Source organism: Xiphophorus maculatus, chromosome 20 (assembly GCF_002775205.1).
Source record: "Xiphophorus maculatus strain JP 163 A chromosome 20, X_maculatus-5.0-male, whole genome shotgun sequence".
NCBI lineage: Eukaryota > Metazoa > Chordata > Actinopteri > Cyprinodontiformes > Poeciliidae > Xiphophorus > Xiphophorus maculatus.
In genome coordinates this window covers 16020313-16164491 of record NC_036462.1, presented here as the reverse complement: position 1 = coordinate 16164491, position 144179 = coordinate 16020313, and the positions used below count along the sequence as shown (strand labels likewise).

Genomic DNA, 144179 nt, shown 5'->3' with positions numbered 1-144179 from the left:
CTTTTAGTCCGTATCAGGTGTCATCACCGCATGCCAGAGTTTATATAGCATCAGACAACAAGTTGTGAGGAAATTTGATCCCTCTTAGAGGCGGCTGGTTGGCTTCCCTCACACTCAGGCAGGCCTATGAGCAGCCACCAAGACATGGTTTTCCCACTACTTTGGGTGTGCATTACCCCCTTAACAGTGCTAAACCATCTCTCCCTCACCTCTTGCCCCCGCAGTGTGAAGTCTGTCCAGCAAGTCTCAGGTTTCACAGGCACCGCGGGTAAAGCTCCCCGACGACAGCTCTGTCGGCGGTGTGTGAAGCAGCGAGGCGATCATCTGACACGGGCCGCTCCCTGGACATGATGTGTGTGGAATGCCCTGCAGGAAGAAAGGGACATTGCCACTTTTAAGAGGAGGACACCGCTACTTCTGATACTCTACTCATCTCTGCATGTAACACAATACCTACCCATGAGTTCAGCACACATTAGGATCTCCTTCCTTCCTCATCCAGTCTGACTCCCTTGCATAGTGCCTTGCAGAAGTACTCATGTAATTTTTTTTCTCCAAGTTTCAACATGAAACAAAATTTATTTTGTTGTAATTTCATGTGAAATGCTAGTGCATAATTGTGGAGCAGAAGGAAATGATACTTGGTTGTCAATGCTACTGAATAATAACAGTAAGTATTTTTGATCTTGGGAAAATTTTGTCTTGTAAAATAACAAAAGCTTGGTAAAATTGGATAAAGACAATCTGTAAGAAAAAAAAATCTTTGCCACAAATTTTGACTAGATTTAGAAATGGACTGTGACTGGGCCATTCTAATGTTTGAGCACCCAAATTTAAACCATTTCTAAATCTCCTTAAGATTCACCGGAAAGCTTTGTTCATACTGAGATTAAATTACACACTGGTGTGCTCTGCTGACTAAATAGGAGACTTCTGAAGAAAATAGTTTCAGAGGATTTTATTTAGGTGTCTCAGAGTAAAAAAAAAAAAAGAAAAAAGACTAAAAGCAGATTTAGTCTTTTTAGTTTGCAAATGGAAATTTCTTTCCACTTCATAATTATGCATCACTGTGTGATGGTATATCTCATTAAATGAATGAATGAATGAATGAAGAAATGAATGGAATATTTCAAAATGCTCTGCATCAGCTGTTTTGGTAGGTTTACTGATGGTAAAACATCTAAATTTGTTTTCTGAAAGACATTTCTTTTACAGTAACTCATGAACCTGCACTTAGAAAGAGACAAGACCGAGTAGCAGGGGAGGTGATTTGCGTACACTTGTCTCCATAGGCAACTTGGTAGAAACAAACAGAAGCACAAACTATGATTACAGTGGTTTTGAAACAAAGAGATAAAAGCATGATGGAGCAGAGAGATTGCTCAGAGTACAATTGTCTGGAAGATAATGGAAGAATGATTTACGGTTTCTAAAGTTATTTCTGGGAATTATCCTAATGGGAATAAAAGCCTGTTTTTGTGGGGAATAGCAGGGCAATCGTGAAGATTTCATGAAGGCCTTTAGTGAGCCGAGACAAAAAAACATTCAATCTGGACACTTGATTCACACACCATGAATCTGGTTTTATTGTAGAGTGAAATAAAAGTTTCATGATTCCTCCCTGGAAATGAGTTTATCCTGGAAAGCTCCGAACAGTTACACTATTGGTCCTCTGTGAAGCATGTCCCAGATGTGGGAGATGGATGAGCTTGATTTCTTTCTTTTTTTTTTTCTCATGTGGGAATAATTCTTCTTCTCACAGAAAAAATGACCTATCTTCTTCCCAGGGAAAGTCTCTGTGCATAAAATGTTTAGAATCAATGAATTAGTTTTACTTTTGTTAAAGGATTGTTTCCTGTTTTTGTTCACATTTTATCAGGTAAAGAAAAATCTATGACAAAAAATGTAAATAGTTTACCAAATCCATCCAGAGATCCAATATCTTTTTAAGAACTTTTTATGTTTCACAGCATTTCAGACAGGAAATGTGGTGGTGGAGCTGTTGTAAATACTTCATTAAAAAGGTTTACACATGGAGGTGAGAGTTATTGGTTTACTCAATGTGAGATTATTAATGTGCACACTGGAATGTTGTGGTGAGGTGATACATTATCCTTCTAAAGTATTTGTCCCTACTTTCCTCTGCAGCCTTCTTTTTGTGAATACACTGTGCCCATATGGCTTAAATTAAACCCCAACACACAAGTGACTAATTGAGTTCAGAAAAATGCAGAAATACTGAAGAAGCTGCACGTGAGTTATCAATCTTCAGGAACATCTATTTTCATACTGCAGGAATCAAGAGAATAAAAGCTGCGTTTTCTGTCCACATGAATAGATTTGACGATGTTTATAGTATACAAAGTTCAATTCTAATTTCTAATTTCTGAGGGTCTGTATGGATTCTCTCCACTCTTGAGCACTATCCACAGACTAAACAAACCAACTACCCCTTCAGTCTACTGTAGATTGTGAAGTCTGTTTTGGACAATTATCTTTTAGCAGGCTCATCTTCTTTTCATTTAGCTTGTTTTAATGGTCCATTGTTCATCTCCAGCTTTTTCAATTGGATCTACTCTACTACCTGCTTCTTCTTCAGACAAAGCCCTTGCTTTGTGTGCCTAAAGCAAGGGCCATCTCCAGAAAGAGTTATATTTAGTAGTGGCCACTGAGGCACCCATTTGATGGCAATACAAAAAATAACTCAACTGTTTCTTTACCATGACAGACCAGAGCAGCTTTTGCATTAATGTGAATGAGGCCCAAATCCATCTGTTGAACTCCTATTGAGTCCCAACCTGGGGAAAGTTGCCCGCTCGTTTCTAGTTGAGAACAAAAGTTCATGACTTTGAGAAACTGGATTTCATTCCAAAAAGCAAATGTGCAATAAATAGATGTGAAAGAGGAAATGTTTTATTTGAAAATGTGGTTTAAAACCCCTTAAATGTCACCCACAAAACATTTACATGATAGTCAATGGTTCCAAGAGGGCAGGTGTTTCCTCATGTCTGTTAAAGGGTTAAATAGTCAAAAAGAAAAGTCTAACAATTAAAGTTGTTTGTACAAAGGTCACATTTTTTACATATTGACTATTCAACCTTAAACAGGTATAAAATATGTTGATTGAGTTCCAGTATATGGAGGGGCAGCACCTGGAACCCCTCCATATACTGGAGGGGTTCCAGGTGTTGCACACATGGCTCCAAACCACTCCTGTGCATGTGAAAGATCATGGTGTGAAAATGCCCACAGAACCACGTCTACACAAGCAAAGATAAAACCCTGTTTCTCAAATCCGTACATATTGAAATTCAGTCAATGAACACCACACAAGGGATTAGTGATAATGGGTATCTCTGGCACAGTTTCACTGGGAACGAATTCTACTCTGTGATTACTTAATGCATACTTGCCCGAAGAAACCAAGTTGATTATATTAGCTTGAAATAGAGACACTTTTGGCTTAATTCTATCTGAAGACAATAGAGCCTTGAAGCTTACATTCCCAGAGTCTCTACTTGCTATCTGGCATCACCAGAGTAACAACAATACTCAAGAAAGCAAATGGATTAATCCAATAAGCTGTAGCTGGAAGCTAAAATGGCATTATTACCTAAACAGATAATTGTCATGTTGGCTAACATTAATTCACTACATTTAACTTTTAGGTAAAGAAAATAGCCTAGTGAGATAAAAGTTCAGTGAGAATGCAGAACTTTCTTTCAATTGTATTGTAAGTATCAGCTTAATCATTTCAATATGCTAGGGTTTAGCCTTCATATTAAAAATGGCTAAAATGCTAATTTAACATTGGCGTTATGTTTACCTCCGCTCTCTAGGACAGTCTTCCTTTTGACCAGACTTCCCTAGACTTCTAATAAAAGCCAGCTAACCGTTTTAAATCTGTCTTTTCCTCATAAAAAACTGATTTATATCTTTATCGGTACAACATACAACTTTACTTACAAGTCTAAAGTTTTGCCTCGTATACAACAACCATCAATAATTTTAGATCATAAACAGAAAACAGGCTAAAAAGACTATTATAAAGCCTTTTTTCTGCAGCATTTTGAATGAGCTTCAATTTCACCATACAACCTAACCTTATCTGCTACCTTATTGCTGCAGTAATCCAGGCAAAAGGAGTCCTAAGTACCAAGTGCTGTACATGCTCTTACTTTTCATGTTCAGTTACATTTCTAGTAATAATTTTTTCAAGTTGGTCTAAAGTAATATTCTAATTTTTTGAGATACTGAATTTGGAGTTTTATTTAATGTGTCAGTTATAATCATCAACATTAAAAGAAAAATATATTTGAAATATATCAGTCTGTGATATAACGAATGAATATAATATACAAGTTTCACTTTTTGAATGGAATGACTGGTTTAAATAAACTTTTTTATGATATTCTAATTTTTTGACCAGCACCTGTATTTCTTTGGGGCCCAAAATGATCACAAATAGGTGAATATTTCATAAAACAGAGAAGATGTCAATATCAAAAGACATTGCCCTAATGTACAGAATGCATACTGTTGTGAATTACAGAATAATTACAACATATTTATATACACTACGTCCATATTCAACAACTTAAAAAATGTGGTCTGGTGAAAATAACCCTTTAGTTATTTTCTTTACAAATAAAGTTTCCATTACGTCAACATTAAGGTATTATTTTTTACTATTAGTCTGACACAATATTCTTAATCTTAAATATCATGTTTTCATTTGCTGCAGAAAATAAAATATTTTTAAAACAACTGAAGTCTTACATCAAGAGACATGGAACATAAACAGAATTTGCAAATACTGAAACAGTTTACTGAAGTAACCATGGGAACAAATGCATGAACCAGTGCCAAGGTGGGTCATGCGTAACAACATTGCGTGTCATGTTCTCCTGTGGACACTACGTCTGCGTCTGGATCCCACCCAAATACTACAGAGATAAGAGGTCTGAGGAAATCAAAACATGAGCAGATCAAATCTCTCCCTTTAGTCTGTCAGCTTTACCAGAAGGACGACAGATAAGACCGGTCCATCATGCATACCTTGAAAGGCAAACACATCTGTGAGCTGTCTGTCTTGTTGGGAGGCTCTGTACAGCGTTCCTACTTCTTAGAGAATGAAGTTTCAGTAAACACAGTAGGACACAGTCAACCTGGGAGCATGAGAACATAAGCACTGAAAAACTAAAACATTCATTTATTTTTACATGCAACTTTCTGAAAAGTTGGTGATCTTGACGTATTCTGTAACTTCCCCCAAACAAATATAAAGGCAGCACTAACGTCCCAATTGGATCAACTCTGTCAGCATGAAAGAGGCATCCGGGAAAGCATATCTGGGTGCTTCGAATGTTATCCAGGAGATCTAACTCAAATACCCTCATCCCCTTCGTGCAGTAACAAAGGGATGCATGGCTGATAATCTGTATTCTGTGCACTGACAGTGAAAGGGAGGGGGAAAGTCTAAGTGAGTTACAAACAGCGGGGGCATCGTCAGTAGCTGTTAGATGTTTTTTTAGGGTTTGAGACTGACTTTTGTTTGAAGTGGGAGATAGGAAAGAGAAAACGTTGAGAGCCCAATGACATCTATGAGGTAAATAGCGTGCAAAGCAAAAGGTAAAACACCAAGGACATGGTTGTCATGATACATGCTGGCTGCAATCAGTTGTTAAATGCACCATAATCTAAATACCGTGAGACCTCAACCCAAACCTTTGTTGCATTGAAGCGTGACCCTAACCATCCTTTGTACCAGGACTGCTTTCAGATCATTGCTAATCATCTAATTAGAGACCTCCTAACATTTTGTACTGGTTTCTTTCATACTCACAGTGCTGACATGTGGTATATAGTTTCTGTTAATGTCATTCAGGGACAAAGGAAATATAGAGCTATGACGATTACAGTTCTATTTCTAAACCTCTACTAACATTCTCAGAAAGTAAAGATTTCATTCATTTGTTTTGTTCCAAATTCTAAAAATGAGAGACCAAGGCACAAGAAAATAAGGGAACATAAGGTTCATCAAATTAACTGCAGATTATTAGGAGGACACATGTATTGTATCTTAAAATAAGAATAGGTCTGTACTTCTTGGCTGGGATGCTGTGGTATGACCTTATACACACTGTTAATTCTTAAAAAACCCACAATGAGGGTGAATTCTGAAAAGAACAGTGACATTTTTCCATAGTGATGTAAAAAAAATCTTATTACCATTTATTACCACTGCTCGATGGTAGTTTTTGCAACTGGAAATGGCACAACTTGGATCAAACAAATAATGAAGCATTTAATCCACAATCAAACCCATGCTAGAAGAATGCTAGAACTCCAGAGAAACTTCGGAAATTAGTAGAAAAAAATTGCTAGAATAAAACTTCAGAAGTTCTTCAAAACACTTGAGAAATAATGCTGCTGTTCAGTCATAAAATGCAAACTTAATGAATCATTTTTAACTTTTTTTCCTTTTGCATAGCCTGTAGATGCAAAGAATAATTTGTCTTCCACAAACATGATCCATTTTGTTCCAAAATGCAACATGTGAACTAGTTTTTAGCACCTTTAAACAACAAATGCAAAGTCTTTGAAGCTTTGATCTATGTAAATGACTTTTTACAAGGAATGCTTTTTTCAGAGTGAATGAACTGCTAGTACAGGCTTCAATGATATTATCCAGTTCACAAGAGATTTACATCAAAGCTGAGCAATAGCTGCCAGAGACAGGACAGATCTCAATGTCAAGATAAAAAGTCGCCTTCAAATGACAGGAAGACCTCTGAGAGCAGATTTAGTCATCATTTGACGAATGGATGCAGGGTCATGGGAACTATCTGTCAGTAATGAGAGGATATTTCAAAACTATAAACCCATCATCAGATGCTGTGACACTAAGCAGATATAAAGGCAGACGCTTTTAGGGTTGGTTTATGTGTATTTATGTCTAAATATATGTAAGTAACTTCTGAGACTTTGTCATTCCATGAAAGCTTCTGCATCTTGATTAGAGAGATTCTGACTTTTGCATCTTGATTAGAAAGATTCTGACTTTATTTGAAAAATAAAAAGGCCTGGAAACACTTCTTTTGACATATGGAATACATATTTTTCTATTTTGGCAGGAGTGCACAGCTCTCACTCCTTTTTTGGCTTGTGTGCTCTTTCTTGCAGCTATTTATTTTACGCTGTCACACAATGCCTTTGTTATCCATTTTTCTTGGTGCAATGTCCATAAAGCACGACTCTGTAATGACAACACCACCATTCCTTGCCAATGAAATAAGCATTTCTTTTATGCATTGGGGATATAATACCTCTTTTTGAGAAGAAAACAATATACTTATGGCATTGCAGAGTTCACAGAACAAAAAAGTGACAAGTCTAATAAAGTTAGCCCATTTCTGAAAAGTAACTTGTAATTCCACTATTTCTCTCACAGTTGTTGAGATACTGAATAAACTGGCTGCTCTAATGCAACTTTTAAAGCAAGCTTTCACATGCAGTTAAAATCATAGACGATTGTTGCCATGTCCAAGTACAGTGTCTCCCAAAAGTGTAGAAAAATAGTCATAACCCTAATAACACTTGTTACACCTTGATTGTAACATATACAATGAAAACAATCTGCTCATAAATGCATTAGACATGCTTCCATTGCCATATTTTGTTATTGTTGCTTAAAACATAATTTAATTGGTTCAGAAATGGGATATAGACTTAGTTAATAACTTTATTTTTTTTATAGTTTTACAGTTGTTATGGCATATATGCTGTTTTACCCTGTAGTCAATTATTTTGTGTAACAACAAAACTAAATCAGTTTGATCTACTTTTGGTTCTTTTTTGTTCATTTGTTTTTTTTAAATAAACTTAAAATTATTTAACAAAAATGCACCAATCAAACCTTTCCTGGCTGGTACTAATTTTCTGATTTATTTGAGGTCTGACCTGCAAAAACAGCATATTCTGGAACTTCATAAAATGCTCTCAAAACTAAGTTGTTCTTTACCTCCACTGTAGCTACAGTCTTGATTTTTATAATAACTATTTACAGTCACAGCATATGGTATTAAGTTTCAGACAGACTCTTTGTCTCTAAATAATGATTCTACATATTTCGTAAGTGGAAACCTCAGCTTTTTGGTGCTGCATTGAGTGACAGGCACCCCTCAGACAGTGAGATGTCCAAGCCAAAGCACACAAAGACACAAGGAAACATGGGGGTTTTTCAAATAAAGTTCAGAGTTGTGGTTGAGATATAAAGCCAATTCCTGTGTAAATCTTAGGTCATTTTATATGTGCGAGTCATTTTCTAAGTGTCCATTCAAACGTTTTGATACTAAAAGCTCCCAATGTAACATTTAGTTAAGCAAAATGTTCCTTCATTCACTGTGTTGATGTTGATTTGGACCATAGACTCTCTTTCAGTTTAAAAAATGGAGGTTAAAACAGCTGTGGCACTGAATCAATCTTGGCTGAGATTTGAAGTGAAGCAAATGCTCTACATTACCACATGTTATGTCAAAACACCCAGTCATAAAATGGTAGACCACCAGTTTAGACAAAACTCGTTGGATGTGTTAATTCTGGGCTTCAGTTAAAACTATGGTGAAACACTGAAACAAAAGCTGAGACTGACAGGAGATTGGAGTTCAATTCACAGGTTTTTTTCCCCCTTCTCACTGGGAAGTTTCATCCTTCAGTGAAAGATGTTTCATCTGTCAGAGAAAGATGAAAGGTGTTAAAAGACTGTGGCGCTCAAAGAAACAACAAATAAATCATGGATATGTTTGTCTCCACACATGTTATCTGGACAATATTCTCACTGTGTCTCTGCATGCTTGGCACTCCAACTGTCTCTCTGCCCTGGCTGTTGCTTCCCTGCAGCCTCATGCTCTAAAGATAAGGACAGAAAAGATAACAAAAAAGCCCAGACATGCACCCCCCAACTCCCAGAGAGCCAACACTGATAGCACCATTCCAAACCTGATTTAGTGACTCTGACACTACGTAATTACCTTGTAAGTAGAGACTATCGTAATACTTATCAATTGGCAATTAGTATATACATGGGCTGAAGGCTCTCCTGGGGATGCTGCAACCCTGCAGGGGAGAACTGGTGCTCTGTGGAAGCTCTGTAATACCTGATGACAAGGTGTTGAAGCACAGCTGACAACGCCCATCTTTATCTCTCAATTCAGAAATCCATCCATCCATACAGCCATCCATTATCTAACATGGTTATCCTTGCAGGGTCACTAGGGGAGCTGGTGCCTATCTGCAGCAGTCATTCAGAAATCATGTACTGAAAAAAATAAACATAAGTCTAGGGATTAGATTTTAAGAAATCTGAAATCGAGATGAACAAATTGCTTATTTATTATTAGCCAAAGTTATTAAGAGCCATTGTGGAAGGTCCAAAGATCTTCTTGTGACACTGGAGCTGGATGTTGCAAGTATTCCCTGTAAGCAATTAGTTTGCAGTTGCAATTTGTCATAACACAAAAGCATTTCAATGGTATGAAGATTTTTGCAAGAGACTATATTCAGTTTCCACTAGTGAACAGAAAGCTGTCAAAGACTGGGGGGTCAGGCAGTTCCCAGACTATACTGATACTACAGTACACTGTACACCATAATCTTCTCATTGTTCCAAGTATTTTCTGACCCAATCTCCAACTGCAGCCATATGGAAAGCAGTGCTATGGTTTAAGGTCAGGGCACATGGATAGTGCTCCTTTGGATAAAAGGTTTTGAAGGAGACAATTGGATGTGTTGGCAGGTAGCTGGCTTTTCTACAGTAACAAGGTTTACCTTGAATTGCAACACTGCCAGCCAGTGATTAGACTAAGGGATACCCAGGCAGTGTGACAGTACGGCCCACTAGGTGTCTGGGTTTTCAGCCATTGAAGCCCCTGGTGAGAAGGTCAGAGGGGGTGCAGCCAAACGACTACGCAACAGAGCTCCCTCGTCTGAACAGGAGAGACCATCAAACCCTCAGCATGAACTAGAGATGACAGCCTGAAACTAATCTGTGGTTCTCAGGGCTAACAGAAGGGCTAGCTGAGCTAGCAGTGAGAAGTAGGACAGGGAAGAGTTTTTCCTTCTGCAGATTCACATATGGAAAACTTACCATGACCTTTTCTTCTTCTAGGAAGCCAAGCCAAGTTTGATCACCTCCTAAGGGTCCCATCAATGCATAGTAGCAATGAGTAGTGTGTAGAAAGAATAGATCTTTTTTTTTCCAAATCACTAGAACATTCTACAGCAACACAGCAAAACTTTGTGCCTTCCTAAATGTTAACAATTGTTCTGTTGAACAGGTACAGCACAGTTTGACTTCCAATAAGGCTGTTTATTTTTGGTGACTTTGCCATGTGATGTAGCTGTAAATCTAACAAGAGTCGTTGCTTTTGTTACTCCTGTAGGTTTGCTACAATTCATTTTTCTTTGAAGCAGATAAAGATTTAATTCACACTGTGTTAAAATAATAAACATTGCAAACAGCAAAGCTGTTCTTTGTTTTTTTCTCATTGCTTTTGAATAATTTTCTATTGAACTTTTAAAGAGGAAGGGGAGATTCTCTGGAATCTCCCCTTCCTCTCTCAATTCATTGACATCTTTAGCAAATTAGCAGTTGGTTGAGTCAGAATTTTTTTTACACTCTTGTTTGTTAATTTGATGCAGACAATACCTGCATATACCTTCAAATATCCATGTACACTGACCCTAATGAGGCAATGACTGAAGGAACCTCACAGCAACAACATCATTCATTCTCAGGCACTTCTATTTACAATATCTGAGCTACTAGTCCAAATAAATAAAAAGTGAATAAATAATCCACTGGAAATCTTTCCTACCAAACCTGGAACTGCTAGAGGAATCTGTAGCTGAATTAGATCTTCTTTCATCGTGAGTTTATTGCATTTGTTGCATATGATGAACTATGGTTAATTTCTAAGCAATCATGTTGCTTTTGGCCCAGTTTGTCATTTTTAACTCTTAAATAATTAGCACATCCTTCAGACTCCTGAATGGAACTAGTTATTCAGTTGCAAAATTTATAGAGCAGCTAGCATTGAGGAAGCAAGAAATTATGATTTTTACTCACTTCTATTCTGCACACAATGTGGCTCGTGCTTCACAAGAATTTGTACAAAAAATCAAATGTGTATATGGTTGGTTCACACTGTCACCCGCTGCAGCATTACCTTGGTGAGTAAATATCTCAAGGTGAAATTTAATCCAGCTCTCTGTTTTGGTGATTAGCTTAGACCAGCTGTACAGTCCAAACAAAAAGGACTTTGCTGCTGAATATCTCCATAAACAAATGCCTCATTACTCACTATGTCATGTATGTTTGTTTCATGGCAGCTTTGTTAGGTGAAGAAGCACGCTAGCTCAGTGGGGAGCTGGCCCCATTTCCAAGCTTAAAGTAAATACAGTTCTAAAAATTATACAAAATGTCAAACAATAAAAACACTGTAGGACAAATTCATCATACCACTCTGGATTTTAGAACCTGTAGTGATCAGCACATTTTGAAAAGCTTATTTCTGATGTCAAATCTAAACGTACAAATCTTGTATCTTGAATCAATTTATCACCAATATTTTGAGATAGTGCTTAAAGATGCATCATGTGGAATTTATGTTGTCACTTTAAACTGTTTCATGTCTGTAAAAACATATTTCACATAAATTACACTGTAATTTTTTTGTCATGTTGTCTTGTCTTCTGCATATGAAGAGTGCTATGATTCTCATTTAATGGGAGCAGCTGAACCCAGACCGATCCTCTGTTGAAACAGGTTAGATAAATTTGAAATGATTTAATAGTAGCAATGCAGCCTTTTCCATAGAGCTGACATTTAAGAAGGATAGACATAAAGTCAGAGTTGAATCTAACATCCTCTTAGGCCAACATAATTTAATAGTTAAATGCCTAAACCACAGTATCCACTGGCTTTATTGCTTTATAACTTAATTATTTTAATTTTATTTTAAAAATGGGAAATATGTTTCTGTGTCCCAACAAAGGCATGTCAGTGTGCACTGCAGGTTATAACATAATCTGCAGCTTGATTTCCATTAGACCTCTTATTCAGAATCAGTTGCTGTAGATTTTTGAAATGTTATTTTTTGTTTGCTAAGACTTCAGATATATGTAAAAATAATAATAATAATAAATAACTAAAAAAAAAAATTAAGTTTTACAGTTTGAGTTAATTCACTCATTATTTTGATTCCTTTTCCCAGTAGTGGGTCTGTCAGTGAGAAAAGGATTGTTAAATCCATCAAACTTCAACAAGGGCTAATCGGTCTGTATGACCATGAGTTCATTTTTAATTGGAAAAGTGTACGTAATTATTTTTGAGAGATTAGTCGAGCATAAAAGAAGAATAGGAAATAGAGCATGACTACCTTATCAAAGACTCCTCAGTGGTTTCAATTTTGAATTGTATTCTTTTGCAGCTACAGCAGGCTCTTGTTGCTGTTGATGTAAAAATGCATGCCTGTGCAGTCAAAAAGTGTCAGTCTAAGTTCATGTTTCTTGGGAGAGATGCTCCCTAATAAAAACAAAAGCAAATACCTGGTCATTTGGAATAGTTTTCTCTGAATAGATGAATTTATAATTGAATTACCCGAGAAACAGAAAGCAGGCATGTTGACATGAACCAGTGTAGAGAAAGAACCTCATACCAACTGTGAAGCATGAAGTTCAAAGTGTAATGTTTGGGGATGCTTTGCTGCAGCAGAACCTGATCAGCTAACCATCACAAATACAACTCACCATATGTGCTAGAATAAAACATTTTTTTACACTGAAAAACAGTGTAAAAACTCTTATCTAGGGATAAGAGTTTTGCATATTACATTTTGAAAACTTTACAGTTAACATTATTGTAAATGTCATCATGCACAGATGTTCAATCATCCATAATATTGTCTAATGGGGTTGAGGTCAGGGCTACTATTTGAAGTAGTATGAATCATAACCACAGTTATTTTTCTGTTGTGTTTTAGAACTAAAGTCGCAACACAGAAACAATTCTCGTTTTATTTTGACGACAGAGAAAAAGTATCTGGTATTTCCAGGTAAACATGAACCCAGCTGTCCTCAACCTCTGACCTCCTGCTGCTGGATGAGTTTGTGATGACACTGCAACAGCTGTGGCTGCTATTCTATCAGCTTGCAGACTGTGTGAATGGAGCAGTGTGTTTGAAGTGTGAGGGGTGAGCATGGACAGTATGTGAAGGACTCTGTAATTAGAGATCCTCAGCGCATAACAGGGTGAAGTCAGCAGAGCTGTAAACACTTCCAAAGAATATCCCTCTCTTTAGGCTCATGCAAATAAAATAAAGATGGCTGATCCTTTCTCAGATACTTTAACATAAATGCACACAAACAGTATGTCAGTGTCATTCTAGTTTGTTCACTTATGTCCCCAAAGAGAAAAGCCGGTTCCATCAACAAAGAGCACAATCAGTGAGTAAAATGACGTTTGTTTGAATTTCATGTAGGTGCAGATTTATGTCCGAAGCTTCCTGGGTCTGTGTCATGAAAGGTTGATTAATTCTGACGTAGGCTGTCAGTTCTACTACAGCGGTGATATATTTCACCACACATGTGCAGCAGATTGGAGAGCGCTTAAACTGCTCACCTTTCCCCTGTGTAAGTATCCTTTTAGGTTGATCACTGTTGTGGAGCAGCTTTGTCTCTCCTACTATGTCAGGTTGGGAATAAACCAGCCAATGTGAATACAGTGGCCATGTCAGGATGCAGAATAATTACTGGCTAAACTAAAACCAGGCATCTTATGATTCATGCAGCACAGTAATTTGAAGTTTATTTAGAACGGGAGCCCTTGAGTTGGACAAAAAACAGGTACAGAACAAAGTTTAAAGGGTTTAGATTTCTCTCAAATGTTATTTTTATTTCTCTTGTACACATCCATGAAAGTGGTTCTTCAATTATCTCAGTAGAAAAAAATTGCTTTGAAATACTACTCATTGTTTTATGCTGCAATCACAAAAACAAAAGACAAAATACAGCAGAAATAAAACCTCATGTAGTACAGAGAGTATATTCATGTATTTATAAAGTATGCATATGCATTTGTTTCTCATTGTCTGACCACAAGTCAGGCTAATTATTGTTTTAGATCAGGGACAATTCTCAAAATAATTTATATGTGCTGATTGCCAGAATAATAATAGTGGGAAGGAAGTTTTTATTTTACATACATCTCCTAAATATTAAGTCTTCTGTATATCCATTCTGGAGCTTCCCAATTTTCAGCAAAAACAAAAAAATGATTCTTTGACTGTCATGCAAAGTTTCTAAGAAATGTTGCAAACAAGAGTTTTGGGCTTCAGAATTGTGGGGATAGGACACATATATAACTTTCCAGACTTGAAATGTAACAAAGAAAGGTAGGGGGGAATGTTTCTCTAAAATATTATGATAATAAATTCCTTCCATTTTAAACATCACGCATTGCCATAAGCAATAGTCAGTAACTCTGCACGGCAGGAAACAGCAGAGGTTTTGCTGGCCCTCTGCAAGCTGATTATGTGAGTCAGAACTCCAGGTGGATTTGGTGCACAGAGGCTATTTTAGCTCTAGAAGGCTGAGTTTTAAATCAGGTAATCCCATTAATCCTGTGTTCAGTGATATCCAGACTCGAGAGAGCGAGAAGTGCAGCAGTGTGGTGGGTGATGTTGCTAAATGCTGACGAGAATTTATCAGGTGCTCATTTATTTACTGCCAGTGAAGTCATCTCAGAAACAAATAGATATCAAATATTATATACGTATACATGTGTGCATATATAGGTATATAATAAATAAAAATCAATCCAATCATACATCCAAATTGAAATTCAGTGACAATATTACAATTTAACCCTAGTTACATTGTATGCTAGTAAAATTTAATGCCAATTGATAAACGTTATCGATGGAAGCTTAGATGATTTAATCAAGGCATTGACTTTGCAGCAATCTAATCTCCTGAGCAAACATATGCAGACAATGGAGAGAAACGATTAGCTTTTAACAGGAGAAGTTCTCCAACAGAATTTATTGCAGCATAGAGATAGTTCATAGAAACCTAAGACACTCTAAGATGAAACTTTATCATAAAATAGACTTTTATGCCTTGTCTTAAAAGTAGATAGGTCGCCTATTACAACTGGGAGCAAATTCCACTGGAGAGCCTGATAACTAAAAAGATCTGTCTCCCTTTCTACATTGAGAGACTCTGGAAACCAACAAATCAGATGTCTAATATGATATGTATACTGATTATTCAGGGCTTTACATGTTAGAAGAAAATTTTATTTCCAAATCTACATAAAGTCAATGAAGGGATATTAAAATTAGACAAAGTATAAAATTTTATTTTGAAATATTTATAGAAATAAAAAAAAAATGCATCCAGTATTTTAGAGTGCCTTAAAAATACATGATCTTTTTCAAGCAAACCAAAGTAACGTATCCCATGATGTGTAACAATTTTGCAAAGTGGACGTGTATACAGTGTAGCAAAGAGAGGTGGGCCGAGTACTAATATCTGTGGGACTCCATTGCTAACTCTGGTGTGAAAGATTTATCATTTATTTGAACAAACTCAAATCTTTGTGACAAATATGACCTAAGCCAGCTTATAATCATCCCTACAGCGTGATAAAGCTTCTGTAAGAGAAGACAATGATCAGGTGTATCAAATGAAGCTCTGAGGTAATATCATCAGACAAATTAATTACAGCTAGCCTTGCCATTTCCTTCCAATGCAGTTCTGCTGGATTCTCGAACGAAGACGTGAAGAATTATAGTTTGCCATGTTTGTAGTTTGGCAATGGCAGCTGAGGAAGTGAATGACCCCACTCACTTTGTATTAACATTAACAGGACTTCTCTCTGCACGGTGGGTGATGGACGTTTACAGCGCAGGCAGTTTCTGGTAACCTTGATAGCATAGCTTCCTTGATGATCATGTAAGCTGTCATGGCCAAACATTAGAGACTAGGTAAAAATCAGATGCAATCGTTTCAAACTTCAACAGAGTTCATGCCTCCAACAAGTAAACGTTTCTCTGTAGCTGAGAGTCCAGACCTTCTGTTTGAAGCAAAGCTTATAAGGGCCTGGATTTTATCATGCTAGCAAATGCATGGCCATCTTCAGTTACTTTCACCAGTGATGTTTCAGTGCTATTCTGAGCTCTGAAAACTGAGTGAAACTTTGCAAACAGGTCAATACTGTGTAAATGATCACTCAAGTGGTTACCAAACTTTTCTCAAGAATTTTAATAAGAGAGAGAGATTAGATAAGTTTCTGTAATTGATTAGAGCTCTTAAGCAAATTTTGCAATGGAAAATAGAAGCCGTTGCTACATATCTGTTCAACAATTTTGGGGTAACCCAATAAAACAAAAACCAATATCCAAAGAGAGAGGCCATTTCACACAATGAACTCTTTTTTGTTTTTGTTATTTTGCCAAGTGACAGTAATGACGTAGTAAAAATAATATTCCCCTGCAGCAGTCTACCAACTGTGCTTCTCTACTTTCCCATCAGTCTGTGTCAAAAGATCCAGAGGGATTATGAAGCCCTGAGCGCACCAAATAATATGCCCACATGTTGACAGACACATTGAGCTGCCTACATCTGCAGAAAATATCGCTGGCGAAACAGTGATTGCACACACTTGTTCTTGCCGGTGCACACAAACTAACAAACATGTTTTCATTTGAAAAGTCACACAGTGTAAATGAAAACAGCACATAAAATTTTTGATAATAGGTTTTAAACATACATAAAACCTAAAGTGATCAATCAGATGTTGAATTTAAAGACTTTTGCTTGATTTTCTCGGGGTCTCTCAATCTTTATGCAATGTTTTTGTTGTTGTTGTAACCTCTGTTATATTAATTACAGTTAATTTCAAACATAGAATGAGTGGATCTGTTGAGAAACAATGTGCTATGTGGGAAGAGAAAGTCTCAACATGGTCATCAGTGGTGAAACATACGCTTCTGCATTCAGCTCTCAAGCGGCCCAGAGGCTGCTTAACACTCCGCAGAGCAGATGGACTTCCTTTAAGGTGCAAAGGGCAGAGAGTTTATTGAGCTAAAATCCTCTGGGTATCTGCCTGACTGCAAATGGGGAAGTTCATTCTGCAGTCACATGCATGCACACGCTCAAAGCGTTAAACCAAAAGTACATGGCTTTTTTCCCCCTAAACAGTGGAGATACGGTTTTTAGTCGTGAGCCCGCTGCACCTGGGGCCTGTCGTCGTGGTCTGGAAGAGGGCCTCTGTTTCACAGATGGCAGAGCTGATGTGAGTGAAGGGTTTCTTCCTCTAGTTTTTGATTACATGACCTGGTTTCGGGGCTCCAAAAAAAAAGGTGTGGAATGTGGAAAACAGTTTCTCTATCAACACCCAGCTGTAATCCCACTTTATATCTAGAACTTAATTAAAAATCGTGGTCATACAAATAAAAAGCACAATTTACTGTGCAATTGTTGGCTATTTTACCCACGGATTTGTTTAAATAAGAACTCTTTTATTGCTTCATAGAGTGAAGAATTTCTGTGTCAGCAGTAGCTTAACATTTCCTGGAGCAATATATGTTTCTTTTTGTGGTATTAGTTGTTTGGACCATGAAAGGGAATGCTTAAACTGTGTGAATAACATTTCACCACAGTCACTGTTCAGCCAATACTCTGTGGAAGCAATTATATTAATATGTTATTTGATTCCATTGATCCACGCACAGTATCTGCTCCCATACTCAATACTTTATTGGATAATTTTAACAGTTTGAATTTTTAAACGTTATTATAGACAGTTTAGAAGTTTTAATTACACATTGTCTTGAAAACATATTCACATTTCTTTTAAAAAATTACATAGACCAACACAAAGTACCACATAATTGTGAGATGGTTGTGAAAAAGAAAGATTGGGTTGAAAGTTTTTACTACTAATATCCAGAATTGTGGAGAGTTCATTTGTAAAACCAGACTGTGGAGCAAATAATCAGGGTTGACCTGGATGTGTGCCAACCCCACACATCCTGGGCACAAACTGTTTTAGATCAGCGCTACAGATCATTATTTGCAAAATTGAGCCCCCACAGACAATTTATTTTCCAAGGCTGTCTTATATTTATATTTAACATTTAATATGTATAAAACAAAGTGGATGTTAAATTCCTTTCTTATTAAAAAAAAACTTAGCTAGTACAGCTGACTCTGATTGTATTGAACCCCTTTATCTCTGACACGTTAAAATAAAGTCAAATCCAATCAACTGCAAGTCACATAAGTAGTAAATATAGCCCACCAATGTTTAATTTAATTTGAGTTTATTGCAGCTCATCTGTGAAGGCCTGAGGATTGTTGGAGAACATCAGTAAACAAACATCAGAAGAACCAGGGAGATTATGTTCATTAAATTTTAGAAGCTCTGAAATCTAATTAACTTCACAAATTTAGCTTTTCTGGATGAGGGGAAAAAATAAATATATTGTAAGTCAGGTACAGGACATAAAAACATCAATTGAGAGCTAACCTCTTAGTTTACATTTAAAAAGCTATGCATGCTGGAAAACCAAATACAGAAAAAAATGAAAACGGCACATCCTTTTTTACTTTCATGCCCTGGTTCATGCTTGTCGATCAAATAAAATTGCAATAAAATACAATTATTAACGCTAAAGGTTGTGGTATTTATGTGGAAAATGTGAAAAGTTCAGGTTTTGTAATTACTTTTGCAAAGCATTTTCAATGTCCCCTGTGACTGGTAATAGGCTTAAAGCAATTGATTTTTGACAATGAATCATGCTCTTACAGTTACAGATCCAGTAAAAATCCTATATTAGCAGCCAAACCAGCCATCTGCCTCATCTCCACTGCTAATTGGCTGCAGGTTCAACATTTGCACATTTTTTTTACTTTCCCTTCTCTGTGGACATATGGTTTTATAATTTATAAGACTTTACATGACAAGCTGGAGCCCAGAATATTTTTAATTTTCTCTGTTTAAAATTGTAAAAAACTACATCTTAAAAACATACCTTTCAGCAACCTAGTTGCAATCTAAATCTAAATTTTGGTGTGTTTATTTTCAGAGAAAGTTGCAGTTTAGAGTCTGATCTTTGCTCTCGCAGTGTGTCTGTCAAGCCACATAAATACACCGAAAAGACCCCAACAAAGCTGCTCCCCATTACCTGCTCCTAATGATACCTGGCCTTGTTTGGAAACACAAACAGACATATACACACAGAGAAACCCACACCCTATCTCATTAGTGGGCTTTGTCTCTATGGAAACTCCAAACAGGTAACTATATTCCGACGGGGAAAGGTTTGAGGAACTGACAAGCCACCATCCTGCATGTGTATGTTGGGGTGGGTGTGTGAGTGTGTGTTGCCGTGCACATGGTTTGTTGTGTTTCCTGTGTTGGCAGTGAAGCTCTGAACTCTTGCAGTGAGTGCATTCAGGCTTAACTGTGTCTGGAAAGACAGGATGGTGCCAGGTCACACTGACAGGATATGTCAGCTGCCTCCTATCCACAGAGAAATGCTGTAGGTTGATCAGTCTTTCACAACTTTGAATTGAAACCTGTGCAATATTCACACAAGCCTCAAACAGTCAAACCACTGACATAATGGTAACTTATACAGGTGGTTTTATGGGAAATGATTGTGAGAAGAATATTGTTGTCATGTTTTCTTTTGTGCAATTGACTGATTCAGTTTCTTTATTTGTTTAATTTAGTACAAATGTCCTAAACAGGTAAACTTTAAACTTTTGAGGAAATCACAAATCAGAGGTAAAAGTTCTGTGATGTAAAACTGAGAAAAGAATAAATAATGGGACATTAATGTTGAATTATGAACTGGAAATACAAAAATCTGTTGGTTTGGGTGTAGAAAACTGTTCATTTTCTTTTGGCCAAATTATTCACAAAACCTACAGAATACAACTAAACCTTTCTGAAAATGAGGTAGGAAACAACAATTGTAAAAACTACAAACAGTGGTACTCAGTTTAATTTGGAGGGGAGTTTGTTGATTTTTCAGTTTTAGTCTGACTCATCTTGCATAATGCATGCAGCAAGTCTTGTCTTCATGCAAAGTCAAGACTATATTTAGATTATTTTACATCAACTAATACCCATGGCTTAAGGCTGGATGTAATGTTATTTTATTAAGGACAGTCAAAAGTGACCGAAAAGTTTTTTGTATCTTAACAGAATCTGAGTAAAAAAATAAATACCAAAATTTGAAAACCATGTCTCAATTTGTTTCTGCATCCCAATAACATAAAATCCTAGGGGTTACACTCAAGCATGTGTTTGATTCCTAGCATAAAATTTTATTTGTGAAAAACAGTGTATGTTTACCTTTTTGAAGCATGATGAGAACAATTACTAATCATGCATCTCTAACTTTCCCTCTATCTCTGGAATCCCGCTTCCCTTTGACTTGTTGCATGAGAAGACTCTCAGAGACCTGTAGGGTTTTATATCAACACAGTAATGGATCAGTTCAGATCCGTTAGGAAATAATCAAGCCTGTGCAGTATATTCAGATGTTTTCTACGGGTGAGCCCTCATCAACCCGTAGGGTGCTAAAGCACTTGCACGCATACAGCTGTCAGCTGATGAACAGGTTGGGGAGGGAGAGAGAGAGTGTGTTAAACATGTGTGTCAGCAACTCTGTCACCACGGTGGGCTGTCGTATACTCAAAGTCCTTTCCTTCTCATCATTCCTGCTGATGGTAGCTTGCACTGCAGGTGAGTGCCAGCCTTAAGCTTTATTAATATTAAAAATCAAACCCACCATCAGGAATCAAGCTCAGCTGAGCTGGCGAGCTCATTGTGGGTTAGCTGGAGGATTCCTCCAGCTGTGTGAATGAAAAGAGAGATCTGCAAAAATGGTATAAGGTGTGGGAACAATTCCTTGTGTAGGGAGAATGAATAAAACAAAAAGACACCAACTATAAAATGTAGGACATCGTTTCAGTGCTTAGATAAATTTAATGCTACAGTAAACACATTCTGTGAAATATTCTGCATTAGCCCATTCCCTGTGGATGTACAGTAGACAAGCAGCCTACTCTAACCTGACGCTTTATGCTAATGAGAAGTGACACTAAAGATGTGGCTGATTTCCAGCACGACCCCAGGAGTCGCTCTGCATTAGCAGAGATGACGGATGATTTAAGGGGGAGGCAGAAAGTGGTATCTCGCTGAGTGACAGTCAAATGAGGGGAAACATAACTAAGGCAACGACTCTGAGAACCAGGAGCTTGATTACTTCAGCGCTCCCTCTTTTGTTGCTGCTGAATTCATGCAGACTCCCCAGCAATATTTAATGAGAAAAAGATGTAGATGTAGATAGTCCAGCTGAGTATCTATTAGTGCTAGGAAAATAAATGTGTGCACGTTGAAGGATTTGGTGCCAACATGCTGTTTATTGTAATGTTGTACGTAGGATGTGCCAATGCAGTAAAAGCAAAAACACTCCGAAGTCCTGAAAAATTATGCATCGGTGCCATTTATAGACTTGTAGCCTTTTGCAGTTGACATTAAGCGTTTCTGTCTGTATTGTACAAAAATGCCAAGGTCAAATAATATCACTTGGCTCCACCAACGTTTAAGTCAGCATTAACTTATTTTTTCAGGGCACCACAACATTTCATTGCTGTAGGTACAGTTTCCTCTATTTTCTTAAAGGGCACATGTCATGCTTTTACAACTCATCCTTTTGACCTATGCTCAGACTTGCAGATCATGACAGGCACATTCATGTCCATGTACCTAAACAGAGAAATATGCATACAAAGCGTGACAGACAAAATATTAAACACAAGGGAAAGTTTGTGAAAAGAGTTATGTTATGTAAGAGTTATGTGATGATATGTTTTATATTCCAACCTAAACATAACACAATGGCTACCAAACACAATATAGTGACAGCAAAGTCTTCAGCTTGAATTTGGTATCATGAGGTAAAAGATTTATATGGTGGTTCATCCAGTTTGGAGTAGGAAGTCAGGGTAAATATTGTCTGATTGTTGAAGTTTGGAGATCTAGCAAACAGGCACCACATAGGAGGATATATGAGTACTCCATCATTTGTCTACGCTGCCTGTAGTTCACACAGGTTGGGAAGATTATATGTAGCCAAACTGGAGTTTAAAACAGTGAAATTTCAGATTCAGATCAGCAATGCTCTGATTCCCACCAGTGTTGTTGCTCTGTTGCATAAAAGAGTCAAACCTTCCAATTCTCTAACAGCTGTGTCAACACCAAAATATTGTGCTAATAGTGCTATTCTTACAATCTGAAAAAGATGGGCTCATTACAGCTCCCTGTTTATTGATGTATGAATGTTTATAAATGGGATTGGGCGAATGTGGCTGTAGTGTAAATGTTTCAGTGGAAAAACACTACATTAAGTTGCTTTGTTTACTCAAGAGGTTTTAACAACAAGGTAGAGGTCTTTAACTAACACTCTTTAAGTCCCAATGACATTATGTCGTGCAGCCAGTCGGGCTGGTTGGAAAGGAAGTCAAAATACTCAACACTACCTTCTCATGAGAGAAAAATGGTACATATATCTATTCTCTTACCTTCTGTGTAGAAAAAAATGTTTTTAAATTGGTTAAATGTTTTTGAAAAACCAACCGGAAAGCTGCATTGTGATTTACTTATGTTTTATACCTTCAGGGTCTTCAGGTTTTGTGACTAAATATGACCTTCTACATATTTACCCTCAGGTGTCTTCAACTGACAGAACTGCACTCTTTAAAAAAACCCAAAAAAAACAGGAAACCATAGCTCGAATTTGGTTTCAAATGCAGCCAAGCTAATTTGTCATTTTAAGAAAAGTATCCCACTGTTCTCTCTCACTCATTCAAATCACCATTTCCTGACATTTAAATACCTAACCATCATTGTTTGGATAATAAAGGGTTTTCACAAAATTTGCTCCCAAGCTGATGGCATATCACTCTGGAGGACACTACAAATGATGGCCTGCTGTGTGTATTTTGTGCTTCAGGGGGAGCAGGATAAATGGTTTTCCACAGTTGTTTTAAGGAAAGAGATCTGTGAATGTTTTGTGGTAGCTTTTGCTTTCTGCTGAAACCATTTTTATTTTATTTTTTCTTCGGATGGATGTAGACACTTTTCCTGAGACATGATAGCTTACCAGAGTCTATGCTCCACTACTGGAGTCAGTTAATTACCATGTCATGTTTCACTCAAATGAACATGTTTCACTCAGATCTGGAGACATTTCAAAGGAGAACAACAAAGCAAGCACACTTCTTAACATTTCCCATACATATCACTTTACATTACGCTGATTCAGTAAGTAAGTACCCAAAGGTGAGGGGTCATGTCAGCGCCGACGGTGACCTGGTCCAGGGGAGTAGTCTCAGCATGATGCTGTGGAGTGGCTCATGTTGCAATGATGTCTAAAAGTCACAATCCCTCAGGAAAAGACGACCAATATCACATTAACTGCTGAACCCCACTGACCTAAACGTCGATGTGATGAAAACTTAAAGGTCAATATTTTCTTAGTGACCTTGAAAGGAATAGTTTGCTAAACATATTCATTCAATATTTTCCTGGTAACCTTCAGCTAAAATTGAACAGATATAATTCCAATAAATTATCCACCTCAGTGCCAGGAAGTTATTTAAAAGCCTGGATGAGGTTCAATAACAAATAGCACTAAAACATTCTTACACTAAATCAGGACAAAAAGCAGAGATTATACTTTTTGGACTATCAAACTTTCACATCTCTCAAAGCTCTCACATGGGGCCTTTGGGTTCTGAAAAAAAAATTACAATGAACTTGAGAGCATTCTTTGGAAATGTTTAACAGCTTATGCTAAAGTGGCCTCCTTTCTCTCATTCCTGGACTTTGAAATAGTGACTCAAGCATTAATTTTATTTAATTTTAAAACTTGCCTATTGGAATAAATACACTACATTTTAGTATTTGCTGATCTTTGCTTGCCCCTCTGTAACTGGACCACAATACTGACAAGCATACTAAAAAATGACCAGGTCACTGTTTTAGCTTCTGACTCTTAATTTATTTTAGAACCAATTTTAGAATCTTTTTTCTTTTTTGGTTCTTTGCTTGTTTGTTTTTGGGCAATGAAAATGTTGATCACTTCTAGACATTACGTTTTTTATATCATGACATCACACTCTTGAGACTTTACCATTCAGGATGCATGTAGCATGACACACTGCATGCTGGTTTGATCCCAGGATGGATTAAATATGATACACTTCATATATCTACAGGGCTGTCACAAATGAAAATGCCAATGTGGAATATTAAGAGCAAACACATTCACTTGCACAGATGCTCAGGTCTGTAAATAGCCCAAATTATTTTAATCTTTTGCCAAAACTCTTTCTCAATTTTATCAGCTTCACATTTAGACATAATTTAGATGGGTTACGGATTACGTCAAGCAGCGTGTCAGAGATCTTTGGGAATCCTCGTGTCCACTTTGAGGGATGCTAGCAAAGCCTTGACTGGGCACGCCTGCCAGAGAAAGCCATCCATGGCCTGTGTCCTGGGCATCATGCCACACGTCTATTGCTGGACACATGAACTCTCGGGAATGCTAGGATGAACAGTAGCCCACTGTGTGATTAGATCGCATGTTCTTTTTTATGTAACACAACACAGCAAAATGAGAGTGTAAATATCAGGTCTGCGTGGTCAGCTAAATGGGAATCTACAGGCAGTATCAGTAGTTGTTATGTTGATAAAAGAGATTAAGAATTAGTCTAGCTTGCTGATGGTAAATGAAACATTATACCTTAGTCTATTTAGAAATTAAATTGTTAAAATGATTTGTTGCATTAGAAAGCTTTGCATTTGTTGGCCATAAGTCTCGTGTTTTTTTTTTCTCTGTTGCAATCACAACGTGTGATACTGAAAGTTTCTGCTCTAAAGCTGTGTGCTGTTATTTTCAACTCAGATACTCACAAGATCTACACAAATTATCTAACAGCAGAGAATATATCACTGTATTGTCTTTAAGATACAAAAAAATGAAAATCTGATTTCAGATTCTTAATCTTTGGTCTGCTGTAAGATCCAATAATTAAACTATAGCTGGTTTGTTACATTTATTTTGTTGAACAGCTTTCCTTTTTTTTTCTAGTTTTAGGGCAAAAATTATTCAGATACAGAATGTAGCTTTGGCTGCATGTAGAAGGTCCTTGGTTTGAAATCTAGCCTGCAGTTTTTCATGCATGGAGTTTGGATGTTATCCCCACCTCTACATATTAATATTTGAGGCCAGTCCAATAAGCTGTGACTCTGGGTGTATGTTTTGGGTCATAGACCTGCTGGTGAACCTCCACTTCAGTCTCAAGTCTCATGGCCTCCAAAAGGTTGTCTGCCAGCATTGGCCCACATCTAACTCCAGGTCTTCCTATTAACTCTGGTAAATGTTTCTTGCCCCACTGAAGAAAAGCATCTCCACAGTATGATGCTGCCAAAACCATATTTCACCATTAGGACGGTGTGTTCTGGGTAACTTGTAGTATCTGCTTGTCAATCTGTCTCAACTGTGATTTAGAAACTGTTTTTCTAAATCCTAAATCACTTCTTTGCATTTTATAGTAGCTCAGACAGATGGTTAGTTGCATGCAAAGGTTTTCTTTACAAGTTCAGGAAAGGGCATGTTGGCTTTTATGCAGCAAAACTGTCTAAGACATTTGAAAAATGTAAAAAAAAAAAAAAAAAGAAAAGGTCTCCCACCTGCTGTTTAACACAGCAGGTTAGGATTTATTTTTTATTTTTTTACTTGAGTCTGGTGCACTTGCTTGTTCCTGTGATTGGCAAGCCAGTGGATAGAGGTTCAACAAAGGCTGGGGGCACACCTGAGAGGCTGCTTTGGCCCACTTGTTATGCAGTTGGCTCTCCGGGGGCAGAGAGGAAGGACGGGGTTTGAGTCTCGGCTAATCTAGTTGGCAGATGACTGACATCTCCCGCGTCCATCAAAGTGTGACCTGGGGCATACTTTTAATGAGATCCATTCCACATGACAGGCGCCACCTCTCCCTGGGCTGTCTGACTGATCGCCTTCTCTGTTTCAATCAGGTTGCTGCCTATGTGTTGTTGCTTTATGTACAATGTACATGTCTCTATTGAAGCATCTTAGAAAGAGGAATCGTTTTGAGGCTATGAACAACTCTTGGATGTGTTTGTTTCTGAAACTCCTCCTTTGATTTGGAAAACATCCCGTTGTGATCTTCACAGAATAAAAAAAGACACTGAATTGAAAGGCTTACGCTGTGTAAAATTTAGAGAGAAAAAAAACAAAGCAAAACACATGCAATAATTGAGAGAAGAAGCTTTTCTGTGCTCATTTAATTTGGATTAGAAACCCATCAAGCAGGGAGGTTGTAAAACACGTGTTGGGAGAGTCAAACCCTCTGCTTTAGCTTGACAGAGAAAGTAACAATAAAACAGAACAAATCTTCAGAAGAGGAGAAACACATGGGGTCTGCACTCTTGGCTTTTCCAGCATTGCTCAATCTTTGAAGTAACCATTTCAGAGCACAAAAGCTGCGAACCCTGTGGTCTGAAATAATGAAATAAACGTGTCTGCGCTGTGTGAGTTATCGGCAACAAAGAGAAGAAACTTTTCAGTCAACTAATGACAGATTCGAGCAAAAGACAAACACACAAAGTCTCGAGCTCTTGTGTTACAGACAACATAAGCAGCAAATTCAAGAGACAAATTATCCGGTTGACATCTTCACACAGAGAAGATAATTATGTTGGCTTACTTTGGCTTGCAAATGCTGGAACCACTGGTTCAACTGGGGGCCTCGGTTTTTTGGGAGGGTAGAATTTAGCTGCCAGATGTGCCCAATGCTGACAGCTGTTGGAGGCTGGACACTGACACTGGTCATAAAATAGGCAACATGCTTGCATGCCCATTTATAGTGTTGGTACAGCAAATGAATAGATTTGGGGATAGTTTTATTGATCAAAAGACTCATTTTAAATATAACTTAAAATAAGTTATATGGCTAATATGAATCATGAATAATAATATGCCTTTTGATTGCTTTTTAAAGCATGTAATTTTAAGTGCTTTTTGACAGGAAACATGCCTTTGTTGCCACACCTCTTTAAAACACAGGAACTGATTAGCTTATATAATAATATGTCATCTACTGTTTTGCTGCTACTTTGATAAGAATGAGGTGAGCATCCATACTTTACCAGACCTCAACCATACAATGAAATGAGGGTGAGAGTCATCAAATTAAAAGCGTAGGCTTCTCCTTCTCTTTCCATATCAAAAACAGGTATTTCTGCATATTGTTAGAGACTACAGACTTGGCTTCAAGAAAAAGAGCAACATAAGACTGACTAATGTAGCACATTCAAAGGTTCATTAGCCAAGGTAGAAGTCTTAAGCGATCAACAGTCAAATCAGATGAGCATGTTGATGAGGAAGCATACATTGTGCTGTTTACTGTCATTTATATGCAAGTGAAAAAAGCTGTGATTGCTTTTCCAAGCAAAAACGTTTTGATGTATGTCCTGTATGTCCCAGATTTGAGTAAATTTTGTTACACGCAATTTGTAGACTCTATATCGTTTAAAAATGTAAAGAAGATTTTAGCAACATAGCATGTAGGTAAAACTACCAACACTATGGATGTGGATTGTAACTGCATGTATAATGCAGTTGGACTTGTACATGTAGGTCATGCAACAGTGGTTTCAGCTGCAGAAGGAATCTTTGTGTACAATAAGTAGATGTTGGATTAACAGCTACTGTACTGTGTCTGTGTCTGTCTCACTCTGTGGGGCAGCGAAGAAGGAGCACGTGTGAACATCTGTGCAAAAATAAACAGTGACAGAGGAAAATAGGTTTTGTTACAACGACTCTATTTTCATTCTTCATGTTAGAGACACAGTCAAAAAATTTGTTCTGTTTTTATTCCTCACAATTCTAACAGGGACAAATGTTGAGATGTGCTATTTAAAGCTGTCCCTTTCTAATAACACTTGTATGTAGCAGAAATTAAAATGTAGATGTTGTCTACAATATGCAAGCATATTGTTCTGTCAAATGTTGTCTTTCCTTATCGTGAGATAAGGATTATTATGAATGCTCTCTTTATATTGTGATTGTACATGTCATGGTCATGCAAAAAAAAATCATTTAAAGCAACAAAAACACAAATAATACCAGTCAATATTTACTATTCAGCTTAGTCTGTTACCTCTTCCAACTTCATTCATAGCTTTAACCTCTCCAGCCAGAGCTGAGCATTTTCATAGGTCAGGCTCAAACTGAAAGGTTATGTCCATCCTCATTGTTAGCCTGCACAATATGTTGCAAATTTATCATCATTGCAATATCAGTCTATGAAATATACATATCGCAAAAAAACTGCCGGGACTGCAATAAGTTTGCTCAACATTTAAGTACCATGCATTCACCCTTTCAGTAAAAACCTGTTTTTGAGATGGAAAAAAAAATAAATGAAAAACAGTCTTTTACAGCTGGATAGACAGCTCATTTTCTGTGGTTCGTGTTTGCAATGAACTATAACAGAAAGACATTTTTAATTACTTGTTTATTTATTGCAAGTTATATTGATATTTACATTTTCACCTGCATCATTGCATGTTGAATATTTCCCTGATATTCTGCATTTCTTCTTACTGACATATTTGTCCCGACTTCAAGTCTCCATCCATCATCCATCATGAGTTAGAGTCAATATCACTACTTTCTTCCATTGTGGAAAATTGAGTTCTTCATGTTTTGTCAGCCTTCTGCTGAGTACTCAGCTATTTATTCTGCTTTTCAAAATTTTCAACATAAATCTCAACATTAAACATTGAAATTAATTTAACTATCATTAGGCCAACCAATCATCGAGAGAAAATTATGTAAAAATGAGTAACAAATTAAACATAAAATACACAGTAACAGATGAGTAACTTGAGTTTTTTGGAAGAAGAGAACATTGATAGGAAAGCAGACGGTGATAAGACTGAGTGTCTCTCCTCTGGGATTTACTGGAGAGCCACTGACAGTTGTGACATCCCTCCAACCACATTTCCACAGCTAATTAAATTGTGAACTAATCCACAGAGAAAGACATAGTTTAGAGGAGGCTCTTGATCTCCTACGGCGTCTCCAGACAACGTACTGCCGGGTCTTATGCAGCTAGACTGGTGCAGGAAATTCTGGGAACAGATGTCAGTGAGTATTTGCTGTCTTTCTGTAGAACTGAGAAAACCTTAATCTATTGTGGATGTCCACAAACAAATTATTCATGTTAAACAGAAAAATTCCCTCTTGCAGTTGGAAAACCCTTTATCTGATTCCAATTAGCAACACAAAGTCAAAGTTGTGAAACCTTTTGTCTTGCATGACTGGTCCAAAGCCACAGTCCAGGCACGGGAAACAATCTAAAATAACCAACTCCATATCTTAGTAGTAAATATTGTCTCATGCTTTCCTCGTTTGTGCATTTTGGATATATATACTTGAGAAATTCTTCTTTGTTTCTGTGTCACATACAAACATGCCTCTAGGTTTCTTCTGTGTAATTTTGGATTCTTGAGCCACCTGTTTCACAGACTCATCAGACTGAGTGATGACAGGAGGATGAGAGGGGAAGTTGAGTGGAGGGGGGACAAAGTTCAAAGGACAAGGGACTGTGTCCATATAAAAGAGAACCGAAGAAAACATCTGTGAAAAAAATGCTACATTTTTTAGGTGGCCTTCAACAACAAGTCTTGCACTGACTTTCAAGTGACATTCTGGTTTTTGAGAAGAACGACGCAGTTATAAATCCAGCAACATTCACATTCACTTGGATGCTCTCAAACCTGTCAAAACATTGACTGCAGAGGATGGCTTATCTGTCATCTTTAATTTCACATCATTTTGGTTATGGGGTAATGGAAGCACTAATATCTACCTCATATATTCAGTGAGGTAAATGCTATCCAAAGTTACAGCAAGAAACTACATCAACAGAAGTGTCCTAAATAAATCATATTTTTGCACACAGTCACACCTCTGAGACTGGGTTTAGAAGATGAGATGTTAATGTATTCTTAAGAAGTGTCCATTGTAAAGTTGATCATTACTGGTATAAAATTAAACTATCTGTAGCTGTAATGTGTAATCTGTAATTATTTCTGCTGGAATATGCATGCTGAGCGATTTGAATAACCCAGCTACCTAAACATTTATATGTATCTATGTATCTTATGCATTTAAAAACTAGATAAAGTTTATCAGATTGTGTACAGTATATTTGTGACTGAATCATGTTTTATGTAAACAGAAAAAAATGTAAAACAGTAATTAATAGTTTTGTGTCCCTGGTAGCCATGTAGAACTTTTGGTGAGCAACTTTTGAAATTGAAAATTGAATTACTGATGGAGATTGACTTTAACCCTCTCATGCATGAATTATGATCCTTTGTGTCAGAATTTTTTTTTCCATTTTTTAAAATTCTTTTCTTAAGGCATAAAAAAGGTAGGAAATTTTTTTTGTAAAAATATATATATATTTTTATGTGATCAATTGCAATTTTGTCCAAATACAAAATTGTTATTTGAAAAATACATCAGTAGTATTGTTCCTTAGGGGTTATCTGATGTCACAATATTTTTTTTACTTGCAAGAGTCGTCTACAGTAGAAGGAGGGACCGGGTCGGTTCTCATGCTTTTTTGTCTGTCGGCCATATTGTATTTAACAAAAATAATTTCTTGCATTTGCAGCTGATGGCCAGTAGTTGATGGTATATTTTATGATGCATTAGTGTCCACTTCAGTGGTCTGTGTGCATTTATAACATAAAAATCCACAGGAAGCACAAGAAAAAAGGGTTTTAGATAGCTGTCCACTGTAGTGACCACTATGCATGAAAGGGTTAACTTGTAACTCTGAAATTCAGAGTTGTGAGTGCATGATTAATGCACCGGCATTCTCCAGGTTCACTGTATTGCTTTCTGCACAACATTTTCTTTTGTTTTTGGAGGAGTTCAAGATTCTGATCGTGAAGTTCAGTTTAGTTTTTCTGAATAAATGACCGGAGCTTAGCATCCCAACTTTATGGATGTCAAGCATTTCTACCCTTTGCACTATGAATCTTGAACTGTCCTGTATCTACAAAAACACAAGTTGGATTTCACAAAGGTTTCACGGGTTACTGCTGAATTTTTGCTTTTCCCTCTGCCCTTTAAACATGGAGATTTACTTGTGTGCACAGATGTTTTCAGAAGCAGTGATTCTCTTATAAGAGGTTCTTACTGTATGATCTCTTTCACATTGTAAACACCTGATATTAAATGTTCAACACAAAGAACAGGGCAGACACATTAAACAGTCTTGTAACCTTTTTAGCTTATATGTTTTTGACTCTCATTGACTAAAAAAAATTAAGAATCAAGTGACTCAAACAAAAATAATGCACACAAAGGTTTTATTTTCTTCAGTTATGGTAAAACCTGAAAATTCGAGGCATTTCCCTGTCAGACCACAAAGTACAGTAGTCTAAGCACAACTACTAATCCTCACTTTTTTGGCTTGGAGAAGAAAGCCGGCTCATTTCCTCTCCTGTCTACAGTATTGCCCTCAGGTCGGCGGCCTGTGGCTGGAGCCCCATAAAGAAAGACACTGAGACAAGACTCACAGAACCAACACGAGATGGGAAAACTGTTACGAAACCCCCCAACCCACTTATGGCTGTAGTGCTATTACACATAAAATCTTGCTAAATATTATACCCTACATTTTATGCATGAGGTAGAAAAGACAGGAGAGAATAAGAGCTAAAATAACATGATGCACTCTATACTCCAGTTGTGGAGATAATCCAGCGGGAAAGCAGCGGACGGGATCAGACCCCGTGGAGCCTGTTAGGAAAAAGCTTTAATTCATACCAAATCATCCCACCACAGCTGCCCTCCTCCTCTTGTTCCCAGGCAGAATTCATGTGAGCCAGATACAATGAGACAAACTTTTATCATTTACAAAAGGCAGCTGCACCATTTTTAGCTCCTCGAAGCCCCAGCTGAGTCATAGTTAGCCTCTGTGACAAAAGAAGGAGGAACAAATACAGGCGGAAAAATGACAATCAGCTAAACACGCTGAGATCTGGAGAATGCAGAGAGGGGTTTGATTTTTGTTTTATTATGAACAGCTGAAAAGTCTTGTCATGTGAGCATAACTAAAGAAAAAGAGAGAAAAGTAAAGCAAGAATGAAATTTACAACATTGTGTAAGAATCCAGATCCACTTGTGAGACTGTTTCAACAATACAGTGTGTTAAAGTCAACACGGTCAATGTCTGGGCCCGCCAACAAAAATAGCAAATGTCCAAGTTATTTTTATTGCTTGATTCACAAACTGTGGTTTTAAATGGGAATATAAAACCGCAGGATGAATCTCTCTCCTGAGGACATGAATACACTTAATGGAATAACAGACAAATATTTGTACAGCAAACACAAAATGTGTAATACTGTATTAATAAGAAATATCAACAACTTCTCTGAAAACCTCACTTAAGGTTTGCAAGCAGGGTTTTTGTTTTGCATGTTTCCTAACATTTCTTTCCCCGCTAATTAAATAACCAGAAATTCTACTTTCTACACATTTTCATATTATAAGTAAAGAGAAAGATTTTACAGATAAATGTCACAAAGTGCTTCATTACAAGAGTCAACTCAACAACATACACAGTAAGAGAGAAAACAAAACTGAGATGAAACAATCAGTCATAATGCTGAGTTCTGTGGAATATTGCAGTTCTGATATAATACATTATTAAGCATTATTTAAATTTTTATAACTCGTGGTAGAAATATACAATAGACACCTGTTAAACTAGCAGTCATATTTTCCTTTGAGTCAGCTGTTGCCTTACTTTTTACCTGGCTGGATTCAAACTAGTCATGAACTTCACTCAAAACAGAACATTGATGTAATATGATTCTTTTGTGCTTTGGCATCCATAAGTGCTCATAGTTTGGATGATCATTTTTCCTTGACATCTAGGATGGTCTAGTCTGTGGATATTTTTCTTTATGAACTTTCCTCTCAATAACTGCTTCAATTCTTTCTTTCTCAAGTGTTGCAGCACATGTCGCCATAGTTAAAATTGTTTTTTTTTTTCCTTCAAAGATGGGTCATGGGTACATTTTGTGACATCATTGAAACAACAATGTGAAGGGGCTTCGAAACATGAGAACATAACAACTGAACAATTTTAGAAGTTTTACAACTTTAACTTTTAATAATTTATAACTGACTCATGCCTCATTAATTTGTACATTTTAAACACAAGTTGCGTTTTTTTCTCCAACAAATCACCTCATTATCAGATAACCTACTTCCATGCCAATTCTATGAATGGCACAGCTGAACAAACTTAGTTGTCAGATGTGAGGTAGCTGTTTCCAGCTGTAGATGTCTAAAACAGACAAGTTTTAATCCTCTAATTCATTTTTTTTCTTTGTCTGGCAGCTTTGTGATGGAGATACGAGTCTACGAAGTGCAGAGTTATCTTTTTCCCATTTAAATGCTAATGAGCAAGCTGCAGTACTAGTAAAGCACAGCAGAAACAGTGTGAACTTTTAATATCTTATCGCACCAAAAGGTAACAGCTCTCCTGGTGAGGTTAGAGAAATGAGTACATGTTCCCTCATTAAATTCAACACAAGTGATGTGTCCCTCCAAATGTGTGGAGGGCCACCGTGTCGCAGCTTCCTCGTCTGCGTGTCTGTGGTCAATTTGTGTGTAAGAATGCGTGCACACTCACATCTGCCCGTTTCGTTTAGGTAGGTGCAGACTTCCAGATGTGCACAGCGGATTGCATTTGATTCCTCACCTCATTGGTAATGAACAGCTGTTAATTGCCTCCCGAACATGAGGGGCAAGCCAGGAGATGGGGATTGAGCTCGTCACAGCATGTTAATAATTACTTTATGTGAGTGATTAAGCCATTGGTGGTAAAAGGTTGGAGGTTAAACGGTATTAAATGTGATGACAATCCTATTATATAATGACCTCTGCTCATGTGCAGCTTCAATTTGTTGTTTCTGTATATTTGACAATTCTGTAAATGATTTTCTGTTCCCTGTTTTTATATTGATGATGCCTTACAATACCGACAGACAACTATTGCTGGCATTTTAATTATTTATGCAGTGTTATTACAAGTCTCTAGAAAAAGAAAATTACATTTTTAAATAAACATGTTCAGATGAGAGTCAATCTCAGGCAGTACCTTGAAAACATGTTCAAACCAACACAACTTTTTTATATTGTGTCACCTTGCAACCAAAAATTTCAATCTATTGTTTGTGGATTTTATTCAATAGACAAAGCTAAAGTAATGATGAATTGAGAAGTGAAAGAAAAATATATATCTAAAAAAATACTTTTCAGAACAGCCTTTCTCTGAAATGAAACCTGCAAGACTTTTGTTCATTCTTTCTTCCTTGGAGATGCTAAATATTAGTCTAGTACATGTAGGCCAAACAATTCAACTTTAGTTTCATCTAACCAGAGGATCTTCTTCCACATGTTTGCTGTGTCTCCTACATGATAGTTAAAAACTGCAAATAGGACTTCTGAGACGCTTCGTTTAACGTTAGCCTTTTCCTTGAAACTCTTCTAAAAAAGACCAGATTTCTAAAGTTTATGATTAATAGTTTATTGCCCCACCTGAGCTTTAGCTCCTGAGTTACTCTGATGAATGTTTTCCTTGCTTGTTCTGTCAGATGATGAGGATGTCCTTGGCAGGTTTGTCGATGTGAATTGTTGATTTTTTTTCAGTGATGGTGCTCAGTGAATTGTCGAAGGTTTAGGATCATGGTTGATATTCTAAGCCTGCTTCAAATCTCTTCACACGTATATCTCTGACTTGTCTCTTTGTTCTTTAGTGTTATATTATAATTATTGTCTAATATTAAGTTACACACTGCTTTATCTACAAGTTATCTGAATGATGAAAGCAGTTAGCTTTCATTATACATTTCATAAATTGAAACCCGTTTTTTTTTTTCCCTCTTCTGAATTATTCTCAAATATGAAACACATTAGAGTTTGTGGTTTTTACACTGTACCGTGACAGTTTTACTCGGAGGAAAATCTTTTCATTTTCAATGACGTCTGGAAAATATCGCAGACGTCATCTAAGGATAATTTTTAAATATAACACCAGTTCTTCTTTTGAAAAACAGAAGGACTCAACCACTGTTTTTACAGAGTCCCAGGGACTTTTTCTGGTAGCCAGCTGTAATCTTTGGTTTCGTCGTCATTTTTTACTTTTCACTGCTCAGATAGTTGCTGCAGAGAGCCAGAGGAAAATCTGGAAAGCACGGAGGGACTTTTGTGAAAGCAGGCACTCCTCAAAGCCAGGATTCAATAATTGCTTTCCTCTTGTCTCACGCAAGTGACAGATGGCGAGGCCACCAGAGGGCTGAAGATGGGAATAATATTGTTGATTAAAAAGAAATATAGGAAACAACATGCAGCTGTTAGCTGCATGACAAAAAGAGAGACGAGGAGTGGGACAAAAAAGAAGAGAAAGAGCCGGTTAGCAGTGACGATAAAACTCATCTGGCCCACTCACATTTTAATTCCAGGTCATTTCAGCTGCTGAAGTGTGAAGGATTTCTGGAAGGTGAGTTATTCATGGAAAATATTTATTAGCACAAACCCCTTTCAAGGATTGCACACCTTTATGTATGACTCTAGATTTGTTTTTGTTTGTCTTTTTTGCTTTGTTTAACTTGGACTCAGACACTTGTCTTTTAAGTTCAAAGAAACTCAGACATTACAAACGTCTGTCTTGTGTGTGAAGGTATGTTAGTTGTTTCTCATATTCAGAAAAATTCAATTCTCCATAAGTCAAAAGGATCCAACCTGTACAGCATCTTTTACACATGATAATATAGTATTTCCAAGAATTTCCTGAAAATATGGAAAACTAAAACATCCTACAAAAGATGTAGTCTTTACTTTACATAAAGATGCCCAAGGGGCCTTTTTGTAATGAGCTGTTACAAAAACAGACATCTGTGTTTCTCATTCCAATGATTTTTTTTTTGTATTTTTCTGTAGAAATAGCTTAGTAGCCATTATCCCCTGATATAATCAAAGGTGTGCAAAGAATCAAAAAATATTTTTATATAATTGTCTTTTCTTTCCATCTTGGAAATTCCCGTTTGACCTCACACGACTGTAGAGTAACTCTAATGTCTTCAACAGTACATGCAACCTAAGCTACTGTATCTATGCTTTATAGAACAATAAGTATGAATGTCGGGTGTCAGCTGCGTTGTATGCTGTCCGGATAAGAAGCGAAATAAGCCTGTGTGATCGGCTGGGTAGATCAAGTGAGATTAAAAGATTTAAAGCTTCATTTGCCCATGAATATCTGATGCCTCTCTGAGGCAGGAGCTGGCGATCCTGTGGTAGGTCACTGAGGTGTTGGTGGAAATCTGCCTTATTTGCATCTGGCCATTTTTTCCCCGACCGGCTCTTTTGCGAATATTCAGCCCTTTGTTTCTCCTTTTCCTTGCCTGAGTCAAAATAAAGTAAATGATTCATCCATTAGTCACACATCAAAAGATTTTCAGAATCAAGATATTGCCAAAAACAAGCAGAAATGAACTATTGTTCTGCTTTGATTTGACACGCAACCTGGTGCTGCTTGGCTGCGCTAAATATAAATCAGCAGCTGGCAATCAGTGGTTAATTAAAGCTGTGAAATGACCTGGGTCTGATTGTGATTCTCCGGTGGTCGTGTAAGACAAGCCTCCTGTGGTTTCTCTAAAAGTCATCAGTCACATATCTGGAGAGTTCATGTCTCAGAGTTCAGACACAACACACACAAATCTGTCTATATGTTCTCCTCATTCTGCTGTTAATCATTTTGTGATGTGTGGATGAGAGTTACTGAAATTAGAGAACTGAACTCAGATTGTTTTATTCAAATGTGTGTTAATCATCTTTTTAAAGTAGGAGTTACATAAGCAGAGGCAAAAAGTGTTATATTCATCCCCTATTCATTATTATTTTTTTCTATTTTGTTACAAATTCTGCCACATTGCAACCCTTCACTTTCATGTGTTTTATTGGAAATGTATGTCCTAATATTTTGAATTAGGATTCAAAATATGTAACAAGTAAAAAAATCTGAAAAGTGTGGCCTGTATTAGTTCTCAGTCCCCTTCACTCTCATCTCCCTCAATAAATCTTTCAAACAAATTAGTCCAGACTAACAGCCTTGCTGCTTCAGACTTGAGCGTTGCTGCACGTGGTTTTTTCATTCATTCACGAATTGAAAAGCCAGAAACATCAGTAATAAAATTTGTTTGTTTGTTTATTTGGATTCCCATTAGCCATTGCCGTAACAGTGGCTACTCTTCCAGGCATCCACAGTAATAAAGTTGTGGAGAAGCTCAAAGAAAAAAAATATCTAAAGGTATTGTTCAATCTTTCATGTAATGCACTTAAACTGACAGAGCAGAGAAGTGCTTTGAAGCAGCCGAAAGACACAAGGTAAATCTGGAGAACATGTAGAGATGTACACAGTCTGCAAGAATAAAACCTGTGAAAAGAAGGTCATAATAAACCCTGATTATAGCAAACATCTGTTAGCAGGTAGGACCAAAATTAAACTTTTTTGTCTACTTGCAAAATGCTGTGTGCATCAGAGAAATAACAAGAGAGTAAACATCACTCTGAACACACAGCTACTGTATGTGAAAAAACACGGTGGTGACTGTATTATGCTGTTGGGATGTTTTTTATCAGCAGGAACAAATGAGCTGCTGCTAGTCATAGTTCAATGCAGGTTAATATTGGAAGAAAACTGTTTGGAAGCTGCGAAAAAACTCAAACTGAGGTGAAGGTCCACCTGGACAATGAGCCAAAACATACAGCCAGATCAAGAAATGAAGGATTTAGATCAAAATCTATCCCTTCATTAAAATGGCCCAGTTAAAGCCTGAATCTAAATGTAATGGAGAATCTCTGAAAAATGTTGACTATTTTTCACCACTCAATTGGACTGAGCTTAAGCTTTGCAAAGGAGAATCCACATAAGTTCAGTCTCTTGTAAAGATAGCTGGTAGAAATCCCACACATTTCTTGTTGACAAGATGAAAAAACAATAGAGAGGAAAATTTATATTTTTGTGAGGCACAGAATATTTGTGATCAAAAGATATTCCCATGGTTATAAAAATAAATGAAGCTACCTCTCTTATTTCAGTATCTACTTTCAACATTTTGGACTTGATTTTTCATTTTGAAACAAACTGAATGACTTTTGGCTCAAGACGAAATGCAGCAGTATTCCCACTCTTTATTATTAAAATGTAGTTTGAATATATGGAAAATGTGGTTTGATCCTTCGTGGGAACAATAAATACACGCGGAAAAACTAGACGAGGCCTGCAGAATAAGCTGTACTGTCTTGCAAATCATGCAAAAATGTTCCAATTAAACGAATAAAAACATAAAGTTAACGTTCTGAAACGAGACAATAAATCTGAAAAGTGGTGTCGGATAAAGATGTATGATTTTGTGAGATTTTAGGGAGGGCTGCTAAGGTAGGTTCCCTCCCTCTTGGGTGTGTCCACAACCGCGGAGACCTCAGCCTATCCACCTGCAGAAATCCGCTTCCTTCCACTCCAGACTTGAGCGTCGCTGCGCACGGGTTGAATCTCCGCACCGACGATTGTGTCCAAGCAAAACTCTTCTCTTTTTTCGTTCACCTCTTCATGGGTAGAAGTAAAAAACCCACGGAATCTTCTGTTGCAGTAAAGTGCTCACTTCAAGTTTAAGGGGTTCCGTGAAGGTAATTTAAATCCAAGCTTTGTTTGGCTCTGGGATAATCGTGCAGGATCTGCGATTGATACGCCAGCGGACTGAGCAACCTGAGTGGATGGTTTTAAATGGTGACCAGCCGTAGTGCAAAATCTGGGAGCATCTAGAAGGTATGTGATTATTAAGGAAGTGATTCTTATGAAAAATGATACCTAAAACTATAAGTTCACTTGTGACATATGCGCTTGAAGAATGAGCTGGGGAGATAGTTGCTTTCTGAGTGAAAATGGATATATTTGCAAGATTATTTGGTCATTTATTGAAATACTTAAGCTTTGTATTTTTGGTGCGCCTCCCTGAACGCGTGGGAGGTCGCTTTTTTAAATGAAACACTATTGAAAATCACGCAAGGCGCAAAATCCGCGCGTCATTGTCCGTGTCTCTGTGCGTTTTGGTGGACATTTAAAGTTTCTGCTGCATGTGCATTCTCAGATTTCAAGCACACATCCAGTCTACAGACAATAATTTGGATTTCATGTAAATGCCATATTCTGCTTTTAAAAGGCATGTGGATCATGTCCTCCTAACTCGGAGCCCATGCAGTCAGGCTTTATTTTGGTTAACGGCTCTCCTTTGGAGCTCTGCCTTCTGTGGCTCAGCGTGGAACTTGATCTTAAACCCTGACTGACAATCTGACCTCAAACTCTGATCCACGTTTACAAGGAGATCAGTGGCATACATGGATGATTACATCGAATCCCCCCCCCCGTCCATCTCCTTGCTATCGCTGTTTTGTTTCCAGACCTAGACCATCATGCATTTTTATGCACGTTTTTCTTTGTTTCTTTCTCTCTCTTTTTTTTTTTTTTTTGCAAATCCGTCCACACTCTAATTTCTTGGATAGTCCTCAGAACCCATTTATGAGGATATTATCTCCAGCTCTCTTTGTTGCGGATGACAGCATGCTGATGCGCTTTGTGATTTAATCTGTGAGCGCAGCCAGTGCGCGCCAGGCTTAAGGGGCAGCAACTCTTTTCAGCCCTGCTATCGGGGAAACGTTGCAATATCTCCTCAAATTCGTTGCTATTCATTTGTAGCAAACACGTTATGTAGCTTTAGTCAAAAAAAGTTCAGTCTTGCCGATTTTAATAAGTGCAGGGGCAAACCCCAGCTGGATTAGTCATTAAAAAAAAGCTACAGAAAATTTGACAGAAAAGAGAAGCTTGTGATTAAAAAAACAAAAGTGCAGATTTTCTTTGCAAAAAAAGATTCACAAACCATGATTTTAAGTTGCATGGCTTGGTGATACAAAAAGTCAGCCAATCATGCATGTTGAGTTGCTCATTAGATCAGCACTCAGATGAAAGAGTTTAACCCTGAGGCCTTATTTCCTTCACTTCAACACAAAAAAGTTCATAATGAGCAAAGGCAGTTCTTGAATGTATAAAGCACTGAGCAAACACCTTCTACTCATATATAACAGAATAGGTGGCCACTTCTCCAACTGTAAGAACTTACATATAAATGTATGGATATTGAAAATAATCAGAAATAACCCTTAAGTTTTGAATCTGAATCTGATTTCTGTGTCATCTGCCACCTGCTGTGCAGTGCTAATTATTTTTAACAGTGTACAAAATGCACAGATGTCAGATTGGGGATTCAAATAAGCAACAGGACTCTTGTTCAGGTGCGCAACTGACAGATTACTTTTCTTTTACTTCATGGCAATTCGCATGACAAGATAAGTACAGTCAGTTTAGTAAGGAGGGGATTTTTAGGTATTTTATATATATATATATATTGCTTTTTGAATTTAAAGGGTCTGTGAATTTTTGACGCTTGGTATTGTCTCTCACAGCTACGGGACTTCTCCTCTGTTAACAAATAGAGGGACAATGTTGTGGGACAAACTGTCCTGGCTGCTGGCCCTCCTGGCTGTGTCAGCGGGCGGGCTGCCACCTTCCAATGATCCTCTGTCTGCTCCCAGAATCTTCCTGTCCTTTAAAGGTAAGGCACTTGAAAACACTGTGACCTTTCTTTTTGTGTTTAATCTGCAGACCTGGTGCAACACCTTCTCTCCATTTTGGTCTCTATCTGGAATGGGTTAACTGCTGGCAACCGCAAGATTCAGGGTTTGTAACCCTGGCTCTTGTTCAGCCAGAGCTTAACTGGGGTTTGATTGTGTGAGAGAAGCGAGTGAGAATAATGAGATGTGCCGCTGATTGTCCGAACTATTCAGGGCCACAGAATTTGTCTTCATCAAATTGCACGGCTGTTATTAGTCCCCCCCAAACAAGCCTTTGTGTGACCTCGGCTGGTTTCTGAAATCAAGTCAAATTTAACACTTGGCTGTGCACGTACTCTGGGTGCACATCCAGCATGTTATGAATGTCGGTCAGTGCCAGCGTGAGAGCCTGTGTGTTGAATTGTCCAGCTAAAATAGGTCCCAGCAGAGCTGTTTCTGCTGCGTTGTCAAAGTGGTGTCCAAGACTGTCCTCGAGGTTTTATTGTACCTGTCTCTGCTGACAACTTTAATATTGCTGAGTTCGGATCTGTCTCCTTTTATGAGATCACCACTCTTGAGTACTGTTAGCCAGACAGTTTTCATGTGGGAAAATTGAGGAACACTGAATGAACTGCAGCTTTGAAGCTTTGAAAACCAAACCTCATTCCAGATGAACATAGGTGATGTATGCTCATTAAAACAATAAAAATCCTGGATTGTCTCACATAGTTTGTATTATTTACATTGGTTAATACAGAATTATTGATTCATAACGCTTGTTTGTCTGTATACATGATACCAACCAAGGGCAGCACTTAAGTCCATAGAAGTAGGTCGAGAGGTGGAGCATGGCCAAAGGGAAAACACATTAACTTTTGTTACAGATTCTCTCAAAATTACAACATGGTGCATTGGTCTTGATGGAGGCCTGTACTCTATTAATGCCCTTCAATTCCCCCTTTTGCTTTATTTAACCTTTGAGTCCAATCTTTTTCTCTCAGCGAGTGTTTCACTTGTTAATAGTCTCACTTTTACTTTGCTGGAAAATGTCTATTTATTTTCCACTATCTTAAATTTGTTTGCTTGTTTTTAATTAGTTTTGGAGGTTAGTTTATGCACAACGGAGCAACTTCAAGTGGCTTGAGACTAATAATGCATCTAATCTGTGTGATCCGCTAATTGTATGGATTTTTGCACTGCTCCACGAGGAATGCTTTATTAATTTTTTATGTGCTCGTGTACTTAACAAAGCACTTGGCTTTAGGCTTCATAATGACATTGTACTGCAGTTATCTCTTGTGATAAGTGCCTCATGATAATGTAAACAATTAAATTTCCAATAAGCATTTGAATTTCTATCCAATATCTATCTATTCAATTTTTTTTTTTTTTTTGCCAGTTTGTTGATTCTTGCGTTGTGTCTGAATTGTGAGACAGTTATTTTTTGTTTTTGGGCATGTGCACTGACTGATGGCACCTTCTGAATTTCGTTGTTCTTGTGACGATGACAATAAAGATTTATCTTATCTTATCTTATCTTATCTTATCTTAAAACAATATCAGAGTAAGGAAATGCAGAAGGTTAAGGCATTAGGGTTGCTGAATTTTCTGCACATGACCCAACCTCACATCTTTAACCATAAAGGTCTCTTTTCCTCTGATTATTTACATTTTAGGAAACTGGTGAGGAGGATTTTGCTGCATTTGGCTGCCATTCAACTTTTTTTTTTCTTATTCTGCATCCACAGTTTGTATTTGCCTTTCTGATATTTGCTCTCTGTCAGAGCCACTCACAATGAACCATAGATGGAGCTAAACATGGCTTTTAAGAGGAAAAAAGACACAAGTAGAGCATTTTTGTTTAAGGACAATGCTTAAAAACCCACTCTTTATTTCACACTCGCATTAGGCTGCATCTGAGATGTGCATTAATATGCATGATAAAAAAAAAAACAACTGACAAATTATATAAAAGCATCACTGTGATATAACAGCACTTTTTCACCATTTTTGCTAGAGTTGATGTTGGCTTTTTTTCCTTTGATGCTGATAGGCTACGGTTTATAAATCCAACATCTCTATCATTGAAATAAAAGAAATTAGTTCCTCGTTTTGAAAGGAAAACATGATTTTTTTGATTAAATGAAGGAAATTATCTCTACAGAACCAAAGCTGCTTTATATATCCTGTCTTTTGAACTATTTTCCTTGCAGCTGATTCGAATGTGTGTAATGAACAACTCGACTTTTTCCTTTACTCTTTCTGCTATGGGACATAAATCTGATTATGGTTGCAGACACACAAATCACTCTGGAAAGCTGACAATATTTTCCCTAATGGTTAATAACAGTGTGCATTGCAGACTGAGCTTAGACTGACAATCATTGAGTCAGTGAACTAAAATCTCTTTACAGTTCATCAAGCTTCTGGGTTGCTTTTCTTCCGTATGAACAGGAAACTCTTCAGAATTGATGGGAAAGTGGTCGGATCTAAATACAAAACAATCTAGGAAGAAAACCGGTTAAATGTCACAAAAAATTGAGAATGGTAACACAACATAACACTAAACAAAAAATCCAATTGTTTAGTTAATAGATTATTAGAATGTTCAAATGGCCCAGTTAAAGTAAAAACCTAAATGCAAATGGTTAAACACTACTAATCCAATTTGAATTTGATTGAATCTGAGATATTTTCCAGATAAGTAGATTTATAAACTTTGTAAAGAAATACCCCCAAAGGATTTTCAGCTGTGTTGTATTGAAAACCAGTGATTCAGGAAAGTATTGACTTGAAAGCATATATACAGTATATATGCCATAATGTCCTTTTTGTTCAAATTTTGAGAAGTAGGCATATTTTTCCAACCAACTTAACAGGTGTGCACTATCTAGAATAGGTCCATCTCGGAAAAGTATTACAAAATGTTCTGAAGCTTACAGCTGCTGTGAAGAGAGGTATGAATACTGTTACAAAAAAATTTAATAATATCACTTCTAAAAGTGATATTAGCAAAAGACACAAAAATTTAGTGTCAGGCAAGTTTATTTATTTATTTGTTTATTTCAATCATTTACAGCTTAAAATGAACATTTTACATGTAGACATTCAATTTCTGAATGAAAATGAGTAGTTTGAAGTATGTTACTATGATACTGTTTGCTTTAAGAGCTTTGTGAAAATATATAATATAAGACGAAAGGAATGTGCATTTGAAGCAGATCATCATGCATGATTCCTTAAAAACAGAGCTGAGAAACTAAATCCAGGCGGCACACCTTTAATTTTTGTGGCACACCTTTTAATTTTTGCATCATCTTCATTAGAATTAATTGAAAGGAGTAACTGAGGATTTAGCACAAGATTTTATTTAAAAAACAGGACAAAAAGGCTAAAATTTGTGCAAGTATGTAGCTCTTCTGTCTCATAAAGACTGAACTAGACTGGCTCGTGTCATCTGCTGGGAACTCCTATAGTTACTTTTAAACAAGGACTATAATCACCTGCTATTTTAGTGCACAGGGCTCAGCGAGGTTTTGACCCTTCCAACAGAAGCCAGTCATACCCGAGGTTAACTGCTCTCAAACTGTGGGAGAATGGCACTATATTATCCAGTAATAGCTTGTTAGGGCAATCCTCAGGCACATTTGAAAGTGTTTAACTCTGTTTTTCTTTGGCCTCTTTGTAGTCCGCAGCAGAACACCTGGGCACAAGGTTAGCTGTGGGAAGAAAGCCTGCAGAAGGAAGATAAACCCAGGCAGTCCTGTAATAGAACTAATTTTCACAGATGGTCTTTAGGTTTTTCGTCCTTTGTAGTCCCCCTCTCCTTTGGACAGTCTTTCTCTGACACGTAATGAGTTGATGGTTGTCACGCCTGAACAAAGCCTTCGCTTTAGTGTTCATCTTTCCTGACAGTTCTCAGGGCGAGGATCAGAAATGGTGACATGTCCTTCATCTTCTCATTCTCTGAATGATAAGCTGCTGCCACTGAGTTTGAACTTGCTGTTTTTAACTTTCCAACAATGGGGTGCTTCTGCAGATTATATCCCACTGGCAGATTTGTGAGAGACTTTTAGTTTCCACATGTTAAGTCGGCGTGACATTCCTCTACGTAGGTGGCCCTGTTCTGTTGTCATTTATTGGGCTCCTCTGGCAAAGGGAAAACATTAATCATGCCTGTCATGCGTGAACTGTATCCCCTAATAGTTAAAGGGGTATGAAAGCATGCACCTTTGTCTACTTAAATTCAGCTTAGACATTACTGATGTCAAGACTAGAGATCCAATCGTCATCTTTTCAGCGTTGACCTTGCCAGTAGTGCTTATTCTGAATTCTCTTTAGCATTCAAAATAATCTTTAAGTAAAACTTTACCTTAACAGGGAGATTTTCAAAAGTCTCCCAATATTTCAGCATCCAACCTGTTCCATGACAGACTGAAGTTTAAAGCTCAAAAGGAGAAAAAAAGCAGTTTAATACATTTAGCCTTCATGTTATCTGTCCTCTGGGTCAATTCATCTAAATTCTCCTAAATATTTGTCCAGCTGATGCAAATAGAGCGTAACATATAAATATGTATCAGAAGAGATGATGTATAAAACAACAATAAATTCAAAAATACGAAGCTGCCTCTGACTTTAATTTAAACACATAAGTGATTATGAAAATAACTATATTTGACTAATTTTCCTTCAGTGACAATTTCTACATTGAGGATTGTTATAGACTGGTAACATTTAAGTATATGGTGGGTTCACTCATCAGAAAAGTATCATAGTTTTGAGTTTTTGATCGACTGATCAGCAAACCGTGCCAGTCAAGGTGAAAGTCATCTGATTCCCCAGATGATTTCTCGGTGCATCTAACACAGCTAATATCCTTTAATTAATCGCTGCTTCAGATAGTTTGTTGAATTTATTGTTGCAGAGATGTTTTAGAGGTTTTTCTGACATCTCTATTATCATTGTTTTAATCTTATAATGATTCAAAGTGATCCAACGGCTATACAAATCAGTCCAACGTCACAAACCTGTTGCAGACCAGATTATTTATTCATCAGACCCCATGATTGACTCTGGGTGACACGTATCATCAGTGAAGGTTTAGAGTTATTTTGTTTTGATTTCTACATGCATGTATAATGCTAAGACAGAAATTGACTGTAAATATTTTGAACGTTTGGAAAGAAATGTACGGTGGCCGACAGGTGCAAATGCGCAGCAAAAGAGAAAACATGCAAACAAAAAAGAAGACACCCCCGAATGAAATGCAGCAAATAAAAAGAGAGACGCAAACACCCCCGAATGAAATGCAGCAAATAAAAAGAGAGACGCAAACACCCCCGAATGAAATGCAGCAAATAAAAAGAGAGACGCAAACACCCCCGAATGAAATGCAGCAAACAAAAAGAGAGACGCAAACACCCCCGAATGAAATGCAGCAAATAAAAAGTGTTGAAAACGGAAGTGCTCCAGACCACTAGGGGGAGTCAAAGAAAATAGTATTCATTTCTATGGGACAAGATGCAAGATTCTTCTTCTTCTTCTTCTTGGTATTTATTGGCGGTTGGCAACAAACTTACAGTAGCATTACCGCCACTTACCAGTATGGAGTGTGGTTCGAGATGGTCTATAAACTTTCACTTTCTACCTTTTCCCTCCATTAACTCCTGATTAAACATACCCCCACACATACACACCTGCTTATATTATCCAACTTGTTTATAGCTTTATATACCCCTCTTTGATATTCTTTACACACTCACACCCAACTTGCTCTACTCATATCCTATGAAATAGCTTTGTTTTTTTAAGATACCGAATAATTATTTGAATATGTCTACTCCCGAAATCTCTCCTCAAAAATTCTATTAAATTAAACCTTTCTTTAATACCTACACACTCTCTCAGCATGCATCTTCTCTCTTCTTCATACTTACAACACTCTAAAATAACATGCTCTATTGTTTCAGACTTCTCACAATAATCACACTTTCCAGATGCAAGATTCAGAGAGATACCTTTACTTTCTTTCAAATTTCTTTCTCTGAATCTTGCATCTGGTCCCATAGAAATGAATACTATTTTCTTTGACTCCCCCTAGTGGTCTGGAGCACTTCCGTTTTCAACACTTTTTATTTGCTGCATTTCATTCGGGGGTGTTTGCGTCTCACTTTTTATTTGCTGCATTTCATTCGGGGGTGTTTGCGTCTCTCTTTTTATTTGCTGCATTTCATTCGGGGGTGTTTGCGTCTCTCTTTTTATTTGCTGCATTTCATTCGGGGGTGTTTGCGTCTCTCTTTTTATTTGCTGCATTTCATTCGGGGGTGTTTGCGTCTCTCTTTTTATTTGCTGCATTTCATTCGGGGGTGTTTGCGTCTCTCTTTTTATTTGCTGCATTTCATTCGGGGGTGTCTTCTTTTTTGTTTGCATGTTTTCTCTTTTGCTGCGCATTTGCACCTGTCGGCCACCGTAGAAATGACCAAGCAAAAACATGTTTAAAAAAAAAAAAACTTTCTTGTTTTCCATGGAACGAAGTTTGTCTAGTTAACATTCATCATCTTTCAGGTCCTTCTGTTGACCAGGAAACTTTAAATTCAAAATGATCAAATCCAGCCATAAAATGGATAGTAGATTTTTTAGAGCCTCTCACTGTCATTAATCTGCATAAATTTGTATATTGCATATTTGAAAGACTTTTGTCAAAATTCTGTTCACAATGATTCGTGTATTTCTACTTGCTATGATGCATTAACCTGGCATTGCCATGAGGAAAGCTTCTACAAAATAACGTTTGGTAGCTGTAGCACGCGAGCCCCCAGTAATTATTACAATACTTAATTAGTTTCTTCCTCGGAGGCGATGCTGGTGGAGAAAGGTTGGTGTATCCCAGCAACCTCTGCTCCACAGGATGCGTTGTGTCAAACTCTGATTATTCAGGAGAGCCAAACAGAAGGTGACAGCTCCACTGCTAAATATAGTGGCCCTCCTGTCTTCTCTTTTTTTTTTTACCTTCCTTCCCTTCCCTCCTCTGCCTCGTCATCCTCCTCTGCTTTTACGCCATGCTTACCCTCTCTTCCTGCCTCTTGATGAGAAGCTGGCAGTGTGAGCTTAAGGAGGAGAGCACCCAGTGTGCTGCCCACAGCAGGGACACTGTTTTACCACATGCACAACAAAAAGAGAAGGAGCATGGATTTTTAAGTGGCCACAGTTGAAGGAGGAAGCTCACACTGGGCTACCAATCTGAGGGCAGGAGCATGTTTAATTTGATTAACTCATGCAAAATAAGCAGAGAAGGTGTCTCAGGCTACATTAGGTTTTATATGGTTGGTAATAGTTGCTTGATTGCTATAGCAGACATGGGTTTAGTTGTGATAAAACAGTATTTAAATTTTCCCAGGTTTTTTTACTCCCCTTTCTGTCCCTTTCCTTATCTTCGACATTTTCTCTCCCATGAATATCTTTGTTTTCATTTATGCCTTTTTATGTATCTTCTCTGTATGCTCTTTAACTTTTACAGCTCCCAACAGGAGAGCTATCTGGTTTGGAGTGGGGTTTTTTTTTGTTATTTTTTCACTTTTGCCCTCAAATGTTTTCCTTTTAACTATACCTTGGTAGACGTAAAGGTTTCTTGACTGTGTTCTATCCTTGCATCACTGTGTACCTTGTAAAGGTTATGTTTTATGTCTCAGAATAAATCAGCAATTTTGCATGATTAAAATGTGTGCAAATCTCACCCATAAATCAACTTATACTCTTCTTCTGCTTAAATCAAGTAGCAAGTAAAAGTTAAACCGCAGTCATAAAACAAAACAAAGAAAACACAGCGCTCTGATCTCTCTTGACCTTTTCTAGTGATCCTTTGAAGGCGGTGTCAGAAATTCCCTCTTGGTATTCAACAATCTCATTGTGGAAAGAACAAGATCACAGAAGGAGGCTGTTCTATTTCTGGCTTTCTACTGGGATTGTTCTGCTTTGTCAAGTTCAGTAAATCAGATGAAAAAATAACGCAACTACGACTGAATCGCCACTTGTTCCTGTTTATATGCAAGCTAACATTGGCACTAGACGTAAGCAATATGGGCTTCTGTTTTATTTACTACAAAAAAATATGACAAAAACAATTTTAAAATTCACCTCTATTCTTTTTAAGAAACATCTGCAACTTCAGGAAGTCAGAACCCCTTAAAACACAAATAGTGCTGTAAAAAACAACAAGTTAGCAAATAGCCTACTTTAGCAGACTAATTTATATTTATAATTTCATCCATCCATCCATCCATCTTCTTCCGCTTATCCGAGGTCGGGTCGCGGGGGTAGCAGCTTCAGAAGGGAGGCCCAGACTTCCCTCTCCCCAGCCACTTCTTCTAGCTCCTCCGGGGGAATCCCGAGGCGTTCCCAGGCCAGCCGAGAGACATAGTCCCTCCAGCGTGTCCTGGGTCTTCCCCGGGGCCTCCTCCCGGTGGGACGTGCCCGGAACACCTCACCAGGGAGGCGTCCAGGAGGCATCCTGACCAGATGCCCGAGCCACCTCAACTGGCTCCTCTCGATGTGAAGGAGCAGCGGCTCTACTCTGAGTCCCTCCCGGATGACTGAGCTTCTCACCCTATCTCTAAGGGAGAGCCCAGCCACCCTACGGAGAAAACCCATTTCGGCCGCTTGTATCCGCGATCTCGTTCTTTCGGTCATGACCCAAAGCTCATGACCATAGATGAGGGTGGGAATGTAGATCGACCGGTAAATCGAGAGCTTCGCTTTTTGGCTCAGCTCTCTCTTCACCACGACGGACCGGTACAGCGCCCGCTTGACAGCAGACGCTGCGCCAATCCGCCTGTCGATCTCCCGCTCCCTTCTTCCCCCATTCGTGAACAAGATCCCGAGATACTTAAACTCCTCCACTTGGGGCAGGACACCCCCCCTGACCCGGAGAAGGCACTCTACCCTTTTCCGGCTCAAGACCATGGCCTCGGATTTGGAGGCACTGATCCCCATCCCGGCCGCTTCACACTCGGCTGCGAACCGCTCCAGCGAGAGCTGCAGATCACGATCTGATGAAGCCAAAAGGACCACATCGTCTGCGAAAAGCAGAGATGAGATCCTAAGGCCACCAAATCGGATCCCCTCAACACCTTGGCTGCGCCTAGAAATTCTGTCCATGAAAGTGATGAACAGAATCGGTGACAAAGGGCAGCCCTGGCGGAGTCCAACTCTCACCGGAAACGAGCCCGACTTACTGCCGGCAATGCGGACCAGACTCTGACACCGGTCATACAGGGACCTGACAGCCCGTATCAAAGGGCCCGGTACCCCATACTCCCGGAGAACCCCCCACAGGGCTCCCCGAGGGACACGGTCGAACGCCTTCTCCAAGTCCACAAAACACATGTAGACTGGTTGGGCGAACTCCCATGCACCCTCCAGGACCCTGCCGAGGGTGTAGAGCTGGTCCAGTGTTCCACGACCAGGACGAAAACCACACTGCTCTTCCTGAATCCGAGGTTCGACTATCCGACGGACCCTCCTCTCCAGGACCCCTGAATAGACCTTGCCAGGGAGGCTTAAGAGTGTGACCCCTCTATAATTGGAGCACACCCTCCGGTCCCCCTTTTTGAACAGGGGGACCACCACCCCAGTCTGCCAATCCAGGGGAACTGCCCCCGATGTCCATGCGACATTGCAGAGTCGCGTCAACCAACACAACCCCACAACATCCAGAGCCTTAAGGAACTCCGGGCGGATCTCATCCACCCCCGGGGCCTTGCCACCGAGGAGCTTTTTAACCACCTCGGCGACCTCGTCCCCAGAGATTGGAGAGCCCAACCCAGAGTCCCCAGGCTCCGCTTCCTCAGTGGAAGGCATGTTGGTGGGATTGAGGAGGTCTTCGAAGTACTCTGCCCACCGGCCCACAACGTCCCGAGTAGAAGTCAGCAGCACACCATCCCCACTATAAACAGTGTTGGTGCTGCACCGCTTCCCCCCCCTGAGACGCCGGATGGTGGACCAGAATCGCCTCGAAGCCGTACGGAAGTCTTTCTCCATGGCCTCTCCAAACTCCTCCCACGCCCGAGTTTTTGCCTCAGCAACCGCCCGAGCCGCATGCCGCTTCGCCCGCCGGTACCCATCAGCTGCTTCCGGAGTCCCACAGGCCAAAAAGGCCCGATAGGACTCCTTCTTCAGCCTGACGGCATCCCTCACCGAAGGTGTCCACCAGCGGGTTCGAGGGTTGCCGCCGCGACAGGCACCGACAACCTTGCGGCCACAGCTCCGATCGGCCGCCTCGACAATGGAGGCACGGAACACGGTCCACTCAGACTCCATGTCCCCCACCTCCCCCGGGACGTGTTCGAAGTTTTGCCGGAGATGGGAGTTAAAGCTCCGTCTCACAGGGGATTCCGCCAGACGTTCCCAGCAGACCCTCACAACACGTTTGGGCCTGCCAGGTCTGACCGGCTTTCGCCCCCACCACCGGAGCCAACTCACCACCAGGTAGTGGTCAGTGGACAGCTCTGCACCTCTCTTCACCCGAGTGTCCAAGACATACGGCCGCAGATCCGATGAAACGATGACAAAGTCGATCATCGAACTGCGGCCTAGGGTGTCCTGGTGCCAAGTGCACATATGGACACCCTTATGCTTGAACATGGTGTTCGTTATGGACAATCCATGGCGAGCACAGAAGTCCAGCAACAGAACACCGCTCGAGTTCAGGTCGGGCGGGCCGTTCCTCCCAACCACGCCCCTCCAGGTCTCACTGTCATTGCCCACGTGAGCGTTGAAGTCCCCCAGCAGAACAAGGGAGTCCCCAGGAGGAGCACTCTCCAGTACCCCCTCTAAGGACTCCAAAAAGGGTGGGTAATCTGAACTGTCGTTCGGCCCGTAAGCACAAACGACAGTCAGAACCCGTCCCCCCACCCGTAGGCGGAGGGATGCTACCCTCTCGTTCACCGGGGTAAACCCCAACGTACAGGCGCCGAGATGGGGAGCAACAAGTATGCCCACTCCTGCCCGACGCCTCTCACCTTGGGCAACTCCAGAGTGGAAGTATGTCCAGCCCCTCTCAAGGAGACTGGTTCCAGAACCAGAGCCGTGCGTCGAGGTGAGACCGACTATTTCTAGCCGGAACCTCTCGACCTCACGCACTAGCTCCGGCTCCTTCCCCACCAGAGAGGTGACATTCCACGTCCCAAGAGCCAGTTTCTGCAACCGAGGATCGGACCGCCAGGGTCCCCTCCCTCTGCTGCCACCCATCCCACACTGCACCCGACCCCTTTGGCCCCTCCCACGGGTGGTGGGCCCATGGGAGGGGGGGCCCATGTTTCCTCTTCGGGCTGAGCCCGGCCGGGCTCCATGGGTAAAAGCCCGGCCACCAGACGCTCGCCATCGTGCCCCCCCTCCAGGCCTGGCTCCAGAGTGGGGCCCCGGTGACCCGCGTCCGGGCGAGGGAACACCAAGTCCAAAGTTCTTGTCCATCATAAGGGGTCTTCGGGCTGCTCTTTGTCTGGTCCCTCACCTAGGACCTGTCTGCCTTGGGTGACCCTACCAGGGGCATGAAGCCCCAGACAGCATAGCTCCTAGGATCATTGGGACACTCAAACCCCTCCACCACGATAAGGTGGCAGCCCATGGAGGAGTATTTATAATTTAATTTATAAATAAATTAAAAAAGATATCAGGTACATTAAGTAGTGTGATGAGGTGTTTATTTTCTTGTTTGTTGTTTTTCAGTGTGACAAGTTTAAAGACAAATATTGAAAAGGTTTATAATAGCCACCATATTTCTCACTCATTTCAATTTGAGTATAGACATTTAAATTATCACGTTGGATATAAATGAATTAATAAATCAATTGACATGCAAATAGGCTTTTCAGTGCATCTTAGACCTTTTAAATCTAGAAAAAAATGCAATGCTATAGTATTTTAGGCCAAGTTACCTTAACCTCTATCCTCAGAATAGATGTTTTCCATGCTGAAACGATATACAGCTCTGGAAAAAATGAAGAGCCCATTGCACTGAACCCCATTGAAAACCTCCTGGTTATTCCACCAAATGTTGATTTCTGAACTCTTCCTGAGTTAAAACATTAGTATTGTTGTTTCTAAATGAGTATGAACTTGGTTTCTTTGCATTATTTGAGGTCTAAAAGCAGTGCATTGTTTTTGTTATTTTGACCATTTCTCATTTTCTGCAAATAAATACAAAATTTTTGCCTGGGATTTTGGGGACATGTTGTCAGTAGTTCATAGAATAAAAGAACAAAGTTCGTTTTACTCAAAAATTTACTTATAAAAAGTCAGAGAAACTGATCATTAAAAGTAGTCTCTTAATTTTTTCCAGAGCTGTATTTTGCAGCACAAAGCAGGAAAGAACAATTCTCCACTGACCCATAGTGCATACCTATTCTAAAAAAATGAATCTTATATCTAATATATAATAAGTTAGACATACAAGATATATCTAATTACTTCAGGTGATGTTTGTTTACATGCAGTCCTATTTAAATTTTAGCACTGAAACACTTTGTAAGGGCTGTACTAGTTTCCACTGCTGCAGCATATTCAATAAATAAAATCCTCAGTCTTAGGTTCTGTCCGCTGCATTAAGAGGAACAACTCTTAGCTGGAACACATCACGATTTGTGTGAGTGTGTTGGTGACTGTATGTGCCTGCTGGTATGTTTGTGTTTCCTGGTCTCTGCTGTTGCCACTTTTTTAGATGGAAATGTGGCAGACGGGATATAAATAGATGCGAGCCACTGTGGCACATCAGACTTTTCTTCTCGTTCTCATTTTTAGGAAGAAGCTTTCTGATGTTTATGATTGTTTTCTTCTTCACCCTTGAATTTTCTTTCAGAAGCAGTGATTGTAGAGGTGTGGTTTTGTTCATTAAGGAGTACAGCTTTTATACAGACTTGTCATAAACCTCGGGTGAAGGAGGATGTGGGAGAAAACAGGTTTCAGGATTATAATGGATTTTACACAGGTTTGGTACAGATTTAAAGTGACAGAGAGGAATGTTTTAATATTCATTTCAGGTCCATGTGGCTATGTCTGAGTTGTTTGTTGATGCCTGTGTGTCTCTACGTGTGCGAGTGTGGGTGCTCGCATGCTTGCAGAGCTTCTTAAAAACCAAAAAAAAAAAAACTGCTATCTGTGACACTGCTTCGATTTGGTTTCCATAGCAGCCTCTACCTGTCACTCCTCACAAACTGAATCAGGTTCAAATGATCCCCTCCGCAGAGAGGAGGTGGGATGCAATCACTGCCTTGCGCTTATTTCCCCAGATGTCTGCTGTCTTGTCTTTTGCAGGAAATCCTGTAGCACGGCACCCAAGACTTGGCTTAGTCAAGACAATTGTGAAAATAAATGTACTGAAACAATTGAGTTTGAGGCTGTGGTATGATTCTCGGAGTGAAGTAAAACTGACATGTAAAGAATGATTTCTTTGTCAAGGTCCAGACTAAATGAACAGTCTCTCCAGATGTGGCTGAAATGCTTGAGTCCTAAGGGGGTAAAAAGGAGGCTGCTTGCAGTCGATCCTGAAATTAAATAGACAGTAGGTCAAGGACACTTCTCCCCCGTTGGCTTTTGACAGCTATCATTCATTTTCATTTGTCTGTTAGTGTTTGGATCATGTTCCTGACCTGACTGTCATGATGGCCAGATTTAACATTTCTCAAATGCACTGAATGCATTCAAGCAGTCATTCTTTCATGAAAGCCATAAAAGCTTGAGATGTTTCAACGCTGGTAAAATCATGTTCTTTTTCCAAAATATATTCAGGTGCAAAATGTTAAAAGGTGGGGTTGCAGTGTCAAGTATTTTAGTGATACTTTTCTAGGGTTGGTTTCTACAATTTTGAGACAAGAAACGGAAAAAATGCCTATTAAAGACTCAAGCTCACCTTACAGGGCTATTACTGATTAAAACATTCACTTAGATTGCTCTGTTACAGTGGTTCCCAAAGATTTTCTTCTGGATCCCCCCTATGGATTACAATAAAATCGCCCATAAAAAAAAAAAAAAAAAAAAATCAACTGGGCACACACATCGTTCAACCAGACATACACCTATACACATATTTTATTTTCAAACTGCACTGAAGTTTATTTCACACTTCAAGTTGCAGCAAAACACACTACAAACCATCTTTACAGTGAAACACTTTTGTGCCATTGCAGGTGCCATTGCACCCCACCTGCAATGGCACTGCACCCCCCATAGGGGGCGTGTCCCACACTTTGGGAACCACTGCTCTATTAGATGATTTTAAAAGAAAAACACTCATTTAGATGGAGTTTGAACTGTTCAAACCATAGGTAAATTTTGTAGCAGCATGCTCCGTTTGGAAAAGTTTAAGCACCAGAAATTCAGAAACGGCAAAAAACACATTAGAAACACTGATCACTGACCTAAGGAATTATTTCTCTGCACAAAACACAATGTACTGTAACTAGAGTCCCAATGGGTGAGGGGAGCTAAGTTGTTTGGCTAGCTACGTCTGAGTCTGTAATCGGGAGCAGTTAGCTGCTCGGCTAACATATTGTAGCATGTAAGCAGGCTTGGAGTGTGGCGTCTTTGGGTAGTGGCTACTACAGGTTTACGTTTCAGGGCGGGGTGGCCTCTCAGCTCTGGGTTGCACTACATCAGCGGCATATGGCTGGCAGCGATATGCTTCTCAGCTCTGGAGCATGGCTGAATAAACTGCTTCCTCTTCTCCGTCGTGGGACTAACAGCCAGTGTCTGCTCGTCGACAGTAATTTTGGAGAACCTGTAATTAAAAGGTTTCCTTCTGCAGTATTCTGAATAAAACAAGGATTAAGGTTTATTCCTTCGCCTGGTGATGCAATACCGTTACCTGTATTTTGGATGGAAAACTTCTGGGACATGGAGTGGCTTTCTTCTTCTAGCGAAGGAAGGTTTCAGATTGCATGTTGTCCTCTTTAATATAGCAGTGACACAGAAAGTCTTTGTCCTAATCATGGGGTTTTAATGGTCCCGATAGCCTAACAGAGTTTCCCTCCTGAAACTCCTCCTCTTCCTGCTGCAGGAGCCAGAGTGGGTTAAAATGCACTGCACTGTTGAATCAAATAGTTGCACCAGCGTCCTGTAGTCAGTCCCTCGTGGATGATTTAAAAAAAACTTAATTTGCTTCTAATTCTGGAGAATTATTTTTGAAATACATCAAAAAAGCTCCAACAGTAAAGCAGTTTTTGTTGTGGTATTTAAATCATTCTAATTTGCAGCCTTACTCTGCTGTAAATTACAGATCAACCAACAGAGTAAATGCATACTTATATAAAATGTTTTTGTTTTTTTCCAGAATGTCATTTGAACTTGTCTCGTTGGATCCTAGATGTTTCGGAGAGTGGATGTACAGCATGTAGGAGTGAAACATGCAGAAAAACGAGTCAGCCAGCGGCTGGGAAAGTAATAAGAACTGTCGGGAAGATGAGCTGAGAGGAAGAAAGTGTGAGGGGAGCAGCGGAGCAGAATCAGACAGTGCTCTGAGAGCGCTAATGGACTGCAGGGCATCAGTGTCAGGTTTGCTATCTCAGCCAGAGTGTGAATAAATGGAAGGATTTGAGAATGAAGAGCAAGAGAGCAGCGTGGGTGCACAAAGGCATACTCTGGACAAATTGTGTGTCTGCTTCCCATTAGCTTTGTGAGTGTTGGACGAGATGGTTTACTTCAGATGCTGACTGCTCAGACAGCCTCCACAGGTCAGCTCTGTGACCAGGCCCGGACTGTAACCTTATGGTGCAAAGTTTGTTGTTGGAGTCAGTGAAACTGCCAACTTGGTTCACACTTGCTCATCGTCCCCCCTATTGCTTTGGAAGGATTGTTGTAATTTGTCATTGAAAGGTATTTTGACCTAAAAGCAGAAATGTGTGCTTATAACAATACATTTTCTCTTGAACAGAGCAAAATTATTTCAAATGCTTTTAGCAACATTTTTATAGGAAACTTATTCTTTCCTCAAACTTGCATCAGAGCTGTTTTGGGGGCAAAAGCTTTGTAGTCTCATCAGATTTCCAGGTGTTGTAGATGCAGTATAGTAAGTGTGTGTATGTGTGAATTTGCTTTGGGTGAAGTCCAAGAAACTGCCTGGACAAAAATGAAACCTATAGCTGACCCCTGAACTTGTGGGAGGCTTCAGTGGAGACTTTGGATTCAAAATGCCAAAGAATTCCTCCTTCTCTTCATGCCTCCCTCCAGAGACGCAGTTAATAATTTTTGATACTCTTCGCTCCCTTTCTGGTTTGCTGTATGATGCTTAACTGATAAAAACTGAGCCCTTCTCAAATGCTTACCACATTACTCACATACGTCAAAGTTTGAAATTTAAATGGTTGGTAACTGCGAAGAGATGAGATGCAACAATCAATTAGTCGGGAATTACATACTTCACATACTTTAGAGGTCTGCAGTCCTCTAGTGTCACTGTCCTGCAACTTTTGGATGAGACTGTTCTCCTACACACTGCTCCATCAAGTAAAGGATTCATGACCAGACGTTTGGAAAAAACCTTGCTGATGTTACCAAGGAGGTAATTCATCCTCTTTATTCAGGTGTGTTGGAGTTGGGATGCATCCAAAGGTTGCAGGACAGTTTCACTTGAGAGCTAGGGTTGGTGATCTCTTGCCTAGCTCATGTTTTGAGCAAAAGATACAGTGTGAAAAAGAGATGGAAATGAAATACTGCTTTCCTCTGGTTACTTTCCTGGAATGGGAAATCCAGGAATGGGATTGGTCAAAATTAGAAACACAACACAAAAAAATGCACAACGCTGTATTATCCAGGAGATATATGATATGTGCATTTCTTGTAATAACTTGTCTCTTGAAGAATTACATTCCCTCAGTTGAGCTAACTGCCATGGCTGGAGGTAAAAAAGCAGACTTTTAAGGTCAGAACTCAGAGTGGGATGGAGCCTTTGTAGCAGAGAACCTCCTGAACTCATCTTGTCTTGGAAAGACAACACAGAAAAACTGAATCCAAGAGGAAGGGCAGCATGTGGTGGAAGATGTAGTTTCCAAACCTCGTTTGAGGGTTAGCACACTGAAAGATTCTTGGGACGGAACGGCCTCTCATTCCCAATCTTTGTTGCGGCTGCATTGACACTATGCCAAGATTTTCTCCATGCCTGCCCCGGTCACGCCCCTCTGCCTCAAAGCATTGTTTCGCAGCTATGTTCTCAGGAACCTTTTCTAGGTGTCCCACATGGTATGTTGGCAGTGCCGTCCATGGTGTTTGTGCCATATGTTTGTGTCTGTGTTCCTGCATTTATAAATGAGAAATGGGAGTACGGGCCTCCTATGTTGCTGTTGTTATTGTTGTTGTTGATGTCCACGCCTCACTCATCCCTGTGAATGGACTGCATGGACTCAATAGGCAAGGAGGCGTTTGTGTGAGTCAAGTCCATCATTCATTTACTTCATTCGTGTCCCCAGGGAAGCGGAGGGGGAGTGGCGTACAATTCTGGCACAGCATTAATGCTCTGGGCACCTCTGTCTTTCCTTTTCCTCTCTCTGCTCACTCTCTATCTATCTATCCCTTATCGTTTGGGTCTCTTTCTTTATCTTCTCTTGACATAAATGTTAAAAGAGTCATTGCTTCTTGTGCTTTCACCTTCTGTTAGACATCACTTTGGCTGAAGCAATGCTCCTCTGGATGTTGTGCTTCACCACACTACATTGATGGACGACCACAGCCAGCCTTTCACCGAGCAGCACTTCCTGGCACAAATACGCACAGACAAACTTTTTTTATTTCACGTCTGACAAATCTAGTTTTAATGCGGTCGACTCAGCTGAGAGGAAATGTTGCATGCTTTCTGGCACTGAAGGATCTCCAACACATACACAGGCTTTGTTCAAACGTAATCACATTTAGAGAGAATCGGATGATTGCTATTCATTAGTCTATAGCTTGTGTCATTAACAAACAGGATCTGTGCACAGTGTGAAATTTACCTTTTCTCTGCTGTGGCTTGATTGTGCTGTTCTATGAAACCATCTGTGAAAGATTAATTAGTTACAAATCATTACAGCCATTCACACCACAGAAAAAAACAGAGAGAACCTTCATTTATCTCAGCTCCTGCACAATTTGATTAAATGTTTAGGTGAAGGGTTGGGTGATGTCTGGCATTATAAAAAATGTTGGTCAAAGTTGTACAAATCCATCAGCAACATGTGTGTGCATGTAATGATTTCATTAAGTTTTAATATTAGAACAAATTTGGACAAATTATTTTACATACTCAATTGTGTTTTCAACATATACATACAACACAGAATAAACTCTGGTGCCTCAAGCAGTCATTTGGTAAGAGGCAGGGTATTCCATGGACACTTCGCCAGTCCATTACAGGACACAGAACAAACAACCATGCATGCACACAATCATACCCAAGTCTAAAGTATTGCAGGTGTTAACTATTTTGTTTTTCTTAGAGTAAAACTCTGAAACAAGGGAGAGGAAAAGGTGGCAATGTTTTTGACAATGTGTGGTATTTTGTCATTGTTTTTTATTTTGCTAGTGAAAGTGTTAAACTTGTTGTCAGTGAGGCTGTCACTCTGGACAACCAAAGACCCCTTAAAATTATTTAAAAAGAAAACACTTTGCCAACATTGTTTGGTTTTACATAGTGTGAACCAGGCTTTAAACACTCACACTTACAGACTTATGCTCACAGCCTGTAGAGAAATATTTCACCTACTTTTTGTTTGCACTAATACTTCTCTCTTTGTGGTACAGAAATATGTCCTTAAAAGGAAAGTTTTCTTTGTGCTGGTTCTGCACGCTTTTTATAGAACTCATTGCAACATCTGAAAATTGTCTAAGATGTAACTTTAGTTTTCTTTATTCTGTAGCTGTTCATTCTTTTAGGAAGAAGTTTGGACAAAACGTTTTACAGCGTGTAAAGATCATCAGGCAGTGGAAGAATAAAGTAGACGTCAATAACGTTTTACCCTTGTATAAGTCTTGTTGGTGTCATGAAACATTCAATACCTGCACTCTTATATTTACGTGCATGTGTGTTAGCTTTGCAACTATTATTTGCCATTCAAATTCTGAAGACACTGGAATCAGATTTTTCTTTGCACTTTTATCTCTATGTTGACAGTGCTGAAAATGACTCACACGTACGTTACATGATCATAACCAGATTGCTGGAAAAGCAACAGAAAATAAACATGGGAGACTGTGCATGAACTCAAAGAGAGAGAAAAAAAACCTGCCTGTATTTCAGATGAATGAAAACAGATTAAAAAAATGAAAGGGAATGTGAGAGTACTGGGTGAGAGAAGACAGTCATGGAGAAAAAGCTTCTTTCCATTTGTGGTGTGGAGCAATCTGCATTTGGGCTCCTTATCTGTGCAGGCCGGATAGCTAAGCACTGATTTATAACAAGGTATGACAGCTGAAGATAAGAGGGCTCTTAGTCTCTGTGGATCTGTGAAATCACTGGCCTCCTTTAGCACCACATGTGAGAGCGGATGGAGGGTGACTGTCACGCATGTTGCTTCATTCAGGCTGATAAGACTCCAGCCATACTCTGACTTTTCTTATTGTTGGACCACAATCACAGTAGTCTCTTCCAGCTAATAATATTAGCGGCTATAAATATAATGTTTGAGTTCCAGATGTGGTAAGATATTACTCGTAAGCCTTTTGAAAGAATCAGATCAAATTTTCTTCTGTGAATTCATCTCTAGATCAGCTTGAGCAGAACTTTCAACAAAAACAAACCAGAGAAACTGAAGCCGCCCTCCGACTCATTGCATGCAGGGCTTTGTTTTCCCTGCGGATAAAGTCAGTTATCTCAACGAGGGGCGTTCCTGTGTGGACATGAAGGGCAGTAATTGCTGTGCAATAATCAACATGACAGGCTTCTGAGAACCCCAGGCCTTGATGTGGTTTGTGTTACCTGTTTGATTTTTGTCCATCTGGTGGATTACAGTTTTGCCAAATCTCCTCTGAAAATTCACCCCGTCAATGTCAGAATCACGTGGATATAAATATGACTAAAACCAAACAACTATTCACATCTTCTCCTCAATAGACGTCGTCAGCACACTGACCTTTATGGTCCCAAGTGAAAAAGAGGCCACAGGGGTCAGAGAGTAGGACGTCCCGGCTGTCTGTCAAGCACAAAAGACTCCAAATTAACAGGCTCTGGTGGGTTAGAAAGTACGGAGAGTGCATCAGTCAGCATCAACTTTTTAATAAAATATTACACATGCAGACAATAATCTATAGGTTTGTACAGACTGTCATTCAGTCTGACCTTTAGGGTAGCTTTGGTTTAATTGCAGGGTATAGATGAGTGACTAGGGCCCAGCTTTGGCAGACAGTTCACATTATCCATTAGAAGAGTAACAGCTGCCAACTGGTTTTATCTTGACTGACATTTTTTTCACTGCACACATTTAACTTTTAGGAATGTAAGTGGTTGTCATCAACTTGTAATTACTCTCCATGAAACAGAGATGGGGAGTATAGAAGTTAGACTGGAGCTGCAAAACGAAAGACTTTATGCTTTATTTTACAAAGGGCATTTTCACATCTGAAAGTAATGTAGACTCAGTTCAATTGGGCACTAAAATCTCAATGTTACATTTTCAGATGGTGCAAATCGCTTTCACATTGAAACTGTGTCAAATGATTCAAATCCTTTAAAAAACGTGTTCCTCTCCCCTCATCTGTGGTGGCATAGTAGAACAGCTGTAGGAAAAAACACAATAACCTCCAAAGAAGACACAAGTGCAACTTCCTTCTTCAGAAAATGGAAGCAAAAATGGAGTTGTGTCAGATTTTAGCATCTGTAGGATTTTTCTTTTGTCTTTGATAAAAGACGACAGGCTATTTCTCCCGCTAGTGCTATACTCACCTGTTTGTTTAGGGTGTATTTACCCAGAATGCCCTGCGATGTAGTATACTTCCTGCTTTTGTGGCGGTCTCTGATCTGCTTGCAGCCACATATGCATTCAAACCGGGCCAAAGTTCACTTCAGCCAAACCGAGACCTAGGATTTTAGGCAGACCAGAGTTTGCTTTTTGGTACCTGTCGGAGTTTAATTACACATTCATGCCTTTTCAAATGAGCCAGACTTTTTAGGCAAATGGACCAGGTGGTAGATAGTGATACGAAAGCTAAGGGTCAAAAGCACATGCTAAAAGCGTAAAATTAACCTAAGACTTGAAGTAAAGTTAGTTGTGATCTTCTCTGTCAAGAAAACAACTTTTTTTTTCTGATAATTTGGTTAATCCTTTTTTGCAAGTTGCTGGAATGACCATTTTCCTCTTGTTTTATTCCTTTACACAGCTTTGTTAAAGAACACTCAAACGTAAAACATTATATGTTTTTTCCCCCTAATTATATAGGAGATTAAACTTTAACAAACAACATTTATTGTTTGATATGCGTCTTTTTCAAGCTTCAGATTAATTATTCTGCCCGACCTCAAATGTAACTCAGTTTGACTTTTTATGATCACTAAAATATGATGGTGCACGTTTACAGATGTTCCCACATCTAACTATTTCCATAACAATGTTCAATTGCTTTCCAAATGTCTGCATTTCATCTACTCCTCCTGGCTCTTCTGTTTCTTCTCCTCTTGCCCCAACTCCCCCTTATTCCCAGTATGACTGTGTCCATCCTAAAGGCACTTGGAAAGAAATAAATGTGCTTGACTTGGGGTCATCATTCCTCATGTCCTATTTATGCTAAGCAGACAGACAGGCAGGCAGCAGATGCATAAAGCGACACAAACTCCCACTTCTGCCATTTTAAGTTAGTCAAATGATTAATTTTTCCCACTTTCCTGACCTGTTCCCAATAGGTTTTCACAAAATATTTAAATTAAATCATCCTTTTTGTAAATGTTTGTGTGGATGTGAGGCTGAATTAAATACCTCTTATGCTTACATATTCTCCAAAAACACAAAACAAACACTGGTAGCTTAAACTTGCAGTCCACAGATGTCATCAGCTGAATGAAGTTTGTTCCTTTGTGAGACTGCACAGATGGCCATAAAACTGATTTTTGTGATCAAATGATATCTACAGAGAAGACAGCTGGACTGAGAACAGATTGAAGGACACACCGCCTCATGTGACCCCCTTCCTGGGAAAGTTTCTGGTGATACAGGATAGGCTGAACATGAAACTCTAGAAAGCACTATCACACATTTGCAAAGCAAGGCTTTTATCCAGGCCTTCACAAAAAGAAACATTTTTCCTGGAATACTTCCAATAAGGCATGGGTCGTCAAAACATTCTCACATTATGATAACTTTGAGTCAAACAGCCCAACTATATGATCTCAATATATATACTGCTCAAAAAAATAAAGGGAACACTTTAAGTGTTAAACACCTGTTTAAGAAGTGTTCCCTTTATTTTTTTGAGCAGTATATATATATATATACATATATATATATATATACAGTATGTATGCATGCATGCCATATTCCAAACTATTATGCAGGTAATATGTTCTCAGATTTTCTTAAATGGTCAATGCAAATGATGATCAGTGTAATTTACAGTCATGAACTATTACAGTATAAATCAAATTTTACATTGTTATGCATGAAGGTGATTTTGCTACTGAAGGTACGGCTCTTCTTTTTGAACCATGAAAGAAAGTGATCAGTCAGAAAGTCTATATATACTTTGCTGAGGTCATTTTCACACCTTCAGGGACTCTGAAGGGGCCGACCAATGATTCTCTCCCCATGATTTAGACCCAAAAAATGACTCCACCACCTCCTTGCTGACGTCACAGCCGTGTTGGGACGTGGTGTCTGTCCACCACCAATCCACTACTGCGTCCATCTGGACCATCCAGGGTTGCACAGCAGTCATCAGTGAACAAGTCTGTTTGAAAATTTATCTTCTAATTTTTGCTTATTTTACATGGACTAGATTCAAAGTTATTTTATAATAAACACCTGCAATATTTAGTCGTTGCTCAGATTTGCCATTCTGCTATGTAATAACAGTGAGAGTCTAACAAGCTACTTACTAATAATGGGTAAATCAGTCATCCTGATGTTGCCTGCTTAACAGAGATTAATTCTAGTTTTTAGCACAGAATTACATTAATTTGAGTAATTGAGTAATTTGAGCATAATTGAGTCATTGTGCTCTTTTAGGTCACAATTACTTCCTGTGTTTCCCATGATCAGAGACATTTTAAACTGACACTTTTTTTTTTTGACAGTGAGATAAAATTGAAATAATCTTCTTTCAATCAGCAGATCAGCACTTTGTAGGGTTTGTAGGGCAACAGATAGAGCAGAGAAAGAACCACATTACCCAGCATCATTCTCTTGCATCTAATTAAAAGGACTTTAAATTGAAAAGTTTAGGGGGGTTAAAGCCATAGACGTCCTAAACTTTTATATCTCGATGGTGAATACCTCCAAGAAAAGATAGTTTGTGTATTATCTGAAATAACTTGTTAGGGACTCTGTTAGATTTTGTTCGAGAAACCTAAAGAAGATCTGCAGTTATTTCTTTGCTGAGTTTGTTGCTGCAAAACAAAAAAAAAAAAATTGGAAGCATTTTTCTTTTCTATGTGCAATTACGTACCCGATTCTCCTGGGATACCAGAGCCGTATTGATTTGTTAGTTGTCCATTACACAGTTGGATCACTGATGAAATGGATTCCTGGAGAAATTTTATGATTGATTTCTTTTTCAGACAAGGAATGTCTCAAGAGACAACCCTTGACCTTCTGGTAAGTGTCAATTAGCAATGTCCACTGGAGCAAACCTTGATATTTTATTGGAAATTTCTGTAATATTTGTCAGCAGAAGACAACATCTGTGCTGAAGTGTGCTATGTTAGACATAAAACATGATGACCATCTTAGTTTCACATGTTTTCTTGATAAAACTTGCCCTCTGGCTTTAACTTGTTTTCAGGTCATATCAGATTGATTTACAAGTCATGAGAGATGAATTAAATTAACTCCGAAAGTCTCATGGGATCTTGATAACGAACTGTTTTAAAACAGAAAAAATACATAATTCTGCTCATGCAGGAGAGCAAAATTCATGTCACAAGATCCTGTTATTTGGGAGACAGTAGCAAGCCTCTATCAGCGTTAAAGGTCAAGACAGTCATTTCCAAAGCGGTATTGCAAACTGACTGACACCAGAACACGAGCTGCCAAGTTTGAGATTATAATATTTATGAGCATATATTATATTAAACATAAAAGATTTTAGAACTGTGAATTAAGATTTCAATGCCTGAATAGACATTGAAGTCGTCCTTTCACTAAGTTTTCACATTAGGTCTTGACACAAACGCCTCGGCCATGGATCTCACTATACTGTGCAACAACTAGGCACACCATTGTGCAGTATTATCTGCCTGTCCCCTGCCTGTCATATGGCATTAGTGCACAAGGTTCGACTGGGGGTTCGTGCTGACATGTACCTGGTTGGGGGGGGGCGACCCTACCATTGTGTGGCACTGACATGAGGTCAAGTGGGTGCATGTATCAGCGGGGCATGCAGTATTATGTCCGCCGAAGAGAAGCAGATGGGCTTCTGACACACATTCATTTGGGTTTTGCAGACGATAAACTCACAAATGCTAATGACTCTGGAGCTTAACTAGTTATTCCTGCTGAGAGTCAGAGTGAAAACCTATGCCTGACGATGCAGTGCAATGGCTACCAGAGTTCACAAGTACACCTAATGCTAAAATGACCTTTATGCATTTAAATTAATGCCTGTATATAATGAAACTTTACATGTTTTTTTAATGGTAATGGTAAAACATATCATTGCAGTCATTTTGACAACATTCTGGATTCCCAGTATTCTTTCATTTCAAGTGAATTATATGTAACTTGTGTTCAAAAATTGGCCCTTCAGTTCTGTCATCAAGTATTGCAAACAATAAATTTAAAAAAGGAAATATTTATGGATGAGGACATTCAGAGTTTTGGCATTCATTTTTTTAAGTAACTCTCAGTGGGACAACAGAGTTGAACAATGGCTGCAGATGGAAAGCCTGTAACTTGTTAAAAAATGAGTTGTTGCTTTTCTTGAATATTTTCTTACATGTCTCCCAAGCATCAGAATATTTGCATAAATCATGTCCTGTTTAGAAGTGACGCCTTTCAACCTTACTCAATTCAAGCAAGAGTTAAATGCTCTCTGCGGGTGAAGTATTAATCTGGTAGCCGGAGCAAAACTGGTGCAGTGAATTCTCCCCATCTCCCCTACTTCCACCTGTAGCATGCATGGTGCCAAAGAAAAGAGAGAAGGACTCAACCGAGAAATGGGGCGTTTGTTATCTCTATGAACTGGTATGCAGACAGTGGCTGGTGGATGCTGGCAGGACCAGACAAGCCAAAGCAAACTAAAGGTGTCAGAGGAAGGCTGTAGATAAGCAGAAATAGAATTAGAAAAGTTTGATTTAAGATAGATGTAGATTCTGTAAATTTAGGTAGACTTGCGTGCATGACAACATCTTTAAGGAATTCCCACTTGAGGTGTGTTTCTGCTGGAAATTGTCAAACTGCAAGACAGAGCGATCGTAACTGAGATTTGTTTCCCCATCACTCCTCACTGGGAGATAATCCAGTTTTAAACTGTGAAGAACAGGAATTGTTTTATATATACTGTATATATACTATATCCAAAGCTCATCTGAGTCTTATTGAATTGATTTAATGGAATAAAATGTTCTGGCTTTGGAACAATATAACATGAGTTACTTTTTCAAAATGTATCTAAATCTGTCATGCTTAGATGAACTTGTTTGTCTAAAAGCAGCTGATTTTTCTTAATCTGGTTAACCCCAAGTCTCACTACATTTGTTGTCTCTATAAAAGAGAACAATATGGTCTACAACCTGATCTCAAAACTGCACAACTTAAAAATGTTGTTATATTAGTTGGGAAAACATTAAATTCATCCACCAAATTTCAGAGGGCTCAAAAGAAGGTATTACTACAGATTAATAATAACTTTTACTGAGTCTTTATCTAAACTTGATTTATTGGGTATGATTTGGAAAATACTGTAACTAGCTAATAGCTGACTGTTAACAACATTGCTTTGGAGTCTCTGGTAAATTTAAGGCTATTTAATAGTTTTTAATAAGTCTGAATTGCATTTTTGGCATTAGAACCACTTCACAATTAGGTAAATAATTGTAATTAAAGTCAGACTGAGATTTGATTATTCTACACCAATTATAGATTCTTTAAATCATAATTTGTGGTTTATGAAATCTAATTTTTATTTTTAAAATAAAGTAATGGTGATTTTTAAGCTACTGTGTCTGTCTACTGTGGTTGTAACATATTTTTTGGGATCAACCTTGGGAATTTGAGTGTTATACTGCTTTGTAATGGGTTATCCATGTCAGAATTCAATTCCAGTGCTTAGAGTTTCCCTAATTTGTCAGATAATTATTAGCAAAAATAATCAGAATGCAAGTCAGACAATTGGTTTCGGTTTGTTTGGATCATCCTGAGGTGAGTGAATCTTGTATTCACACATACAGAACTTTGACATGAAACTACAAAAAGTTATTGCATAACTGGATAATCAATATTGGATAACCATTATTTGAGTAGCAGCTGCCTGAATTGTGTAGCAGTGGCTCAGTGTATAGTTTAAATCCTACTTTCTATCATTCTTGCCTCCTTTATCATTCTTTCTTTGCTTAGTCTTTTATACAAAGACTAACAGTAATGAGATACACAAAGGTTATCTTGTGTGTATCTCAGAAAATTTTAAAAGCTAAGATTTTTTTACTGCCAACTTCCATAAAATCTTGGATGCTCAAAAACATTTCAGTGGTAAGAAACAGCGGTAGGAATGAACATCAGCCTCTTCTGACCTCCCAACCACCCTGACCTCTTTCCTCTGTGTGACATTTGAACAATGTCACACCAGTTTTTTGTTACTCCTAAGGGACGCGAGTCTGCAAGCTGCTCGACGTTTATGGCACTAAAACGTGAAACGTTTGAGGGAATTAGTAGAAACAACTGCTGCTGTTGTTTTCCTTCAGAGGACAGTCCGCCCTCCCACCAAGCTCAGATCTGTGAGCTTTCTCCCCATCTGGGAAAATATTTCCCAGAGAATCCAAACTCATGTTCACAGGTTTCAGTTTCATCGGGGGGTTTTTTTGCAAACCCCTCTTCCAAAACTTAATAAAGTGCCTTACAAATGCATGTGATATGCATCTGTTCTACTAACTACGTGGCAATTCATTTGCTTGACAATTACTTTGTTTCCCTTAATTTTTAGGGTTAACCTCAACTCTTTGCAACAATTTCTCTTTATTACCTAAGCTGGCAGCTGAGATCCTAATCAGGGTTTATGCGTATTTGGGCAGACAATCAGGGTTGCTTTGTGTCCTCATTCTGAGTCATGATTAGTACTTAGTAGTCTCTGTGTGCCTTTGTGAGCTTTGTTGCTCTCAGCAGCAAAGGGGGATTTCAGTCTTCTCTCTCTGCATCTCGGCTGTACATTGGTGCTTTCTTAGAGTTTGACTCAGAGTTTCCATGGCTCTCTCTGCTGCCTGAATTGATAAATGAAAGTTCTTAGGTTTGCTGTCAGGCTCCTCTACCCTCGGGACTCCTTCCTCCATTCTCACTTCTCTACGACAACATTTGCTGTTGCGGGTGAAAAATGACCGCAGGGAATAGAGTAGACTGTCAAAGTCAGTCTGCAGAGTGGAACACCCAGAGAGGGTGGAGGTGCCCGCTGTCCCCAACAGACTCCGAGTCAACACTTGCTGCTAATGGTCTCTCTAAATTTACCTACTAATTACCCCAGCTTATTGCCCCCAGCAAGCAGCACTCTGGCTATGACCTTGAGTCAAGGGGAGGCAAAAATGTTCTGAAAACTGGGCTTTTGTTCAGATCAGATTTGCCTCAAATCAAAAGGAAGGGAACAGGTCAATCAACGATTTTACTGTTTCTGATCAAATCAAGATTCTGCAGAGATCTATAAATAGGAATGAGGAGATTCTTTTGAGAAAACAATCTACATCTGGCTCTGTGTTGGCGCAGCTGACAGAGAGAGTATTTGCTCTAAGTGCCAGGTCAGAGGTCAGCCGGGGAGAGGAGGGTTTTTCACTCATTCATGCCACGTTGTCTCATTATTCAGCCCTTTCCATAATCCCTCTAACCTGTGTTGTCACCACTGACCGCTGCCGCTGCCCCGAGTGACCCACTGCAAGCGACAGCTCAGCTACACAAACAAACAGGGCTTCATCATCATCATTATAGCTCAACTTGCAGTATCAGCACAACTGACGGCCCACCTTTACTTGCATGTGTAAACATTTGTGCATGCAACAGCCAGCCGCAGACCAGGAGAGCTGCTGGGAAAATTGCTGTAACCAAAACATGGAAACAAACAATCCCGAATTTCATGTTCTTTTAAAAAATAGCTTGGCAGAAGAAAAGAAAATCTGGAAAATTCAACGAAAATGAAGTTCAGATGTTTTTTTTGTTTTTTTTTTTTTCGACAGAAGAATTAGATTTGTATGTTCTGTAAGTAAATGAGACATTAAATTTTGTTTTCAGTGTGTACTATCATGAGACCAAACTGAGCTCTGCACTTGGAGATGCATTAAATGAATTTTGTGGCTGAATTATCAATTTCCAATTTTTCCTTAGGAACTACAATAATGTTTGTCATTTCATGAGAAACTAATAACTTGTATTAAGAGTAGAGGCAGTCACTGTGTAACTGAGTTTTACTAGTATTTTAAAGGGGACACAGAAAATTTATTTTTTTAAACCTCAGTGATGCAAAAAGTGGCTAACTTTGAATACTATACTCTCCTCAAGTAATCCAGTCTCATGATGCCCACCCAGGTCACTTGAGAGTAGAAAAGCCACAATGAGCTTTCACTTCAGACCCTTCATGTCCTTTAACCTTTCACCTGCAGCCTCAAAAAGCTATTAAAGACAGCTGTTCATAGAGAAAAATCTGTCTCATCCATAACAATTTCTGTTTACATGTTAAGATACATCCAAATAAGTAGATAAAGGTGAAAAGTAGAAATGTATGGTGCTTCTCTTTTAGTAACTTTAGTTTACAGAGATGTTTTAAAACATGAAGTTATTGGTGGTTCAGAGGCAGAGCAGAGAAACTGTATGACCTTTGCTGTCAGCTTTGAACCAGAGATCTTCCCCCTTGTGCTTTAATTAACCTCCTCCGTCATGTGAGACAGCAGAAATAGATTTGTTGTAATCTCTCATTTCCACTCAGGATGAGAAGGCGCTACTTAAATCAATCTCTCTATGCTTTTGATTCATGCAAAGTGAGGACCTGTGTCATCTGATTTGATATGAGGATCAGGAAGCTTTGGTTTAATTCCACCGAGTACACGCCGACACGTATAAACACACAGTATCAGTGGCAGACGAGTGTGAAGAGCTTCTGAGTGACAGCCCCCAGAAGCTTGGAGATAAGACGTTATCCGGTGCCAATTATTTCTCCTTGACAGGCGCAGGTAAGCAGTAATCAGCTCCAGTGACATGTGTTCTGAGTCAATAGTCCTGACTCTGTTTGGTGCAGGGAGGCTGATTATTAGGTGCTGAGCTGAGGCAAATACAAAAGACAAACACCGTGACAGGCTGAGGCTGATAAGACTTCCCACTGCTGTTCAGCCTCTGATATCTGCAGTGACCTCTACTTCCTGTGTTCAAACAAAGATACGCTGGTCTTAGAGGATTAATTCACCATTCTGTTTATCACTAATAACAGAGAAGTTTCATATCCACAGCACACTGCACTTACACATCAAAGAAAGTTTCACTTATATCTCCAAACTACTTTTTCACTGAGTCATATTAGCAGGTCTTTAGCAGGACTGTGGAGAACTTTACTGCATATTGAGGAGGCGATTCAGTCATTTGATTCAAATGTGTTGGATCAGGGACACGTCTAAAAGTTGCAGGATTCTTGAGGACTGGAGTTGCAGACCCCTGCTGTAAGATCATTCCTCCTACATTTTCGGATTGTATTAAAAGTTGTGGTCTCTAACAAGTCGTAAACTGTAAACGTAAAACTTGTTGAAACGTTTTGATCATTGTTGTGAATATAAATGTTAAAATGGTTGCCGAATATTTTGATTGCAGCCACAAATACCCTGAGTATTCATCAACTCTAAAAGCTCATTTTGGCATTTCTAACCATCTCTGTAAGCTTTCTAAGACATGGGTTACATGATCAAAGGAGCTCAAGTTTGACTATTTCAGTTTAAATGGTATTCTGCCTTTACAACATCACAAAGGTTTTCCAGACTGTCTCAATGAATTTAATTACTTATACCGACACATCCTTGCACGCTTGGCTGCAGACAGGCTTCAGCAAGGTGGGGCCACACCTCTATTTTAAGCAAAAGTGAACGTAAGCAGGCTTAGGGAATTCAGACAACAGTCCATGGATGCCTGGGCAGGTATACGGGATTTTCTGCTCTGTGCACCCTAAAACCTCCTCTTCTTCTTTTACTCCACGGACAAACTGCTGCTAAGAAAGGGACTTGGATTACAGAGGCATAAAAAGGGGGGTGTTGGAGGTTTCTGGGTGGTGCATCCTCCTTGATCTTGCAGATGCAAAGAAAGGGTCACTTTCAAGGGTTACCAAAAAAGCTTCTATTATTTTACACAAAGTTTGACACAAGTAGTCAATTATTTGGATTCATCAACTCTAAAAATTAGAGAAAAAATGTGACAATACTGCAGATGGATGTTCAGTTTGTTAGCAGACTTTTTTAACAACAAAACGTTAAGGACATTTTAGGACATGAAGAACATTTTTCCATGTCTCCCTCTGTGTCTGGTAGTCATTACTAAGACCTTGTGAGAAAGCAGGATGATATACACCAGATCCTGACATTTGTCCCCCATCAATCGCTGAACCTACCAGCTGGTTGTAAATTCAGCCGCTTAACGTCATGTCAAGGCTTTGGTTTGTTTCAAAGCATTTCTCTTGTTCTGATAGGGCTTGTTTGGCTGACCCACAACATGCAGGAATGCTTTTTTTTAGCGATTAGTTTTTGTTGACAGTAAAGTGTGTACACACTTTGTGGCGTATTGCTATCATAATGTACTCCTTATCTAGCCGAGCTGTTCGGGTTCAAAGGAAATGTGTTTTAGCATGTTACTTTGTGTAAAAATTCTTCATCCAGGGTAAATGGTTGTCATTTTAACAAAGCCAATTAAAATGTCAGCGTGAAAGGAGTGGCTAGTATTAAAAAATAATTTTACTAAATCTCCTAATTTATACTTGAAAGAGTAACTTTCAAGTATAAATTAGATGATCTGATCAAAATGTCTAGGAACTTTTAATTGGTATTTTGTTAATTTTAGCCTCTGGCCACTAATCTGGATGCAGCACTATAGGTTTACAGGCAGCTGAGTGAGGAAGATGCCAAGGAAGGTAAAAAATCAAATAGTTTATCCTCGATGTTGGGAACTACTGCAAATATAAACCAGTAGATGTGAAACTCTTTGCATACCAAGTGGTTGTTAGGGAGACAAACCAACTAAAAGCCTGTTTCATGTCATCTGAATATATGTAGAAACTTTGTCACAGTGTACTTTGGTTAGCAGAGACTAAGATTGAGATTTTCTGTAACAAGCTGTCCATGAAAGTCTAGAAAAAAATAAAAATGTGTGTAAAATCATGTTATGCGTATTTTTATTTATGGGGGAGAATCCATAAAACTATGGATCAATTTTAGTCTTTTATTTATTTATTTTTTACCTCTATTGAACAAATGTACCCAAATTGATGGCTAACATTTTCTAAGGTTCTGGTGTTAGAAAATGTAGTACAGCATTAAAATATACATTTATTTCAAGGATTTTTTTTTTCAAATTTGTTTCTATAACTGTGAAATGAGCTCCATGTATAAATTTATATGACACTACCACTAATTGATGTGTATTGTTTTCAGGGAACATACTGCTGCAGCTTGGACTCTGTTTCACTCATTGCAAACGACAACATTGCAATTAGTTAAATTTTTTATAAAGTTGAAGTACAGGGCTGCATGATAGAAATGTGTGCTGGTGATGGAGATGCGTTAACTATTCATTTCATATGCTGGCCTGCATTTGCCTTTAATTTTGTTAGAAGAAATGTCCCAGATGTCGATGAAAAGATGCTGTTTTATTTTGCTTTTAGAGAAAACATTTGCTATATCATCTTTATTAGCTGTATGATTAGAAAAATAAACTGTGGAATGTGTTAGGAGGATGACTGTTAAATAAAGAAAAAACTTCTTTGCAGTTAGTTATGCTTTGATATAAAATGTGATAAGTATTTTGAAAGTTTCAATTTGTTTGTCAGGATGAAACTTAATTTTCTGGATGAGGAAATGATTTCAATTCTGTCTGAAAGGATGCCTTAAAGTTGGTTCCCCTTAATAGTTAATAAGTTGTGACGATTGGTTACTTGTAACTCAGGGAGTTATCCGTCAGTCTGTTTGTCAGGTTTTGTTTGCAGTGACCCGAGTGTCCTCCTGACTTGTAGCAGCCAATACTGCTGAGTTTTGTTCTCTTACCCTTGAGTGGGAATAAAGGTCCACAGGTGATAAATATGAAATGTCATTTGATGACATCTGCGGTCCATAAAGCCCAAGTACAATTCGGGAAGAGTGTGGTTCCATAGAATATGGCAAAAGGTTTATGGTAAAATAATTTCTCCTTATCCTTTAGGATTTTTTTTTTTTACATCAGATTCAGATAAGTATATATTTCACAAGATCCATGTAGGATGTAATTAGATTGCTTGAAATATAGACTAGAGATTAGGGATGTAATCCATGCCAATTAAAGGTGGAGTTTCCTATGGCTTTGGTGGATTTTAATAATAGCAGTGTTGTAACCAAGTTATTAAATTTCAGACAAGATAAAATCAGAGACATGAGTACTAAAGAAAGGGTTAGAAAAATAAACGCACAGACCTTTGAGTTCTGTTAAATATTTGACATAATGCTAAAACTACATGTGAATTTTTTTCTTGGTGATAAGATTGTTTTTAAAATGATCTCCAGCAGAAAGAACATCAAAAATCTGAAGAAAATTTGAACAATCACTTTATTTCATTGGAAAGGTTTACTGTGTTTATGCGCACAGTACTCAAAAAAGTATTTCAACCCTAAACATTTCTTCTCTTCTTTGTTTTATCGTCTATAAATGGTTAGATCATCTCAAAAGTTTTATATCAGTAAAAAAATGTCCTAGGTAAATTCATGTTGCCATTTTCAAAATGATTTTGTGTGTTAAAGCTAAAGCCAGCACCATTGCCTTAGTGAAGAAAACATAAAAAACATGGAACAGTTGGCAACTCTACCAACATTTCTCCAACAGTGCATGATGTACCCAAAACATCTAAAGAACAGCAGGCCTCACTTGCCTCAAATGTTCATGGCTCAACAATAAGAAAGACACGAGGAAAAGGTTGCATTCATGGGATCGCTTCAAGGTGAAAACCGCTGCTGACTAAGAAGAACACAAAAAAATAAACTGTATTATCTTTGAGTTGCCTTGTCAAACTGAGTAATCCTCCAATACAGATTGATCATATAAACTCACCAAATAGAAATAAGCCAAAATACCTCCTCAGTAAAAAAAAAAAAAACTGGGTGGTTAAAGGAGTTTAAGACACAAGCATTTTTCATATTTTTTTATCTTGGTTATTACAAAAGTGCATTTTGTGTTTACCCAGATTACATTTGTCTACTAAAATTTGGTTGATGTTGTGAAACAAGACTTTTTTGAAGCTTTCTAGACCTGGTAGTTCTGTACATCTGCAGTCCACCATTTGACATACCTTGTATTTTTTTAATATGGAGGGTTGTGAATTTGTGCAGCTATATGTTTTAACACGATTGTAAAGTCTGTTCACATTGCTGGTTCTTTAGTGCTTTGCAGGAAACGTGGGAGCTCAAATATATAAATCTGAGATGGCTACTAAATAAATCCTGGAAGCTCTTGCTTTACTACCCTCATATACTACTGCTTAACAGATACATTCAGAGTTATTTGTGACACTATATTGTTTTATTTTGAATGTAAAGCAACAGGAATAGGAAAGCAAACAGCTGCAATACAGCCAGATGAGAGATGAAACTATAAACAGCCATTCTGGATTACTTTAGGCAACATTTCCTGGAATCCCTCATGCAAACACTCTCGAAATCCCAACTTCAGCACGTAATCTTCTTATTCTTGCAGCCGAATTTTTAAATCCTGATGTCACCACATCCCCGCAGTGTGCTGCTGCACTGAAAGTTTACAAGTGTGCATTTGTGGGAGTGGAGACCAATATATTAGCATGTTTTTAGAAGCAGCTTGTGAAAACTCCCAAGGGTGACAGCCATATCCGTTGCCTTTTTTTTTTTCTTCTATTTTAACTACCTGCGTGTCGGAAAGCTGCACTGTGACGACAGTCTGTTGGAGTCTGATGGGGCTCAGCACATCAGCAGCTGGGAGTGTTTTTTTTTATTATTTTATTTCCTGGGAGGATTCATGTGGCTGTGTTTCATCACTTCACTTACTAGTGAAGAACTTGAAGTGTTCCTTCTGCTCAGTGTGTGACCTTCCCTCTGGTCAGGGAGGGTTTCTACTAGCTGTTCTTGTGAACCTTTTTTATTATCAGTGTCTGTCAGACCTTGATTCACAGAGGCATGTGTCTGCATCTAATCAAGGGAAACTGGAATGTGCTCTTTAAGTTTTCTTCCTTCTTGTTCAACTTATTTTTCATTTAAAAAGTAGGTAGAAAAGCCACACTTAGTTTTGTTTGTACTTTTCTAAGGACGAAATTAGACACTGACAAATTTCCGCTGCCTTTTAAAATTCTTCTTACAGCTTTTTTGTTTTCACTGACTTTATGTTAAAACACATTAAAGATACTGAAAATACTCACACTTCTTCCCTGAATAGAAACTTAGGATTCTCATTTTGATCACCACACAATTATTTAATAAAAGAAGCCAAATAAAAGCTGCTTTGTTTTTTGGGGTTTTTTTTTATTTACCTGTTTCTTTTTTGTCTTCTAACACAAATCATTTTCATGATTGAGTGACATTCCCAGAGGAACCAGCTGTGATAATGTAATAACCACAATAACTCAAGAGTCAGAACAAGCAATTAAAAAAGAAGCTCAGAAGCTCTAAATAAAAGGTCAAAGCGCAGACTTCCAGACCTTGAACTTTATTAAATATCTGACCTTTTATAATTTAAGATGTGCCGAGTGACTTCTTGCAGTTGTCGTAGCTCATTGACTGCTCCAACTTGTCTGTTGTCATTCATTTCAGACTGCAGAGTCAATTACTAGTCTTCTTTTCTTTGTCAAGCCTGTCAATAACTAGATTTATTCCATCCATAACCGCATTAAAGCAGGATGTGATTGGGGGAGGGAAAGACCAAACAGATCCTGTAAATTCATTTACGAGTGTCTGATGTAGCATCTGAATGATTAGCATACTTAAATCTCATTAACTTTCCCTCACACAGGTCTCTGTCTGTGGTTTTTACGTTCTTAGTGTATTGTTGTTGTTTTAATCACAAGCACAGCTCAAACAAAATCCTCTGCTATTTTTACAGAGTTGAAGTCCACTGGTACTGCTCATCACTTCTCCTTCCTGCTCAACTCAACCGACTATCGGATACTGCGCATGGACGAGGACCACGATCGCATGTATGTGGGAAGCAAAGATTACATTCTTTCTCTGGATCTGCACGACATCAACAAGGAGCCGCTCATTGTAAGAAATGTTCCTGAGACACAAACAAAGTGGAAGGGAGCAGCATGTGTCTGCAGCTTAACTACTCTTGGATTTTTCTTTCCCTGTCAGATCCACTGGCCCGTTGCATCCCAGAGGAAGACTGAGTGCATCTTGTCGGGGAAAGATACAAATGTGAGTAATTTAATTTAGTTAGATCTCACTAAGCTCGGTAATACTTTATTTGACGGGTTGTGAATAAGACTGTCATGACACCGTCATAAACATGACATAACACCCGTCACGAACATGAGTAAGTATTCATGAATATTTAGGACTGTTGTCATAAAGTGTCATTTGGTAAATCATGACACTTTTAATACCAAGTTGACATTAATCAAAATGTCTTCGTTATGGCAACTTGACATTAACCAAGAAATCATGATCTGACATAAATTTGCTATAAAAGTATTACTGATTAAAGTTTAAAAATTGTGTAGCTTTATGTTATTAAAGCTAAAGTTTAATCAGTAATACTTTTATAACAAATTTTAGAACAAAATAAAAGCACGCAAGCGGAAGATTTCAAAATTCTTCCCAACTACGATGAAATTATTGGGTGGGACGAATGTGACTGTCTCCAATATTGAGGGGACACGTCCCCCCAATCCCCCCGGTTCCTACGCCTATGGCTACAGGTATTGGCATCAAGTCTGTCCTATTAGTTAATAGGACAAATCTGGCAAGAAGAAAACTATTGTTCAAGAATCACAACAAATGCAATTTTTTTAGCCTACATGCAAAGCCTTGGTGTAAAACTACCAGAATATATCATCCTAAACAATCTGTTGCCAAGCTACGGTGCTGGCAGTATCACGCCGTGGGAATGTTTTTCTTCAGCACAGAGTTAGAGGTGATGGTAAGTTAAATATAGGACAACCCTATAAGAAAACTGTATCTGCAAAAGACTTTAAACTGGAATAGAGGTTCACTTTTCAACCAGGTCAAACACTTACTTTATTTTTGAGTATGGCCCAGTCAAAGTAATACCAGCATCCAGTTGATCACAATACTTGAAAATAGATTTTCACATATATTTTCCATGTGGCTAAGTTTGAGCCATTTAGCAAACTAAAATGGGCAAAAATTTCCAGTCGCTACATGAGCAACGCTGGTGAAGTTCAAGAGACTCACCTGTAAATGAAGTCAAAGGGCCTTAAACAAAGTACTGACTTTGAGGAACCTGAATATGAATCCATGTTTCACTCTGTTCAGGTTTTATTGTACAAATTCTAATAACCATTTATAATTTGTAACATAACAAAGTGTGTAAAAAATTTAATTAACATGAAGGCTTTTACAAGGCTCTTACTCTCAGAAATAAAGAGGGAAAATGTGTATTATTTTTCTTTAAAATATTCCTCTTTATAGCACTGATAAAATTTAAAAGGTTTTCCGTTAAATTTTTATTTTTTATTTTTTTGGATTCTCATCTGCCGTCTTAAAAGCACCACTCGGGTCATTAGGGGACATTTTTAAGCCCTTCCCAGCGTGCTCCTCACTATTACGCTCTTATTTACCGTCTTTGCATCCCTGATTGCTGATTGCGTACAGCTGCCACCAATTAAGCTCTTCCAGAGACTCGAAACCTGCAACATTTTGCCTTCTTCATTCTGACCTGAAAGCATTTCTGCATGTTTTCTCCTACATCTCTCATTGATGTTTTAATGTCATCTTTTTCCTCCATTTTCTCACTGTGCAGTAATTATTTTATCCTTTGTTGTCCAGACGAGCAGACAAAATGAACTGGCCAATGGAGGCGACAGTCCCGTCTGAAGTGTTAATAAGACTCAGACATTCAGACACAGCCACCGCCTGCGCAGCCCCCACAAGAGACGGAGGAAATCCGTACAAAGAAATCCCAGATCCATCTCTTTTGATTTGGTTCACACATTGCACCACCCCACATCCTGAAGCACACCCCTTCATGTTTTATCAGTGGTTAGTGTAAGGGTTTTGCAAAAGCACAGAGCAACGTACGACGAGGTTTGTACTAAGCTGCTTTTCACCCAACTGCTGTGTGTGCTTGTCGTTTGCTGATTCTTGTTGCTAACCTGCATATTTGTGCACAAAAGCAGATCTTTGTCTATGGCTGGCCCTAAGCAGATGACAGATGACAATTCAAGAACAATTCAGAGCAGGACATCACGAGGTCAAAGGCAATAAGTCCCGCTGCGCTCGCTGGGGGGGAGAGCACAACCGAGCAGGGAATATTGTTGCACACAGGCCAACATGTGGAAACACACAGAAGCCCAGCCTTTGAAACGTCTGACTCGTGCATCTGTCGTTTGGCGACTGCCAAAATGGCTCATCCCGCTCAACGATTCTACAATTTCTTTTTGGTTTACTTTGTGCATCCTTTTTTTCATCACCAGTTGTCACCACTGGAAAACATGATGGACAAATCTGAACATATCTCTTCATTTCAGTGACGGGAGCTGTGAGTTGCTGGCTGAAGCCAGGAAGGTAGACAGCTGGTCAGCCTAGAAGAGTAGAGCTGTGCTCATCAGTAGCAGCAGCAGCAGCAGCAGCTCTTTGTCTTCACTAGTAATATATAAAAAAAAGAAAAACATAAAAATACCCTAACATCATAGACATTTTACATGTAAAGCCACTATTTTTCTGTATGTGGTTGAAGCATAATGTTTTTCATTTGTCAAGTTTGAATTGTGCTTAACCGCAGTAATTTCAGGATAATGTTCTTGACATCCCACAGCCACTGATTTTCCAGTCTGCATGCTTATACAATGTTTGGAAACATTTTCGCTCTTGCATTGTGGTCTGATATGAAGGAGCCAGAGCAGCACAATGGAAGCCAGCCAACAGAAAAAGTAGATTCAGCTTCTCACGATCATTCATGAGGCTTTTTGTTTTCAGTAAAAAAAAATAAATAAATAAATCTCAATATGTGTGTGGGGTGGTGCCACATGACTCAGTGGTAGAGCAGGAGCATCATATACAGAGTCCTAAACTCAGCTTTCCGTGGTTCGACTCCCGGCTCCGGACCATTTGCTGCATCTCATTCTCTTCTTCCTGTTCGTCTGTTGCATAAAGGCCACTTGTACCACAAAACCTTTAAAAACTCCCAATTTGAAAAGAATAAGTGGATGTAAAAATTATTTCGATGCATAATGGAGTTCATGGGAAAAAAATTTATATGCAGGGACGACTGTGGCTCTGTGGCTAGAGAGGTTCTCTTGCAATCATAAGGTTGTAGGTTCGATTCTAGCTTCTTTATAGTAGTGTCTCCCTTGACAATTCACTTATCGATCTGCATATTGATGTAGAAATGTATGTGACTGGATGAATGTGGTTAAAGTGCTTCAAGTGGTCAGTATGAGTATAAAAGCACTATATTAATTTATCCTATTAATTTTTACGCTGTAATTCGGAATAAAATCAATATTAAGTAGCTGCAAGCAGCACCATAATGCCACAATGCCCCAACTCAACAAAAAAGAAAACAAATTAATAAATTTTTCATCACATTGTGGAATAAGATTGGAAAATAAAGAAAAAGACAAAAAAAAAAAAAAGACCACAAACTTTTTGCCTAATCCAAGAGACCTACTATAGATATAGAGAAGACAGATTAGCTGAAAAATAAAAAGATATCCTATAAAATATGACAACAAAGACCCAGCAAATAGACTGGTTTTTATCCACAAATGGAAGCTATAAAGGGAAACAATCTTTGGAATTAAATATTATGTAATTGGGTTTTTTTATATTTCATGTTTTGGCTTTTTAAGACCTAATCCTAATCTTGTTGATTTTGTTTTGCCCTTCCTCAGGGGGAGTGTGGGAACTTCATCCGTCTCATTGAGCCGTGGAACCGGACCCACCTGTATGTGTGTGGAACAGGAGCATATAATCCCATCTGCACATACGTGGATCGAGGACGTAGATCCCAGGTAACCAAAAGATGCATCCAACCGTAGAGACGTTTTGACCTTTACGCCCTCGTTTTTAAAAGAGCCCTATCAGTCGATCAGTCTGAGGTCAGAGTTTCCCCGTTTAACCCCTCTGCCCATCAGTTTCTCGGGTTCTGCTTCTCTTCCATTATTTTCCTCCTCTTAGCTTTCATTGATTTTCACCCTTCCACAGGCTCCTGGCTGGCCCTGTCCACATTCCCATTATCATTCCAAAATTGTTCTCTGCACGATTTCCAACTCCTACCGTTTGAAGCCTCTTTCCCCTGGGAATGTTGTGGTGTCACTTTATCTAGAAAATCCCCCCCTCCTCAATGGGGGTCCGATGTCCCCCCTGTCTCACCTGTTTACACACAGCACTGCCTGTGGCCCGTCTTTCTTTCTGTCTGGGTGAGAGCCTCTGAAAAGCCATCATTACTGATGGAGCTTCTCATCCATCATCAGGCTTGTAGATCCTCCCCCCCTAAGTCCTACCCCCACCACCACGGATTGCCATGCAGAGCTACAGCAGCTGCTGGCCGCGTTATAATCGGCACACTTACATTCATTCGCTGCTGTTTAGTCTCCCTGTTCATTTTAGGCTTCAGGTTTCGATGGAAAGGTCAGTCTGCCTCTTGTCATTCTGCTTCCCCCGTGAGGTCCGAACATTGCTCTGCTTCACACTTTAAGGATTTTCCTCTGCAGGAGTAGATGTAAACATAAACACATCCTTCTTTGTGTCGCGCAGTGGGCTTTAAATTATTTGTATTTTATTAATAGCATCTGTTCATGCTGCTCCAGAGTTGCCTGTATGGATTTTTGTTTGTATTAGAAGTTTAATTTTAACACTGGAATATTTAAATAGATACATGTGTAAATGCTTAAGGGTTTTAGTAATAAATTTCTATACAATAGCACTACACTGTAAAATAAATTGTTTATAATATGTATTTTTCATATATATTTTGTAGCAAATATATATATTGCACTTTGTTCATTGTGAGCTGGTTTAGATTACATCCACTCATGAATGTACCATCAATTTGGATCTCATGATGACTTATTAAAACTTTTCATACAACAACTTTAAATCTAAAAATAAGAACTGGGAGCTTCGGTTTAAATATCTGTGGATTTTCTCTAATCCATACAGGTCTAAAAACTGCACATGTAGGCTTTTATACAGCATATTTTATTTTATTTTTACAAAAAAAAAACAGTGGTCGATGTCCTTTCATTCCATTTTTGGTTCATATTTTGACTGAAAATATTTACATTGGTCTGCTTTTCATTTCACTTTATACATTTATTTCCTGTTTTCTTCTTTTAGTTTTGCATGGTTTGCTTTCTCTGCACTCTTTGTTGCACGTATCTGAATCTAATTCAAACATGTCTCTTTTTAGCTCTTCATTCTGTCCACTTCTTCACTATTTATCTTTTCATTTTTCAGAGTTCTTCATGTTGTTGTTGATTTCTCCAGTCCTGTTTTACGTACATTCTTCTTCGGTTTCCATCATGGTAGTCATCAGCTGAATCTGGACTTGGTCTGGGCTGTGACAGGTTGCCAACAGGATGGCTAACTGTTTCTGCTTTTTAGGGTTTCAGCAACCTACAGGCACTTCAGTCAGCAGGGAGAACGAGTCGAGCAGCAGACTACAGCTCTACATCTGAGCCTTTGAGCAATAAGGTGGGCTGGCAGGGTTTATTCCGGTAATGGTGACCACCTAGTGAAGAATTGGGGTTAAAATTGTTTCAGGTTTATTACTGGTAAAGGCAGATTTCTTACTGCCAGATTTGTTGAAAAATTACAATGCACATAGATTTTTGTGTGCAAAACAAACATCAGTCAACAACAAAAATAATAAAATCTGAGGTTTTTTGTCATTTATTTAATGGTGATCTCATACAAAAACACAAAGAAAATGGGGAAAAACTCAAACTTTTCAGCACATTGATCATAGATCATTTTAATTAAAAGTATTTTTGTTCAGACTTTTGTCTGCAGCAAGTCCCATGTACATGAGAACTTTTGGTTTAAATGATGTCCACAAAGCTGTACACATTACATTTTTATTGGTTTATGGAAACGTTCATGTTTTTCCCAGCATTTTTGCACAGATTTTTTTGAGTTACTCTTTCAAAAGATAATATCCATCTGCAGGTTACAAATACAACCTTGCCCCTGTCTGTGCACTGCTGAACATTTGCTGTACCTGCTAGACAACATAAAAGCATGAGTGTTGACACAGATGTGCAAAAACTCCTCTTGCGCACAGGAATAATTGAAATTTGTTAGGGTAAGCAAACACTGGGTCTTGGATTGTTCCCAGCATTTCCTTGCATCACTTCGTATCCTTGATGTGTGTGCTTGTTTCTCCCTTAGCAGAGTGATTTGTTTTGCTTTTTAAGTTGCACAGTGCCTTAATGATCACACTTTGCTTCCTTTACTAATTCTTACTTTATGTTTCCAAAGAATGTTAAGAAAATATTCCTCCATGCTTTTCTGTTTCAGGAATACATTTTCCGTCTGGAACCTGGCAAAGTGGACTCTGGAAAAGGGAAATGTCCCTATGACCCTAAACTCAACAGCGTTTCCGCCCTGATCCGTGAGTTAATTATTTTTCTGCTTCTTTTCTTTATGCATAAGGTAATTCAAAATGCTTTAAAGGTTTAAGTATCAAAAATAACATTACAATAAAAACAGCAAACGCATTGGAACTTTAGAAGACAATTAAGGCAGCTCATTAAAAAAACATTATGATGTAATGTAATCGTGACACAAAGATATATAATTGTGTGTTATCAGTGAACCACTGGTAGGAGATGCAGTGCTCCATAATTTGATGTATGGCAAGCATCTTGAAACTAGACTTATAGAATAAAAGTGGCCGTGTAATCTTTGTTTGCTGATAATAATTACAAAAAGTTATCCTTGACTACCAACCCAAATCCTAACCAATGCAAACCCAATACAAGATAATTTTATCCACTTTTTCCACTTCATTCTATTTTGATATTATTATTTCATTTCGTTGTTTGCAAAATTTGCAATATGTTTATTTTACAAGTTGATTAAATAACAACTTCATTAAGAACTGCAAAGAAAATCTACCTGTGTTCTTGAAATAAGAGTTGAAAGTTAAAAATAATTTAATGATAATTTAATGAATCGAGTAACAATAATTGGTTAGTTGTTAACAACAAGTGGTCAGTGGATTATAAGTACCGGTAATCACTTATCTTTTCACACAGGTGTGTGTGCTGTTATTTCAGTGGGTGGTCATCAGTTGTCATCATTTTACAGGTGGCCAGACATGGCTGCTGATAATCGGCGCCTCTGTGTGTGTCCATGTGTGTGTGTCAAAGAAAAAAAGAAAGAGCTCATGTTTGGCTGTGACCTTAGAAAACCTGACTGATACAACAAAGATATCCCGCTCTAAAATAACATTATTATAAGGTTTCTTCCCATTATGTCTGTGAGATCCCAGTGCACACAAAACTAATTAGACAGTTTTAATTTCATTGGAAATGAACACTGCTGTGCAAAATATCATCCGTCTTTGGATGAAAATGGTTTTCAATTATAAGAATTTGGCTCTGGAAGAGGTGTAGCATGAGTGTAGTTACAAAAGAATTCAACATGTTCCATACTGACATGTCACATACATTAGAATACAGTTTTATCATGCATACTGCTGCCTTGTTAGCAACTCCCTTGAAAATATATGGCTGCTTCAAGTGATATCAATGGGAATTTAGTAAAAATGATCAAAACAAGTTTTTATTATTAGTGTTGAACAACAAGTTGTGTCTTTTGACCTGTGAGTATTTCCTGGTATTCTGATTCTTTCTTCTTCTCTTTTCCCTATGCTGTGACTGGCAGATGGAGAGCTCTATGCTGGAGTCTACGTGGATTTCATGGGAACAGACTCCGCCATCTTCCGTACTCTGGGGAAGCAGACAGCCATGAGGACCGATCAGTACAACTCCAGATGGTTAAATGGTAATGTCTCAGCTCACCGCTTGATCTGCATCTGCCTTTATTTCTCTTCCTTGTCTCTCGACAAACCATTTTTAATTTATTCACCAGGAAATTAGGAACACAGTTTGAGCGTTTTACAAACCTCCACGTGTATGCTGACATGCACGTGTCATCTGAGCTTCCTGATCTCTTCCTCCTGCTCCACCTGACCCAATGATTGTTTGAGTCATTAATAAAATCCTCTCAGATCCTGCGGATGCCTGCAGACTCGGCTGTAGTTGTTGGGGAAATCCTGGAATGTCAATAATGACTGAGTTTTCTCTCTAATGAAGTACAACTGTCACAGTGATATTATTGCTGGTCTGCTGCTTTTTGGTTGATTTTTGCCAAATCAATAGCAGACTCCCCGTCTGTGTTGTTGGCTCCCAGTTTTTCCACTGACCCTGTTGCCCTGACAACAGTCCCCTGCTGGCAATCCGGCGAATCAGGACACCTGAGTCCTGCTAATCAGCCGTTTTGAAATATCTCGGGTAACACCCTCCCCCACATTATGGGGGCACTGGTTGCTCCCCCCTTTCTCTGGCTTTTTGGTTTGTCCCTGTTTGGGATGCTGGTCTTTCACAGCGGGGAGTGGGTGTGTGTGTTGTGAGTCCTGTGGTGACCCAGAGAATCATTACGACTGGGTGTGCACTATGATCCCACACATAGTGCAAAGACATTAATACCAAACAGAAACATAAAAGATTTCTGTTCCCTAAAATTAGGTTTTTGACCGTTTGGCCTTAAGGGGCAAAGGTCTGCTGCTTCTTTTTTTAATTTCTTTTTGAGAATTATCATATAGGTGCAACTGCGTGAATTAAAATGTCTTTGAAAAGTTAATTTACTCTAGTGATTGAATTCATTAGGATCTTATGGAATCATTAAAAATAGAGTGATTATTTTCTGTTAATTTTGATCATTTTAGCTTTCAATTTTTTTCTTCCACCCAACTTTCCATCAGTATGCCTTGCAGATCTGATCCAATTTATTGAGATGAATTTGTACTTAGAAAAAAATTATATATTAGCTAGACTCATTTTACAAATATTGTACTGTTCATTAATCCAATACTAATAGCATAAAATTTGTATAATTTGGTTGTTGATTTGAAGGTCATCCCAAAACTTGCAAGACATAAGAGCAACCTCTATATTAAATTTAGTTGAAACACATATAAAACAACCCACTATAGGGAGGTCTGGACAAACAAATGGGCCACTTATCCTTTTTCCTTTTTTCCCTTCAGATCCGACTTTTGTCCATGCTCATCTGATCCCAGACAGCGCTGAACAGAATGACGATAAGCTCTACTTCTTCTTCCGCGAGAAAGCCTCTGAGGTGGGCCAGAGTCCCATGACGCAGTCCAGGATAGGCCGGATCTGCTTGGTGAGTTATCACACAGGTCCGAAACCACAACTTGATAATCACCAGTGAGCTTTAAATAAATCGAGATTGCCTTAGGCCTGTTTTCATTTGTTTTGTCCTCCTTTGAGGGTGGCCATCCAGTATGTTCTGCAATCATTTTTAATACATGCTCTTCATAGAAAAAAACTAATAAATTACGTAAATACGGCAGCCTCCACAGTTATTGACAGCTCTGGTAAAATTTGTAAAATCCCCTTTAAAATGTAATAATTTATTGCACTGACATAAACCTAAACTGAATCCAAAACTTTAAATATATATATTTTTCAAATAAGCAATACGCTTAGTAGCTCCGCTAACAATTCTTGTATTACATGTGTAATTAAAGGATATTTTATTTTTGCATTTTCATTGAAAAGGATTGGATTATCTCCAAATTTTTAATTAGTTTCTGTGAGCTACAAATGAGATTGATAAGGTTGGTGTGTTTTGATCTTAATAAATCAGGAAAAAGCTCCAAGAAAATAGCTACTGACTCTAATGTGGCAACAACTGAAGCTTAAAACAAATGAAACTGTAATTAACAAGGATGAATAAAGACTCATTTTGATCTAGCCACAACAGTGAGGTGGATGATAAAAAAGAAAAGATGGGGCTGGGGGGACCTGCACTGTGAGAGTTTATGAAACTTTAATAAAACATCAAATTATTTTGGTCTTTTTTTATAATTCTTCCCAAGGGGTACCAATTATTGACAGAGGTGCCATATGTTTACATTTCTTAGGTAACTGTTTATTATGAGATTTTAAAATATTGCTCTTATTATTTATCTTGCCTGCAGGGAGGTGACATTATTGAATGTTTTTGATTATTCGCACAAATAAGATGACATGATAATTTGCTCAGTGATCTTTAAATTATTAGAAAGAAGGATTTTTTTATTTGTCTTCATAACTCAAGGTAAAAGTTTAAACAATGTATCGTTTTAATCCTCACAAATCATTCAAACTGAGCTGAGGTTTATTCCCCGACTCCTTTTTCTCAGGACTTTATGCTTCACCTCAGTAGCACAAGCAGCAGCTGGCTGACCCCTTGTTCAGACAGATGATAGTGACCATTATTCATGCTAACTTTGGTTAACAGCTGTTTCAGACACCTGTTAGACAGTTACTGTTGGAGTCGACCTGACGAGTGACTTTGGATGTTTGTTTGGATTTGATTCCTGCAGAACGATGACGGTGGACATTGCTGTCTGGTCAACAAATGGAGCACCTTTCTGAAGGCTCGTCTCATCTGCTCTGTTCCTGGAGCTGATGGCATTGAGACGCACTTTGATGAACTCAGTGAGTCATATTCATTTTCACTTTTAAAGCTTTCTGTCATCTCTGACTCTCGTAGGTCCATCATCAGTTGTGTAATGCACCTGTTGGCCATTGCGTCCAACTTTGCACTTTTTAAACCTATGAGCAAAGTGCCGCTTCATCTTCCTTACAAAGGACGAGTTGCAGCACTGGCCACTTACAGATTGATTTCTGCAGCTCAGGGGACCTATAATGACTCTGCAGGGAGCCGGAGTCAACCGCATATTGAATGTCTCTGACCTCAGAGGAGAACTAGCAGATGGAAAGGGACCATTTATAACCACAACTATCAAAATAAAGCTCTGCAGATGGACAGATTCAGAATCAACAACTTTGTCATTTCTACAGTTTGCTTCACATTTGCTCTGCATAGTTCCAGAATGATGCTAATTCCCAGTTCCTCAGCCTTCACAATGTTTTCATTTGGGGCTGATGATAACGTCATATTGTTCAGAAGCAAAAAGTACTCTGCTAACTTCTTATGTACAGGTAGGTGATGTACAGTAGGTTTAACTGAAGCTCAAACTTTAGGTTGACACATAGGTGGAGCCGTTAAGGTTCAACTGTCCCGTTTGCAGAACTCACTGATCCCTTTATTTTAGTCAAGTGGTTGGAGAAACTACATTTGGGGGAATTTGATCCTGGTTTTCATGCTGCAATACTCCAACTCCAGGATTTTACAGGAACTCCACTCCTTACAACTAATTCAAGCTGGATCAGTCAAATAAAAAAAAATCAGCAAAAAAAAATCAGCTGGCAGGAAGGTACACTTACAGTCTCTGCTATAGCTTTGCTTTGTCTCCAAGGCAGTGGGCACCAGAAAGTCTCTGAGTGCTTGTATTCAGAAATAGAAATATGATCTTTTTTATTTTTATTGTCCCCCCATGGGGAAATTCAGACGTTCCACCAACAAGTTAAGGGTAATTAGGAAAAAAATTACCTAATTATTAAATTGGACAGTAAAGGCAAATATGCAACATAAGATAAATAGTAATTAGGATTTAATCATCTTAGATCATTCTAAAATAACACATCATTTTAAAGTGGAAGGACAACTTGAGGCTACTTCACTCTGATATCCTTCAATAAATTGCTGTGCAGCCAAAAGTCACCTAATTAGTAAAAGTAGTCCACCTTAAACTCAGTATAAATACAGCCATTCTATGAGATAATTAATCAAACAGCATATTAAAGACCAAGGAGGCCCTTGGTGACTGTGGAGGAGCTGCAAAAATCCTCAAAACAGGTGGGACAATCTGTCATCTAGACAGCTGCAGGGTTAGTTGTGTTTCCACAAATCTGCCTTTTCTGGAAGAGTGGCAAGAACAAAGTAATTCTTGAAGGAAGTAAAAAATATAATATTAATAAAAATATATATATTTTCAGATTTCTACAGGCTACACACGTGTTCTGATCAGATGAAAGTTTCTTAAGGTTTCTGCTCTATGTGGAAAATCGCGGTGTAAAATTGTCGTGTGCATCACTATAAACAGCAACAAACAGGAAGAACTGTAACTGTGAAAGGTGGATCTGCAAGGTATCGACTCAGTGGGTGTGAATATGTAGACCACACTTTACAGATTGGTATTTAGCAAATAGCTTTAAAAACCTTTTCACTCATATCATCTTCCTTTCATTTCAATTTCATGCCCTGCTCATGTCAGTCTAGCACACAATTCCCAGTAGCAAACATTGAAACTTATGATTGTAATGTGAAGAACTTTAAATAGTATTACAACTTTTGTATTTAAACTGACAAGTCACCATCAGACAAATGTAATAAAGCACAATCAGAAACAGTTTCTAAATAGCTGAGAATTGAATATTTAGCAGCATCTCGTACTCGTGCTGTAATGGTGTTCTGCAGATGTTCTTTATGCAGTAAGAGCACTCTGTGTGACAGAAAGCACTCTGGTGTCAGTGTTACTGTAGTTTTAGTGGTGCAGCTTGGCGGTTGCAGCCTACAAGCAGATCAGCACTCGCGGTGAGGTTAATGTGCGTCCTGAGGTGCAGCGTAACAGCCCACAGCACCACGGCCATTTTTACCACAAACCACAGTCGGTCTGGGAGAAATGTACTGCTGGAACCTCTGCTGGTCCCGATTGGAGCCCAGCAGAGGCATCAGAGTGCTTAGATGAGGACTCAGGGGGGACAGAGTGGGGCGAGGTTTACCAGATGAGAAAGGATTCAGTGTTTTGCCAGAGGAAAGGCCGACTGTTAAGGGACAGAAAGGCAAGCAGATGCAAAAGAGATGAAAATGTTTGCTGGAGAAAAACCAGGATGAATTTATGGGACGTTAAGTTTTACACTCTATTTTTGTAGCGTAATAATAACAGAAGCCTTATTTCCACATGTTTTGGATGTCAGAGCTGTGTGCAGAGCCCAACATTTCTTAATACTCATGTTGCTTTATAAATTAATTTCGGCAGGACATTTTAACACATTAGGCTGCGTTTTCAAAAGGATGACATATAATCTTTTTCTGAACTGATAATTACTCTCTTTTGTCCTCATGTAACACCTCTTTCAGTTCATCTCTTTGTATTAGTATATTTCCAGTAATTAGTGATGTCTCCCAGCATGCATGTTGCTCAGAGGGCCTCAAAGTCTCTGTCTCCTCTGACACATCAGAAACAAAAGTCAGAATGATGCAACTTGTTCCCAGTTCTCTGCTGATTTATTTCTTTTCTCGCTTTCCATAGCCAGGGGCTCTGTCAGACTGGCGTCAGATGGGTTATGACTCTTTGCTTCGCTTGCCAAAAGTTAATTTTCGCTTTAGTGAGCAGACATTACCTGTCATAGTTTTTCGTTTCAGAAATGATTTCAAGCATTTGATCAAAGGGCTTGTTTATCTTTAAAACTGTGCACAACATATTTTCTCATGCAAGCAATTTGAATTTATGCTCCTTGTTTATTGAATCTTTGCTGATTAAAGCCAAAGGCATATGGATTAAGTTTCAGTCAGTTATAAAATACATTCAGGTTATTTGAGATGTTTTTTTTTTTCTGCTTGGGGAAAAATGTCTTCCAATCCCCTGAAAAAATAAAAATAAAACATTTATAAACAGGAGACTCGTGTTTCCCTTGTTTTCAATGTAATGGGGTTTTTTTATTAACTGAAAACTACCAGGTAATATTGTTGTGGGTTTTTTTAAGCTGAACTCTTCCCTGTAAAGCAAAACAATAAATGAACTGGTGTGTGCATAGTCTGTCTACTTTAAATGTCACTTTTCCTCTGCTTTGTTATTTCTTGCTCTTTTCTCTAATGAAAACATTAGAGGATACACACTGCACACCGTTGCCATGGCCCCACAATCCCATATTGCATATGGCTCCTATTAAAGTCATGTTTCAGCAGACATCTCCGTTTCACTCCTATTCCCCACTGAGACCAGAGCAGTGTAGCTCCAGGTTTGGAAGAGTTTAGATTCAGGATCTCACTGAGACTCTGGAAACCACAATTCATGGGAAGCTCATTCTTAACAAACCCCCCTCAAAGGAAGCAAAATGTCTCCATATGTCACAATTAGGATTTCTTGGGTTGGAAGTGATCTTAAAGTCTCAAGATCATTTAATATGAGACACTAATATTTTCCTTTCAAATGTTTTCTGCGAAAGAAATGTCTGACCTTGTTTAATTTGAATTTGAAAGAGGTTAAATTCAGTGCGGCACAAATCCCAGGAAGTGACCTACATTTGTGCTTACAGATCGAAATCATGTTTTGAACTATGAATACTTATTGTGAATTAATAACTTTTCAGAATTTATGGATGTGACTAATTAATGTATAATTCATGTGACTGTCTACAGGGGATGTGTATATCCAACCAACCCAAGACACGAGGAACCCAGTCATCTATGGAGTCTTCTCAGTTTCAGGGTGAGTAATGGCTTTTCTTAACTCTAATTTCAGTGTGAATGTTAGGTGTGTTTTAATGTCTGTCAGGAGTACGTGCTCATTTTTGCTCAGCCGAAGGTGTCTTCTCTTTGTAATGTTATGAATCTGTATTGGTTTGTAAGAATCCGCCTACAAGTGGGAGACAGAAAAGTGAATGTTCAGCTCAGAGGGAGACGCCGTCCTCTGAGAGTCTTTCATAGAGACAGTCAGGTTTTATAGCAGGTCGTCAGTCACTGAAGGTGGACAATGTTGTTGGGTCTTATATTATAGACCCATACATTAACTGTAAAATTTCCAAGAGGCTGCGAACATTTCTAAATTCATTCAGCATGTTAGATAACAACGGTTGAAAGCTCAAGAGGATAAAATTAAGCACCATTGCTTCTTGTTGTCTTTTTGAAGTCTTACTCTCGATAAGTCTCTTGCTGTCTCAAGAATTCAAACATTTTGTCATTTCTAAAAATTTCAATTTTCTTCTAATTCTCTTTGAACATCTCTTTGTTTCCTCTGATTTAATTTTTATCACCTTACTGACGACAGAAATTACCAATTTGGAGTCTTCTGTCTTCAGTGACAGTATCAACACTGACCGTTTAAAGATCTGATAGTGCTTACTATGATCCATTCACTGACAGTTTTCCAAATTTTTCTGTTTTTGACTGATAAAACAAAGACTTGTCCAATTTCAGTCAGTTGCCGGCTTCCCAGTGCATCTCTAGTTTTCTGCTGACCTGACATACCGAATGTATCATTTATGTCAGTATTGTTTATGTGACATTTAACAGTGAACACTGTCTTTTTCATGGCCATGAAAAAAAGCTTTGGCTTCCTCTATCCACTCATTGGTTATCTATATAGGCAAAATGGTATAATGTGTAATTCTATATAATGGTATAATGTGTGTGTAAACCTTTCAGGGATTAGTCATTAGTTAGTTATAGTCGGATCAAAACAACGTTTCTTAATTGTTCCAGTAGTTTTTTCTAATGTAGGTAAGATACTGACTACTCATTCATTACCTCACTTCCAAAAATACACACTAACTCTTCAAGATCTGTAAACTGAGATTCTGTCAGCGCACAGGTCAAGAAAGGTGTTCACAAAGTCATAATAAATGCATTTTGATTAATGTGTTGGAGAAAGAAATACCGTTATTGTTGCAATCGCCATTATAGCCACTGAGAGCATTTAAGCCCAGCTGATAGAACCACATGTGGTGCTAATGATAGGGGCTCATGACACAAGCTACAAACATACCACACTGCTCTGCAGCAGTGAGAGCCTGTATTCTGGCTATTCTTTGGGATATGTGGGTGTTTGTATGTCAGTATGTCAGACAACTTGTCTCTGCTTGAGTCAGTCTGAGTGTTTGTGAATCATGATGTTTCAGCAAGTTCCTGCAAACAGAGGCAGACTGAATATGTGGAAGGAAGTCAGACTGAGAAGCCACAGAGATACCTTGCAGTAATTACCTCGGGGTGTGAGTTAATGTGGACGCTGTCTTGATAATATCTTTGCAATAACTTGTGCTAATCTGTTCTCCTGCAGATCTGTGTTCAAAGGCTCGGCGGTGTGCGTCTACTCCATGGCTGACATCCGTATGGTCTTCAATGGGCCGTTTGCCCACAAAGAAGGGCCCAACTACCAGTGGGTGGCGTACACTGGGAAAATTCCCTACCCTCGACCTGGCACTGTGAGTTCAAAAATAAAGAAAATCAATGTTCATGTTATAAACCGCACTCATGGGGAAATAAAGCAAATGTCAGAGGAGCAGATTTGACATTAAAATGTTCCATCTGTCAATAGTGTCCTGGAGGTACTTTCACTCCCAACATGAAATCCACAAAGGATTACCCAGATGAGGTTATCAACTTCATGAGAAACCACCCCACCATGTACAACGCCGTTTACCCGGTGCACAAGCGCCCCCTGGTGGTCAGAACCAACGTGGACTACGAGTTCACCACAATTGCTGTCGACCAAGTGAGAGCGGCTGATGGGAGCTATGAGGTGCTCTTCCTGGGAACAGGTCAGTGCTGTGAGACCAGAACATTTAAAAATTCCTGTAAAGATACATTGTTGAATGGAATTTTGTGTTTATCATAAATATTTTCAATAAAGCTATGTTCAGTGGAAGGTTTTATAATATGAATTAATATTTTTGGTTCTTCAGATCGTGGGACGGTGCAGAAAGTCATCGTCTTGCCAAGAGACGACTTACAAACAGAGGAGCTGGTTCTGGAGGAGGTGGAGGTGTTCAAGGTCAGTCTAAAAAACTGATCCAAAAACTCCTTTATTATTTGTCTTATTTTATACAAAGGCATTGGTCAGGCTTTTCCTGACCGATTTTGATTTCTAGTTTTCTTTGACATCTGACTGACTGAGACTTTGATCACTGGTCTTTTTCAAAGGACTACTAAATAGAGAATAATGTGCTGCAGATTATTTAAAGAGGGCATACAGTTGCTCATTTCTTTTAAACAATGTTCTCTTTTAAAAAAAAAGTAAAATATTATTTTGCAAATTTGTTCTTTATTGTATAATCTCTTATTCTTTTCTTACTTTTCTATTTATAATTTACCTAGGTTTGGGAAAATTTGGCCAGAGATGTTCTACTATTTTAGAAAATTTCTTCTATTATATTCTTTGACATGTTTGGCAACTTTTTTTCTGTTTTTTCTTACTTTGTGTTTATTTAAAATTTTCATCTGCCACTTCAGGTTCCCACCCCAATCACCACTATGAAGATTTCATCTAAACGGGTAAGTTACCACTAGTTTCACTGATTTTGATTTTGCTGGGACAGCTTAATCTGAGCCAAAGTATTTTATTCATCCAATTAACTTAGTGGGAGCTATTTATCAGATTTATTTAATTTCCAAAATTATTCTGCTCTAAACCATTAGAAACATGACATATGAAATAATTATTAAATGTCAGAAAAAAACATTCGCTGGGGTATTTACAACCATTTTACTATAAAATGTGTTTCTAAAATGTTTCAATAACTCTCCAATACATAAATTGCAGAATTTACTTTTCATAATAATTTAACGTTTAAATTTATTGGTTAAATAAATTAGGGACCCACACATATTTATTGTTTTAAGCATTCTAACAATGTATATTGTTCCCTTTACTTTTGTGTTTATTTTTTTAAAACAGCTGTCCTAATTGGGTTTCAATAATATTGCCTTCTGATGATGTTTGTGTCGTCATTGCACCCTCTGATATATTATTATTGGTTATGCTGATACACTCAGCTCTTTTAATGTTTTGTGGATCGGAAGCTGAAAAGTTTTGGAACCACTGATTAATCAAATTCAAACTACTACTTGCCACTAGTTCTGTTTTTGTGTTTGTTTTAATAGCAACAACTCTATGTGGGATCTGTCCTGGGTGTGACGCACCTGGCTCTGCACCGCTGTGATGTGTACGGCGAGGCTTGCGCTGACTGCTGCCTGGCCCGGGACCCGTACTGCGCCTGGGACGGCAAGTCCTGCTCCAGATACTCTGCCTCACAGAAAAGGTGAGATCAAGACAGCCTGGACGTTTACATCCACAGGCTCACATTATCTCTGTGGATTATTGTAGCACAGGATATTTAAAAACCGTGCTGATGCTAAGCTTTATTTTCGGCTGTTGCTTCGATCTCCCAGACGGAGTCGTCGACAGGACGTAAAGTATGGAAACCCGATACGCCAGTGTAGAGGTTACAACTCGAATGGTAAGTTTCTCTGTTGTACAAGATGGATTTCTGATGCAGTTTTCGGTACAAAAGCATTAAGCAACATCTTGCATGTTTCACAGCAAATAAGAATACGCTGGAGACAGTTCAGTACGGAGTGGAGGGAAGCACAACCTTCTTGGAGTGCCAGGCTCGTTCTCCTCATGTCTCTCTGAAGTGGCACCTGCAGAAGGAAAACAGCGACAGGAGAAAAGAGGTGATTATATGAGAAAGGAATTTGGCTCATTTACCCACCTACATTTGTTCAGGTAGAATTTTTGGCTTTTTAAATTTTTTCTTCTTCTTCTTCCAGTACTATTATTTGACAAATTTGGTTTCTTTGCAAATAATGTAAACAAAAGGAAAATATCACATTTTATTTTATTTCTTGTACAACAGATGTTGACTGATGTCATATAAAAATAGCATCTGGATCTTTTACATTTTAGATGCTAATAATCTATTTTCAGCAATAGCGCAAATTATTTTCTAACAAAAATCAGTGATTACGATAGGATGAGGAGCTAGATAAGGTATGAAAACTGGCAACAGATTTGTGATTCAGAATTTTTTTTCTAGGTTTATTTACTTTTTGGCCTATTTGTAAATTGCAATGTGAGATGGAAAACAAGCACTTCATATGAAAAACTACCCCCAGTGTAAAACATGGTGGTGGCAGGATCAGGCTGTGGGGATGCTTTTCTTTAGCAGGAACAGACGAACTGATCAGAGTTGACTGGAGCTAAAAGCAATCCTGGAAGAAAACCTGTCAAAGGCCACAAAAAGCTGGGGACTGAGGCAACAGGTCACAAAAACCAAAACAGTCAGTCAGAGTTGCAATAAAACACTTGAGAGCAAAGCATATTCCTTTTAAAAATTGGGTGTAAATTGATGTTCACATATGCTCTTTTCACAGTCTGACTGAGCTAGACCTATTTTCCAAAGATGGACAAAAATGTAAAAAATCTTGTAGATGTGCAAAGATGTGTAAAATCCCAATAAAATACATTTATATTCTAGTTACCAAGAATGCTTTTAAAAAGCACTGTATCCATTTACCTTTTAAACTGATAATTAAATATTTCGTCCTACTTTGTCCGTGTCTTTCCTTAAGTTGTAAAACTTCCCTCCTTGTGCACTCCAGATTCGCTCAGAGGGTCGCATCCTGAAAACCGATCAGGGCCTCCTAATTCGCTCGCTGCAGTCCTCCGACAGCGGCATCTACCACTGCACGTCCACTGAGAAGAACTTCAAGCACACCCTGGTGAAGCTGCAGCTAGTGGTCCTCTCCAGCCGCACAGTCAACAACGTCCTGGTGGATACGGGCAACCCAACCCTCCCCCAAATTCAGTCCAGCGCCTGGACCCCGAGCGTTGGGCAATACAAGGACCTGCTGACCATCCTCAGCCAGCCCGAGATGGGGCTGATCAACCAGTACTGCAAGGACTACTGGCAGAACGGGGACGACGGCCTTGGGGACGGCAAAGCTAAAAGCCTGAAGGAGCTGAAGGAGCAGAAGAAGCCTCGCAACCGCCGGCATCACGACGACCAGACGAATCCAGCTGAGACATGAAGAGTTTGGGTTTTCAGCCTGTCGCGTTCAAACAGCACCATTTGTCTACCTTCTAGTTTCTCCTCACAACCCTCCATTTAAGGGAAATGACTCCATTTAACAGACCCTGCAACAGAAAGCATCATTTGTATGTAACTGTTGGAAGAACAAACACAATATTTATTGTAGGTTGTACAAAGTAATTCTTTATACCTATCTAGAAAACATGTTTTTGTGAATAGATCTGTGCAGATATTGTTATATTATTATTATTGTTATTATAATTATTAGTGTTATTGTTTATGACATTGTGTTATTATGTTGGGAATATCCTTGTTTGGTGTTTTTTTTTATTTTATTTTATTTTTTTTTAATAGCAACTATTACTCTGGACTTTAATGGTGTCCAGACAAGGACTGGAGTGAATAAGCTTCCCATTTCTCTGCAATTATGTCGGATCAATTGACTGCTGGCAGTATCTAAATCCAGAATTACACCAGAAAAAGCCTGGCACTTGTTAGGTAATCTCACCTGGACAGCCGTTGCAAAGGTGGACACTATTTTACTGTAAATAAAGCAGAGAAACCACCATTGATGGTGGTAGGAATGCCGACAAACTGCAGCTGCAACAGCACATCACAAAATCCCAGGAACGTGAATTTTAAGCTCTTTCACAGAAGGTCGACGGACCTAAAGTGACAATTGCAAACTGCACCGTTCATATTCTTCCATGATTAGTTGCTGCCAAGTGTTTTTGTTTGTATGTAAGCATCACATCTCGGTGTTGTGTTCTCGGCATCTTGTTATAAGCTGTTTATCTTTGGAGGAAGGGTTCTTTTAATGAAACAGAAGTGGAAAACAGAACATTGCCTTCTCTTCTCTCTCTGTGGAGATGAGTTATTCCAGCAGGCAGCTAAATGTGAGTCTGTGATTAAAAAATATATCTATATATATTAGAAAAAGCACCTTTTGTTGCCAGATTGGTGATTTTTTTTTTTTAAATCTTAGAAAAAGCTTGTTTCTAAACATATTAAACGCCCTATAAACTACAATGCTGTGGAAAAAGTATTTGCTCACTTTGTGATATTTTGTCACTTTGAGATTTCTGATCATCAACCCATTTTTAATATCAGTTACAAATCTACTGAGTAAATACAACATACACTTTTCAAATGGTTACTTCATTTATGGATTACTTTAGATAAAATTAAGGAAAAATCTATCTAAACCCACCTGGCCCTGGATGAATATAATCAGTCTTTTACATCTGTGTGGAGAAGATTCGGATGCACATTTTGTTTAAATTCAGCCACATTGCCACATCATCTTTGTCAGATTTACATCCAGATTTGACAAGGATATTCCCAAAAACTGCCTAATTTTTGAGTCTTTGAGAGATGAACTTGCTGGTGTCTATTGGACCATTGTTCAGTTGTACCACTCGAGTGCTTGAGCTTAAGTTTTTAAAGGTTTTCTCCTAGAGAGTAAAACCTTTGATTCCATCAATTACAGAAAAGGTTCTGAGCATGTCCCAGATCTTTACACTGCTACCAATGTGTTTTGATGTTTGTAGAATGTTCCTTTTCACTTTGATTCCAAATGTAACAGGTTTTCAGAACATATGGCAGGGTCAGTAGTGTTTTTCCTTGGCACTCTCCCATGGATGCAATGTTGGCACAGTCGGTTTCTTTTTATTGAATGTTGAGCATTGAAGTGAAGTTTGTAGTGATTTAAATGTTGTTTTGGTACCTCCTGGATGACTGATTGATTAGGTCAGCCAGTCTTCCATGTTTTCTTCAAGTGTGGATAGTGGCTTTGACTTTGGTTCGTTGGAGTCCAAAAGACTTCAGAATGGCTTCATAACTCTTTCCAAACTGATAGGAAACAAAGTTATTGACAACTGTTTGTCCTTGAATATCTTTAGCTCAGGGCATGATGATTTTTAAATGCTCTGGCCTACGTCAAAACATTTAAACAGGTTCTTTTGTAATTTTTTGTCCCTGCATAACTTTCACTAATCACAGTTTGGGTGTGACTAGGGATATTGAACTCACCTCTGCAAAGTATGTTCATTACACTTTATTAAAGTGCATAGAGCAATGTTATTATTTTGTCACTCTGAGCCAGCTTGTTTTGAATAGTTGTTTTCTCTTTATCAAATTAAATATCCATAAATCCATTGTCTATTCTCGCTTGCTGTTGCAATATCCCCATCAGTCATTGGGTGAAAGGTAAGGTTCACCCTGGACTGGTCATCATTACACCATTACAGAGCAACACACAGGACTAACAATCATGCATACGCACATTTATACCTAAAGCCAATTTAGAGAAACCCATTTACCCACGAGTCATGTTTTTGGACTTTAAGAGTACCTGGAGAAAACCTCCACTTGCATAGGGAGAACAGAAAGACTCCAGGCCAGGACGTAAACACAGGACTGTCTTGCGTCAAGGCAACAGTGCTATCAACCTCAACAAAATTGCTTAATGATTAGAAAAATTTTATACTTTTTCACAGCACTGTAGTTTCTTTTTTTTTCCATTCCTTCCATTTTTATGTAAATATTGGTGAAATTAATGTAATCAGTCTATACAAGTGTGCAGATTTATAGTGCTATGATGACTGGTGCTGTACTTTATGTATCATCTGGTTACGAGAGGTTCCGCCGCTCTATTTGTCCTGGTACAGAGCCATCCTTTATTACTGGTGCCACAGACTTCACACTAACTAATGAAATGAACTCCTTTACACAGTAAACATCATGATAACTTGCCAAACCTGAAGAAAAAATTATACCACAGTCTTCAGACAGTGAATTTTAAATGTGCATGGCATGTACAGTGTATGTATGTAGTGTTTTGTCTAAAATGTTGATGTGGATGTCTTTTTATTGTTGTGGGAGTTCAGATCCTTTTTGTTTTGGGAAATGTTGAAAGATCAGAAAGGCTGATTTCATCTTTGAGTTCTCCTTGTCAGATATTAGAAGTAGAGGAAGAAAACAGGCTTGCATATATTTCTACTATGGGAATCTGTTTTCTCTGAATAACTGGTCTGTGAGGTAATGTAAAATAAGCACACTTTGTGGTAATGTAATGACTTGTAAAAACTACTATCTTTTCTTCCTCATCAATGTTGCTAACTAATAAATTAAAGCTCTATATTTTATAATAACAAGTGTTCTCCTTTGTTTAGTCTGTATGGTGATTTAGAGCAGTTGATATTTAATATTCATAGTAAACTTTTTTCTGCATTAGCATAGCAATTAAAATACTTTCAATTATATTAACATTATGAGCCACTCAAACTAATTATAACATCAATCTAAAGGATAAATTCATGATGTTTATATTGAGTGATTTTTTATCGAACATTTAAAATAGAATCAGGAAACATCTGTTTATTTCTTAATATTAGAATTTATTTAGGATCAATTAAGACTAATTACAACTTTATTATGAATCAAATTATATGTATTTAATCATGATTACTTAACTGCACTTTGTGGACTTCCTGATTGCAAATAATTATTAGTCCAAGAACAAATGTATGGATCATGTGGTGGTACTTTTTCAGCGTCAGTCCTAGACAGAATATTTCTAATTTTGGCAATATTCTAGAAGTGAAAGAAGGAATCCTTCAACCATTTTTAATATGGGATTTAAATGACATACCTTGGTTAAAAATAACACAGCGGTTATTTACTTCAGGAGTCGATTTGATGCCATCAGGGATCAAGGGATTGACTCAGTAGTTTCTTTTTCAAAGACTCTGGTGCAAGGATGACACTTTCTGTTTTGTCAGAATTTAAAATTTACATTGGACAAGATTGTATCCAAGCAAAACGGGGTTACAAGTAGAAAATTACCTCAAAAGAAAAGCGAATACATTTAGAATCAAACTGCATCTACACCCAGTCACAGATGTTCTATGTTTTGATCCTGTGTATGTCTTCTGATCCAGGCTCTACAGTAGAGTTAACAAAATAATAACACTACTTTTCAGTTCCTGAGTGTGTAATTAAATATGATGCTGTGGTCACAAATGTGCACTCATACTGTATCTTCGTGCACACAGACTTGAAAGTGTGAGTAGATTAGGATCCTTAACCAGCTTCAGATTTAGGTCAATGAGATCTGTCTGGTGAAACTGCAAAGCTCTTTAAACACTTCAGAACTCACCCTTCAGGCTGTTGGATCCAATAAGGAATGTTTGGACCCATCTTTGCATTTGTGTGTGCATATCTCTCTGTATTTGGACTACAGGTTGATGGTTTTGACATGTATTTCCTGATTTTGTGTTGGTTCTAACAGTATCATCACATTATCATCCCTCTTGCAAAAATAAAAGCACAGTGAGTTTTCCACCAGATTTAATTTTTGTTTTGGTCACACCAGAGACTAAACTTAGTTTTGGTAACAAGACATGAACCAAGCTCTTTTAGTTTTACAGGCTTCTCTTTTGAAGGATCCTAAGAAGAGAATGAGATAAGCACTTGAGCCGATGTTCATCTTCCGCTGAGCACAGCAAAGTACCCTAAAGGTTAGAGCACTTCTACAGTGATGTATGTCTGCTTCCCTTCACACCTCTGCCCTGTAGCTGTCTTGTCCTTGTCCTCCATTGGCCACCACTGGTCAGGTGGGCTGAGGGAGCCCAAAATCCTTCCCTGTGATGGGAAAAAATACTCAAACAATCCCCAGCTGCCGGCAGTTGGCGCATCATCTGCGTGCTTGAAGGCACCGGTCAGACAGTAGCAGGCGAGCAGCCAACTGGGACCTGCTTCCATTTTTTCTGACACTTGGCTTTTGAAACAGAGGGGCCCAAGCCGGGAAAAGTAGGATGGGGGCCGGAGCTAGCGCCGAGGACAAACACTCCAGGGAGCTGGAGAAGAGGCTGAAGGAGGATGCAGACAAGGATGCAAGGACCGTCAAGCTGCTGCTGCTAGGTACAGACACACCTGTTGGATGAGTGATTTAGAAGCAATGGTTTCAATACATCATCATCTGGTCAGAGCCATTCCCACACCTTAGATGGTTTTAGTGTGCTGTTTTAGTTGAGTTGTAAACAGCTTTTAGGGAAAGGTTTTGGTTAAAACCTTTCCCTAAAACAATTGCTGCCTTGACTTTCACAAACAATTTTAGTTCCTGTTTAACAATCATAAAAGCAAATTATGTCGGTTTATGCATTGTTGCAAATAACACACCTAATTAATTTCCAGGACTAATTTTTTTCTATTCTTGAAAGTCTGTGTGCATGAAACTAAGAGCTTAATAAACTGTGTCACTGAATTGCTGAGACACTCAAATAATCATGCAAGGCAATCCCTGTTAATCCTGACACAACAGGTTCTTCCGCACAAAGGGCTTAACACTGAAGGACACTGACCCTGAATCAACAAACCAAAACAGAATTATAGCACCTTCATTTTACATCTTATGAATTTCAACTAAACGAGAGAAAGGAAGCATCTGTTGATGTCAGAGTTAGAGTTTATTCTGTAAGCTAATAAAATACAGAAATTACATACAGTCAAATGTAGTTGTGCTGCATGAAATAATTCAGAGATGTAATATTTGTTGACAGTTGAAAGATTGCACCATCTGAAAATACTTAGTATACACATAATAAACCTGTTTCAGACATTGTTTCATGCACTGCTTCATCCTCTCTTTATCTTGATACAGGTCAGGGTCAAGTAAAAAGATTAGGGCTGAAGTAAGAAGCATTATGCCTCACTTGTTGGGATCCTCTATTGGAGGATATAGTTCACCTGAGATAACAAATGTTATTCCAACACCTTGCAAACATAAATAAAAACATCGTTCTGATAAGCACGCTGGTAGCTTCATCAACGTCCAGTTTTTGGGAATGGATCTCCATGTAAGGTGTCTTCAAATCAAAGAAAATGTTGGGATATTCTGATAAAATAGGCGAAGACATCTTCTAAAATGATTTCTTCTCTTTCATAGGGGCTGGAGAATCAGGCAAGAGCACCATTGTCAAACAGATGAAGTAAGAACTTTGTATCTAAGCAGCATTTATTCCTTTCTATCCAAAGCTATATTCAATAGTAATGCTACACTTTCTCCACAGAATTATCCACAAAGATGGTTATTCACTTGAAGAATGCTTGGAGTTCATCGTCATCATCTACAGCAACACCCTGCAGTCCATCATGGCAATCGTGAAGGCAATGAACACACTCAACATTAACTACGGCCACCCCGATCAACAGGTGACAACACAAGTCTATATAAATTTTAGGTCAAATATTCTAAGTTAAATTTATTGATGTGACTGTCCACCTGGGTCCTTCCTGCAGGATGATGCCAGGAAACTGATGCATCTTGCAGATACCATTGAGGAAGGAACCATGCCCAAAGAATTGTCAGACATCATTCTGCGTCTGTGGAAGGATTCTGGCATCCAGGTCTGCTTCGACAGGGCTTCAGAGTATCAACTCAATGACTCAGCTGGATAGTAAGCAACAACAAAATTAAACACTGCTCATGTAATCATAAAAATAAGTCCACTGACAGAGTTTAATTTTCACACAGCTACCTCAATGACCTGGAGCGACTGGTCCAACCAGGCTATGTGCCCACTGAGCAGGATGTGCTGCGATCAAGAGTGAAAACCACTGGTATCATTGAGACTCAATTCTCCTTCAAAGATCTTAACTTCAGGTGAGTCTACGAATTGTTGCTCATTAGTAGGAATTAGGATTGATCGGGTGATCACACAGCAAATCGTCTTTTTCGATCCAGAATGTTTGATGTGGGTGGCCAGAGGTCAGAGAGAAAGAAGTGGATTCATTGTTTCGAAGGTGTCACCTGTATCATCTTCATTGCTGCTCTGAGCGCCTATGACATGGTGTTGGTGGAGGATGATGAAGTGGTATGACAGAGTTGACCAATACATCTCATAATTTATGGTAAGAAGTAAAAATCTGGGTCACTTAAAAGGTTTTTTACTTTCAGAACCGAATGCACGAGAGTCTGCACTTGTTCAACAGTATCTGCAACCACCGCTACTTCGCCACCACCTCCATTGTACTCTTCCTGAACAAGAAGGATGTGTTCCTTGAGAAGATCAAGAAAGCCCATCTCAGCATGTGCTTCCCTGACTACGATGGTGAGATTTTCATAAACTACTTAGACTCTTTTTTCAATGTATAAATGACAGTATCATTGGCAAAACATGATCTAGCTATGTGAAGAATAAACTGGCTACAAGTAAGTTTAGCTCTTCACTTTGTTTGTGGATGTCAAAGTGAAAAAACAACACTTCCTCATTTCATTGCTGCTGTTTTGCAGCCATTCATTTATCTTTTATATCTCACTGTTGTCCTGCCCAGGGCCCAACACTTATGAGGATGCTGGCAACTACATCAAAATCCAGTTCCTGGACCTGAATTTGCGCCGAGATATAAAAGAAATCTACTCGCACATGACCTGCGCCACAGACACAGAAAATGTCAAGTTTGTGTTTGACGCTGTAACCGACATCATCATCAAAGAAAACCTGAAAGACTGCGGTCTCTTCTAAGAGCCAAGAGCAAATTAAATGAAGGTGAGCAAAGTTAAAAATCATGCAAATCTAACCAAGAGTAACTGTTCTCCTTTCTGACATGTGTTTCTGTTATTTGACAGGGTAGTGTCTTAGCCCTGTCACATTCCTCAGATTCCTCCTCAATTCTAACAGGGGAATGAAGATGGAGACAGTCCTATCAAAAATCCATCCTCAAACCAGTGAATGCAAAAACAAAAATAACATTTAATTTAATTTGCTGTATTAAAAACTAAACTTGTAGCTTCGACCAAAGACTCCTTGTAACTGAGACATGAGAATAATCCCGTGCAGATTTTAAGATGAGTTGAATTTTTTGTCAAACTATTCTCATTAGCTCATCTTTGGAGAGAAATGCAATCTGTAGCTTTTGTCTGCATAAACTGATTTCTTTTCAGATGTACTCATGAATAGACGCAGTGTCTCTAAGCTCAAGTAATCAGACAGCATAAAATTAAAGAGCTAACAAGATGGCCTCACCACCTGCATCTGCACTTCAGCATCAGTTAGACTTTAAGATGAATTGTCATTAGAAAAGGCTTTTTCTAACGACACAAAACAGCACAATTTGTAACACCAGAAGATTATAAATTGAACTTCTGAGAGAAGCATTAGATTTTTTCTTTTGGTTTTATGGCAGTAGTTGAAAAAGGGCCATTGTACATAATTAATCAGATTTCTAATGGTGTGTTGTAATACTGTTAATCTATAAACTGTTAAACTAGAGATTAATTTAACCCCAATTTGAATCTCCCTGTCAAAAAGCCTTTGAGTCAACTTATCTGTATTGAAATTCAGAGAAATATAAAAATGTACACATTTGTTTAAATTTATTAAAGCTTCTGTAGAAAACTCAGTAGTGTGTCATTTTTTCCAGAATAAATGTCTTGTTTTTAGTCACCTCAGGTTCCTGGAAATCCCTTTTATGACTGACTGATTTAGATTTATATAAGCTGTTATTATATCTTTTTTGTCTTGGATTGACAAATGTCTGAGAGAAAAATTCCAAGTGCTAAAATGTAATAGCTTAGAACAGTACATATTTATGTATAAATGTGGCCAAGTCAAATCTCAGACTTAAATTGAACTTAAAATTGGCACAATTATATGTTTTCCATTGACTCTTTGTTCTTTTGCAAAGCACAGATACAAATTTTAGTCTCTAGATGTGAAAAAAGTGAACGTTTTCAGCATAAAATTGCTAATGTCTCAGCAAAAATGTATCTATACATTTATTTTTAGTCAGATTGATTAATGCAACAATGTCTGTACAAGTCAGACAGTTGCAGCTGATTCAGAACGCTGCTGCCTTTGTTCTTACTAAAACCAGGAAAATAGAACACGTCACCCCATTTCTGTAGCTAGAGAATTGACTTTATAAATCCATGAATGGCTTAGCACCAAAATACGGTATATTATTATATCACCTTTCTGGTCCCCTCAGGTCTTCTTGTTCAAATCTACTCTGCATCCCACACTCAGAACCAAACACAGAGAAGCAGCATTCAAATTTGTGCTCTATTAATCTGGAACAAACTGCCATAAAACTGCAAGTACTGGTGAAACACAGACTTCATTTGTTTAGAGTTACATTTGATTCATAACTGGAACATTCTAGACTTTGTTTCAGTTTATGAGTTTGCAAGCACCTTGAGTTGCCTTGATGTTGAAATGTGCTATACAAGTAAATTTGCCTTTCTTTGAAGCAAAATCAAAACAAAGTTGTAACTGAAAAAAAGGTGCTTCTAAAAAAAATTACAACTGCATGCTTTATTTTTCTGATTTCTATTTGAAAAACATTTTAAAAACAAAACAGTTCATTAAATTTTACTATGTTCATCTCTGAGTTGGACTCTAAAATACATTAAAGCTTGTGGTTATGATATAAAATGTGATAAAAAAAGGTGTATGAATAATTTTGCAAGTCACTGCATCTGCATTTGCCTCCCACACAAAATTCACCAGAATGGGAGGTGCATCTGTTTTCCCAATGTGTCAAAGTCACCCTTCATTGCCTTGTTCTGATCAAATCAAATCAAATTTTATTTATATAGCACATTTCAGCAGCAAGGCATTTCAAAATGCTTTACATCATATCAAACACAGAAACACAATGTCATCAAGTGGGGGGTTCTTGCTTTTGCATCCATAAAAGGTTTACCGGTTTCACTCCTACTGCGTTATGGAACAAAATACCTAATAGTATTTTTATTCCCACTCACGTTCACAATCACGCCGTTTAAAACGATGTAAACAGCCTTTCAACGCGCTTACGGCACGAGGCTCCGTACACCTCTTTCACGGAATTTCAAGCTGGGACTCCGCCGTCCCTCATGGATTTTTGTGCAATTCTATGGTACCTATTAGTGTCTAGAATTTACAGGGTTTCTGTTATGCGCAATGACCCTCAGTCACTTGCCATTTCACGCAATTTCGCTCTGGGTCATGAGTACACTGATGATCTTTGACCACTTCTGAGAACTATACGTGATTGCATCACATCCTGAAGGAAAGCGTTAGAACACAGATATCTATGGAAAAGTTTCTACTTTAATCTGTGAGAGAAAGTGGAGTTAGGTGTAACCACAGCCACAGCTACATCCGAATATGTGAGTCGTGACCTGGGTATTTGTCACAAATGCAGACAAAAGACCAAACTAAAGGAAAGCAGACCTAAACAAATACCGCACAGAATTACACATCAACAGAAAGATGATTTCAATGTATCTAATATTTAATACTTTTGTAAATTATATTGAGTAATTTTGCATAGAAATGTACCTCAGTATTGTGAACAACATTTAATGTTGGAAACAATAATAAAATGGAAAATAGTAGGCAACATTACAATTTTATTTCTTACAAAAGCATTCACTGATTTTTGCATTTCTTATAAACCCTGAGTTTTTAACCACATGACAGGTATGAAGTGCACGAAAAGAAACAGCTTCAGTCTCTTCTGTACAAGTACAAATCATAAACAATGCAGCAGAATTGTCACCAATACAAACTTAGCATTTAAAAAACATTTTATGGCTTGTGATGGTTAAAAGAACCGCAGATAAACATGGAATGAAACATTTGTGCAATATCAAAAGTGACAATAAAATATGTTCAAAAATGTCATCCACGTCTAATATACACCACATAGCATCCACAAATGCTAAGACAAATAGAAGGCACTTAAACAGTCAGCCCTGAACCTCCTTCTCATGAGGGCATAAAGGCTCTACTTGCCCTTTCTAAGACATAGAGTGTTTAAAAGCTTGAAAGATAAACACTTGATTATCTCAATATTGTATTTTCTCAGTATTGTCAAACATGAGTCAAAGGCAAAAATGCAGTTTACTCCCCAGACTTTCTGTCTCTGCCCAGATATACATTAGCATTTTAGTAGAGATGCACCAAGAACTTGATTGGCAAGCGAATTAAGAAGATTTCAGAGAACTGACCTGTGACCAGTCAAAAACCCAGATCTGTTTCTGAGCTCTCCCAGTGTGTGCATGCAATTACTGATTGAAGAAGTTTAACTATTACCAGCGGATGGTCAAAACTGAAGTCAGAGGAAGTATAAAAGGTGTAAAGAGCCATTTCAAATAAAAGTATTTTTCATGACTTATTGAGACATGACTGCTGTTCATTCAGGCTGTGGGGAAGAGCAGGAAGCTTGACCAGAATACAGCAAAGTTGCTCTGTTTGTCCCCTTTAGCTTTCAAACATGTAATGAAACAAGCTACATTTAGTAATGTGTGCAGCCTTTCTGGAAATATAACAATTAAGATACGAATCTATGTTCTCTAAGGGAACACAGAGATTGCCCTCTCATACAACACAGTCATATTCCCTTTGCTGTGAAAATAAATAGTTTGTGATTTCACGTAGCACAAAGTTAGAAAAAAAAGACCATTGTTCCTATATATTTTAAAATCTTAAAGAGAAATCAGAATTGGCTAAAAATCTATATTAGTCTCCCATGAGACTCTGATTGGTGGATCTCTAGTTTTGGGATTTTTTTACTTGGGAGAAATAAAACCAGAGTATTGCAGTAATGCTGTTTGATTAAAAAATATCTGGAGTGAAAAGCAGCTCTTTTAATAATTTCATCTCATAGCCCTTACATAATAGCACTGATCTAATCAAGTATATCAACTTAAAAAAGAGGCACTAATTCTCAGGTTTAGAGAGCGGCTTGCTCAAAGGTCAACATTTGTTTATAGGCTATTCACTGAATTAATGCGAGGTTAATGGCACTGATCTTATTATCAGATGCTTTTTTGTCAAGACTCTCAGCTCTGCTGAAGTTTCAATCAAAACACATATGTGCAAAGTTTAACCACAAGTACTTGACCAGATATCTCAGTTTGTCTAAAACGCTTTTAACTTCAGTTCAGACAAAATCTAACAATCAAAACTAATTTTCCTGACCTTGGACTTGTCACCTTTGTTGGAATCATTCTCTAAAACCAAAAACCTTTTACTTTAATACAGTCTTGTCCTCTCATTATTCATTACTGTCCATTTCCTGTCTAGATCCAGGTCTGAGAAATAGATGGTACAAAGACTCTGAACTGAGGAACTCCTCCTCTCCATATATACATGTTTTGACATGTATATATGTCAAAAAAGTGTCCCCAAATCTGTCCTTTTTTGTCAAAACACTCCCACCATATGATCAATCTGCCTCATGTAGACACTCTTTAATGGCAGAGCATATCGACGCTCCTCTGGTATCCTGTTACACTGCAGAGATACGAAAGAAAGAAAATAAATACAGAGTTCCTTCACAATGTTTTATGTCAACAATTCATAGCTAAAAAAAAATCACTTTAATTTATAGATAATGGATGAATGGACTGATGGATGGATGAAGGAAAAGGAAATGAGAACTAACATCTGGAAATACAAATATTCTACATACTTAATTTTCTTTTTCTATACTGATCCACGCCTGAAAAACACTCCAGCCAAGTTTTATGTTTTCAGAACTGAGAATGAACTCTGAGGCTAAATGTTTTTCTGGTCAAACTCATTGACAAAATGAAATTAATCAAGGATGATGATCTTACGTTGCTGATGTTGCTCGGAGGCGGCTGGTTGCTTGTTTCTGTTTCTGCCAGCGCTCCTTCTTCGCATGGAGACAAGTCGTTCCACTGCTTCTCCCTGAAGCGCTTGTCTATAGGCACAACATGACCTTCTGTAGTGAAGATATATTTGTTATCGGATTTGTGCAGTGGGTTGTCCTCGTCAAATAGCTGAAATGCAGAGGAAAAGACAATAAAATTCCCCCAACAAATCAATTCATATATTCAAAATAGTGGTATACACTATTCACAATAGTAAAAGCAAATACCCTCTTAACATGTGGAAGGTAATCAGATATAGAGTATTTCTTAAATATATATATATATTTATATATATATATATATAAATAATTTTTTACAGTGGTTCTCTACAACAGAGCTCTGATGTTATAAGGCCATCCTGATATAGTAGGATGTGTAGAGCTTTATGTGTGTTAACACATGAAGTTTGCTTTTCATCAAACTTTAAAATGTAATTCAAAAGTTGCAAGTCTTCCATTTGAGCACAAGAGGTCACCAAATCCTACACTTTTGTCTTTAAAGTGCACTTACGCCTTAGGAAACAATAAAGTAAAATAAAATAAATGTTTGTTCCTGCATATCTGAAAGTAATGCCTCAGATTGAAAACTTACAAGATAAAGGTATTTGCAGGTTTCACTGAGAAAAAAGCTCTCCATGCGATCCTCTTTGGATTTATCCACAACATGGTGGAGTGTGGCATATCCGCATCTGCAGTGACAGTAACACACAGCAGTGAAGTGTAAAGTAGGCAAATACATATATTTTTATATGTATATATGTCCAAAATCAGTAACAACAACATAAATCCGTACCTGACTTTGGCATTTTTCTCAAGGCTCTGAAGAATATCCATTCCAACGTGCAGATAGAAAGGATTTTTTGTTGCCTGAGAGAAGAAAGTAAGGAAAATTACTCTCGATTGATAAAAAGCAATCTCCCACAAACAACCATTGATGTCACCGAGTTATTACCTGGTACAGCAGGTAGGTGGACTCCACCAGCTCTGGTCTTAAAGGGTAAAATAACACATCGGGAGCTTTGAGCTGCCAGTTGTATCTCTCTGGCAGCGCCCCGAAGCGCTTCCAGATGGCATAGTAGAAGGCATGCAGGCAAATGGCATCATCAATATCCCCGTTCAGCACCTATGAGTTACATAAATCCTTATTTTAGTTTATTGGAACAAAAAATGTATTATATTTATGTCAGAGAAAAGTAAAAAAAAAACACCTGCAGCCCAGGAAAGAAGGCCTGAAGGGAGTCGATCCACGTGTTCATAATCTCACCACTAAACATGTTCACATTAACATAGAGGGGCGGGTCACCCTCACCTTCATTGCAAGACTCGCGCCTGAAGGAGAACAACAAAGGGAAAAGGTTTCACAGAATTCAGTTATACAACATTCCTCTCCACATTAAAAAAACAAAAAACATAAACACACAGTGACTTTCTAGAGTACAATGACTTTTTTCATATTTTCTCACATTAAAACCAACATTACCAACAAGAAGCAGAGCATAGCTGTAAAGTAGAAGGAAATTTATTGATGGTTTTATTTTTTTTAACCTGTTTTTGTGGGTGCATTTCTTCCAGCAGCAATGGGAAAGTTGCTGGAAGAAATGCAGATAAAATTATTAAATAATAAACTCAAAACTTTAGAGTTGCAACTTGACACAATGTAGAAAATTTCAAAAAGTTTTAATACTTCAACAAAGTAATGTATATAAAACATATACAATATGTATATGTATGCTGTAAACATTTCTCAGTTTTAATTCCTCTTTATGGTCATTCCCAGACAGACACAGATCCTGATGCTGTGATATTTTCACATTTCAGCTGCAACCAAACGAGACTCTCAATAATGCAGAAAACTGACAAATGAACAGAATCAATCTCTCAATTTTTTTCTGTTTGGGACTCACCCTCTTCTCAGGTGGTTCTGAATGCTTTCATAAGCAGCTTTAAACATCTGGTAATCCTCTTTCTCACCAAATAGGATGTAGGATTTAAGCAAATACTCATAAAAAGAGTCCATTCCAGCTCCAAGCCCACTCTGCTTGCCAACCCACTGGCCTGTTTGGATATTAATGACATTTCCTGCAAAAATAAACCAAAGAGGGATGTTTGCACCTTTGACAATGACAGGCGAGAACCAAGTACTGAAAAGAAAAGAAAATCAATAGCCAAAGTGAAATTAAAACTCCTCCACCCCAAAAGGAAGCTGTACTTACCCAACAGACCAGTTTCGTTGCTTCTCAGATTCCACAGAGCTCTGACGGCTCGCCTCGCCACCCATTCAAACGTTGAATCCCCAATCAGGCGACTCAGAATGCCAAACTCCACCAGCAGGGACCCGGCTCCTGCGGTGCACGTCTCATTGATGCTGTCCTGAGGGACTCCCGTCTTCAGGTTCACCTGCATGAAGGACACAGACAAACAATCAGCCCTGACCTCGCACACAGAAGAGGAATGGCTTACTTTGTAATCAAAGAATGATCTCTCTCACCCTGGGGTAAGGAATGCCCGTGCTGGTGTTCTCAAAAGCAGGCAGCAAGCGCACAGCCAGGTCGTGAGCCAGATGCAGAAGCTCATTATCATAATCTTTGAAGCCCACCTCTCCGAATGGGTGCTTGGAGTCAGTCAGCAGAATGTGTGCTGAGATAAGGCTTCCAAGGATCCTTCAAAGATTAAATAAAGAACTAAGAGACGCCTTTAACTGCAAAATTGTATCAGTCTTACAAAGAAGTACAGCTGCAGCATTTTCTTTTCAGTAAATGTGCAGCTTTATATCATTGCAGATGCTCGAAGAAATTGATTGCTGACCAGCATCATACTGATTGATCAGCCCTGACCAGTATTAATATATATACTGTATATACCCATAAAGATAAATGTAATTAATATTTGCAGAATGAATGTGATTGTATTGCTGTTTTTGCTATAATGTGTTAAATTTACAGTCATTTTGTGTTTTTGTTTGAAAATGAGAGTAAAACCCCAGCTTGCAGCCACTATTCGGGCCCTTATTTATGACATTCCTACTCTACTTCTAATGTAGATAATTAACTACTACTCCTACCAAGCTCAAAAGAAAATATTTAACACTGTCCTTGTAACGATATAACATAGTTCTTGAAGAGAAATTGGAACTGAGTAAAATTAGTCAAAGCTTTATAATTGAAAATTGGACAAAACATGTTGAGCATAACAGAAAAGAATGACCCAATCAGCTCGTAAGATGCTATGTGTGATAATTTGAGATAATTGCTCTATAACATGCATTAGCGAGCACCTTCATCTGAAAACGTAATATTTGCTATTCTAAACTTCAATAAGAGGAAAACTTTAAAATTGAGCACAAGCTGGAGAGTTTTTGGACATATCTAAGGTAACGTTTGTACCTGATGTTAGCCTCGAAGACTTGCACAGTTGAGTTCTTGTCAAAAGACACGGTATCTATAACCAGTTTGACGGCTCTCTGGAACTCTGTCACATTGCCAAGCACCTGGTGAAACAAGATACCCAGTTTAACCACAGCGTATTCTGCGTTATCTTTCTGGTTTGTTTAAAATTGTGAATGCTGCTGCAGCTGGGTGAAAGGAAAGCCCTCAATTGCCAACCTTTAGGCTGACATACTAACACATAACTAATTCAAAAACTGGTCATTTTGAGAGCAGTAGACAACCCACAACTTATTCAGGAAGTGTTAACCATCATGGCACAGAACATACCACTTGTGACTAGCAATGTGTGTAAAAAGATCATTTTCTAAGCAAAAAGACCAGAAAGAGTTCTGATTTATATCTTAGTTTTGTATTTCCATATATATTTTTTTCTGATGCATAAGATCAAAACCTCTACCATCTCCTCAAGGAGATTTTCTGCAATAATACAAAAACCAAGTGGAAGCTAACTTACCAGCAGGGTGTCTAAGGTGTCAATGAGTGTGAGTGAATAGTTCCCCAAGACGTCGTTGATATTGATGTTCGACCTAGAACAAAAACAGGTAAAAGTGGGAAAGCATTCTTACGACACCACAGAACAGAAAGTACTTTTTGCTGAGCAGTTTTGATGGTTACACATAATCTAATGTTAGTGGAAGACATCTAATCAGTCTTATCAGGTCTCCAAAGTTACAGTTTGCTTAATCTTGGAAAACACGCAGCTGATTTGGAAACCAAAGGATCTTGCTATTAAAACGGATTAGTATTTTTATCTTCATTTCAGCTGCAACTTGACTATAGTGATATTGCTTTCATTCTAATGTCATTCTCTAATGTAATCTGACTTACATTTGGTTAAAAATAACATTGAGAAGTTTTTGGTAAAACTGTTAATTAAAAACGTATATGTATGGATTTATTTAGTAGATTATTTTAACTTTGTACTACACAGTCCATACTTTTCATAGAAGTTAAATGATAGTAAAGGAATCTATTCTCAAATTAAACAAATATAACTTATTTTTTAATTTATTTTCTAGTATTTAAAAATAACTACAATTAATGTGAGCTTCATTTTAAATAAAAACACTGTTCATACAACAATCAATCAGCTTAAAATTACATTTGTCTGAAAATAGAAATCTGTGAAACTCAATTATATTGTTGTTTTAGGAACGCCTACGTGTCAGTTTGTCTCAAATAACAGTTTCAGAAAGAAAAAATGTTCCTTCATTTCATATTTGATATGCATGATGGTCTTTTTTTTGCTTTCAGAATTACTACAGCCTGTCCACTTTATTGCCTGAATCTCTGGCAGCCTGTTTTACTGTCTGTTTTGCCTTTTAATTCAATATATTCAATTGTTCAACAAGAGAAGTTTCATTCTGCTTGTCTGCATTTGTAGGGCAAATCTGGTTCGAAACTGTTAGGAAACCAGATCCACCATATTGTCTACTTAGGCTGTTAAAAAAGAATTAACAAAAACGTAATTAAGTTTAAAATATTTCATCTGAAAGTGTTTTTCTAGGGTGCCATATGGAGGGTGCTGGGTGGACAAAATTAACAAACTTGCTGTAGCTAGGATTCTGATAATATAGGATCAAATGTATATATATTTTGCTGTGTGTATAAATAGAATATAGACAATATATATTTAAAAGCCGCCCTGTGTTCTGTTGAGCTTTGGATTAAGACGTTTTCAGTGTCTCCCAGTCCTGATCCATTCATCCCTCTGATCTACATGTCCAACAGGTTTTTCTGCCTTAACCTACCTGATTTAAATTTGTAAGCTTCAACATAAAGTGATCACAAGCTGCTGAGGTAATTTATGGCTTTGAGTCAGGTATGAAATATGTTAGACATGCAGGTCAGTGTACTCACACTGCCCGAGTTGGGAAACACTGGATCGGTCAATGAATGTTATGTGTGAACCATGACCTTCTTGTTGTCTGGGCCAGCTGATTTGCTGCACTTTAAGCTGATTTGCTTACAATCTACAAATTGAAATCTCAGCTTATTTAAAATAACAGGACTGGCCAGTTCAGAGAGTGACTCACGGGTTCATCACGTCTGGACCTCTCCCCTCACAATCAATGGGATTCAGCTCGTCCTCTGGAAAGGCATATTTCATGTAGTTCTCGTATCCAAAGTAGAACATTTCTTTGGCCATGTCTTTCATTTTCACCCTCAGCGTGTCGGGAAAGGATCTGTACCTCCGGACGTACTCATCCTTGTTGCCATCGAAGAGGTTCAGGTAGGACCTCCTGGTGGAATCCTCCCGGATCTCTGCGCAGGTGGTCGCGGTCTCGTCATACCTGTGACCCTGGACTCTTTGGGACCAACAGCCAGCGCTCGGGTCGGCTTCCTTTTCCTCGCGGAACAGCAAGTCCAATTTGTGCAAATTAAAACCGAGGTGGAAGTTGAACCCGGAGCTAATCTCAGGTCCCAGCCCGAAAGCTAGCCACAGAACCCAGCTTACAGAGAGTCTCAGGACCACCAGACCCACTACTATTGACCTCCATTGCATCTTTGCCCCAGGTCGGTCTTAAAGTACATAATCCAAGTCCTCATTACCTCCGAGGTATATCTGAACACGAAAACCGCTGTTTGTCAGTCTAAACTACAGGCACGGAGGCTCGTTCGGTGGGGATTCCTCCTCACACACTTCCTGTCAACAAACCAGCCCATCCCAAATCCGGTGATGCGATTGGCTAATCGTTCTCGTCATTATTCATTTTGAAAGGCGGGCTCATTGCTGATTGGCTGATGACGAGCCGTCAATCCTCCTGTTGAGTTTCGTGGCACTCGGGTGTAACGCACCAATAAAAATGAGCCACAAGACTGAAACTGTCAAAAGCCGAAACATTATTTGGTTACATTTAAATCCAAAAGGACTGAACGTTAGACAGTTTTGCAAAGTAAATGGTGCGCTTCACTGTTATGTCGATCAGCGTGGTCAAAAACAAACTGTGAATATGGGCCACCCAATAAATGAATAAATCATTATGCTCACAATAAATATACAATATATATTCATTTTCATATATATACATACGTACTTATAAATGAAAACAAAATGTGAGAGAGACCTTTGTGTGCTTTTTGCCAGTGGTGGTTTGTGTAGTAACCCTCCTGTCATGTTAAATTGACCCGTTTTCAAGTTTAAATGTTTTTTTTTTTAATAGTTGGAAGTATTTTTCTTTCATGAAACTTTTGTTATTTGTCTTAATAGGTGCACTCTACATATAAATTGAAAATGTATTCATTTTACACATTTGTAACCCCCACTGCGTCTACTTTTTACATAGATACTGTTCGGGTCAATTTGACCTGGCAGTCAAGTTGAAGAGCAAAAAAAGATTTAAAAATGTCCAATTCTGTATGTTTCCTTGCAACTATGAACCATATTTCACCACACACATACATGCAAACCCCAAAACACACAAGCCCACTTTCTCACTACTCTCTTTACTTCACTAGGAAACTGTGAGAAAGCAGGTGTTCATACAACTTTTGACGGGAACCTTTTCTGGTCCCGTGGACAAACTCCACCCACACTGAGTGGACACTCAGCAGAAGTGGGGGGAAACATAAATACTCTCTGCATCATTTATCTTGATTTTAATCAGCGGGCCAGTTTGACCCTGAATAGTATGTGTGTCCCAAGTTCAATTATAAAGATCAACCATTGAAAAAAAAAGTGTAATATAAAAAGATCAATTTCAAGAAAATTGTTTTTTTGTTTGTAGGTTTTTTTCAGTGGACATAAAAAAAAAGTAAATTCCATTTTTTTATGTCCAAATGAGTAGATGAGTAGGTTGTGGTCATTGATCCTTAATTTCTGAGAAATAAAAAAACATCTTTGTACAAATATTGATTGAAATGGTTAGCATTGGAGTTAATAATTAGATACAAAAATAAATGTTTGGAGGATTTGGGTAATCATGCTTTCTGCTCTCCTTCTGATTTCATATTAAATAAGACCACAAATGTCCAGTGACCGTTCTAAAAAGCACCCAAAGGTTCACCCAATCTTGCATTTGATTAATCTATTAAACTTGGATAAATAAAGTAAATGATTTTTCTATAGTAAGTGAGATCCAAATCCATTTGTTGCCGAGACCAGAAAACATGGAATCAAATGAACCTCTGACAAAACAAAACATGGTGAGCTGCATGGTTTTTGTATAAAAGGCAAACTTACAAAACCCTCTTTTGTTTATGGCTTGAAATGATTTACAAATATCTTTCCTCCAAAATGACTGCATATCTTGTTTTACTAAAATATTGCATGTGTAGTTCATTGTTAAACAGGTTAAAACATAATTTTTTTAAATAAAACAAACTCATATTTGGTGGCCCACAAGCACTTTTGATTAGAATATTTTTCCCATGTGGCAAAAAAATGCTATTGAGATTCTGGATTTTTTATGACCATGTGGATGACTTGTCAATGGTTCAGGGATGCTTTTGGAGACATGCTAGCAGGCTTCATGTTGTCAGACCGGTTCCATTTAAGACGATTTATTGATTCTACAGGTTCAGGAATAATCAACCCTAAAGCCTGAGTTGTGCTTTACAAAAGCACAACTCAGCTTGATATCTCCCATCTCATGATTTAACAAGGGGAAGTGATCATTTAGTCAACTTGATTCATTCAGGTTGGTTTTGGATAGCTTTCTTGAATCTTGAATGAAATCATTGTTTGAAAACTACCTTCGTGTTTCCACTGGATGTCTCTAATGAACTATTAGCATTTGTGTATTCATTTGAAAAGAAATACTTTTTCAGAGCATTATATTCCAACTATAGTATTTAAAAACACTTGTAAAGATAAACAGAACCTAAATGATATAAAATCCAAGTGTTTAGGTTAAATTACACTAAAACTATACTTTACAAGCAAATCGAAGCATATAAACACAACCAGGTTTAAATTAAAAAGCATGCCATTTTATTTTCTAACACATTGAGGTGAAGTCGTTTGTGGCTCTACGAAGGTAGGCCCACCTTACATGCTGCTTTGTTCAGAGGAGAGAGAGAGAGACGCTGCACAAGGCACTTTAATTTCTGCCACTCTCTCAGCAGCACAGAAGACATCATCAGGCTATACACCGAGGCCAACATGAACCACACGAGCCTGTACAGCTTTACTTTTGGTACATTCAGACTTTAAATAGAATCATATATTCATACACACATCCCACATTGGTAAAAATCATACTAGCAAGATATTTGTACAGATCTGCTCAAATTGAATGCAAAGAATGCAGAATTTTCTAAAAGGAAAAGACGTGCACTGATCCAAGCGAAGAGTGACAGTCATCGAGGACATTCACAGGAACAGAGCATAATAGAAATGAGGTCCAAATCAGCCACATCCTGGCATAATACCCGCCTGTGAAGAACATTTCCCATTGTGTGAGGTCTGGTGGACAAAATAAACACCTTTCTCTGAGGGTGTGCATTATTATACCCACTATCGGTAGCTATCCCCTGGATAATGCTTGCGAGAGAAAAGGTAACTGAAAAATCTGTTTCCTTTTTCTCTGTAAATTACAGTTTAACCTGATGTATTATGTTAATTTCCTTCTCTAAACCTCGAATCAGAAGTTTAAGTAGTGCATTATGAGTTTGTGAAAGAATCACTGGGGTAAAAAAGGTAAGAAGCAAGCATAACAGGGCAGTACATAAAGTGAAAATGCAGCTGTACATCATTGCGCGGTAGTGAGAGTGTGACATGACAGCAACATGGCAAATACAGAAGAGAAAATAAATGCAGTATTCAGCTCCTGCGAGACTTTGAGTGCTGGATGAGCCATTGAAGTGTGATATCTGCAATTGAGAGAAAGACACAGGCTCAGTTTTAGAAGCAAGAATTTGTGTTTTACTGTATACATATATATATAAAAAACATAGTTCAAATATGCCATTTTAGAGCTAGACAGCCTAAATATCTGGAAAGTATGGAAGACCGATAAATTACAACTGGCATTTTAATTGTTTTTTGTTTTTTTTTAATTCTGATGCAATAAGAGCCTTCAGCACCACAACTCTAAAACAGAAACACATTTCAGACAAGGTGGAACCTTAGAGCACTGCATCTCACTGAGAACTGCTTATTTCCTGATAACAAAATGCCTCTTTAATTTAATATGCTGACTGGATTTGTGCCCCTTGCTGAGAACGCATAAACAGATGGAGTGAGCACTCCTGCATTCACTCCGTACGCAGGAAAAACTTGTACACTTCACGGAACCAAGTGAACAGATGAAGAAGAATATCTCTTCTTTCCAACCGAACATTGAGGGACGAAGACAACAGAGGTCACACCACCAGAGTCAGCAACCTGACGATCAAGGAGATTACAAGCATTCTTTGTAAGCATCAAGTTTCTCTGGTTAGAAAATGTATTGTTTTTACTGGGTTACTTTTTGAAGTGTCCTCTATCAATAAAAATACTTCCGTTATTTCAAGTTAAATCAATTACTATTTTCTCCAAACATTCCCACTTTATGTTTACCCCTGATAATTAGCTACAGCAGCAACTCTTTTTTCCGCAATGCCTGAGCCAAATGAATAATAGCATATCAATAATTTGACTTCCCTTTCATTCACTACAACATTAGCATGAGCTTAAAGTGACTTTTTAAGGATAATAAATACATGCTTGAAAAACTAACTGCTTTAGCGAATAAGAGTCTAGACCAGGAGTCTTTAAATCCAGTTTCCTGCAACTTCCTAGTCCAACACACCTGAATAAAATGGCTGAATTACCTCCACAGAAAGCAGTCTAGTTCTTCAGCATCATTTTAATGACCACATTATTTGATTAAGGAGTGCTGAAGACACATCTAAGGCCCTATGAACATGAGACGAACACAGTATGTTTTTTCAAACAATTAAGAAAAACGTGCATCCACACTGCAATGTGTAGCACCAAAGAAAATAATGCAGTTGATATTCTGGACCAATTGGTGGCGCTCTAACACTGCTAGAGAAACACAAAAAACACAGTATTTGTGAAAGTGAGCCACATGGGGGATCAAGAGAGATGGAGCTTCAGTGTCATCATTTAAAAGAAAAAAAAAAAAAGTGCCGGCTCGCAGGAACACATGAAACCAGCGTTCTGAAAATTATCCACTCTGGAATCCGGTTTCAAAAATGATCATTTCTGGTCTTCCAAGATGCCAAATCTGTGTTGACGTACAGCCTAAACGACAAAAACATTTCGCAAATCCACCTAAAATCATGTCCATGTGGATGGGGCCAGAAGGTGCAGGACACCAGGCTTCAAGGCCTGGATTTGAACTCCTCTGGTCTAGACTGTGTCCTCAACGCACAATACTGTGGAACAGTTAAAGCTTGACAAAAAAAAAGGTAAAGGACTATATGTATGAAAATTATACTTTCAGCTGCTGCATCATCACTGTAAATTTAAATACTGGTCAGAACTGCAGCACATATGTCATCTACCAGTCTGCTACCGAAGTTTAATAGGGTTTCTACACATTTTCATAAGTTAAATTAAAGACTTTTGCATTCCACTGTTACATCAATTTGAGGCTCATATCATTTACAAAAAACAACAACTTTGTTTTTATAAACAACTAATATGTAATTCTTAATACCACAACAAAACCTTTTGAGTATAAATGCTTAATAAAACTACAAAAACACTGTTGAAGAAGCAGAATCCTCCTACAGGTGAAAGAGTGAGTGTCACAGCATCAAATTACTAAATCCAGCACCACAACACATTTATCAAACGGGTTTACAGAAGAAGTGACGGGAATATTAAGGAACTAAATTTAATTGAAGACCTATATATCAAATTGTTTTATGAATTTTTAATATTCTTCAGAAATCCAAATTTTAACTTCAACTACAGGTGGAAATAAAACGGCGCAGTCTAAATACCGTAAGCACAATGCTTCAATAGAACAACACTAAGAAAATTAAGTGCAACTTGCCAATGTTGTCTTTCTCTTTGCAGGAAATGGAGTAGCAGCATATCTCTCTGTCCTGAATAGCTGCAAGGTTCCTGTAAATGGAAACAAGGGTGTGAACATATATGACAACACATCCTCTCCACAGTTTATTTGTTGTCTGGGAGATGCAGGCATATTTTGAACTTGACACTAGATGGAGCCAGTAATGCACAAAGGATAACAGCTGCAGTTTAAAAGAACTGTGGATGAGGAACTTAGGCAAGACCTGTCAGCAGGACAAAAATGTTTGAAATGTTGCAGGACTTAAAAAAAAAAACAATCATAATTGAGCAAAGTATTAAACACAGTTAAACTGCTCTAATCTGCAGGTTTTCAGATGAATCAATTTCAGACTTTTGCACGTTTTTTTGTATTACTCATACCCACATTTTCTCAATGAGCTGCTTTTCATCTAAAGCGTTGGGGAGATCCCTTTTGTTGCCAAGAACCAAAACCTAAACAGAGAAAGGAGAAAAACAACATTACTACTGCAGAGTGAAACTGCAGGGATTAATCTAAATAAAGCCACAACGTTTTCCGTAACTGGTATGGAAATTACACATATCTGCAGAACTGTTTACAGGGAGACACTTACAGGAATTCCTTGCAACTGAGGTTTGTCTAATAAGTTATGAAGCTCATTCCTGGAGGCCTCCACCTTTTCTCGATCTGCAGCGTCAACCATGTACCTTCAGTTTCGTAAGTATGAAAAAAAAACTGCTTTAGTCATCATTAGCAAGAAAGTAACACATTCGTGTCACTCAAGCTGTCCCTAATTTAAATAAAACCAGAGAAACGGTTTGGGTACTCACACAATAGCATTAACTCCCCGACAGTATCTCTCCCACATGCTCCTGAACCTGGGCTGCCCTCCTATGTCCCAGATCTGCAGAAAGAACAGCAAAGTCACTATTCACTACTTCATTTGGGGGGAAAAAACTGTAGTTTTTCCACAAAATATTAAAAAGAAAATTTGAAGTGTAGTGACTATTAACAATAGATAAAATAAAGCTGAACCTTGATGGTGACGTTTCCTTTAGTGACTTTCCTCATGTTGAAGCCGACTGTAGGGATCATGTCTTCACTGAAATGACCAGACTGGAAAAACACAAAGGTGAAATTAATTCTTTATGCTTCTTCCTTCATTCCCTGTTTCTGCATGCTACGCATCTTCACACATATTTATTGATAATGGGGGTTTGTGAGCTTTCCTATCAAATGAAATGAGAAAATCAAAAGCTATGAGAACCACAACTTTAGTGGAGTGATAAAAAAAAAGAAAAAACATTAGCGTCAGCATCCCAATAAATGAGAAATTTTAAAGCTAATTTAAGTACTTTACATCATAAATGGAAACCAATTTCAGAAATATTTATTGCACACACACAAATATATTTCAAGCTTTTATTTCACTTAACATGTCTGACTATGGCTTACAGATAATGAAAACCCAAAGTTTATTTTCTTAGAGAAGTTGAATATTACAAACCAAAGAAAAATAAAGGATTTCTAATACCCCTTACCAAAAATACACTCATGTTTTCTACAGTATCTTTTGCAAAAATTACTGCATGAATGCACAATGCCATAAAGGTAACCAGCCTGTGGCTCCGCTGAGGTGATAAAGAAGAACAGGTTAGTTTGCTGTACGTATTCCCATTTGCTCAAGCAAGTATTATTTTTCTTTCAACTCTCTTTTTGTATACCTGGATATAACATCAGCTTCTTTAGCAATGACATTTTGTGGCTTACCCTCTTTCTGAAGAGTGTAGCTTTTCTCATGATTATGTAGGTCAAAGCATTTCCACATTAAAAATGATTTTTTATGAACTTATGCCGCATTGTGATTTTCAGAGAAACTGAATTTTTGGTTTTATTAATTGTAAACCATACTTATCAAATGTACACAAAGTAAACCACTGAAATGCATCACTATGTGTGCAAAGAAATATGTATGAATTTCACTTGTTAATTTAAATAACTTAAATAAACTTGAAGAAAGTCTAATTTATGGGGATGCACCGGTAGCAACGATTTCACCTGGAAATTTTGTAAGTTTACTACCACAAAATAAAAAAGGAGTTAAGTGCAAATATATACAAATGCAACTTCTAGAAACTAGGAAATGACTCTTTACAAATGACAAGTCATATGGGTAACATAACATATGACTCGTCTTAAAATAAACTCAAACTATAATTTGGATAAGGGACAGTAGCATTTGTTTTTGAGATTACATAAGCTAATATAAGTTTCTGAAGATAACTTTCCCTGCAGAGAAGGGACAGCTAATAAACTGTTGTAGGAAGATGAAACGTTTTGCAATCTAATGCAACATGTGTCAATATTTCCTCTTGAAAAACAAATGAAGACGTGAGAACAGAAAATGTTCCCCTGAATTCCTGCATTTATAAACTGAAGGCGCAAACAACTGAGTGTGAGCTACTTTATGTTAAAAAATTTTTTATTCTCCTTAAACTTTGATTTCTTTGTAAAGTAAGAGTGCATGTACAACTCTGATGCACATAGTTCAGAGCACATGACTTCCCGGAGTCACCTGATGAAGCCAAGTGGTTCAGCAGTCTTATGACTGAGAGGAGAAGAAGCCACCACCACCACAGCCATTCATGAAATCAAAACTATGTGTCACTGGCTACATGGGCTGTTTTTTTAAGCCTTTACACATGAAGGAGGGAACAGAGTCATGCTCAACCGCCAAACAAATTTCCCTTCTAGCAACCGGTAGAGTACAATACAAACTGCAAAGTTATTTAAGCATAGATAGTAAAATAATCAATTTGCACATCTTTGGTGATCATTTATGTTTCTTAAGATAGTGGTGATGATTGCAGCGTTAGGCAACAAGCATTCTTGGTTCCTTATTTTGAAGAGTTTTCTGTGTATCTGAGGTCTACAATAACCTATTTTCAGTTGCAAGTAATTGACAGTGTTAATCTGAGCAACAAATGGCTAAAATGACTGAATACATTACAACACCAGCTCCTCAAGTTTGTTTTTAAATGTTATATTTGTTTCTAAAACTTCAGAACAAAGACTAAAAAAATGTAAAATGGCCACTATTTGGTATTTTCTACAGAAAAACAAGAATTAGTCATTAGTCAGAAAAACCCCAAAGAAATCATAATGGTGTCTCTCACTTGGTGCACACAACCCAACAGCGGCCTAATAAACGTTTTAATTGCAGAGCTGAGCCCAAAATGCAACAGCTCTGCAGCCTTTAAGGAATCTAGAACTAATGTTTGTTAAAATATAATCAGAAAAAATGACTTAATTGGGTAACATTAACATCAGCATGTTGCTACAGACCCCAAAGTCTTATTCTAAAGCTCATCATGCTTACAAGTAGAACCTCACAAGCTGCTAAAAGAATGCTAGCCAACAGTAGATAACACAGTTAGTGACATCATTCAAAATAAAACATCTACACTCTTAAAATGACAGATTATGTTGATGCAATGTTTAAACATTTATCTCCCCATCAGTGCTACAAAGTGCTATTTGCAAAAACCAAAACCACACAAGAAAAAAAACTTCTTCCCCTATGCCTACGGTGACTCAGAAGGGTCAACAAAATGCAAAATTCACAACACAACAACAAAAGCCACAACAGAAGTCACTCTAAGTTGGTATAATTTCCTTTTAAGCATATCTTCTGTTTTGGCATTCATTGTTACATTGAGAGTTTTGCACTTTGTTGACCCTTCATGGCATCCATACAGGCTGCCTCATAGAGCTTGATTAGTCAGCTCCTCTGCTGTGAACAAAATAAGCATATTTGACCCACCACTACCTGCTTTCCTTTTATTCTTGTTCTTTACACACAAAAAATTGGTTGAACATACACACCATTTCTTTTATCGCTCATTTTATTTCTTCTAATATTTATACTTAATGTCTATGCACTGAGTATGAACAACAAATGTCAAATTCCTTGTTTATGCACTCATTCCTGGACAATAAAGCCGAATCTAATAATTTGCAAGCCAATTTCATATTAGCTAACAGCATGCTGGCTAGTATAATGAGTTGTCTTGCTGTGGATTTACTAAGAGAGTGATTTAACTTCCTAATTATATTAACAGTGCTAACAAGAAGTTAAAACTACAAGACAAGACGGAGGTGTGGACTTTGCATGTTGGTTACGAAGGCTTTGCACTTACTGATAATGAGCAAAAGCAGAAAGCTTCTGATAGGATCTAACACGTCATGCCATCTTTTGGCTTCCTCATCTAAATTTTATATAGCCTAACTGTTTTGCTTTTTTTCTACTAGGGGAAGCAATTATAAAATCATTAATGTGATAAGGGGTAAACAAATTGAATATCGAGATAACGCAGTGAACATACTTTACTAACCACTCTCTCTTTGAGTGAGAGAGTGGTTAGTAAATGTGCAATGACGCTCTACATAAAAATCCTTTTCATTGTGTAAAGTAAGATTCAATTGCTCTGCAGACAGAACTGATGGAGAAGTAAACGAGGAAACGTTTGAGGGGAAAAAAAGCCAAATATATGTGCGCATGCAATTAACAGTGGCCAATTCATCTAACATGCATGTTTTTAGAACCTGGAATCTATAAAGAAAAAAATACCCTAACCGGGATTTCAACCCAATATCTTAAGGCAAAGTTTAGGGCCTTTACAACGAGGCAACAGTGCAAAGCAACAAGGTACTGATGAGCTGCTCAAGAAACATCTAAAAAAGTAGCACTCAGAAGAATGCAACACTAAAGTGACCCAGAACAAGGAACAGTTGCAACTGGATATTACGCTAATGATTCATTGTCCTCTGAAATCAAATTGCTAGTATTGAAATCAAACAATCCGTGTACCAAATCCGATTTCAAAAACCAGTGGAATTTGCCTTTTCATATGATCAGGGATCAGGTAAAAGCTAGGGATGCAAGATATATTTGTATCAACAAATGATTTTAGTCATTTTTTGACCTATCAGTAGTATCAGACATATCAGTATTGGTCTTATAAGTAAAACAGAACGGATGTTATAAAATTCAGCTTTGTAGTTATTTTAAATTTTATTGACCAGGTAGGAAAACAGAGATATTAGTAACAGTTTTCAGCCATAACAACAATATTAATATTGGCCATCCGGCCAAACTTTCACATTTGTGCTTCCCTACAGTAAAACTGTACTTATCTGCAATTATTTACTTTGAAACACTGCAGAAACCCATTCACAAATCTATAGTGAAATTTAATAGGAACAAATGAGCAGTTTTCCTTTTGAAAAAACTTCAGTTTTTTCTTTACTGAAGCCATCAATAAGTTTAATTTGCAAGGCTGCCATCTTGAATTTAGAGGTAGGGTTTGATGAGAAATCTCAGTTTCTCACCTGGAATGTTAAAAAGAGGACAATTATTTTTTTCTTCCTCCAAATTAAACATTTGTGCAGAAACAGAGCATACAACCAAATACCAGGTTCCAAACAAGCATGCAGCTCCATACATAGAACCGTGTGTTTGTGTTTCTTTGGTTTCTAAATTATACGAAAACAAACTGAAAGAGTGGTTACCCTTATACTAGTTTTAAAATATAGGTCTGCATGAAGATACAAGAAAATCTGTTTTGGGTGGGGTTCCTTTTTTTTCACCGAGTTGGCAAATGTGATAAAACGTTAGAGCGTCCCTGGATTAGACAACATTAGCTGCCACAATAGCTGCAACCAGTATTTGAGAAATCTCTGCAAAAGTTGCATAAGAGAGGCTTTCTCAAACATGCAAAAGAAAACTGTAACAGAAGTATTTCAAAAATATTTCCATTTGTTTTGGTCCTGTTAATAACTAAAGATTTCTGTGCAAGATAGGAAGTTAAACTCAATCAATATAGGCATAACAAAGAAACGACGAGCTGTTATGTTGTTGTTTTTACATAATTCCGCATATTCATCCGATTAGTAGAGGCTCATGAAACTGTGAGATTTATTTGATTCACCGTCTCATGGTGTGAATGGCAACCACACGTCGCTCTTGTCGACTTGTTACAACAGTAACACTTACTCTAGAAGTCTTCACATGACTGTGGGATCCATCCTGTTTGTGTGCAATTCTTGCAACACCCGACATGTTTTTGTCAACTTCCTGGTGATAGAAAATTTCTAAACAGCTCTGTGAATTTCCCACAGCTCGAAGGTGACAAAAACCACAAACGACTGGGAAGAGAGGTTAGCATGCACAGTAATAACAGAGTTAACAAGAGCCGAAAAGCTGCAAACTAGTTAGCAGACGTGTTGACAAAACACCAACAGCGTGGCTACCGCAGGTGTGTTTTTACTGATTTCGCACAGGCAACGGAGTGACGGCTGTAAAGCCAAAAAACACCGAGTTTCAGTTCGTCCCTGCCCAATCTGGGTGACTATCATCTCATTAAAAAGGCTAAACGTGTTAGCATTAACCTAGCAAAAGTAGCTAGTAGTAATAGCCGCTGAGGACTTACAGCGATCACGTTTACAAATGTTGTTTTTCCAGAGTACTGCAGGCCGACCAGTGTCAGCTCCATCTCTTCCTTCCAAAACAGGGACCTGAACCAGTCCAAAAGCCGATTTATTAGCGCCAGCATCTTGATGTCGCCGATCACGCTCCCCTGTGGTGGTTTTCTTTCTCTCCCTCCCTGTCAGATGTGGCGTTTTCCAGCAGCAACAGAGGGAACTGGGACACACAGGCAGTGATCATATGATCAGTCAGTCAACACTGTTCAACAGCACCCCTACTGGTAGATAGAGGAATTACATTTACTTTCTTCTTGAGCTTCTTCTTCGTCGACTTCTTGTTATTGTTCTTCTTCTTAAGGTGCTTCGTGGCGGTTGGAAGACCAACTATATAGGTGCATTACCGCCACCAAGTGGACTGGAGTGTGGACAGAAAATTAACAAAAAATTTATTCTTTCTAGAAAATTTGTTTTTCAAAAATCACATGGCTTGATCTTTTATTTTGCGTATATTCATTCCAAAACGATTTTCAGCTATATGCTTAATTTATGATTTTTTTTCACTGCCTCTTTGAGATGTTTCATTACTGGATTATATAATATGCATTCCATGAAAAATATGTTTGCAATGATCACCCCGGTGAATGTTTTCCTGTAATTTTACGTGCTTAAAGCTGCAATATGTAACTTTTGCATATTTGTTAAACTACAGTATGTCGTGATAGTATGTTATGAGACAAATAATCTGTGAAAAAATAGAGCTCCCCTGCCTTATTCCAGGGCTCCCAGTTTTAGAAACAACCAATCAGAACCAGGAGGCAGGTCTTTGTGCTGTCAGTCACAATCTTATGTGGTGCTGCTCATCCCCTTCTCACTACTGCCTTTGTTTTCTGCTACCGCTACAACTTCTCTAAGTCAGCAGAGCCAGTCATGAATGTTCAGACTAATTATAGCCACAGATAACAATATCAGTGGCTATATCAACAATGCATGAGGTTGGGTGACAGCATAAAGACCCTCCTCCTGACTCTGATTTGTTGTTTTGTTTTTTGTTTTTTCAGAGAAGATCTTTTGAGGATCAGAAGTGATGAGAACTAATAAATATATGAATAATTACATAAATAAATACTCTTATATCCATGGATATTTGTGAAGTTCAGAAACATATACTAATGTCCAATTCTGAATTTTTCAGAATAAAGGAAGTAAACTCCGCACAAATACTATGATTTTGCAATATTTATTTAAGAAATACAAAAAGTACACTTCATAGCACTGGAAAAAATATACAAAGAAAACAGTCCCATTTCAATTGTTTTGAAGGCATACAGACATTGGGAAGTCTTAAATTTCAAGTATGGTGAGCCTTGAAATTATAATTTCCCTTACAGCCAGCTGATGAATACAGAGAAAATATGACAAAACACAAATAAATTACAGTTAATTCATACATTTCAGTGTATTTTTCACAATTTATAACTATTAACTAAATTAAATAACAGATTTGATGATCCTGCTATTTGGAATTAACTTGCACATATATTGTTGTTTCCCATTTAAGTCTTCCAAAACATTTGTCATCATATAATATTACATCATAAGAAAAAATGTGATTTAAAAATCATTAAAACATAAGTTTAAGCAATTTCTTGTAACATAAGAACTGAACATAAGAACTGGTTCTGGGACCAGTAGCAGTTCTGATAATATTAATTTTACACCTGAGGTATCTAAAAGCTCATGTAAGTTTTTTAAATGCTTTAACGAACATACAATAATTTAATATAAATAACCAAGCTCCTTTGTTTCTTCAGCAAAACATCAAAGACTTGTAATCAACATAACACTTAAATACAGTTGGGGTTGATAAACGTTTAAACAACAACATTTCATTTATGTTTGACACATAAATTAATATGTTCTAGTAGGACTGATCAAAAAATATGTTTAGGTTGGAAAACAACATGCCTTTTCCCTTTATCTACAGATAACTTCTAATAATTACAAAATTAAACACAGGACAAAAACCTAGAGATTGGAGCAGTGCTCCACTTTCCTATGCAACAACCATAAGCACACAGCCAGAGTTGCAACGTAAAAGTTTTATATCAAAGCAAATTTATGAGTTAGAATTGCCTAGTCAAAGTACTGGCCAACTGAGAATAGGTCAGGAATACGAATCTAAGGCAAGACTTAAAAACTGATCTTCACAGTCTCTGGATGTGAGAAATTGGTAGACACAGACCCCAAAGGCATTGAGGCTGGAATTGCAGCAAAAAGGTGGTTTTACAAAGTATTAAATTAGGAGGATGAAATATAAATGATCACCAGACTTTTCAGAGTTTTGTTTGTCTCTAAATTCTGTCCTAGTTCATCTGTCACACAGAAGGTGGCTGCATTAACCGGAAAAAATGCAAAATATTCAATATGGTGTGTACACTAATACATACGTGTTCCAGTGGTAGTCATTGCTTATCAAAACAAACAAGTTGTCTCTTTATGAAAAAGTGGTTAGTCCAAAAGATTCAAACTGCAACAGTCCTTGAATTCCTCCTGGATGATGAGCTTGAGTCCGCTCTCCTCCTTTGAAAGGTGGAAGTCACTGGTTTTGGACGAGACCGCCTGGACTGAAATCTCACCTGAGGCAGAGACATCATTTAGTGACAGAATACTAGAAGAATATTTACAGACAGTGTTGGTTCGTCTAAGAGTGGTACTCCTTCTGTCACCCCTAAACCAATCATAATGGAGAAAATCCACTAAAATCTTCAGCCAGATAAAATGCAGTGCCCTACTAGGCATGAAAAATAATCTCCGTATTTCCAGCAGCAAGTAAGGGACATTAACTCTCTATTGACAGTGTGTCCAAAAACTCAATAAAAACTTATTCATTTCACCTGTCACATTAGTTATATTTTACACACCCCTTTCTAATGTTACCTTTGGGAACTGCCCTAAATGCCCATAAATAAAACATTTTTAAAAACACTGTAGTTCAAATCTTACACACAGCATGCCATAAATTCAGCAGTTGAAATGTTTTTAATATGTATGAAGTTGAATTCAGGTTTCAGTTACAGGATTTTATCCATCCATCCTTTAAGTCCAGGAGAAATACCCAGACATCCCTTTTCCCAGGGGCTGTGTTAGTTCATTCTGGGGGAACCCAAGGTGTTCCAGTGCCAAAAGGGACAAAGTCCCTCCAGCATGATTTTGCCCCAGGGGTTTCTTCTGTCTGAGAAATGCCTGGAAAGCCTCCAAATGGAGGCAGACTCCTTATCTTCCTTATCCTTAGCTTACCAAGCATCCAAATAAGAGATCTTATCAACTTATTTTTTAACTCTGAGCCCTATAGAAAAAAGTCACTACAGCCACTTGTGTTTTAGGGCTATCTTAAATGAATACTGACAGCTATTCAACACGATAAAGCCTTTTCTTTCTCTACCCTGTGACTTTATGCATTTTTCAGTCACATTGTCATTTCATAAATTACTGCTTTGTTGTGTCATCATACATTATTTTACCCTTGAAGACAAAAACAACTAATTTATGTTTGATGAAAATCTGTCCTGCAGAGTTAAAATGATATCTTAAACTTGTTTACTTGCAACACTGTTCCTCTGCTTCCTCCTCAGGTTCTTCGAGCAGGCGTAAAACATAAACAGAAAGAGGGCCAGGGAGAGAAAAACAAAGCCAATGCTCATGATCCAGTGAGCATTGGCATAGTCTCTGCCATCTCCTTGTGGATCTGGAAAAAAGTAAAGTAATAGTTAGCTTCTAAGACTGACAATTCATCATATACTCATCCATCTGTCAGTCAGTCAGTCAGTCAGTCAGTCAGTCAGTCAGTCAGTCAGTCAGTCAGTCAGTCAGGGAGTCATCTGTTTTTCCAGGGTTGGGACATGGAAATAGCAGCTTAAGTAGAGAGGCCCAGACTTCCCTCAACAACCCCCCTCACCCTCCCACATCTCATCCTGCATCTACTCCTGTTAGAATATGCCAGGAACATCTCGCCAGGGAGATGTCTGGGAGACACCCTAACCAAATGCCTGAGCCACCTCAACTGGATCCTCTCGATGTGCTCCTCCTGGATGACCAAACTTCTCATCCTATGTATAAAGGAGAGCCCAGAAACCCTGTGGAGAAAACTAATTTCAGCCACTTGTATATGCGATCTCATTCTTTCGATCTTTACCCAAAGCTTGTGATCATAGATGAGGGTAAATCATAGATGACTGGTAAATCAAGAGCTATGCCTTTTGGCTCAACTCTCTCTTCACACAACAGACCAGTACAGCGCTTGTATCGTTGCAGACATACCACCCATCCACCTGTCGACCTCCCTCTCCATTTTTTTCTTGTTTGAAGAAAAAATCCTGAGAAACTTGAACTCCTCCACTTGTGGCAGGACCTTATCCCCCACCCATAGAAGGTATTCTACCCATTTCCCACTTAAGACCATGCTCTCAGATTTGGAGGTACTGATCCTCATCACCGGCTGCTTCACACTGAGCTGTAAACTGCTCCAGCAAAAACTGGAGATGATGGTTTGATGAAGCCAACAGGACAACATCATCTGCAAAGAGCAGAGACACCATCCTGAGGCCAACAAAACATATGCCCTCAACACTTTGGCTGCGAAAAGAAAACCTGTCCAGAATTGGGACAGAGGACAACTTTGACAGAGTCCAACTCTCACCCAAAATGAGCCTGACTTACTGGTATCACAGCGGACCAAGCTGTGGCACTGGTCATACAGGGATCTAGCAGCCTATATCAAAGGGCCTGCTAACCTATATTCCTGCAGTGACCCAAGCAGGACTCCCCACTTTCTCCAAATCCACAAAGAACTTGTAGATTGGTTCGGTGAACTCCCATGTATCTTCCAGGACCCTTCTGAGGGTGTAGAGCTGGTTCAGTGTTCCACAGTCAGGACAAAAATCACACTGTTCCTTTTGAATCTGAGGTTCAACTATCCAGATAACCCTCTCCAGAACCCCTGAATAGATCTTATCAAGGAGGCTTAGGGGAGCGTTCATCCTGTAGTTGGAAGACATTCTGCGACCCTTCTTTTTAAATATGGGAACTGCCACCCTGGTCTGCCAATCTAGGGGCACTACCCCCGATGTTCACACGATATTGTAGAGTCATGTCAATGAACACAGCACCACAACATCCAGAGTCTTAAGGAACTCTTGGGGAATCTCATTCACCCTACCAATTTTGTAACATACTGTATGGGAAAAACATGGAAGAAACTACAGCCAAAATATTGTAATGGAAGTATTCACATGTTAACATACCAATACAAACAGCGTCGTGAGTTTTGTTTCCTGGAATCTTTTCAACAAGTCCCTTTGCACCGCATCTGTAAATCATACAAAATGTTACCGATAGTCTAAACCTTTTTATTGCTCTACATACTTTTTCTCATTTTTTTCCTTTTCCTCAAATACAATTATTATTTGTTGGTGGCTTGTTGAGTGACACTGATTGTTGCCACTATAAAATGCATGAGAAGAAAAAGAATGGGAAGAAATGGGTAGAGTTCCTTGAAAATATATTTGAATTGGGATTCACAATTGCATTGAAGTTTTAGCTTTGACAAGGCTATCATAGCAAATTCATATGCTTTGATCTAAACCATTCCATTGTTGCTTTGACTGCATATTTTTTCTCCATCTTTGCATCAACTCTGACCAGCTTCCCTGCTGAAGAAAGCAATCCAGCAGCATTGTTCAGAGTTGTGTGCAATGTTAGAGTTTTCCTCAGTCACTTTGGCACATTTCTTAGATCCGAATTGAAATCCTCAAAGCTGCTTGTCCAGTCTTTGTGCCCACATCTAAGGAGAATTTAAAGAAATCAATCAAGCTCAAAGTCTCAATGTTTTGGACTGTGAGAGGAAGTCAGAGTACCTGAGGAGAACTCATGCATGCGCAGAAAGACCCTGGGCCATGATTTGAACCCTGGACCTTCTTGCTGCAAGGCAACAATGCTGCCTCCTATATCTATGCATTTTTATCTAAATCTGTCCAAAACTGGTACATTGCTCCCAGGAGAATCCTTACTTTCTCCAACCAAGGTAAAGCATTAGATCAACAAATGATCAACCAGTTTTCTGAAATCAGGTGTAGGAATACTGCACTGTAATTCCTATAGCAATGCATGGATAGTTTTCCTTAAAAAGATTGTCCTATGTTCCCATTTCTACTTTTTTTCTTTTCTTTGAGCTCTGCAGCTCTGAGCTCTCTGTTGCCTTTTCCGTTTAGCGAAGACATGGTCTATCAACAAATTATTGTACAAATATTAAGCGTAAATGTGAATCTTATTATTAATCTTCAACAATTACATTTTACAATAATTGTCACCAAATGTATTGCAACAGTTTACATCAAACTATCCCTCCAGAGTACTCTCTTATATTGACATCATGACTAAACAATTTAACTGTCTAACCTGTTAAATTGTCATTCTGACAGCACCAACATGTTTATTGACACAGATATTTACCTTTGAGAAGTAAACTAAGGATTTTGAGCAAGAGACATTTTATGGTGTTGTGATATTTTGTATGGTTCAAGTAATGTACCAAAGTGACTGAGAAAAAAAAAGTATATTGTTTTCAAACCCATGGCATTTTTTGCAGGTGTTCACTTTTTGTCTCATCTTACCACAGCACATACTTCAACATCTTTGGTTTTTCCCTACATTGCTTGTGACAAACCACAGGTGGGATCTCTTGTGGCTTTCTTTTAATGTTGACTTTAGAATACCATAGAATAGCTACCTTATTTTCTCAACAGGGAAATTTTGCTTACCGTAGGAAAGCATGACACAGTCAAAAAACAAGTAAGACTCATTAACATATGGTCTTAACTCACCATTAAGACATATGTACATAGATTCTTCCACCTGTTTTGCAGATCTCTGGACTTGCTCTTGCTTTAAACTTCTCAACAACTTTATCCTCAGTCTGTTAGCACTGTTAGTTGGTCTTCATCATGCTGTTAGTTAAGTAATGTCCTTTACCAAACCTATTAGACCTTGAGAGATAGTTGTATATACACTGAAAAAATTACACACTGGTGCTATCCTTACTTTGTACTATTTTGGTCAACTCCAGAAGGAATCAGTTCCACTGGATTTTATTTAGGGCTATTAGAAAGGGGGAGAATAAACACAAGAATGTGTTACATATTTTTATCTGTGAGACATATTGAAGACCATGTGTAATTTTTTTTTCATTTGGCATGAAAACCCTACTTTTGTTTGACACAAACTTGGTGATCTAAGAAAAGTTTGTGCATTTTCTGTATTTTTAGTAAATGTTAGAGCTCAGAAAAAGTGTTTAATTAGCTCAAAATTGCACCAATTTCTTTATCATGAAAAATAAAGGATTAAAGATCAATTTCTTTTAAAAAGGAGATTTAAATACTTGCTGTTACTTGCTTCTATGTACATTTACGGTTTCAGTAGTAAATTCCCTACAAATTTACATAGGTTCTTTTTCTGTGACTTTATAAATGTATTGCAACCTACAGCAATGGTAGAAATGATTTTTTTAAAAAGTCTTACGGTGTCCATGGCTTGCAGGTGTCCTCTTTTGCATCAAAGAAATTATTTCCAGGGCATTTAAATTCACATTTATAAGAATAGCTTCCATTCCCCAAATCTATAGATAGATAGATAGATAGATAGATAGATAGATAGATAGATAGATAGATAGATAGATAGATAGATAGATAGATAGATAGATAGATAGATAGATAGATAGATAGATAGATAGATAGATAGATAGATAGATAGATAGATAGATAGATAGATAGATAGAGAGAGAGAGAGAGAGAGAGAGAGAGAGAGAGAGAGAGAGAGAGAGAGAGAGAGAGAGAGAGAGAGAGAGAGAGAGACAGACAGACAGACAGACAGACAGACAGACAGACAGACAGACAGACAGACAGACAGACAGACAGACAGATTAATCATTTCCTTTTGCGTAGATGTGGCAAACTTCTAATTCCCACACTCATGTGAGGGATGAGGAGTAAATTCTTCATCTTTCTAAAATAATGGCATTTCATTTTCCACCAAAAGTGAATTTGGCAAAACAATCACCACCTCCCCGTCACGCAAAAAAGTGAAAAATCACTTTTGGCAAAACAATAACTTAGACCATTATTTTAAGAAGGTTACAACATGTAAATAGCTCTAGCCTAGTCGATGACACACAAATATCCCATGTCACCATATAATACATTTCTGATATGTCTGAATATGTCCACTCTCACCTATCTTCTTTGGTTCCTCTCCTGCGCTGCACTTGTTTTCCTCACAAAGTGAGCATGACTTGTCAGAGCACAGGAAGCCAGGTCGGCACTGACAGCTTCCCTTTGTGGTTTTGGTACAGTTCTCGGCAAACCCTGCAGACAAACAAGAATTCCAACTATTTTTTTTAATTTGCCTTGAGCCACTAAGTTAGGTGAATTGCTATCGTACATGCAAAGTGTTACCTTGCTGGCATGAAGGGCATTCCTTACAGCTGCCAAAGGCATGGATGTTGTCTGCATAAGTCCCTTCTGGACAGACTCTGCAGTCAGTCTCCCGAGTTTCAGAGCAAAAGTCCTTCATATGAGTTCCTTCCAATCAAACAACACATTTGTGTCAACTCCAAAAGTATTCGTACTTAATACTCAGTATACTTTACAAATGTTATTATTAGATCTAACAGCACAAAACACCTGCGCAAAACTCTGCATTACTTTTACATGGTTTATGTATGGCTTTAAAATGTAAAAATTTAAGCACTTACCAGGCTCACACATTTTGCAGCACCGTCCATCTTTTTCATAGTGATAATTTCCACAATTTACTTTCTGTGCTGTAGTCCAAGAGCTCAGTGAAAACACTATTAGAAGTGCTCTGGAGAAGCTGAGATGAATCATTTTAGTCAGAGCTGCGTTTGTGTGTGTGGGATTTTATATTGGCTTTCTGTGTGACGTCACTGTCTCTTAACAAGAGGTGGTGTTAGACTACAGGAAATGAAAGACCACTCATCAGTATGCAAAGACTGAAACGCAAAACATTCAACAGTACAGGATGAATCAAATATTTTTCATTGCAAATGTGTTCATCTTAATTTTTTATAAATTCACTACAAATCTGTGCTTCAATATAACTTAAAGTGTCCCCATTAGTTGTGGAGTTTGTGTATTAAAACACCATTTAAAATCTGTTGTAAGAATCCTAACTTTTAAAGTAATGTCACCCGTACATTTACTGGTCACTTTATTAGGTACACTTTTTCAACAATTCAATATCTTAGCATTTCAGCTAGCTAATTCATGCCAGCTAATCGATGCTCTACGGCATGTAGATGTGGTGAAGATAACTTGCGGCTGAGTGTCAGAAAGGAGATTGAAGTGACTTTGGATGACAGGGTTGGTGTGAGTATCAGAAACTGCTAACAAGAAGATCAAAGAAGGATCTGAAAGACAGAGTGTAAAGAATGACTTGTTAATATCAGATGTAAGAGGAGAATTAGCTGAGTGCAGTGTGATACAAAGTCTTGGAATCGCATTGCTGGACAACGGACACATCTAACCTGAGCTACAATTATCAAAAGTGGACGATAAAAGATTGCAAAAATGTTGCCTGGTCTAATGAGTCTTGCTTTCAGCTGCAATATTTAGATAGTAGGATCAGTTTGCTGTAAATGGACCCATTCTACGTAGTATCAATGGTTGAGTGTGCCGTTGGTGTAAGGGTGTGAGAATTTTTTATTTATTTTTTTGCCCACTTTAGGTCTCTTAGCACCAACGGAAAGGACACAACCCACTTGAGTACTGCTTTTAATCATTCCCTTCGAAAATAAATCACACTATATCAGTCTTTTGATGGCTACTTTAAGCAGGATTATGCACTATGTCACAAAGCTCAAATATTTTCAATCTGGTTTCTCGACAATGACAATACTTTCACAGTACAGAAACGTCCACAGTCACCAGAACTCACTCCAATTGGCACTGAGCCGATGTGGTGGAATAGCAGATCCTGCAGCAACTCTTTGATGATATTGTCAATATAGATCAAAATCTCTTCCAACTGTTGCCTACTATCTAATACGTACAATCGGATTCAACATGAATCTTCATGAAGAATTCGAGAAGTTCTGGAAGTGGCCAGTGAGTGAAGCCGACCCTCTAAAAATCAAAACACTACAACCAGTTTTCTATTTGTTTAATTTATTTAACTGTGCAAAATTTACCCTTACAACAAACCAACTTCTACATTTCGCAACCATCACCCACATAAGTTTGAGAAATCAAGGGAGGGTATAGTTAACAGAAAGAATGCCATTGTTTATAGCTATTGTACTCGTACTACTATTACTAATAATGCTTCCTGTGTCTGATCTTCATTGTGTTCATTGTATATTCCTCAGGTAAACTATTTGTCAAACTGGATGAAAATTCTTCACAATCTATCAAAAGTGGCTTAATCAGGATGTATTTACTAAAGTCAGCAAATTATTCTTAAACTGGACCTATTGTGAAAAAAAATGTTTTTTGCACATTTTTTACGTTTCCATTTTGGTCTCTACTCCTTCCAAAAACAGTCCAAGTTCTTTAAAATCCATCTCAGTTGTTTTCTAGTAATAAGTCAATGTTTTTTTGTAGTCTGGAAAATTAACTGTTTCAAAAACTTCCACGTTATTAAGTCACAACCACAAGGCACTACCCGTTACCTAGTAACAGTAGCTGAGCCCCCCGCTCCTCACCACAAAACCCAAGCAGGAACTCCGGCATGTTTGTCAACTGGTTTCACCACTCCTATGCTGTACAATGGCTGCTGAAAAAGACAAGTATTTTGTTCTGACTCGGGGTCACTTTACAATTCCACATCTGTTACCAATCAAACAAGCAGCAACTTATTTTGATTTACAGAGATAAGAGGCACTAACACAGCGCATTCTAAAAGCTCAAATGAGCAGAACGGAGCAAAGTGAAATCTCATTATCTGAGAATAATTTTGTGCAAAACAATGTAATGAATATGTTTGTGTAGCCCATAAACAAATCCTAACTTGTTCAAGGAGGCATGAAAGGAGGAAATTAACCTAAATTATTTTCATTGATCTCTGCTGTTTACTGCTTTTTTCCTTTTGTACCTCCTATAACATTAGATGATGTTTACTATGAGGAAACGCGTTTTATTGAATGGTTTAAAACTTTATATTTTATTGAAATCCAGCCATGGTTGTTCAGAATTTACTTTCATCCTGCAAGTTTTTATTAAAAAGTGAATGTCCCTCCCTGCAACCTTTTTCTTTATTTGATGTCCTCTTTGTTTGTGACTGATTTATCCAAAATAACAAACAATCAGGAGTATTTTTCAGTGTTTTACAGTGTTTTACTATGGACCTATGGAATTTTGTCAGAAAAACAGAATTTCTGAAGCACAATTACTGTACATGGCTTACAAACATGCTTATTTTATGCAATTTATTTTGAAGAATGATAAGGTTCTATTCCAACAAACATTTTATTTGGCACGCAATGAGTGGAAAGCATGAAAATGTACTTATATTTTATAATAATTTTAATTTAAGGTGCATTTCAATTTATTTCACGTTATTTTTTTTTTGTTTAAACTCAAGCAAGCTAATTTATTGAGCTGAACAAATACGTTTTATAAAAAAAATACTAAAATGCTTCACTGTGGTTAATAGACTTCTGAGACTTAAAAAAATATGTTTTGTTCCTCTGAAAGTGTAATCATGATAGAATCTCTGCAAGTAAGCTTAATGTGGGTTTTTTTGTTGTTGCTTTTCTATGAACCTCTGTTAAAACAGTTTCCGGTGCCCAGAACCATATGTTCAAGTTAGTTGCTGCAAGTTGAGTTTTATAGTTTCAAAGACGTCGAAAGAAGATTTGAACATCTAGCCTGCAAAAAACAAAAATAATGATTGATTTGGACACCTAGAGCCTGTTTCACACCTCATTGACAATGAAGATTTTCAAGTACTGTAAAATGACGTGTGAAATCTTGAGTATCACAGGTTTATTCAGAATAACTGTCTTCTTTTAAGAATTTGTTAAGCCCATTTTCTGAATCAGGGCCCTGATGTTTGGGTTGGTTTTGTTTTGGGGTTTTCTGCACTATACACATTTTCACACAGGCATTCAAACATTACTAATAACTGATAATGCATGTTACTTTATGGGTTTAATTAAATTATCTCCCTAAAATACGACCGTCTTGTCTTGTCTACCTCTGTTTGATACAGTCTTTGTGCTGGGCTACAGCAGTTTGTAAATGTATTTACTGTCATGCAAGATAAATTACAGACAGAATTTCAAAATAAAGTATTATTGTTTCGTATGCGATCATAAGAGTTGGGTATAACTGGTTACTTTTACTCAATTACATCTACTTGAGTAAAATTAGATGTAATTTTACATCTAAACTTAACCTTTTTGAAAAAATGTACTTTTAGGAGTATTTTTCCTATGCTTTTTACTTTTACTTGAGTAATTTTATTATTAAGTATTGCTACTCTGACTTGAGTAAAATTTATGAATTCTCTACCCACTGAAAGAGAAAAACATTCACCAGACACAAACACAAGCCTGCAGTTTTTATTCCTTTTTTATTGAAAGAAACTGATTTGGAAACCTTTTTCTTTTGCCTGATTTTGTTATTTTTTAACTTTATACTTTGGTCCATCTGATTATGTAATTTGATCAGTTACTCAGTACTTGAATGGACGTTTTACCAAATACTCTTATTATTTTCTTGGATGCCTATTCTTTGCTTTTACTTGAGTAAAGATACGTTGAAGTAGTGCTGCTCTTACTTGAGTACATTTATTGTCTACTCTGCCTCCCTTTCCCACATTGAAGTGTTTGCCACTGATGTTCATCAACTAAGCATTCAAACTATTGAACATCTGACTTACAGCTTGTTTTCTTTAAAGAACCCTCTAAAGAAAAGGATAAAATAGCTTTATTATTGGTGCACTGGATTTCTTCTGTAGTAAGAGAAATAATAAGTGATCAATTAAAGTGTTTATTTGTTTTTTCTTATTTTAAGTCTTATGATTCCTTGACTATCTATAATAAAATATTGTCACCTTCCTAAAATAATGGCCTAAGTAATTTTTTAGCAAAAGCAATTTTTGGTATAAAAAATACCCCTAAAAGATTATTTAGGCAAAAATATATCACTTTTTGCAAAAACGTGAGGTAGGCCGTTGTTTTGTGAACTTGTTTTTAGTTTTGTAGAGAGCATAGGAGGGGAACAGCATGATTTTGCAGTCGCTCTATGTAGAAGTACAAACTCCACAACTGCGTGATGAAATGTAAAGCATACTGCTTTTAGCCTGCTGTCATTGTGGTCTGACATACCTGTCTTCTATAGCTTGGGGTTTCCTGGCAAATGAAACTCAGCCTTTAGATATGCTGAAATTAATCCTCAGTAAGCCAAATGTTTGCACCATTAAATGGCAGAAAATTACACTGAGCAATTCGACAACTCAAAAATACTTTCGGTTAGCCATCAACTGTACAAGTATATTTTATGAGGACAAAGAAGCACGAAACCCGCCACAATCCATGAGTCTCCAGTGCTCTCCCCAGAGATCTCATTGGCATTTAACCCAGTAAGACTCATCGCAAATTATTCATGTGGATTATTCATTGCAAAATTCTTGCTGTACCTGGAAGCCTCCCCTAGAACAAAGTTAACTAAACAATCTATACATTTTTTTTAGCAATTTTGCTTTCTAAAGAAATATTGTTGATGTGTTTTGTGAGTTACTTTAACATCTTGGTCAAGAACTAATGTCAAACCATGACAAAAGGCAGAAAAGGACAATATACAAATCGTCAAACAGGTGTGGACTGCCTTGATAGTGTGGGCTACCTTGGTTGTGTTGTTGCTATGACCCAACAAACAAAATAAGGGTTTTGAAATGATCTAGTTACTGTCTGAATGTATGGGATTTTTGGCATAACCTTAACCAGGTGGTCAAACACAAAACCTCCACTACACTTCAATAAAAAAAGAGAGGAGAAAACAATCTTTTTGCTTTCTATCTGTAGCCAAGAATAACACAATGACGTAGCCAGTAAAAATAATGCTGTTTCTTTCAAATGTCACCGTTTGTGTGTTTGAAGTAGGGTAAGGATTTTTCTTGTTTTGCCTTTGTTTACAAAGTGACACAATCACACTGTTTGGGTTTAAGAAGAGTCTACATAGATGTAGTTTGTTCAGAAACATTCTTGTCTGTTGGAAACAAAAATAATCCACTGATCAGGAATAATCCCTTCTCAATATGGCTGCATGACTCACCTCGACTAGTTTCATGTCAGTAAAGGTGCAACCTCAAAATGTGCAACAAGTTTTGAGATTTGTCGGAACGTCTCCTTAGGTGTGTGGATATTGAAACGGACAAACAAGAAGCTAAACAGCAATCAACGTTTAAAAAACAGAATTCAAGTCTGAAGTAATGTATTTCTTTTGTCAAAGAACTCACAGTTAATCTGTCTACACAACAAAGGTGTAAGATTTTCTGTTCTGCTCTCCTTGTGTACAATTTATGGAGTACCTCAGTGCTTAAGTAGTGTTTTAAATGCAAAAACACTGGACTTGGTGCTTGTTGGTGTGTGCTTATTTGGAGACAAACAAAGAACTGCACTGAAAACAATCTTCCTCCATAACAGTGATATGAATCTTTGTGTTACAATTTTATGTACTTTGTCAATAACGTAAGTTTATTCCGTCACACAGGTGTGTATTGCAGCTATGACCTATTCAGAACATTCAAAAAATAATAAAACTTCGAATAAAAGCAATAAAAACAAAATAAATATAGTTGAACTGAGGAATAGGTGGAAATAAGTCAAAAGGGAAATGATTGACAGGCAAAATCAAATTTAAAATTGAAACATCAAGTGAAGTTGTAGTTGAACATTTTCAAAGAAACGGAAATCAAGGTTTAGCTGTGGTTGTTCACATTCTCATGTTAAGATTAGCATGTTTGCATGACTCAAGCCACAGTAGATTATGATCTTCCTTTGCTTGATGCAGTGTGCAAACACTTTAAGCAAGGGCGTAGGTTTGGTCTAAGTTTTGGTGGGACCTTACAACTTACTCACCAACTCACCAGCATTTAAAATGAATGCTACCACTGCGTAGTATATTGAAATATTAAACTAATCAATGTAGATTTTCGTTTATTTATTTTGTTTTTGTTAAAAAATACATATGTTTTTTTTTTTATTTATATGGCAAAAATTGGTCGGGACTATTTTATATCCCTTGAATATTGGTCGTGACATGTCATGACCGTCCATACCCAAACCTACGCCCATGACTTTAAGTTAATTAAAACGTGGCTTACTCTGTGTGTGGCATTAGAGAGGTTTAGATTAAACTCTTTTTTTCCATACTTTATCACAACTACTTGTGATTTGTAATTTTCTTCGTCTGTATATCTGGTCTAGCTCATGTTCAGTCAGTCAGTAGGTTACATATAGTGCTGGTTACAAGCCATCTCAAAGTTAGACCTTTTCTTCACATTAGTGATGTCTTAAAGCTGATGCTTTGCAGTGAATCAGAAGAGCTGACTCCACACTTTTCCTTTTTTTGTTCAGTTCTCACTCTCAGCGACTCCGTCTGGCTCATGGCAGAATTTTGTCTTAATTGGAAGCATAGTGGCCTTGCGGCCAGTGTAAAGTGAGAATATCTGATGGCACCATCATGTGGAAACAGAGGGGGGACAGATGAGACAGTCAGGTGGATAATCTGTCCATCCCCTCAGTCAGTGGACAATGGTGACGAGGAAAGTATGTTGCTAAAACCCTTAAAGGAAGCAACATCTAAAATTATTGGGATAGTTTGGTTTCTGAGTTTGGATCTGTTTCTATTATGATTCTGTTCAGAAGATTTTTCAGCAGGGGTTTTGCTTATTTGTTTTTTTTTTAATGAAAATTAAAAGTTTGACTAAAGCATTACACAAAAGTAAGAAAGTCAAAGTATGTAACAGAACAAATACATACAATTAGGCAACCCTAACTCAATAACCCTAAATGCCATATTAACATGCAAAATATTAACATTAGCTAATTAGTAACCGTTTGGGAGACAAAAGAGTCGGCTCTTCTTTAGGACCTGAACCTCAAGAGTCGGCTCTCTGAAAAGAGCCTAACTTCTGGTCACTATTTCCCAGTTCAAACTTGATAGCCAACCATCAACACAGGACCACACAGATCCAGACGTAACTTCTGACTTTTTAAAATCTAGCTAAAGCAACATTCAACTTAAGTTATAGTCACGTCTTCTGCAGCACATCTGTGGGTAACAGCACAACCACACATACAGTCTTCAGACATACGCTTATGATGCAATTACATCAGACTGCCTCCCAGACTTTCTCTAACTAAACAAATGTCACAGGCGTACTCCACTCAGCTATCACTGCAGACCAGACCAAGTAAAAGGTCACTGATAAAAAAAATGGGTGAGAAAAGTGGAGGAAAAAAACTAAAGCTAGTCTCCCTTGGCCTGCACAAAACAAAATAATGTAAAATATATTTGTAAATTTGTGGGAGCGAGTGTTTCACATTTAATAATATGTTCCTTGCACATGATTTTCTGCCCAATTACTTCAAGGTGTAGGGATAAGAAGCTACACTTTTAATTGCACCCACCCAACTAAATAAAAAAAAAAAAATCAGCCCAAATCTGTCTCTGCTGGAACTTGTGTTGAAGCATATAATAAAGAACACATCATATGCACATAACTGCAATAAACCAAATAAAAAAATATGCAATACAGGCACTGTATTGCAAATAAGCTTGTTTATGTGCATTTGTGCCAATATATATATTAGTGACACACTGATGAGCTGTTGCTCCACCTGCTTGATTGTTCAAGCATATATACTCACAATGTAGTTGGCTTTGAAAACCAACCAGATTGTGATGCATGTTTGTGAAAGGGTGAGCACATGGGACATCTGGATTCCCCTTGTGCGT

The 144179-nt window shown here is 38.1% G+C and overlaps 5 protein-coding genes across 7 annotated transcripts; 2 read left to right on the top strand and 3 right to left on the bottom strand.

Moving 5' to 3' along the window:
* Positions 1-38786: 38786 nt before the first annotated feature.
* Positions 38787-99738, top strand: LOC102221546 (semaphorin-3F-like). Of its 2 annotated transcripts, XM_005797012.3 has the most exons (19): positions 38787-39093; positions 40785-40933; positions 76556-76716; positions 76807-76869; positions 80529-80648; positions 82243-82332; positions 83158-83251; positions 84529-84648; positions 85913-86052; positions 87260-87374; positions 91204-91273; positions 92840-92984; positions 93098-93320; positions 93465-93553; positions 94012-94053; positions 94663-94820; positions 94951-95018; positions 95102-95235; positions 96163-99738. In XM_005797012.3, exons 2-19 carry the CDS (start codon positions 40822-40824, stop codon positions 96589-96591), a joined length of 2373 nt encoding a protein of 790 aa, XP_005797069.1. In that variant the 5' UTR covers positions 38787-39093; positions 40785-40821; the 3' UTR covers positions 96592-99738. The 2 variants fall into 2 exon arrangements, with proteins under 2 accessions (XP_005797069.1, XP_023181014.1); XM_023325246.1 differs by lacking the exon at positions 82243-82332.
* A 1513-nt stretch (positions 99739-101251) lies between these two features.
* LOC102219206 (guanine nucleotide-binding protein G(t) subunit alpha-1) lies at positions 101252-104990 on the top strand. Its single transcript, XM_005796918.2, has 9 exons — positions 101252-101516; positions 102541-102583; positions 102665-102806; positions 102894-103051; positions 103129-103257; positions 103339-103468; positions 103552-103705; positions 103929-104143; positions 104224-104990. The coding sequence occupies exons 1-8, from the start codon at positions 101411-101413 to the stop codon at positions 104117-104119; spliced, it is 1053 nt and encodes a 350-aa protein (XP_005796975.1). The 5' UTR covers positions 101252-101410; the 3' UTR covers positions 104120-104143; positions 104224-104990.
* A 1550-nt stretch (positions 104991-106540) lies between these two features.
* Positions 106541-115364, bottom strand: edem1 (ER degradation enhancing alpha-mannosidase like protein 1). 2 transcript variants are annotated; one of them, XM_005796919.3, is made up of 12 exons: positions 114745-115364; positions 113163-113235; positions 112646-112749; positions 111751-111922; positions 111476-111659; positions 111167-111341; positions 110471-110591; positions 110215-110385; positions 110056-110129; positions 109855-109951; positions 109207-109392; positions 106541-108880 (listed from the first exon to the last, which is right to left on the bottom strand). In XM_005796919.3, exons 1-12 carry the CDS (start codon positions 115212-115214, stop codon positions 108791-108793), a joined length of 1917 nt encoding a protein of 638 aa, XP_005796976.1. In that variant the 5' UTR covers positions 115215-115364; the 3' UTR covers positions 106541-108790. The 2 variants fall into 2 exon arrangements, with proteins under 2 accessions (XP_005796976.1, XP_023181352.1); XM_023325584.1 differs by lacking the exon at positions 106541-108880 and having other exon boundaries at positions 109226-109334.
* A 2254-nt stretch (positions 115365-117618) lies between these two features.
* Positions 117619-127401, bottom strand: LOC102219721 (ADP-ribosylation factor-like protein 8B-A). The gene is made up of 7 exons (XM_014475905.2): positions 127152-127401; positions 121696-121776; positions 121491-121564; positions 121274-121367; positions 121066-121133; positions 120661-120731; positions 117619-118522 (listed from the first exon to the last, which is right to left on the bottom strand). Exons 1-7 carry the CDS (start codon positions 127272-127274, stop codon positions 118473-118475), a joined length of 561 nt encoding a protein of 186 aa, XP_014331391.2. The 5' UTR covers positions 127275-127401; the 3' UTR covers positions 117619-118472.
* Positions 127402-128373: 972 nt separating this feature from the next.
* On the bottom strand, positions 128374-136074 carry tnfrsf9 (TNF receptor superfamily member 9). Its single transcript, XM_023324504.1, has 7 exons — positions 135950-136074; positions 135651-135776; positions 135429-135560; positions 134719-134815; positions 132447-132511; positions 130748-130891; positions 128374-129782 (listed from the first exon to the last, which is right to left on the bottom strand). The coding sequence occupies exons 1-7, from the start codon at positions 135960-135962 to the stop codon at positions 129655-129657; spliced, it is 705 nt and encodes a 234-aa protein (XP_023180272.1). The 5' UTR covers positions 135963-136074; the 3' UTR covers positions 128374-129654.
* Between the last annotated feature and the right edge of the window lie 8105 nt (positions 136075-144179).

Coding starts and splice junctions, on each gene's coding strand:
- LOC102221546 (XM_005797012.3), top strand. CDS start 40,822: ATGTTGTGGGACAAACTGTCCTGGCTGCTGGCCCTCCTGGCTGTGTCA. Junction 84,649..85,912: donor CAACTCCAGATGGTTAAATG/GTAATGTCTCAG, acceptor TTTTCCCTTCAG/ATCCGACTTTTGTCCATGCT. Junction 87,375..91,203: donor GACGCACTTTGATGAACTCA/GTGAGTCATATT, acceptor GACTGTCTACAG/GGGATGTGTATATCCAACCA.
- LOC102219206 (XM_005796918.2), top strand. CDS start 101,411: ATGGGGGCCGGAGCTAGCGCCGAGGACAAACACTCCAGGGAGCTGGAG. Junction 102,584..102,664: donor ACCATTGTCAAACAGATGAA/GTAAGAACTTTG, acceptor CTTTCTCCACAG/AATTATCCACAAAGATGGTT. Junction 103,706..103,928: donor GTGCTTCCCTGACTACGATG/GTGAGATTTTCA, acceptor TGTCCTGCCCAG/GGCCCAACACTTATGAGGAT.
- edem1 (XM_005796919.3), bottom strand. CDS start 115,214: ATGCAATGGAGGTCAATAGTAGTGGGTCTGGTGGTCCTGAGACTCTCT. Junction 113,236..114,744: donor GGTCCAGACGTGATGAACCC/GTGAGTCACTCT, acceptor TTTTTGTTCTAG/GTCGAACATCAATATCAACG. Junction 110,592..111,166: donor CAGAACCACCTGAGAAGAGG/GTGAGTCCCAAA, acceptor GTTCTCCTTCAG/GCGCGAGTCTTGCAATGAAG.
- LOC102219721 (XM_014475905.2), bottom strand. CDS start 127,274: ATGCTGGCGCTAATAAATCGGCTTTTGGACTGGTTCAGGTCCCTGTTT. Junction 121,777..127,151: donor CATTTGTAAACGTGATCGCT/GTAAGTCCTCAG, acceptor GTGTTTTTCCAG/TCTGGTCATTTCAGTGAAGA. Junction 121,565..121,695: donor AAGGAAACGTCACCATCAAG/GTTCAGCTTTAT, acceptor TTCTTTCTGCAG/ATCTGGGACATAGGAGGGCA.
- tnfrsf9 (XM_023324504.1), bottom strand. Junction 135,561..135,650: donor ATGCCCTTCATGCCAGCAAG/GTAACACTTTGC, acceptor GTTTGTCTGCAG/GGTTTGCCGAGAACTGTACC. Junction 129,783..130,747: donor GCAGAGGAACAGTGTTGCAA/GTAAACAAGTTT, acceptor TCTCTGCCTCAG/GTGAGATTTCAGTCCAGGCG.